Source organism: Staurois parvus, unplaced genomic scaffold, assembly GCF_062004578.1.
Source record: "Staurois parvus isolate SC_StPar_1 unplaced genomic scaffold, SC_StPar_1.0 ptg000030l, whole genome shotgun sequence".
Taxonomy (NCBI): Eukaryota; Metazoa; Chordata; class Amphibia; order Anura; family Ranidae; genus Staurois; species Staurois parvus.
In genome coordinates this window covers 5,668,598-5,802,926 of record NW_028317826.1, presented here as the reverse complement: position 1 = coordinate 5,802,926, position 134,329 = coordinate 5,668,598, and the positions used below count along the sequence as shown (strand labels likewise).

Sequence of the window (134,329 nt, the reverse complement as noted above, 5' to 3'; positions counted from 1 at the left end):
GGTAGATTAATTGGCTCCTGTCTAAATTGGTCCTAGTATGTGCATGTATGAATGTATCTATGAATCTTCACAAATTGACAGCGCCGTATAAGTACCTGAAATAAAAACAAATTCTATTATTAGTACCAATGATTTGGTAAGTTTATGCTAACCTTTTATGTGATCTGGAACATCTGCCAATATATTTTACTCCAGTAAATGTAAGTCTACTTGGCTGCTATGGGTTATTTTACTGTGCATAATGATTTCATACTGCCTTAATAGGTCCAAAAGGTCATAATTTTGATAAAGGTTGTATGCTTTCCAGATTTCAGTAGAAAGCGTTGCAACGCTGCATACATCCACTAGATGGCAAAAGAGACAGTATTAATCCTTTGTGATAGCAATATAGTGGGAAAAAAAGTGTAAACACCATAAAATTGGTTTTAAAAATTGCCGTACCCTCCATTGCCCATGCAAAGGCATGCCCAGGGTACGCATGTGTATGTAAACTGCAGTCGCATCACACACGTGACCTATTGCCATGAACATCAGAGTGAGAACAATAATTCAAGCACGAGCTCCTGGTTAACGCTAAACTTATGAGGTTTAAAGACTTTTTAAAGTATCGCCTATGGAGATTTGTGAGTACTGTTTTTTTTTTTTTTTTTTTTTTTTTTTTTTTTTTTTTTTTCTCCAATATCAAGGATGGATGCAATTTTAAGACTTGGCGTGTTTGGTATCTATTTACTCAATGCAACCTCCTCTTTTTTTATATTTTGCCAAAAAAGTGCATGTGTGCTAAAATTTTATATATATTCTACAGGGCCTTTGCTTTCAGAAAATCTATGTTCTGGGGGTTTATTTTTTGCCAAAAATTAAGATTTGTACATGTGTGCAAAAATGTAGAAAAAATTGCTCTAGATCAGCACTAGTTAAACACTTGTTACTACAGCAGACTAGAATCTTTCTGCATTGCACCCAAAACATGTGTATACAGTGTGCAGGGTCTTTAATAGAGATGAAACCTAGGCAAATATGCATGTATTGCAGCAATGTACTACATATGTACATATGTTATATGCCCCCAAAACTGCACCAATTTCCATGTATAGGTGCAATTAGAGCGATCGGGCTCATGCACACAGATGCGTTCTCCAGTACACTGTAAATAAAAAGGCGTACCTTTGTGCCTAGAAGTTCTGGGGCTGTGTGCAGCCATCCCTAGACATGAATAGCTCCTGCTATGTGGTGCTGCTTGTGGAAAGCTGCGCACAGATGTATACATCTGTAGGCAGCATGTCTGTCCAGAACGTAACACTAGAAACTCCAAAGCACAAAAATACACTAGTTTGTTTATGCTGTACCTGTAAATGCACCCGTGTGCATGAGCCCTTATTGTTAACCAAGGGGCTGTCAGTACACCTTTTCTGGGTTTTGCACTGGCTCTGCTTTTCTGCTGGCATTTTCCTGGGCGAGCAAGCCTTGGATGACCCATATAAACACTTATTTACATCACTGCCTTACACTCCGTAAAATAATTATAGGAAAATGCTCTCCCAGGGGAAAGCGGAGATATTATAATACATGTTTGTTGGAGTTTGAAGACCTAGTGGAAGCTCTGACTGTTTACAGATGTCCCGGAATGAGAGGAGATTGTCAGGACAGACACCTGATACCAGAATCCATTGTGCTAGAGCTGTGGAATGTCTACCTAATTACCCAGAACAGTAATGTCTTTGAAATCCAATCATGCCTTTTTTTTGGGGGGCAGTTTATAGGTGGTAGCAAACTGAACAGTTTTTGAAAATGAATATTAAATGATAGACGCTGCATGTGTAGCAATTATATTTGTAATGGTAAAAGGGAAAAACTATAGTATAGGAAACTAGTTTTTTGCCTTTTAGATCTGACTTCATGTGCAGCTCTAAGTTCATCACTTTTTTTATTTCTGAATGAAGAGTAGTTATAGCAATAATATTTCCACATCGTAACTCTTCTTTAATTCGGCAGACTCTGTTCTGGAAGTGTCAAAAGAAAAGCAACAGCTGCTCCTGAGATACAAAGCAAGTCCCAGCATAGCCTAGAACAGGGGTAGGCAACCTGCGGCTCTCCAGCTGTTGCAGGACTTCAAGTTCCATCATGCCTCAGCAAGTCATAGCTGTAACTGTCAATTTTGCAACGTCTCATGGGAAATGTAGTTTCACAACAGCTAGAGAGCCGCAGGTTGCCTAACCCTGGCCTAGAAGCTGTGGAGGGGAGGAGCTCCTGGGTAGTACACCCATGCCAAAACTAGTCAGATGCACTTTTTTGTAAATAATTGGGGTATGCAGTGCTATAATAAATAATATAATACTAAGACATCAAATCACAGCATATCTGCTGAAACACAATATCATCAAATTGAGCATAAAAAAGTTTTATATGTGATGAATAAATACAGCAATAAGCTCGTGTGGATTGAAAAAATATGAAATGTAAACAAATGACAGGAGCTTCAGATGTTCACTTGATCATAAATCCTGAAGATTTTAGTACAATATTGCGCTTACCACAGAACATACAAACTCAGCGTTGTATGTATGTCATCAGGTATACCATCAGCGAATGGAAAGGCCTGGACAGCAATGCGGGCAGTAACCGGTCATCCACGGTAGACACTTGGGGATATCAGCAAACACTCGGGGGTCACATCTGGCTCACCGGTGGGTCCAACGACATCCAGCCTCCTGGTGGTACTTCTGAGATAATCCACCTTGCACGGCTTGCAAATAACGAGCCAAAAGGCAAAAATGGTACTGATAGTGAAGCACGTCTTTATTCTGATATCTCCAAATAAAATTAGCATACAACTCACATTTGAGCTAACATCGGGTATTTCCAGGTATACTCCAGGTTCCCTGGTGGTTAATGGTTCCCTGGTGGTTAGTGGTGTCTGCTGGGTGGATCCCCTAACATGTTTCGAGCACACAAGCTTGTTAAGAAAGGGGTAAATCCTGTCCCCAGGATGCCAGTTTAAATCGGCGCAGTCGCGCATGCGCAGTAGACACCGTGCGCCAGCGCGCATGCGCCAGTGACGTCACCCGCCGACAATCGCGGCACCCACTGCGCATGCGCGGGGCGGGTCATCTGCTTGCAATACGATTAAGGCAATAACAAATGGGTGCAACATGCGATCTCTGGATGTAATGTGTTACACACAGCCCCAGAGTAGCATGGATGCAATTGTCACAAGTGTAAATTAGCTAAAGGGGACCAGGACTCCATATTATTGTAGTCCAGATGCACAAAACCCCAAAGTAGCATAAATGCAACTAACAGATATCTATTTGCACTTTTTTGGACATGTGTAGCATGCCCAAAGTTCACAACTGGCTAAATTGAGCACTGCAAACAGGTGTGTGTTGTGGTTTTTTGTTTTGTTTTGTTTTGTTTTGTTTAACTGCCTGGGAGACCAGAGCTGAACTTGTGTATTCTATGAATGTTAAATCCACTGTCTCTAAACAAATATGTACTTCCCCATACCGCTTTTTAGATCAATCCGGTAGAGTTCAAGTCATACCATGGTTAAATGCAAATTTCAAAATAAGAGTGCTGTGCCACTGCTATATAATGTTTAAAATGTTATTTACATGGCCCTGACCTGCCCCAGTTATACTGTAGATCATATGTGGGATCCTATATCATTTTCTGTTTGGGCTAAAGGATAAGTTCACCTTTTGGGAACATTTTGCATGTTTTACCTGTGTTTAGGGTGAAACATGTAACATGTTCCCTTTGCTGCAGCCACTGCCTGATTTTTCTCCCTCCCTCCCTCCCTCCTTCCCTCCCTCCCTCCTTCCCTGTGACAGCAGTATAACTGATAGTGACATAAAGATACTTTAAATAGTGTATGGTGATGGCACATTAGGTTGTCATACTTCTAGCACCCCATTATACCCATTATACCCTAAAGGTGATTAGGGACCTTCAGTAGCTCTGTGGAATAACATACAGAGTATAGGACCAATAAACGAAGTGAGAGGGATTAGGACCCATGATACCCAAAAAGTAAAAAGTGCAGATTGGCACAGATACCCCATGGATGAGCCACCAGACTTTCCTGCAGTGTCCACCCAGTTTTCCAGCACAGGGAAGTCTTCACTCATGGTGCTGTAATCCAAGTAATCCCCTTCATGTTCCGTCTTCCCTGGATAGGGTTAGAGTTTATATAACCTTCTAATTTTTAGAGGTTAGACTCTGTTGGGTTTAGAAGAAAATATTTTGGTTGGATTTCAGTTTTAATGTTTGACATTGTTGCTTTTAAATATGCTTGGTGTTTTACATATTTGAGGATTTCTTGTTATTTACTGGAGTAGTGTGCAGAGGGAAAGTTGTCCTTATTTATTTTTTGTATCACAAAGTTTTTATTAATAAAAAAAAAGGAAAAGTTTATTTGCTTCAGTTATTGTTGCCTTGCCTAGCTAGATGTGATAAGACATATTGATGGTACAGCTATTGGGCAACAGATGCCATTGAAAAAGATATGGTAAGTGATTTCCTAGTGGATTCATTGCTAGCTAATAACATCAGCCTAAGGCAAGCCATAGATTGATTTTCTTTCCTTTCAGGATGGCTGGAAGGAAAGAAAATTGCTTATTTCCCCCATCAACACAGTCAGTGTTGGGAAAATGCTTCCGGGGGGGGGGGGGGGGGGCGCGCACAGTGATTAGTGCGAGTGCCTATAGCTGCAGCTCTCATTTTCTGTTCAGATTTAAACTAATAAGACTTCTACTCAAATCTTAAACATCAGTGTACTGTGATCATCCTATTAACAGGGAATCAGTTTTTACAATCTTCAGTCCCTCCCAGGGAAAACAAGCAGGTATTGTGCTAAAGTACACACCCAGCACACCTCCTTTGCACATGGTATGTGTGTTCTGCCCAGCTAGACCCACAGCTATATTTCACTTGGCACGGTGCACTGCTTCCTCTGCTTACAGCTTGTTGCAGCCTAGTTTCAATGGAAATATCCAACCTTAGCTTGCAGTGTGTTTAGGAAATAACCAGGATTCAATGACTGATGTCTAAAAATAATTTAATTATAAGGTTAAATTTAGAAAAAAAATTACAGCCTAATTGTTTCCCCTTAAAGTTTTAGCTACACTTAGGTTTCTGTTTCTTTTTTTTCCTTTTTTTTTTTTTTTTTTTTTTAAGTTTTAGATGGTTAGGGAAGGGATAAATCCTCTACTGAGGTATTTTTTGCTCTGTGTACCACTGGGGAAATTTCCCTTCTCATCCTGCCACAAACATATACCCTTACCTCTTCTGGAAACGCCGCTAAAAGTTTGGATTTACTCTCTTAATGGTCACCAGTACAAACCGGTATGGGGACACATAGTAAAAACTTGACAGAGGGTCTACTCCAGCCATTCTCAACCAGGATTCCTCCAGAGGCAGCTCCTTGAGCTTTGGTGATTGACCTCCTGTTTGATAGTGCCTGCATGAGTCAAGGGTCAGTTCTACTCAGCAGAGCCAGCTGCATGATGCCAATTTTTTTTTCTGCAAATGTATTCTGATCACAATCATAAAAGGGACATTCTTCCCACTAGTGTAAAGTGATTTTACCCACTGCCTACCAACAAACCATTTTTAGGGTTCCCTGAAACTTGAAAATTATTTCAAGGTTTACTCTGGGGCTAAAATGTTGAGACAGGCTGGTCTAAACCCCCCCCCCCCTACACTATCTAAAGCCATAAAAAATGTTTAGAGATACTCTTCAAATTAGGTTGGATTAAAAAAATGGATTTTAAAACTTTTTCAAGGACCCATTCACTTTGCAGTGTTTGATTCTGTGTTAACATGCATTACCTTTAAGGTAGTGCTTTCATAATGAATGGGCTTGCCCAGTGTGTTTTTATGTCCAGTGGCTCCGTTCAAAGCCTATAGGCCATGGACTGAAGATGACAAGGTGTGAAATGTGTAAGACCTGGTGGACTGTGGAGAACATCTCTCTCCATCTCAAAATGACTATTGTCTGTGCTGGGACAAGAGTCACGGGCAGGTGAAAAGACATTTGTAGGGCCCCAAGGTGCAATATGGCCTCTGGTCATAAGAGGGCACTACCTACATGCAAACGTGTGTCACGATGACCGATATCCTTGTACAGGTTTCAACATTGTTGGTGTGTTTTTACGATTACATCAGCCTTTCTTAAGCGATCTTGATGTTTTAGGGAGCCTCTTCTAAAACCAATTCCCTATTTTGCAGTTGGAAAAAAATACACCTTACACTGGTGGCGATCACAATGCAATTTTTACAGGCACCTAAAGGGGTCATTTGAATCAGGGGACTGGATCTATCAATGGAAACTTCTGGAAATAAGAAGGCATCTTCATATGGGATAAAAATTAGCCACAGCCCAAGGAACTCCTAGCAACTGCTGGAAAGGTCTGTGTTTCCACAGAATCCTGATTGAGAATGTCTGTCTGATCTACAGTATGTTATCCATAGGGTTACCAAGAACATGGGGCTGTGGATTGTTCCATTGATTTGCTTGTGCAATCTCACGCAGGCACATTGATGTGTTTAAAATACTCTATACCAGCTCTCAAACAAAATAACGGAGATTTTAAATATACCTCTGGAAGTAATTCACAAACCCCATATTGTAAAATATTGCCTTTTTTTTTTTAATAAACAACCTTTATATAAAAACCTAAACCAAATTGGGTATAAAAACATCAATTGAAATCTAGGGTGCACCTACAAGACCTCCGAGAACAATACAGAATAAATATGGAGATGGAACCAAGGTCTGCATTTTGTGGTTAAGCATCTAGTTCTCCCCAACCCTCCCCCCTTTTCCAATTTTTATTTGAGCTAATAAAAGGAATGGGTGAACCCTTTTGGGCATGGAGTTCACCAGCGCTTTACAGGTTGCCACTGGAGTCCTCTTCCACGATGACATCACGGAGCTGGTGGATGTTCGAGACCTTGAGCTCCTCCACCTTCCGTTTGAGGATACCCCGCAGATGCTCTATAGGGTTTAGGTCTGGAGACATGCTTGGCCAGTCCATCTTTACCCTCAGCTTTTTTAGCACGGCCGTGGTTGTCTTGAAGGTGTGTTTGGAGTCATTATTATGTTGGAATACTGCCCTGCGGATTTGGGGATGATATCTCTGTTTGGTTTTATAGTTTATTTCAGGTACTTATGTAGCGCCATCAATTTACATATATATTGTACATTCACATCAGTCCCTAACCCTCAAGGGGCGTACAATCTAAGGTCCCTAATTCACATTCATACATACACATACTAGGGCCAATTTAGACAGGATCCAATTCACCTACCAGCATGTCTTTGGTGTGTGGGAGGAAACTCACGCAGGCACAGGGAGAACATGCAAACTCCAGGCAGGTGGTGCTGTTATTGGGATTCAAACCAACGACCCTAGTACAGCAAGGCAAAAGTGCTAACCATTTAGCCACTGCGCTGCCCCAGTTAAGTTTATACCAATTTCCCACCTCTATTATTAGCAGTGGTACTTTTTAGTTAAAACATGTAACACTACCCCATGTGGAACGTCTTCCTACAGATACAGTTGCAAGAAAAAGTATGTGAACCCCTTGGGATTACGTGGAGTTTTGCATGAATTGGGCATAAAATGTGCTCTGAACGTCATCTAAGTCACAACAATAGAAGAACACAGTCTGCTGAACAGAAAACTACACAAACATTAGATGTTGCCATGGTTTAATTGCACATAACATGTAAACATTCACAGTGCAGGGAGGAAAAAGTATGTGAGGCCCTAGCTTAATGACTTCTCCCAGAGCTAATTGGCGCCAGGAGTGAGCCAACCTTGACTCCAATCAGTGTGATGATATTGGATGTGTTGCTAACAGCTGTCCTGCCCTGTTTTGGGTTTACTGGTTTCAAGAAGCACTGTCTGATGTGAACCATGCCTCGCAGAAAAGAGCTCTCAGAAGACCTACGATCAAGAATTGTTGACTTGCATGAAGCTGGAAAGGGTTACAAAAGTATTTCCAAAAGCCTTGATGTTCATGTGTCCACGGTAAGACAGACTGTCTACAAATGGAGAAAGTTTAGCACTGTTGCTACTCTCCCTAGGCGTGGTCGTCCTGTAAAAATGACTGCAAGAGCACAGCGCAGAATACTGCATGAGGTAAAGAAGAATCCCAGAGTGTCAGCTAAAGACCTACAGAAATCTCTGGCACTTGCTAACATTTTTGTTGACACATCTACAATAAGGAAAACTTTAAACAAGAATGGAGTACATGGGAGGACACCACGGAGGAAGCCATTGCTGTCCAAAAAGAATATTGCAGCACGTTTGAAGTTTGCAAAAGAGCACCTGGATGTTCCACAGCACTACTGGCAAAATATACTGTGCACAGATGAAACCAAGATTGAGTTGTTTGGGAAGAACACACAACACTGTGTGTGGAGAAAAAAAGGCCCAGCACACCAACATCAAATCCTCATCCCCACTGTAAAACATGGCGGAGGGAGCATCATGGTTTGGGGCTGCTTTGCTGCCTCAGGGCCTGGACGGATTGTTGTCATTGATGGGAAAATGAATTCCAGAGTTTATCAAGACATTTTCCAGGAAAACATACAACCATCTGTCCGCCAACTGAAGCTCTGCAGAGGATGGATAATGCAACAGGACAATGACCCAAAGCATACAAGTATACAAAGATACAACAAAACAATGGCTGCAACAGCATAGAATACGCCTTCTGGAGTGGCTCAGAGTCCTGACCTCAACCCAATTGAAATGCTGTGGCATGACCTTAAGAGAGCGATTCACACCAGACATACCAAGAATATTGCTACACTGAAACAGTTTTGTGAAGAGGAGTGGTCCAAAATGACTCCAGATCGTTGTGCAGGTCTGATCTGCAACTACAGGAAATGTTTGGTTGAGGTTATTGCTGCCCAAGGAGGGTCAACCAGTTATTAAGTCCAAAGGTTCACATACTTTTTCCTCCCTGCACTGTGAATGTTTACATGTTATGTGCAATTAAACCATGGCAACATCTAATGTTTGTGTAGTATTATGTTCAGCAGACTGTGTTCTTCTATTGTTGTGACTTAGATGACATTCAGAGCACATTTTATGCCCAATTAATGCAAAACTCCACGTAATCCCAAGGGGTTCGCATACTTTTTCTTGCAACTGTAGATATAAACAAAAGTTTTCCAATGCACTGAGCAATATAAAAGTTTATTTTACTAAGGTTTTGTTAAAAAAAAATTAAAACAAAATGAAAAACAAAGTTCACTGGAACCTTATTATTTTTTTAGAAACTGGCTGCTGAACAGGATCCGTGAAGAGGCTTACAAGGAACTGGGTTCTATTTTTTCAGTATTGAAATTCCTTATAATCAAGAGTTGAATAATCGGGCTTGTGAAATCCACCTCGAATATTGTCAGGCTAAACATGCATTGAAGATTTTCACATATTTGCATCTCAGGATATAGACAACCATTCTACCTCCCTTCCTGCTTTCATGTATCTGAACATCATTTGAATAATTATTGTGCCAAAAAAGTTGCAGGTCAAAAATTTGCTGAATCAGACAGCTTTTCATATCTGCTATTAGTCCTCATGCATACTTGTTTTTACAGCAGCTGTTTTTGGCTTTTGCCATTTTTTTTTCTACAGTCAGTAAACCCCCCAGCATGTTATCCTATGTGTCCATGCACACATAGACTGTAATCAGCGTTTTTGGCAGGAAAAAAACCCAGAACTAGTGGGTTTCTAGAGGAGTTTGTAAAAACTCTCTAATGCTGCAAAACGTGGTAAAATGCGCAGACCAACAAAAAAAATCCCACAGGAAAACGCCTCTAAAAAAAAAAGCTCAAAAACACATTTTTAACATGACTTTTGACCGCTAACGTTACCAGCGTTATCAAAACCAGTCATCCAGTGTGCATGAGGGATCCTGGGGTCAATCCACACACATCCATCTCGTTATCTATCATCATCATGTCAGATAAACTTGCTCAACTTTTCCATCCTTCATAGGACCTACCTGACCCCATTGGACCTATCTAAGTGCACACTCTCCCAAGGTCCACTATGTCCAAAGTGCCATATATCAGTTGGAATTCTGTTTCAAATACTATGGGCATGCCAAGCTTTGGTTGTCTACTTTACCCATGACTACGACACAATGGATTTCTGGGATCAATACTACTATAAATATTTACAGTATATCCTTTGGAGCTCTCCCCAAAAATTTCATAAATTTTGGGATTGATGTATGACAGGGAGCACTGTTTGCAATGCACTTACTCAAATTAATTTACGGTCATACTATATGGAGGCCTTCTTCACCCTAGGTTCACACCCAAGCGTTTTCCACAGCATTTTTCAGAAACGCACTACAGTCCATTTAACATGATTTCCTATGAGACACATTCACATCCCTGTGGTTTCACCTGGTGCGTTTTTTGGAAAGGGTCAGGGACTTTTTTTAATGCAAAAAAGTTGTGTTTTTGGTTCTCCAGACTTCAATAGAGATGCTGCAGAAAAGCATGTAGTGCGTTTTTGCTGCATTTATGATTTTTGCATTTTAATCTGCCTAACAACAAGAAAATAAATCAAAAATGCATCAAAAATGCATGTGCAAAACCACAAAAAGCCTTGCAGAAACGGATCAAACGCAAACTGCATAGATGTGAACCTAGCCTAAAGGTGAATTCTGGGCAGAAAAACTTTAAATACAGTATATTCCTCAATATCCACAAAGAATGGAAACTCACTTTGTGTGCATCAAATAGCTTTGCAGATCCAGATATTACTTTGGAAAAGTAGCAATAACATCGTCGCTGTTCTATACAGACCCTGCACAGAGAGCAGGGCTGTAGAGGGGACCCACCAGGTCCACCCACCTTAGGCTGCCTGCAGAAAAAAACAGGAGGGGGCGGAGTAAGACCAGTCACCCCACATTAGGAAAGAGAAGCAGTGACCAGTCTTTATTATAGGAAGCTCCTGCACAGAGGTTGCAACTTGAAACTGTAGAGTGCAAAATCTGGTGCAGCTCTGCATAGAAACAAATCAGCTTTCAGGTTTTATTGTCAAAACTTAATTGAACAAATTGAAGTTAGAAGCTGATTGGCTGTCATGCACAGCTGATTTTGAGTGCTCTAGTTTTGATAAATCTACCCCAGATTGTTTTATTTATTATTTCAATTACTTTATTTTTTTTTTTTCAATACATAAAGGAACTGCATATCACCCATTAGGAATATATTTAAGCTGTGAACACAGTCCTTGTTTCACTTCTACCATTGTACAGTGACAGTTACTGATTATAAACCTTCTATAACCATGATAGACTGTATTTCTCCATGTTATCTTACTATACATGCACTGTATGGTTTATATACATTAAGAGCCCATTCACACTTGAGCAGCTTGTCATGCGACTATGGGGTCCAAAGTCGCATGACAAGTTGCACCCCATGTTTCCCAATGAGTACCATTCATATCTGTACGACTTCAAGGCTCAGCGACTTCAAAGTAGTTCCTGCACTACTTTGGTGCAACTTGAGGGCCATAGACTTCAATGTAAACCCTCCAAAGCCACATGAAAATTGCACCTGAATGTTGTGCATGCGACTTTGTACAGTATAAACAACCATCTTCGGTCAAAGTCGCAATGAAAATTGCATAATTTTAAAATCACACAAGTGTGAATGGAGCCTTAATAAACATTTCTTCTAAAATAAAATAAGTGTCAATCTGGCCAGGGCTGTTTTTTGAGGACTCCATTGAGTTCTTGGGGCTGAGTTCCCAGGTCTGCACACAAGCTGTAACCATTATGAAGAGTTTGCACTGTCCTGGCTGAGTTCTTTGTTTTTATTTAGGGAGAATATATCAGGAAAAGCCGGATCACACAAAGAAGGGCGGGCACACCCAACACTCCCAGGTAGACAAGACAAGAGCTGGGAGATCTCACTGTTGGAGAATCAGATACATATAACAAGCTAGGGGCTTACTTAGCCCACTGGGTTCCACCTATAACTATATCACATTGGGATGGGCTGAATCTTTAGGACCCGCTTGTGATACGTGTCGCATTAGTGAACGTGTGTTATGTTCCCACGATGTCTGTTGAGCTGCATTCTTCTGCATACCTCCACACATGTATGCTGTGAACAGGGCACCTAGGAAACAAACAAACTTTTATTTTATTTTCTCTTGCATATAGGATATTCAAGGTGAAAACATATCCACCTTATTTGCTGTCATTCACTTTGTCTCTGCTATAGTAAATCAATTTGTGATCTCATGTGAGTTTTTTAAAATACACTTCTCAAAAAAATTAAAGGAACATTTTTTAATTAGAATATACAGTTACATCAAGTCAATGAAACTCCTGGGATATTGATCTGGTCACTTAAGTAGCAGAGGGGGTTGTTGATCAGTTTCAGCTGCTTTGCTGTTAATTAAATTAACAGGTGCACTAGATGGGCAACAGTGAGACAACCCCCAAAACAGGAATGGTTTTACAGGTGGAGGCCACTGATAATTTTTTCCCTACTCAACTTTACTGACTGTTTTTAACTAGTTTTGCATTTGGCTAGGGTCAGTGTCACTACTGGTAGCATGAGGGGATACCTGGACCCTACAGAGATTGCACAGGCAGTCCAACTCCTCCAGGATGGCACATCAATACATGCCATTGCCAGAAGGTTTGCTGTGTCTCCTAGCACAGTCTCAAGAGCATGGAGGAGATTTCAGGAGACAGGCAGTTACTCTAGGAGAGCTGGACAGGGCCCTAGAAGGTCCTTAACCCATCAACAGGACCAGTATCTGTTTCTTTGTGCAAGGAGGAATAGGATGAGCACTGCCAGAGCCCTACAAAATGACCTCCAGCAGGCCACTGGTGTGAATGTCTCTGACCAAACATTCAGAAACAGACTTCATGAGGGTGGCCGAATGTCCTCTAGTGGGCCCTGTGCTCACTGCCTGGCACCATAGAGCTCCTTTGGCATTTGCCATTGAACACCAGAATTGGCAGGTCCACCACTGGCGCCCTGTACTTTTCACAGATGAGAGCAGGGTCACCCTGAGCACATGTGATAGATGTGAAAGGGTCTGGAGAAGCTGTGGAGAATGTTATGCTGCCTGTAACATCGTTCAGCATGACCGTATTGGTGGTGGGTCAGTGATGGTCTGGGGAGGCATATCCATGGAGGGACGCACAGACTTCTGCAGGCTAGACAAATGCACCCTGACTGCCATTTGGTATTGGCATGAAATCCTTGGACCCATTGTCAGACCCTACGCTGGTACAGTGAGTCCTGGGTTCCTCCTGGTGCACTACAATGCCTGGCCTCGTGTGGCGAGAGTATGCAAGCAGTTCCTGAAGGATGAAAGAATTGATGGCATTGAATGGCCCCCACGCTCACCTGACCTAAATTCAATAGAAGACCTCTAGGATGTCATGTTTCGGTCCATCAGATGCTGCCAGGTTGCACCTCAGACTGTCCAGGAGCTCAGTGGTGACCTGGTCCAGATCTGGGAGGAAATACACCAGGACACCATCCATTGTCTCATTAGAAGCATGCCCTGACGTTGTCAGGCATACATACAATCACGTGGGGGCCATACAAACTACTGAGGACCATTCTGAGTTGCTGCAATGAATTTTCAGCAAAATGGACTCGTCTGCTGCATAATTTTTTCACTTTGATTTTTGGGGTGTTTTTGAATTCAGTCCTCTGTAGGTTGATAATTTTCATTTCCATCAAACGATTACCCCGTCCATATCAGTATAGATATCCAGCATGATATTTTTCCTCATTGAGATCTGATGTGTTTTCAGAGTGTTCATTTAATTTTTTTGAGCCGTGTATTTATAAACCCCAAACCAAAAATGCAATCTATTGCAGCTTACTAGTTTTTGGTGTGGTGGCTGCATTTGTTCTCGCATATCCACAGGAGCACCATAATGAAGTGCAATTCCTAGGAGAAAGTGGCTCCTACTCTTTGGGGTTAATTTACTAAGGAGTAGAATGTTCATTTAGGCCAGTGAAGATTCAATGAATCAGCTGATTACATAAAAGGAAATATCCTATATTTTAAATTCTCCAGCTGCATGACTGTGTATCTTAATCCAAACGGGTTCAAAGGGCTAACCAAACTCCCTTATAAACGCACTTAGATGGCTAAAGTGCATCTTCCATTTTGCATTAAACGAAGAGTTGAAAAGGAGAGGAATATTTTAGTCTTGCCATCTGGTCATGTGATCCATTAAAGGACAGAATTAGAGCTCCGATTGGCTCATCCTCCTCTCCCTAATGCTTAGTATTGGAGAGCGCATGGAGCAGCATTTTCTCCAGGAAAGGTAGGTGTTTCAGCTCTTTCAAATCCACTCCAGCCAGACTGCTAACATAGCTATACACTGATCAGTCATAACATTATGATGGCCAACCTAATATTGAGCAATTCCCCCATTTGCTGCCAAAACAGCCCTGACCCGTCGCAGCATGGACACCATTAAACCCGTGAAGGTATGCTGTGGTATCTGGCACCAAATCTTCAGTAGCAGATAGTTTAAGTCCTCTAAGTTGGGAGGTGGCCTTTGTTTTTCCAGCACTTTTCACAGATGCTTGATGGATTGAGATTTGGAGGCCAAGTCAACACCTCAAATTCATTGTGTTCCTCAAATCATTCTTCAACCATTTTTGCAGCATTGCAGGGTGTATTACCCTGCTGAAAGAGGCTGTCAGGGAATACTGTTTCCATGAAGGGGTGTACTTGGTCAGCAACAATGTTTAGGTAGGTGGTACCCGTCAAAGTAACATCCACATGAATGGCAGGTCCAAGGCTTCCCAGCAGAACATTGCCTTAGCCTCCTTGGCGGTATTCCCGAGTGTAGCTCGGGGTAAAATTTGAGTACCAAGAGCGGTAACCCCGAGCTACACTCGGGCTTACCATGCGGCGGTGCTCAGGGAGTCCCTGCAGCACTTACCTTATCTTTCGCTCACACGATGTGTCCCCTGCAGCGTCCCCGGCCATCTCCTCCGGCCGATGCCGGCATCTGGCTTCCGTGTTCCGGTCCCTGTGACGTCGGGACGTACGGGCGCTGGAACCGGCTGCAAACTTGAAATTTTTTTTAAAATGATTATTACATAGTAAAACATTGCTGTTTCAAAGCATTTCACATACATTTTGTCCCGAGTGCTTTGTCCTGTGCCCTGCCTGCATTTTGACTGTCCTTTCTGCCTGGAAACTGAGAAAAGTCCATGGCATCCAAAAAGCGTCCCTTTAAGTCAAAAGTAGTTTTAGACCGGCTAGAGAACAGCGATAGTAAATCAGAACCACTTGCAGAATTGAGTGATAATGATTCGTGGGGAAATTCGTCATCAGACACTGAAAACGATTTTGCGACTTTGCTCAGCGATGTGCGAATTTACCTCTGTATTTCAAATTTCAGTGTTTTTGGTTTGATTATATTATTGAATTAAATGTATTATTATATTATTATTTTTTATGATTATTTATTCAATTATAATTTATGATTTCATGTTTCAAATTTTATCCTACCCGAGATGTTTACTAGACTCTTGTTCGTACAGATTTCAGTGAGTTAGTCCTAAAAATTACAGCCTACAATAAAAAACTACATATTTCCATGCAAAAAATTGGTACCGCTTTCAGGACAAAAAAATCGGAAAGAATCATACTGCCGAGGAGGTTAAACATCATACTGCCTCTGCTGGCTTGCTTTCATCCCATACTACATCCTGGTGCCATCTCATCTCCAGGTAAGTGACGCACACACACCCAGCCATCCACATGATGTAAAAGAAAACATGATTAATCAGACCAGATCACCTTCCATTGCTCTGTGATCCAGTTCTGATGCTCACATGTCCATTGTAGGAACTTGTGGCTGTGGCCAACATGGGCACCCTGCTTGGTCTGCAGCTACACTGCCCCTTACACAAATTGCAATGCCTGTTTTTTTCTGCTTTCAAAAAATCAACTTCAGGGACAACATGTTTACTTGCTGCCTATTATATCCCACCCACTTTCAGATGTCATTGTAACAAGCTAATCAATGTTATTTCCTTCTTCACCTGTCAGTCATCTTAAGATTATGGCTGATCGGTGTATATCAGAGTATACAGTGAGTTCAGTGTTACCCTACATAACAGGTGCCATCTCCAGCATGTTTTTTAACCAGTATTTCTGAAAATAGGTAGAAGGACATACTTTGTATGTGTCAGGGTGGAGTAGCAAAAAAAGGGTGAAATTGTTATATTATGAAAAAACAGGCGTTTTTTATCATACACAGGGCTTTAGCAAACTAAGGGCTCATGCACACTGGGTGTTTGATTTTCTCCCCTGAATGCCTTTTACTTCTGCCAGAAAAAAAAACATGCCTAGTGCTGAGTTCTTCACACAAGTTTATGCTTGTTTGATGTTTTTCCATTCTATTATTAATTATTTATTATTATTACAGGTACCAGGGGTGGACTGACCATTTGGAAACTCGGGCACTGCCCAAGGGCCCGTGGTCAGTAGGGGGCCCCATGAGATGCCCCTGGTACCTTTTTCACAGGCTTTGAGTTTGGGCAAGGACACAGGGGCCCCATGATCCCCTATTGCCCCGGGGCCCCATGAGTTGTAAGTCCACCCCTGACAGTTACTCATATAGTGCCATCAATTTATGCAGCACTTTACATATATATTGTACATTCACATCAGTCCCTAACCCTCAAGGGATGTACAATCCAAAGTCCCTACCTGACATTCACACACTATGGCCAATTTAGACAGGATCCAGTTAACCTACCAGCATGTCTTTGGAGGATGGGAGGAAGCCGGAGTGCCCCGAGGAAACCCACACGGGCACAGGGAGAACATGCAAACTCCAGGCAGGTGGTGCCGTGGTTGGGATTCGAGCCAGCGACCCTGTTGCTGCCAGGTGGAAGTGCTAACCATTTAGCCACTGTGCTGCCCCACAATTAATGCACAAATGCACCTAGTGTTTATGCATATTTCATGTTTTTTTTGCTCAAAAGCTTCCCCCCGAACATGCTTGTGATTTTTTTTTTTTTTTCAGAAGCATGTGAACGTTTCTCTTCCAATACATGTGTGCATGGACATGTAGGCTAACATAGAGGTGCTTTTGCAAATGCCTGTAAAAAAGGTGTTTTTTTTAAGTCCTGCGTCCATGAGCCCCAAGCGGCATCCAGATAGAGTTGAGATCTGTTTTGAGAACTACTCCCCAATGCCTTCCTCCACCCCGGCTCTTTTCACATGAGTTCTCAGACTTTCCTTTGTATTGTGTCAGCTGTGCCGCCCTGCCTTCCTCTCCCCTTACAGGAATCCCAGTGCAGCACAAAGGCTCACAGGGCAGGGCTGGGCTGCGGCTCTACCTGCCAGATGGTCACATGACACACTCAGGTACAACTACCTGCTAGTAGGCTTGGGAAAGCCGTGCTGCTTGACAGTCAGATTGTCAGACAAACAAAGCAAGCATGGCTGACCCAGGGGTCCCTCCAGTGCCGAGCCCTGCCGCCGTCTCCTACCCCGCTGCCTCTTACACCTTGCCCACCGGCATAGAAGTCCTTAGGACCTACACTGGAGCCTTCATCTGCCTGGAAATAGTAAGTACAAGCAGAATCCGAGTCATACTGCTTAGATAATCAAGCAATGCAAAGAGCAACAATGTGCTGCAAGCAAAATATACAGTTTTAGCAGCTTAGAACATTCAGATAGATAAATGATGGCTGATTGTTGTTTGTACTTTGCCGTATGAAAATGAAGATGTTCCTATCAGGAAAACTGCAGGTTCAGGGTTCTGAGGATGCAAGGTTTGGAAGAAAACGTCTTTTCGTTTCAAACTTGACGGACACAGGCTTGATTCACAAAGCTAACATACCAAGATAAGGATACTATTTTTTTTTTATAAAGTGACAGTTATTTTTGGTTGATTTTTAATGAGCTTTGAACAGTCACATCACCACAATAAAGGTTCTTTAGGTACGGTACGTAAGGTATGGAATGAAACCCCAGAAATACCTCCACCTTCCAGTGATGCGGCACTTACATCCCTTACTAGCCACTGTCATCTTCTTTCCAGTTACTTCTGGTTTTTGGCCTCTTGATTGGCCAGTGGTGGAATTATGTCACCCTACACATGCCCACATGGGGGTCAGTCGCATAGCCAGAGTGTGCCAGGAATGCATTCAATAGAAGGCTGCAAGCGGAAGGTGATATTTCACAAAAGACTTGCATGTCTCTTCTGCAATAATTAGCTGCCTGCTTGCAGTTTTTTTATTGATTTAGTTACACAATACAATCTAAATATACAATTACCCCAGGATCTACCATCAACTATGTAGTGAAGTGCCTGCCAGACTGAATACAAATTGAATTAATTGTTTATGTCTCCATATTACATAGTTTTGGTAGATCATATGGAGATTGCACAGAGATTGTACAATCTGAATATATAGTGTATGGCCAGCTCTAGCGTTGCGCTAAAGCATTGCATGTGTCTTATTTAAAATTCACCTTTTGGACAAAAATAATAAATACACATTTTTTTTGCAGGTAAAAAAAATGTGCATTTATTTATTTTGTGTCCAAAGGAGTCTGGAAAGCATTTCACCAGTGATCAGTAGATCACTGATGCAGGGGCGGACTGACAACTCACGGGGCCCCCGGGCAATAGGGGATCATGGGGCCCCTGTGCCCACACTCAAAAAAAGCCTATAAAAGGTACCAGGGGCATTTCATGGGGCCCCCTACTGACCCTGGGCCCTCGGGCAGTGCCTGAGTGCTCGAATGGTCAGTCCGCCCCTGCACTGATGCCCCCCAGGTCTCCTGCAGACCTGTCAGAATATCTGCTTGTCATACGGGATGTATGGTCAGCAGATATTCTGACAGGAAGCTTCAATTAACTACCACAGCACCATGGTAGGTCATTGAAAACTACAAGTAGACAGCTGCTAAGGCTTTCGGGACTTGCAGTTCATTCATTCATGGAAGTCTGTGAATGAATGACGCAGCCGTGTGGGCGGAGCCCTACACAGCTCTGCTGTTTTCAAATCTGGCAGATGGTATGGGGAAACTTCTTCCTGTACTATCTGTCAGTGGAAGGGGGGTCGGCGGGCACGGCTGCAGCTTTGCATAGTCAAAATGCAGGTAAACAATGGCAATTAACACACCTGGCAAAGGTGGGGGGCTGAGTCACTAGAACTTTTGTGATTCACTGTGCTATAGATGGCCAATGGAGGCAGTAGAACACAAAGTTCTGATAGAGCCCAAATAAACAAGCTTCTAAAAATAGTGGACAGGGGGTACCTGTTAAAATAGTAACATAAATCAATCCAATCTGGTCTAAAACGACCTAACAATGTCTGTTGGGCATAGTGTTGAAGCACTCACTACTTCCAGGCACAATTAGCCAAATGATCAGAGTGTCATGGAGAGTAAAACCCCTTATAATGGGCACAACAGGCATGTAGACCAAGAACCCTTGCACAAAGATTTCACCACTACCCTCATATCTGGCAAAGTAGGTATGTAGACCTAGGAACCCAGCACAGAGATTTCACTAATACCGTCATGGGCACAGCAGGTATGCAGACCTAGGAACCGAGCAGAGAGATTTTACCAATATCCTCGTGATAGGCACAGTAGGTGTGTAGACCTAGGAACCGAGCACAGAGATTTTACCAATATCCTCGTGATGGGCACAGTAGGTGTGTAGACCTAGGAACCGAGCACAGAGATTTTACCAATATCCTCGTGATGGGCACAGTAGGTGTGTAGACCTAGGAACCGAGCACAGAGATTTTACCAATATCCTCGTGATGGGCACAGTAGGTGTGTAGACCTAGGAACCGAGCACAGAGATTTTACCAATATCCTCGTGATGGGCACAGTAGGTGTGTAGACCTAGGAACCGAGCACAGAGATTTCACCAATACCATCATGATGGGCACAGTAGGTGTGTAGACCTAGGAACCGAGCACAGAGATTTCACCAATATCCTCATGATGGGCACAGTAGGTGTGTAGACCTAGGAACCTAGCACAGAGATTTCACCAATACCTTCATAAATGGCACAGTAGGTGTGTAGACCTAGTAGCCCAGCACAGCGATTTCGCCAATACCTTCATAAATGGCACAGTAATTGTGTAGACCTAGGAGCCCAGCACAGCGATTTCGCCAATACCTTCATAAATGGCACAGTAGGTGTGTAGACCTAGGAGCCCAGCACAGCGATTTCGCCAATACCTTCATAAATGGCACAGTAGGTGTGTAGACCTAGGAGCCCAGCACAGCGATTTCGCCAATACCTTCATAAATGGCACAGTAGGTGTGTAGACCTAGGAGCCCAGCACAGAGATTAAACCAATACCCTCATAATGGGACACCAATACAGCATCCAAGAATAAAGAACTGACAGATGGTTTTACTCTCCCTGCATCCACTATAAACAGAAATATTAGTTTTGTGTGGAATAACTCTATAAGCACCCAGCTACAGCAGCAAGATATTACAGGAAACTGGACATCTATGCTATTACATGCATATTGCCTGACACTGATTGCTGTTGTACCAGTGTGTAGTATTTGGGATGTATTTTTTGATGTACAGTATATATTTATGATCTGTATACAGGAGGTGATACTACCCTCGGGCCAATGAGTTAGAGGGACAAATATACTGTCGATATCCCTTTACCATCTACTTGCTAGTCCAGTTTTTAAAGCATGATTTAGCATGTAGTTTTTGCAAGAGGCTCTCGTTGGGCTGTGCCTAGACCCCTCTGAAAGCTTTTGCCTGGTAGTCTATAGAGATGAGCTTGGGCAACCTTCAAACTCATTTCTATCTGAACTTCCAAATACACATTTTTTTTGCACAATTTTGATATTCAGATAGAATTTTGGTCAGAGGACACCCAAGCTCTTGTCAAGTAGTCCTGTAGAGTCCAGTGTAGTGTTTGTAAAGCTATTGTTGCCTCCACTAGCTTATGTCTAGTAGTCTGTAGAGTTCAATGTAGTGGTTGTAGAGCCCATGCTGCCTCCACTAGCTTATGTCTAGTAGTCTGTAGAGTTCAATGTAGTGGTTGTAGAGCCCATGCTGCCTCCACTAGCTTATGTCTAGTAGTCTGTAGAGTTCAATGTAGTGGTTGTAGAGCCAATGCTGCCTCCACTAGCTTATGTCTAGTAGTCTGTAGAGTTCAATGTAGTGGTTGTAGAGCCCATGCTGCCTCCACTAGCTTATGTCTAGTAGTCTGTAGAACCCAGTGTAGAGTCTGTAGAGCCCATGCCGCCTCCACTAGCTTATGTCTACTAGTCTGCAGAGATTGTAGAGACCATGCTGCCTCCACTAGCTTATGTCTAGTAGTCTGTGAAGTCCAATGTAGTGTTTTTTTAGCCCATGCTGCCTCCACTATCTCATGTCTAGTAGCCTGTACAACCCAATGCAGAGTCCGTAATGTCCATGCTGCCTCCACAAGTCCTTGTCTGTAGAGTTCAATGTAATGATTGTAGAGTCCATGCTGTCTCCAATAGCTCATGTCTAGTAGTCTGTAGAACCCAATATAGAGTCTGTAGAGCCCATGCTGCCTCCACTGTCTCATGTCTAGTAGTCTCCAGAGTCCAATGTAGAGTCTGTAGAGCCCAAGTTTCTTCCAATAGCTCATGTCTAGTAATCTTCAGATTCCAATAAAGAGTCTGTAGCACCCATGCTGCCTTCACTAGTATATTTATGGCTAAAATATTCCAGATAAACATCATCTAATATGATTTGTGATAAAAGGAGTGGTGCTTTGACTTGCTTTATGAGCAAAGAAAGCAGAGTGCTCAAGAGCCATGGCTTTTAGGCTTACTGGGTAGAGAAATGTGTCTTTTTTTTTTTATAAAAGGATGTGTTGGTGTACAAATATATATCCAGCCTGCCAGACCATTTCATGTGGCCCTCGCACCACTCCTCACACCCCCTCATCTCTGCCCTCCCCACTCTAAGCATTCAGCATACACTCCCAGCTGACTCCAGCCCTCCTCTGGGGGAGAATTGTATTGGTTACCACTTCCACTTGCTTATAGGTTCTCATCATGTTCTCTGCTATTATGGTAAGGACGTGACAGATGTGTAAGGAGTTGGTAGGAGCTGTAGCAACATCATTTTTTAAAGAGCACAATCTTTTTGAAAAGCTGTTGGGCTATGCTAACTTAAACAGATCCATGCATATAGCTATTGTGGGCACATCGAGACATATCTTATAAATGCGCTGGAAGGACAGTAGTATGTGTATACAACACATTAGTTTTTTTTAAATGTCATGTGGTTCCATTACATTAAAGTTGGACTCTATTGTTAAAAGTGTAGGGGGGGGGTGGGCTGAAGGGCAGGAGGGTAATGTTGGAGCAAATGAGCAAAGTAGTTTTCCTTTTTGGATCTGCATAAAGTTTAAATTCTTCTTTATCTTGCAGTCTGCAGTTGGAGCATACTTTCTCAACCAGAGTTTTGTAGAACCAGTGGTTGCTAGGGGTTCCCTGACCACTGGCAAATTTCTCTCTCACTTACAATGATCACCAATGTAATGCAGTAAATACTTTAGGTATTGCACATTCTTCAGTCATTACTTCATTTGAAACATTCTACATGTGTCAAACACAAGGCCCACGGTGAAAATCCAGCCTGCCAGACAATTTCATGTGGCCCTCGCACCACTCCTCATCTCTGCCCTCCCCAGTCTAAGCATTCAGTAGAAACTCCCTGCTGACTCCAGCTCTCCTCTAGGGGAGAACCTGCACTTTCTGCTTCCCAGCTCCACCCCCAGCTTGTACCATGAACTGGAGATATAACCATTTTCAGCATGGGTGCCCTAAGACCCTAAAATGATTTCAAAGGTTCTACTAGGGTTAAAAAGTTGAGAAAGGCTGAGTTGGGTTGTACCTCCAGAATTATGCTGTGATAAGTCATGTTTTAAATGAAAAAGGTGCAGAATGTTTGTCTTGGAAGAGTGGAGAGGATTGTGATGTAAACCGATATTGTGGGTGCCAGAACTGAAGAGTGTTGTGCTTTGTATAATCTGCTGTATTGTACTCTTATAATCGGCTGTTTGTGAGTATCCTGGATGCAATCCACATAACACCTTAGAATAAAGTTCATCTACTTCTCCTACCTATAAGACAATGAAGAGGGATCATACTCTGTTGTCAAACTATGATGGTTGGCTTGTTGCCTTAAGCCCCATATGGGACGAGTGATCATCTGTTTTTGCTTTTAGGGTTTTTTTAATGCTAGTCTCATATCGAAAGTGAAGAGGTTACTAAGGTTACAAAGCTTCTCGTATGATGGAATAAAAATTCGGAAGTAATGTATTTTCAGATGAAAAATATACTAGTTAACTGAAAATCATACGATCTGGTATCGTACGACAAAAAGTTTTGGTGCTTGTCCCTTCGAGTAATTTTGGGCGATTGCTGTGTACTAACAATCAGATTATCGTATGATCACTTTGAAAGCGGCATTTTTCTATACGATTTTCTGATCCTGTGTAGGGGATTTTAGACTTAACTTTAGTATGGCTCTAGCAAACACGTTTTTTTTTTTTTTTTTTTTTTTTTTGCAGCTCATGAAAAGTCACAGTGGTGGCTACAGTCCTGTGACCACCAACTGCTGCAGAAATCTATGCGCCTCTGTAGGCTAGTGGTAGAACACTTTAGTAGCCAGGACTGGAATAAACCCTAATCACAGATTTTAAAGTGTATATACCACCCCCCCCAACAAAAAAAAGATATATATATTGCAGCTTACTGATTCTTTAAAGTGGTGAGCAAATAAGAGAAGTCCATTGTTAGGGTTTACATACACTTTGACTGCCATTGCTTATTAATTTCAGGTGTTGCCTAATGTTTTCTAAGTATAAGACATTGCCATAACACATTTATTGACCAGGAGTTGACACTTATGCCCCGTACAAATTATAAGAAAATCGTACGAAAATTTTCGTATGAGGATCCGATAATCGGATCGTTAGTACACAGCTTTCGAGAGCCGAACACGACAATTCATACGACAATATCCGGAGGGACAAGCGCAAAAAGTTTTCTCGTACAATACCAGATCGTACGATTTTCATTTAATCAGTACAGTAGTCGTCTGAAAATACAATACAAATACAATGCAATACATGACATCATTTTCTAAATTCTTTTCTTTCATAGGAGAATTTTCATATCTTTAGTAACCTTTTCACTTTTGCTGTGAGACTAGCAGACGATTGTTCGTCCGATATTCTCATCGTGTGTACAGGGCATTATGCTTTGAACAGTTACTAGAGGCTAGGCAAATACAGCACAATAAACTTTACATTTAACCCAATATTTTATATTTACGTTAGGCTACGCGTGCTGTAGAAATAGCCATTCTGCAAATATTGTAAAAAGGAGATAAGGGAGAATAAAACCTATCCTACCCATATACTACAGTTTAAAGTGCATGTCAAGGCAAAATAAATCACATGTTTGTGATGTGTGCTTCCTATGGACAGCCCATACAGACACTTTTTTTTTTTTTTTTTGTGGATTAAAATTTTTAGTGTGTTCTGTATTTTTTGTGCGGTTATAATCCCTGTTTAATCTACTTTGCCTATTTTGGCTCCAATAATTAAATAACTACAAATAAACTAAAAATACAGGTGAAACTCGAATAATTAGAATATCATGCAAAAGTTCATTTATTTCAGTAATGCAACTTAAAAGGTGATAGAGGAGATAGACTCATTACATGCAAAGCAAGATAGTTCAAGCTGTGATTTGTCATAATTGTGATGATTATGGCTTACAGCCCATGAAAACCCCAAATCCACAATCTCAGAAAATTAGAATATTGTGAAAAGGTGCCATATTCTCGGCTCAAAGTGTCCCACTCTAATCAGCTAATTAAGCCATAACACCTGCAAAGGGTTCCTGAGCCTTTAAATGGTCTCTCAGTCTGGTTCAGTAGGAATCACAATCATGGGAAAGACTGCTGACCTGACAGTTGTGCAGAAAACCATCATTGACACCCTCCATAAGGAGGGAAAGCCTCAAAAGGTAATTGCAAAAGAAGTTGGATGTTCCCAAAGTGCTGTATCAAAGCACATTAATAGAAAGTTATGTGGAAGGGAAAAGTGTGGAAGAAAAAGGTGCACAAGCAGCAGGGATGACCGCAGCCTGGAGAGGATTGTCAGGAAAAGGCCATTCAAAAGTGTTGGGGACTTTCACAAGGAGTGGACTGAGGCTGGAGTCAGTGCATCAAGAGCCACCACACACAGACGGATCCTGGACATGGGCTTCAAATGTCGTATTCCTCTTGTCAAGCCACTCCTGAACAGCAAACAACGTCAGAAGCGTCTTACCTGGGCTAAAGAAAAACAGACCTGGTCTGTTGCTCAGTGGTCCAAAGTCCTCTTTTCTGATGAGAGCAACTTTTGCATCTCATTTGGAAACCAAGGACCCAGAGTATGGAAGAAGAATGGAAAGGCACACACTGCAAGATGCTTGAAGTCCAGTGTGAGGTTTCCACAGTCTGTGTTGATTTGGAAAACAATGTCATCTGCTGGTGTTGGTCCACTGTGCTTCATTAAGTCCAGGGTCAACGCAGCCGTCTACAAGGAGATTTTGGAGCACTTCATGCTTCCTTCAACAGACGAGCTTTATGGGGATGCTGACTTCATTTTCCAGCAAGACTTGGCACCTGCCCACACTGCCAAAAGCACCAAAACCTGGTTCAATGACCATGGGATTACTGTGCTTGATTGGCCAGCAAACTTGCCTGACCTGAACTCCATAGAGAATCTATGGGGCATTGCCAAGAGAAAGATGAGACATGAGACCGAACAATGCAGAAGAGCTGAAGGCCGCTATTGAAGCATCCTGGACTTCCATAACACCTGTCAGGGATCCAGGTATGACCAGAGATGTGTGGACTGACACAGGGAAACACAGGCTTCAAGTATGGTGTAAAAGTAATATAATTTATTTAAGGTTACACAATACACAGAACATACAGTGCAAAACCAAACCTTAAACTAGTCTCAATATGTGCGGGAACACAAGCGTAGTCAGGCAAGCTGGGTCAGTAACCATCAGGTAGACAAGGTACAAAGGAGCAGGCAGGAGAAAGGTCAGGAATAGCCGGGGTCGGTGCAGTCAGGATCAGGCAGGAATATCAGGCAGGAAGCAGACAGGATGCAGGTACAGGGGCTCATGGGGAACAACACCAAGGCACTGATTGCAGGCCTGGTCCTGCTTAAATACACCTCCTGCAATCAGCCTCAGGTGATGGCTTGATTGCAGGAGTGAGACCCTGGCTGCTGAAAGCTTCCATGCCACGCCGCATTGAGGCAGTAATTGCTGCAAAAGGAGCCCAAACCAAGTACTGAGTACATATGCATGCTTATACTTTTCAGAGGTCCGATATTGTTCTATGTACAATCCTTGTTTTATTGATTGCATGTAATATTCTACTTTTCTGAGATTGTGGATTTGGGGTTTTCATGAGCTGTAAGCCATAATCATCACAATTATGACAAATCACGGCTTGAACTAGCTTGCTTTGCGTGTAATGAGTCTATCTCATATATTCGTTTCACCTTTTCAGTCGCATTACTGAAATAAATGAATTTCTGAACGATATTCTAATTTTTCGAGTTTCACCTGTAAGTAATAACTAAAAAGTTCAGGTGCAAAAGACCTAGATAGATCAGCCTCGTATGTTAACAGAAAATATCTTACTGTAGCACCCTCCAATAAGGCACTGGGTTTTTGGTTAGGCAGATTTAGTTATTGGTTCTCCTGTCATCAGCAAAGCAAGAGTGTGTGATTTGCTTTGGGCTGCTCTGGGTGCTGCAGGTTTGACTGCTTCCCCCTGCTTTCTGGAGATTTCCATAATATAGTGGTTTGGGAGAGTCAAATGAGCAGCCTGAACATTTATGTAGCTTCAGCCAATCCCCAGGGAAGTGTGCTCAGATGATGGTTGGGGAGTGTATAAATAGTCTGGAACCCCAGAAAGCAACATTCTTTTCCCTGGAGGAGAGGTTCCCAGCCAGGACTAATGCCTTCATGGCCATCCTGCTAAGGATCCAGCCTGTTCATTGAGGTCTCAGCCGGGCATTCTATTTTTACACAAGTTCCTGGGGAGCCACTGAGATTTTCTCTGGGAATGCAGAGGAGTCTGCCTGCTGGAGTGTGAAGGAGACATCCAAGCCTTGGGGACACTGAGTACAGATCAGGGAGAGATCCTAGTGACTGTTACTGCATTTAACCCCTATCACATTCACATTGCCTAGCCTGGTACACTGCTAACGGTGTACCAGTGTTGTCCACTTCATGTCCTTCTACTTGGAGGACTATGTTAAGAAGCTGCTGCAGAGGTGATGGTGTCCTTGCTGTCTTGTTTAGTTTACTTCTAAAGCTGTGAAAGATTTTTCTGTTTTAGAATGGAGAATACCAATTAAATGAGAAATTATCAGTCCAAAAATCCAAGTTCACCCAATCCTTATCGCTTAGATTTTCTGTTCAAATGCAACTCCCTCTGCTGCAATCTAATCTATTGGTCCTTGAAAAAGCTATAAAAGATACAGTATTAAAGTCTCCATTTTGACGATCTATGTAGCTTTGTTGTATAGACACCTTGACAAATGCCCATCACCAGTAAATGTAAACTGGAAGCTGATTCAGGACCAATTGATGAAGCTACCTGGTTGTAAATCCTATACTCATTACTTCTAGTTTAATTGTCTTCTTCCCAGTTACGATGGTGAGGTTTTAATCCAATTTCTCTGGAGATGTCTCAAGCTGACCCATTACTGCAACAGCGTCACTACTTATAAAAACACCTTTTTATTTAATCTTCCTTGTCACTACCCGAAATATATACTGGGACATAACAATCTGAATGATGATAGATCAGATACTAAGAATTGTCAGCTATCCTGATACTTTATGCATGCATACTTTTATTTTTAACCACATGCCTACCAGGCACTTATACCCCCTTCCTTACCAGGCCAATTTTCAGCTTTCAGCGCTGCCGCACTTTGACAATTGCGCGGTCATGCAACATTGTACCCATATGAAATTTTGATCATTTTTTTCTCACAAATAGAGCTTTCTTTTGGTGGTATTTAATCGCCACTGGGCGCTTTACTTTTTGCGCTATAAATTAAAAAAAGTGCAAAAAATTTGAAAAAAAAAAAAAGTTTATTTGTATCTTTTATAAAATTTTTCAAACAGGTATTTTTTTCTCCTTCACTGATTTGCGTTGATGAGGCGGCACTGATGGGCACTGATAGGCGGCACTGATGGGCACTGATAGGCAGCACTAAAGGGCACTGATAGGCAGTACTAATGAGGTGGCACGGATAGGCGGCACTGATATGCAGCACTGATAGGCGGCACTGATAGGTGACACTGATGATGGGTACTGATAGACGGCACTGACTGGCATCACTTCTGGGCACTGACTGGCAGCACTGACTGGCACAACCCCTGGGCACTGACTGGCAGCACTGGTGGGTGGCACTGGTGGGTGGCACTGGTGGGTGGCACTGGTGGGTGGCACTGGTGGGTGGCACTGGTGGGTGGCACTGGTGGGCACAGGTGGGTGGCACTGGTGGGCACAGGTGGGTGGCACTGCTGGGCACATGTAGGTGGCACTTCTGGGCACAGGTAGGTGGCACTGCAGAGTGGCACAGGTGGGTGCACTGCTGTGCACAGGTGGGGGCACTGCTGGGAACGGGTGGGCGGGGCTAGTGGGCGCACTGCTGGGCGGAACTTGCGGGTGTCACAGCTGGGCACCGACCATCAGGGCACCGATCATCAGGGCATCGATGATCAGTGCCCTGATGATCGGTGCCGATCCCCGCTCTGACAACTGCCGGTTCTCGGCAGTACTTTCCTCACGATCTGACAGCGTGAGGAAAGTGCAGCCGAGAACCGGCACTTGCATTTCCCTGTGATCAGCGTGTCATTGGACACCGCTGATCACGTGGTAAAAGGCCGGTGGGATCGGCCTTTCACCACATCACGTGATCAGCTGTGTCCGTAGGACACAGCGATCATGGAGATCGCCGGGTGCGCGCCCCCTGGGGCGCGCAGGAGAGCGCGTTCTGGGAGGACGTCATATGACGTCCACTCAGAACTGGCCGGCCGCGGTGAAGCCGTCATTCGGCTATGCGCGGTCGGCAAGAGGTTAAAGTATTTGGTGTGGCTACAAGTGCTCTTTACTATGTAATGTATTTGTGTGGAAAAAATGCAGTTTAGACGTCACCAATGATCACTTACTATGTAAACACTAAAATCTTTATGCCCCAGAAAAAAATGAATCCATATCACTTACAGTAACACGCCTGTCAACTTGTTTGTGCAGGCTTGCCATAGTAAGCAATAGGATTATCACTTGCTTGCTTCCTAATCTTTTACTGTCACCTTCCAGTGTAATTGTGTCTTCCTTTTTTCTCATGTAGCAGAGAGGTGAGAACAGATATATATATATATATATATATATATATATATATATATATATATATATATATACTGTAGGTAAAACAGATCTAACACCTTTTAGAAAACTGAAAGGCGGATCTCTCCCAAAATAACCCTGTAAATAATGCTCTTCATTTGGAAAAGAGAACATGTACCAACATGACGTGCGTTACTAAATTATATTAAGATATGATACAAACGGAACAATACACCAGGTCTTTCCAAGCTCCCTCTCCTCCCATAACATTACTTGATTCTGTATGTGCCCAACAAAGTTTATAACCGCGAACCACCATTGAACACAATACATTAGGATAGACTTTATAACAAGTGAACTGGAATATTGAACAAAGTTTTTGGAAAGTGATGCCTTCCCTAATATTGGTAAATTTAGAAGCCCCCAAGGCTCTTCTAGACAATAAAGGATATCCATTTTACCCCAATATGGAACAATGTTAATAACCAAGAGCTAGCAAATCAGATGTTTTACATGTTGGTGCTATAGAGCTTGTGAATGGACATCCAATTTTTGGATGGAGTATTTATGTCCCACCATTTATTTTCCATCACAAATCTAATTTCTTCCAATATATATAGCCTAAATACTGTATGTTGTCCATACACAGTTACTCTCTCTGTTGTAATCTAATCTTTACACCGCTAGAAACTGTTTTAATCTCTCCCAAAACTAATTTCGAGGAGTGGACCAACTTCATAAATGCTGCTCTTTGTTTAAGCATCATTCATGGAGATATACAACATTGAAGTACTTTGCCACATCTTATTAAAATTTTGTACAAATGGCAACATACACCAGGTCTTTCTAAGCCCTCTTCCCCCTCCCTTACTTTGTGCTATATGTGCCCAACAGGACTCTTAAAATCACTAACAGTGGATTTTGGGCACTTGGAACTATATGGCACAGGCCCATCATTGTCTGGGACAGGTGGCATATTATAGAGAGAATCCATGCCACAATCTAGAGATGCTGCCTCACATACATACAATGCCTTGGTAAAGTACAACTAAAGGCAAGTGTTGGATAACTAAGTTTTGGATAAAGTGGAGAGGGATTAGAACCCCTTCCAGGTTTAGGGAGGTCAACCCTCTCTATTTGAGCTGTTTTACCATTATTGCCAAGATTAAAAGTAAAAGAAAATCCTACATTTTGGATCTTCACCAGAACAAGAATAGAGGTGAGATCTTCCAATGAAGACACTAGTTCTGGTGACAATCCATTATTTCCTCACTTTAGAGGGATTTTCTCTCACTTACTGTTTTTGGCTATGGGGCAGGAAGTAAAAGGAAATCTCCCCAATGGGAAAAAGATGGCAACTCCCCCCTCCCCTTCCTTACTCTATCCAAAATGAAATAAAAATTTTGTCTTTAGTTCTGCTTTAAAATAGCCGCATGTGTGTTCACATGGGCATGAATTAATTTTAGTCTGTGTTTTGAATAATGCCTATAACCTCTTGATCTTGTATTGATCTCCTTGTGCTTGAATGTCAATGTTGTGTTCACGTTTGTTGGGGGTGGGAGTGTTGAGTAAGTTTTGGGGTTCCTGTTGAGGGATCTGTTGAACCAGAGGATGACCTTGGTTGATTACCATGGATTGCATAGTAGAATATTACAGCAAAAACTGGTGTTGAACGGCAAGCTCTCTTTATACTTTATGCAGGCATACCTTTTTATCTTTAAGTACTTGGTGTGGGCACAAGTGTAACATGTTGGTATGAAAAAAATGCAGCTTGGACGTCATCACTGATGGTTTGTTTAGGTTCTGTAATTTTCACATAAAAAGAAACAGCTTGTCTAGTAGGCTAAGAAAGACTGTGAGTGCTGGGATGGAGCCAGACTCCAAGGGCAGGGCACCAATACTTTTACTGGCTTGTCTGCAGGATCCTGGTTGTCAGGGCAGTTCACTCACTGAAACAAAAGGCTGGGATTTATATTTTTGGTCCCACAAGTGAAGTTATATAGAGAAAGGTAAATAATTTAAAGCAAGAACAGCAACTCAATCAATCAACTAATTTTAAGCATTGCTAACTTTCACATAATACCAGGTGTGGACCCAATTCCATACCATAATCTATAAAACACTCTGTTAAGCATAGTTTGCATTTGATGCAAAATAACCCCAAGAAAATTTTGTTGCCTAATGGCAGAATGAGGGAAGCTTGCCCTCAGATGTGTCATGTGGCAGATCATAATTGAAGAAGTGCTTTCTTCGGCTCTGTCCTGCTGTATCCAATGTCTGACAGGGCTGCTGGAGTAGTTCTAATAAGGCAATGTGCATCAATCTGAGGGTGCAGTCCTAGAGCACCCCAATCTTGGCTGTACCCAGACCAGACATGCCCCTAGGTACATCACTGAGCTCCAGTCCTCAATGCAGCTGCCCTTGCAGTTTGTATCCTTGATGGAACAATGTACTTTGTTCTTACAGTCCATTCTCTTTTATTCCACACACCGAACCAAACTGCTGGGTCACTTTTTTTTTTTTTTTTTTAATTCAATTCTAGGTGTACTAGTGGTCAGCAGAAGAAAATTTGCCTAGAGGGGCTGGAAATATAAATTCAGCCCTATAGACCCCAAAATGTACATGTAAAAACTTAAAGCAGATGGTGGTGTGGATGGAGAGAAGAGGGACAACTCTGATCTTATGGCTGTGGAGAAGGGCACACGTTCAAGTGAATCCACCATAATGTGTGTAAGTATGATGTGCACAACTATAGCTCTACTTTAAACTTGAATATTCTTCCTGATTTATGTGCAAAGGAAGAGTCCTCGAATTTGTATTAGATTAATGAAAAGGGAATTGCTTGCCATGTTGTTTTACCTCCAGAACCTTGTTCCCCCTCTCAAAAAAACACTGTAAACTGCCTCCCCCCCCTTCTTTTCCTGGATTTACCTGACATTTTGAGGTGGCCAGGCAAAGGGAAAATGAATCACAATTTCCTTCCTGAGGGACTAGGAAGGATTTTTTTCCCCATTGGAGCAAATTGGACCATGCCTTAAATGGGATTTTTTGCTTTCCTCAGTATCAGCTGTGGGTGTAAGATTCTGTATATGGAGGTTTTCTATTTTATTTTTCTGTTATATTTTTTTTTTTTTTTTTTTTTGTTAAACTCAAAGCTGTGTCTTTTTTTCAACCTAACTATGTAACCACACATAAATATAGCTTTGAGTTGCCCCCTACCCTAGGCACTGGCTCACAAATACAAGTGGGCCAATCCATCTGAAATGGGGAAAGCTGAGAGCTATGGCTTTAACGGACATTTTTCCTGGGCAGTAATGTTCCTGGTCACACAGGTGTGGCTCCTACTTGATGTCTTGTTCTGGTCTATTCATTAAAGTAAACGTAAGGTTGCTGCTGTGGACCATGTAACTTATTAATGATAATCCACATACACACTTATCTCTGAATGCCTCACTAGACACATACCTTGAGGGAAGAATAATGAAGGCTTGCATGGCCTTCTGTAAAACACAGCTCTAATTACAATGTAGGTCATACACTACACTGGGAAATCAATGGAACGTAATGGATGATTTATTTGTGATTTGTCTTACTGTTTAGTTGGAGGCCAACTAGACTGTTTACAGTAGTAAGGGTCCAAAGCAACTTTACAAATCCGCATGATCTGGAAATGTCACAATATATGGTATAAATATATATATTTTTTAAAAAGCTGTACTTTTTTTTTTTTTTTAATTAAAAAAAAAAAGAATTAAAAAAAGCCATTTTTGAGCTCCAGTCCAGTGCCTTTGCCCGAGCTTGATATTATCATTAGTCTGCTGAAGTAAGACTGAAATTGCTTTGATCAATCTTATGTTCTTGTGGTCACTTAGTGGTGAAGCCATTAATTTCCACTAGAGATGAGCGAATCGAACTTGGCGAAGTGGAATTCGTTTCGAATAATAGAAAAAATTCGAAATTTTTCCAAAAATGGCGGCGACATGTGTGGCGACGGAGCGGGGATCTCTGGGAAGGCGCGCAGACAAGGTGCGCTGACCCATAATGCATTCATTCATGACATGTGATCGCATTAGCCAATCAGCAGCCAGCCAGCCAGCACTGTGTAATGGTGGAGCTATAAATTGCGGCCATCTTACAATTCTCCATTTGCCTCCGGTCATTCAAGAGAGACAGACCTCTCTGTATTAGGGACAGAGTTAGGGCCACAGATACTTTAGGGACACAGAACTGTTACTCAGGGACACAGAACTGTTACTCAGGGACACAGAACTGTTACTCAGGGACACAGAACTGTTACTCAGGGACACAGAACTGTTACTGAGGGACACAGAATTGTTACTCAGGGACAGACACAGCAGTGTTACTGAGGGACACAGCAGTGTTACTGAGGGACACAGCAGTGTTACTGAGGGACACAGCAGTGTTACTGAGGGACACAGCAGTGTTACTGAGGGACACAGCAGTGTTACTGAGGGACACAGCAGTGTTACTGAGGGACGGACACAGAATTGTTACTGAGGGACGGACACAGAATTGTTACTGAGGGACGGACACAGAATTGTTACTGAGGGACGGACACAGAATTGTTACTGAGGGACGGACACAGAATTGTTACTGAGGGACGGACACAGAATTGTTACTGAGGGACGGACACAGAATTGTTACTGAGGGACACAGAATCGTTGAATTAAAGAGTATGTCAGACAACACGCAGAGGAGTGTCAGAGGAGGCCATGTTTTAGGAGCGAGCAGACGTGACAGCAGAGGAAGGGGTCGAGGCAGCACTAGTCGCAGCCAGAGGCCAGTGCTCCCGGTGTCATCCAGCGGTCGTGTCTCCACCGACAACCCTGCCGTCATCAATTGGTTGGCTCGGTCGTCTTCCTCTTCCCAGGTCACCTCTGACACCTACAGCCAACGGTCGGTGGGTACGTCGGACACAACCGTTAGTTGGCATGGCCCGGGAGCAAGCCCACTGAAATCACGTGTCCTCTACCTGCCCCTGTCCTTTGGTGTTCCCTCACCAAGCGAAGTATCGCATGCTGTGGGCTCAGCCCCACTGTACAGTGAGGAAGAGCTAACAGAGGGCGGTCAGGAACGGGGGGAGACATCCGCCTCTTCAGCAGCCAGGCGAAGAAGTGCTGGCGAGGAGAGTGGCTCGGTAGCCGGTCTAGAGACAGGTCTGTCTCCTGACCCACACGCAGCCGAGGGGGCTAGTAGTGAGGCAGAGACCCTAATTGATGATGATGAGGCTGATCGCACTTGGCAGCCTCGTCGTCATCAGGCTATTGCTTCCGCATCATCAGGAGAAGAGGGTGCCAGCTTGGCAGCGAGCAAAACAGTCGGTGGGTTGCCCAGGAGGCAGCAGGGTCGCAGCAGTGTCAGTGGAGGCAAACGGCCACGGAGTAGAGCACCAGCTCCACTGCAGCCTACCACCACGGCCAGTAGTGGTGCCGGTGTGCACGGAGGAAGTAGCAGTCAGCCAGTGAGGAGTAGCGGGGGCAAAGTTTCCTACTCGGCGGTGTGGCAATTTTTCGTCAAGCCGCCCGAGGAAGTAAACGTAGCCGTATGTCGACTATGTGGCCAGAAAGTCAAGCGTGGCCAGGGGGCCCATGTCTCCATCGCCACACTCTGCCATGTGCCACTTTCAGGTCTCCTCACACTGCTGGTGGGTTCCATTTTGTCATAGGGTGCTGGCAGATTACGGGCCTCCCATTGCTGCTGCCAGGCCCCTAATCTGCCATGGGCCCCCGTACCGACTCCTCATGCTGTGACGTTGCAACAAGGTGGAATTCAACCCTACATATGTTAACCGCCTTTACGAACAGCGAAAGGCCATCACCGATTTCATGATGTTACAAGCGGATAAAGGTACTCCCCTGTGTAACTTAGATGTCAGCCATTGGCAGCTCATGCGTGACACCTGCCGCTTGCTCGGGCCCTTTGAGGAGGCCACGCTATTCATGAGTCGGCAGGACTATGGGATGAACGACGTCATTCCTCTGTTGCACGTCCTGGAACAAATGCTGTTAACAATGGCTGGTCAGGGTGCGGTAGACGTGGCGCACAGATCTCAACGCCACATGACCCCTGTGGGGGCAGGACAGGAAGAAGAGGAGGAGGTAGAGGAGGACATTGGTGCTCAGGAATTATTGAGTGAAATGGGTGGTTTTTCCACTCAGCGGACAGGAGTGGAGGAGCAGGAGCATCTGGTAGAGGAGGAGGAGACAGAGGACCCAGACGCACCGTGGCAGTATGCTGTGGAGATGGAGGCAGGGAGTCCCTCGCATTCCTTGGCACAAATGGCCCATAGCATGCTCTGTTGCTTGCGTAGCGACAGCCGAATAATAACCATCAGACAGAGGGATGACTTTTGGCTGTCCACCTTGTTGGACCCTCGCTACCGTTCAAAAATGGTGGCCTTTTTCACACCTGCTGAGAGGGAGGCCAAAATAACGTACTATAAAAACCACCTATGTAGTCAGTTGGTCTCTGCCTTTCTGCGCCAACGTCCATCCTCAGACACTGTGGGCCCTGTGCGCTCGCGTTCCGTTGCCATGGCAGCAGGGGAGGGGTGGGGTGGTAGGAGCAGTGGCAGCTCCACCAGCAGCGGCTGCCTCAGTCTGCAGTCGATGATGAGTAGCTTTCTTCACCAGCGCAGTGAGGAAACTACTAACCAGCCGCAGCAGCATCAGGTGGACCTGGAGCAGGACCTCAAACAGGCTTGGGCCTACTTGGACAGCACCCTGCCAACCGAGGTAGACAATCCCCTTGACTACTGGGCAACGAAACTTGACCTTTGGCCCCAACTAGCTGAATTTGCCCTTGAAAGGCTGTCATGCCCGGCCAGTAGCGTGGCATCGGAGCGCGTGTTTAGTGCGGCAGGAGGTATTGTAACTCCGCGGAGGACACGACTGTCCACCCAAAGTGTGGAGAGACTCACGTTTGTGAAAATGAATCAGGCGTGGATTAGTCTGGATTTCAAACCACCAGTTCCTGACACAACTGACTAAATCCGCCATGAATCATGCCCCAAACATGTTATTATTTTTAACATAGGCCTCTGTATGGCCTTCAATTTAAGCTGCTTACGCTTTGCCACTCTGCCATGGGCCCCCGTACCGACTCCTCATGCTGCTGCCAGGCCCGTAATCTGTCATGGGCCCCTGTACCGCCTCCTCATGCTGCTGCCAGGTCCAGAGTGTGTCATGGGTCCCTGTACGTCCTCCCATTGCTGCTGTCTCCATCGCCACATTCTGCCATGTGCCACTTTCAGGTCTCCTCACACTGCTGGTGGGTTCCATTTTGTCATAGGGTGCTGGCAGATTACGGGCCTCCCATTGCTGCTGCCAGGCCCGTAATCTGCCATGGGCCCCCGTACCGACTCCTCATGCTGCTGCCAGGCCCGTAATCTGTCATGGGCCCCTGTACCGCCTCCTCATGCTGCTGCCAGGTCCAGAGTGTGTCATGGGTCCCTGTACGGCCTCCCATTGCTGCTGTCTCCATCGCCACACTCTGCCTTGTGCCACTTTCAGGTCTCCTCACACTGCTGGTGGGTTCCATTTTGTCATAGGGTGCTGTATGGCCTCCCATTGCTGCTGCCTCCACCGCCACACTGTGGCTCCACACTCTGGTTTTGGCCCCGTGACTGCCCAAATGAGTGAAGTGTGCGGTGATTCTAAGATCGACGGCACTCATCTGCATGTCATACTGACTGACAGTATTATTTCTCTTCCCCAGCAGACTCCAAGGGCATTTAAATTAAAGGTACAGTGTTCTGCACTAATATAAAGGCTCTCTGAAGCCTAGAAACACCCTTTTTAAAGTTAAATTCGCAGCGAATATATTCGCCTCGAATCAAATTTATTCCTCGAGTTCGCCGAATCGAATTTTTGAATACTTCGCTCATCTCTAATTTCCACGTTCAGTGATCTGAGATCTACAGTCAGGTCCATAAATATTGGGACATCGACACAATTCTAACATTTTTGTCTCTATACACCACCACAATGGATTTGAAATGAAACGAACAAGATGTGCTTTAACTGCAGACTGTCAGCTTTAAATTGAGAGTATTTACCTCCAAATCAGGTGAACGGTATAGGAATTACAACAGTTTGCATATGTGCCTCCCGCTTGTTAAGGGATCAAAAGTAATGGGACAGAATAATAATCATAAATCAAACTTTCACTTTTTAATACATGGTTGCAAATCCTTTGCAGTCAATTACAGCCTGAAGTGTGGAACGCATAGACATCACCAGACGATGGGTTTCATCCCTGGTGATGCTCTGCCAGGCCTCTACTGCAACTGTCTTCAGTTCCTGCTTGTTCTTGGGGCATTTTCCCTTCAGTTTTGTCTTCAGCAAGTGAAATGCATGCTCAATCGGATTCAGGTCAGGTGATTGACTTGGCCACTGCATAACATTCCACTTCTTTCCCTTAAAAAAACTCTTTGGTTGCTTTTGCAGTATGCTTTGGGTCATTGTCCATCTGCACTGTGAATCGGCGTCCAATGAGTTCTGAAGCATTTGGCTGAATATGAGCAGATAATATTGCCCGAAACACTTCAGAATTCATCCTGCTGCTTTTGTCAGCAGTCACATCATCAATAAATACAAGAGAACCAGTTCCATTGGCAGCCATACATGCCTATGCCATGACACTACCACCACCATGCTTCACTGATGAGGTGGTATGCTTAGGATCATGAGCAGTTCCTTTCCTTCTCCATACTCTTCTCTTCCCATCACTCTGGTACAAGTTGATCTCGGTCTCATCTGTCCATAGGATGTTGTTCCAGAACTGTGAAGGCTTTTTTAGATGTCGTTTGGCAAACTCTAATCTGGCCTTCCTGCTTTTGAGGCTCACCAATGGTTTCCATCTTGTGGTGAACCCTCTGTATTCACTCTGGTGAAGTCTTCTCTTGATTGTTGACTTTGACACGCATATACCTACCTCCTGGAGAGTGTTCTTGATCTGGCCAACTGTTGTGAAGGGTGTTTTCTTCACCAGGGAAAGAATTCTTCTGTCATCCACCACAGTTGTTTTCCGTGGTCTTCCGGGTCTTTTGGTGTTGCTGAGCTCACCGGTGCGTTCCTTCTTTTTAAGAATGTTCCAAACAGTTGTTTTGGCCACGCCTAATGTTTTTGCTATCTTTCTGATGGGTTTGTTTTGTTTTTTCAGCCTAATGATGGCTTGCTTCACTGATAGTGACAGCTCTTTGGATCTCATCTTGAGAGTTAACAGCAACAGATTCCAAATGCAAATAGCACACTTGAAATGAACTCTGGACCTTTTTTCTGCTCATTGTAATTGGGATAATGAGGGAATAACACACACCTGGCCATGGAACAGCTGAGAAGCCAATTGTCCCATTACTTTTGGTCCCTTAACAAGTGGGAGGCACATATGCAAACTGTTGTACTTCCTACACCGCTCACCTGATTTGGATGTAAATACCCTCAAATTAAAGCTGACAGTCTGCAGTTAAAGCACATCTTGTTCGTTTCATTTCAAATCCATTGTGGTGGTGTATAGAGTCACAAATGTTAGAATTGTGTCGATGTCCCAATATTTATGGACCTGACTGTAGATTCTAGCTCAATTGAAAATGATTCTCACATTGTGCATTAGAAGTCAGATAGAAATATAGTAATGAGGGATTCAGTGAGCGCTAACCAACATAGCAGCTGATACACTAAAAAGGAAAAACCATAAACCTTCAAATAGACAATATAAGATAAATAGTGCAGCGCTAGATGATATATGACTGCACCAGTATTTGAGATGGTGCAATATCCCTTACTTAAAAGTCAACTAATATGGGCCACATATATTGTATGTGACCTTCCCAAGAATTGAAAAGAGGGGAATAATGACATAAACTCCACACGGCTCCACTTCACAATAAAAAACGCACAATATAAATGCACAATACAGTCCAGTCATCAAAGAAACACAGATAAGTATATCTTGATAAGATCCTTATGATGCATGTAGTCCGGCGTTGTGCAGAAAATGTGAATAAATTGCGCACTCACCGGAAGCACAATTTAAATTGTGCGTTTGTGTCTCATACACCAAGGATCACTCCGGCTGTAGATGAAAGGAAGCTCTGAACAGGTGGTTCTGTGATGAAAGGTAACACATCTGGGGGTTCCTTATGGCAGACAGTCTCCAAACAGGATCAGTTGAATATTACTCTGGGCCTTGGGGTAGTCACCTGGTGGTCCAGCTGGTATAGAAGAGTGGCCGCCGGACCCCCTTGATCCTGCGGCTTGACGTCACGGCTAGCAGGGGCTCCTCCTTGACGCGCGTTTCGTATCACACGTACATCATCAGAAGGAATAAGAGCCATGATAGAAATATGCCTCATTTTCTGAATGGAGGACTATCTCAGATCCATCTCTTTCAGTCATGGAGGCTCAGCATTACATGTGGTCATGACCTATGACAGTGTGCATGCAAGCACAGCCTTCCTGGAAGCAACCAATCCACCAAACTGACACCCATTCACTAAGGCATTTTGATATTTGCATAAACCGTACCATCCTGAGAGCCAGCCCACAGCTTGCATTAAGACTGAGGGCTTTTGAGAGGAGTACTGAGGCAAGGTGCTGTGATGTTTTTAGGAACACTACTGTGCAATTTTAAGAGAGGTGTGAAAAAATGCTGTATATTAAGAATGCTTTCAGAAATAAAAGTGTTAATAGTTTATTTGTATCAATTTTTATCAATTAACAAAATGGAAAGTAAATAAAAGGAAGAGAAATCCAAATCAGATCCAATATTTGGTGTGACCAGGGGCTGACTGACCATTTGGAAACTCGGGCACTGCCCGAGGGCCCGGGGTCAGTAGGGAGCCCCATGAGATGTTTCTGGTACCTTTTTTTTTCATACGCTTTTTTGAGTTTGGGCAAGGACACGGGCCCCATGATCCCCTATTGCCCAGGGGCCCCATGAGTTGTCAGTCCATCCCTGGGTGTGACCATCCTTTGCCTTCAAAGCAGCATCAATTCTTTTAGGTACACTTGCACCTAGAACGAACTCAGCAGGTAGATTGTTCCAAACATCTTGGAGAACTAAGTACAGATCTTCTGTGGATGTAGTCTGCCTCAAATGTTTCTGTCTCTTCATGTAATCCCAGACAGACTCCATGATGTTGAGATCAGGGCTCTGTGGGGGGCCAAACCATCACTTCCAGGACTTCTTGTTCTTCTTTACAATCAAGATAGTTTTTCATGAAATTGGATGTATGTTTGGGGGTCGTTGCCCTGCTACAGAATACATTTGGGGCCAATTACACTTCTACCTGATAGTATGGCATGGTGGATAAGGATCTACCTGTGTGATAAGTGTATTTCTCAGCATTGAGGACACCATTGATCCTACATTTGCAGAAATGCAGTCCCAAACTTGCAAGAAACCTCCATCATGCTTCACTGTTGCCTGCAGGCACTCATTATTGTACCACTCTCCAGACCTTTGGCAAATAAACTGCCTCCTGCTACAGCCAAATTTTGACTCGGCAGTCCAGAGCACCTGCTGCCGGTTTTCTGCACTGGGGTTCCTATATTTTCATGCATTCATACTTTACAGCATTTCTTCATGCCTGCCTAAAACTTTTGCACAGTACTGTATAGTAGGATGCAGAACACTCACACCAGCCATGATCTGCCTGCATTGCATAGAGAAACTAGGAGACAGAATTATGATGTCACATAATCATTAGCATGTTGATGAGGGGTGGAAAGAAGGATCCTGGGAAGGCAAAATATAAGCAGATTCAGCTTCAGCTGCAGCCCCAACAAAATCCTATGAAATTCATTTGGATGCTGCAAGATGAACCCTTGCTCTCCATGTTTGTACTTGGCAACTGAACACTGCATTCTGGGAGGAGAGAGGGAAAGTGTATACTGTGAAGTACTATTTATCAATGGTGGTATGTATAGGGACAATCTCTGTAACCTCTCGTAGCCTCATATAATGTGTGTCACTGGAAAGTTCCTACTTCCCATCCTCTCCTGTAGCACGTGTGTGTCTCTGACCATCTCTTGTAGCATACTGGCTGTCTCTAGCCATTTTTTGTAGTATGTCAGCAGTTTCTGACCAACTCCTATTCCATGCCGGAAGTTTCTGACCATCTCTTGTCACGTGCCAGATGTCATCGACCACTTTTTGTAGCATGCCATTAGTCTCTGGCCATCACTTGTTTACATACCAGCAGTCTGACCATCTCTTGCATCATGTCTGCAGTCTCTGTCCATCTCTTGTAGCATATCAGCTGTCTCTGACCATCATTTGTAGCATGCCAGCAGTCTCTGACCATCACTTGTAGCATGCCAGCAGTCTCTGACCACCACTTGTAGCATATCTGCAGTCTCTGACCATTGCTTGTAGTATACCTGCAGTCTCTGACCATTGCTTGTAGTATACCTGCAGTCTGACCATCTCTGGTAGCATGCCTGCAGTCTGACCATCTCTGGTAGCATGCCTGCAGTCTCTGGCCATCTCTGGTAGCATGCCTGCAGTCTCTGGCCATCTCTGGTAGCATGCCTGCAGTCTCTGGCCATCTCTGGTAGCATGCCTGCAGTCTCTGGCCATCTCTGGTAGCATGCCTGCAGTCTCTGGCCATCTCTGGTAGCATGCCTGCAGTCTCTGGCCATCTCTGGTAGCATGCCTGCAGTCTCTGGCCATCTCTGGTAGCATGCCTGCAGTCTCTGGCCATCTCTGGTAGCATGCCTGCAGTCTCTGGCCATCTCTGGTAGCATGCCTGCAGTCTCTGGCCATCTCTGGTAGCATGCCCGCAGTCTCTGGCCATCTCTGGTAGCATGCCCGCAGTCTCTGGCCATCTCTGGTAGCATGCCCGCAGTCTCTGACCATCTCTGGTAGCATGCCCGCAGTCTCTGGCCATCCTCTATAGAATGTCTTTTTTATTCTTTGAAGGCTTCTTGTAGGATTACATAAAACAAATATTATACAGTGCCTTGAAAAAGTATTCATACCCCTTGAAATGTTCCACATTTTATCATGTTACAACCAAAAATGTAAATGTATTTTATTGGGATTTTATGTGATAGACCAACACAAAGTGGCACATAATTGTGAAGTGAAAATGATAAATGGTTTTCAACATTTTTTTACAAAGAAATATCTGAAAAGTGTGGCGTGCATTTGCATTCATCCCCCCCGGAGTCAATACTTTGTGGAACCACCTTTCCCTGCCATTCCAGCTGCAAGTCTTTTTGGGGATGTCTCTACCAGCTTTGCACATCTAGAGTAAACATTTTTGCCCATTCTTCTTTGCAAAATAGCTCAAGCTCTGTCAGATTGGATGGGGAGTGCCTGTGAACAGCAATTTTCAAGTCTTGCCACAGATTCTCAATTGGATTTGGGTCTGGACTTTGACTGCGCCATTCTAACACATGAATATGCTTTGATCTAAACCATTCCATTGTAGCTCTGGCTGTATGTTTAAGGTCGTTGTTCTGCTGGAAGGTGAACCTCTGCCCCAGTCTCAAGTCTTTTGCAGACTCTAACAAGTTTTCTTCCAAGTTTGCCCTGTATTTGGCTCCATCCATCTTCCCATCAACTGTGACCAGCTTCCCTGTCCCTGCTGAAGAAAAGCATCTCCACAACATGATGCTGCCACCAACATGATTCATGGTGGGGATGGTGTTCAGGGTGATGTGGAGTGTTAGTTTTCTGCCGCACATAGCATTTTGCTTTTAGGCCAAAAAGTTCAATTTTGGTCTCATCTGACCAGAGCACCTTCTTCCACGTTTGCTGTGTCCTCCACATGGCTTCTCACAAACTGCAAATGGGACTTCTTATGGCTTTCTTATTTCCATTCTTCCATAAAGGCCAGATTTGTGGAGTGCAAAACTAATAGTTATCCTGTGGACAGATTTTCCCCACCTGAGCTGTGGATCTCTGCAGCTCCTCCAGAGTTACCATGGGCCTCTTGGCTGCTTCTCTGATTAATGCTCTCCTTGTCAGTTTAGGTGGATGGTCATGTCTTGGTAGGTTTGCAGTTGTGCCATGCTCTTTCCATTTTAGGATGATGGATTGAACAGTGCTCTGTGAGATGTCCAAAGCTTAGGATATTTTTTTTTTTTTCATAACCTAACCCTGGTTTAAACTTCTCCACAACTTTATCCCTGACCTGTCTGGCGTGTTCCTTGGCCTTCATGATGCTGTTTGTTCACTAATGTTCTCTAACAAACCTTTGAGGGCTTCACAGAACAGATTTTATTTATATTGCGATTAAATTACACCTAGGTGGACTCTCTTTACTAATTAGGTGACTTCTGAAAGCAATTGGTTCCACCAGATTTTAGTTAGGGGTGTCAGAGTAAAGGGGGCTGAATACAAATGCACACCACACTTATCAGATATTTTATTTATAAACAAATATGAAAAACATTTATCATTTTCCTTCCACTTCACAATTATGTGCCACTTTGTGTTGGTCTATCACATAAAATCCCAATAAAATGTATTAACTTTTTTTTTTATTTTTGTGTAACATGACAAAATGTGGAAAATTTCAAGTGGTATGAATACTTTTTCAAGGCACTACTTTGGTGACGTCAGGCACCAGACTTGAGACTCCCTATAGTAGGTAGGGTGATTAGCACTGATCTAGACTGTTTTTCTGTTTACCACATCCTCATACCATTGCTCAGCTACATTTAGAACAAAAGCTGTTGATTTTACAACCATTCAGGTGTATCTTATTCAGACACTTCATTTATCAGTAAACAGACAGGTGGGGATTTAACTCTCCTCTGCTTTTGTCCTTTCTATAAAGCTGCTATTATTTTTGGCAGCCAATGCTTGTTATGTGTTGTTGAGTCTGGGTCGGTCTTGTCATTTCCCCCAGAGCCTCTATTTACCTGATATGTGCATCCTTCATTCAGTGAATTCTGGACAGTCTCCTCCAGTCTAATAGCTGTATTTATTATTGATGGTAAATGTGGTTGTTGGTCCGTATGCACATTTAATAAAACATTATTACAGTGCGCAACTATGGTATTTGCAAAGCATGTTGAAATTTCCTATTAAAAGGCCCAACACAACTGCATGCATGTTGGCAGCCTGTGTGTAGCTGATTAAGATCTTCTAAGGAAGTGGAATCTGTAAAAAAAAAAAAAAAAAAAAAAAATTCCAGTTATGCTTGGACATCACCTACTGGCTGAAAGTGGTAAATACATTACCCGAACCTCTGCAATATTTGTCTCCTGATTGGTCTTTCATGTACCATACACACGTAGAACATGGTACAATTGGCTATATTGTATGGTGCTGTTTTTCTGTGACTATAAAATACCAAACCTCTTGATTACTATAATCCTTCTATTTGTCAGACACACAGAGCCTATGGGTAAATACTATATTCATGTAGCTCTACCCCCGAAGGAGCCACTTGGTAATTTTGGGTTCCCTGTTCTGGGCCCCGACTCCAAGAACAACCTTAGCCCCTCTGACACACCTGGTTGAATAAGACTACTAAGTGCTAAAGACCCCATAAGGAATAGCTTTGCAGGATGTTATTTTACTAGAAAATAAAGTCAGCAGATAACAAAAATGTAAAAATGTGGGTTTAGTTTTAGATTGCAGGGTTTAGCATTGAACAGAGTCGCAAAAATTGGCAATAAATGACCGTAAAAAAGGGCCAACAAACCCTTGGTGGACCTATGATCCCAGGGGTAAGAAAAGACTTAGTCAGCTCCCTCTAAGCCCACCTTTAAGATAAACAGTTGTTTGCACTTGAAGGAAGAAGAATTAACCAGTGATAGACTTGTCAGGCTGAATCCTGTGAGTAGAGGAGTCCTGGAGTTAATGGTGTCCGTGGTCTTCAGCTAGCTATGAAGGGGCCCAAAAGTATTATTGTGCAATTGCAACCAGCCAAGTGAATAGAATAAGCAAGGTATTTCCCAGCAAAGGGCCTTTAAGTGGATAAAGGGTGAGAGGGTGGTGGTGTCTGCATGCAGTCTCTCTGAGTTGAGTATTAAAGGATAAGGTGGGCCTCTGCCTGCTCACTGATCCTGGAAATATCTAGACTCTTGGAGGGAGTGTGTCCCGGAACAGGCTCTTGAAGGTCTGTAGCCAGTTGAAGGATGCCCAATTGGCAACCTGATGACTCCGGCCTCAGGTATGTCTGCGTGGGCATATCTGGAGGTAGCCACAGTGCTGATGAGGTGCCCATGGCTGTAGATCTGCACCCAGTGTTTGAGTTTGCTGGCAGGAAGGGTCTCCACTCAGTCCAGGCAGAGGTGCCTGCACAAACAGGCGGGGAGATAGCCTCTTGCTCCTGCAGCTGTGGTTCCCATGTCTCATCCACACAGTCCTCTCTCTCCTGGACTCCTCTCCCTGATGGCCCAGTGTCAAGGCCCTACATTTTCCCTGAGGTTATGTTACTCCATGTGCTGACGTCCATCTTGGATTCTGCTGTGCATGATGGGAATCCTTTTTATGCCTTCAGGTCTCTGAGGTCCACCCCCCAGAGGGGCGTGGCTGATGACATATAAGCCTGTGGCCTGCACATGCTCTTTGCACTTGTGTCTTTGTGTTACTATTACTCTGTTCTGACTCTTGTGACTCTCCTGGTATTCTGATTCGGCTTGTGACTTACTATTCTTTGTATTCTCCTTTGATCTGACCCTCTGTTGCTGAACCCGGCTCGTGACCTGTGATTCTCGTCTGCTGTCCTGTACTGTTTTGTCCTGTTGTTGTTGACCCCGGCCTGTCTGACTACTCTTTTGTCTATTCCACCAGCTACACGCCATTGGCGGCGGCCATTACCGCAGCTGAGGTGTCTCGGGGGCCGCGACCTGGTTCCTGGCTGCGTCAAGTCCATCCCCACCATCAGGGGCCCTGGTGAAGGGCAGCCTGGGACTTAGACTCCGCGCCCTGGGGGACTTCGGTCTGTGGGTGGTGGTTGTCGTCAGCCACTGCGTTACATTGTTAGGCCTGCCTGTCCGTTCCTCGGCTCCTGCCCTGACACCCAGGCAGCATGCTTATCTCTCCTTTTTGTTCTTCTCCCTTTTTTTTTGTTTTTCCCTCTCCCTTGAGCAGAGCATGCTGGGCTTGTAGTTTTGCTCCTTCTAGTTGGAATAGGGCCCCTTGTTCTCTGGGACTACATATTCCATAATCCTCTTTTTGCTCCCTGCTAATTGATCCCTTGTGTAACCAATGGAGAGGGAGGGACAGAGCGGGCGGCAGTCAGCGGGAGGGTACATAGTTGCACTCTCCCTTGAGGTCCTCTCTCTGTCAGTGCCCACGATGGCCCAAACAGGGTGGCACAAAATTTCCTGTCACTGCCTAAGCCACCAGGGGCGAAGAAAGAGAGCCCCCTGTGCAGCTGCTCCGGTCCCCGCCATCACGGTTCCCCACACTGCTGGGATCATCTCCATATGAATACCTTTTTATGAATGTAGTTTCTATTGGATAAAAGCCATAAAGGCTTCATTTAAATATCAACTTTGTCCTGACTTTGTTTTACTTTGACTAGAGACTAGAAAATGATCTATTTTGTGCATACGCCCATACGAGTGTGTACATCAGCCTAATGTATGCGCACGTACAGCCACACACAGCTGTACATATCTATGGGCAGCTGTACACACCTGGGTTTTCCAGGCGGGGGAAATACGCAGGAGGCATTAGGCACATATTTTACCCTGTTAGGTCTGTATTGCCAGGCACAAATCCATCATGCACCTTCACTTTTCACACCTTGCATGGCTGATGGTGCTACTGTGAAAATCAAGAAATGACCAGAGCACCAAGGATTACAGATCTATTATCTTTACTGAGAACTTAGTTGACATTCACATAGCTTGTATAGCACAAAAGTGTAAACTTTGAGGTCTGTAACCCTTCGTATGCTGGCCATTTTGTACTTCATGAGGTTTATATTGCTGTCTGTGTCCCAGATGGGGAAATTCACCCAGTGTATTTGTTCTTATGAACACTGTCATGGGTCTGATGGAAATTCCAAAATTTTGAGCTGTCCATAGAGCAGGAATAGGCAGTAAATCTTCAAATCAGGACACTTGATCCAGTGACCGCTATCCAAGATGGGATGTTCCCTCACTTTGTAGAGTTTCCTCTCAATTCTTGTTGCATCTTCAGGAAAATGTGTGAATGGAGATTTCCCCGACAGGATACACAAAGCAAGAAATAAGTAGATAGGAGTTTTAGACTTGCTACTGTATCCTAAACTAAAGAGAGATTTTGTCTATACATACTTTGTAGTTGTCTATTATGTCTAACCATGTTTTATTTACCCCAAGGGACTTTGGAGCACTATGCAGTTGGGAAACTTTCATGAGTCCAGTTTTATATGAATTTGTAAATGGTCCCTTTTTGATACATGGGTGTTTTCTTCATTTTTAGGTATGATGTTGACAGGCGTAAACTGGTTGTCAAAGAATGTGTACCAAATGAGCAATACTTGTAAATTGCTCCTTTTTTTGTTTTTGGCAGCCCTCCCCAATGCTGGTTAGAACCTGAGAAAATAGACAACTGTAGGAAAAGTGAAATTACAATTTCAACATACAAGCTGATAAACCTGTAAGCCAGGATTTGTTATTACATGTACCCGGTGTACAATCTATCCTGTAGAGAGGATTGGAAGCCACATATGCGGCAAAGAATGTGAAATTGGGATCATGTTCTGTAGATATTCAGGAGATGGTATTGGTAGTCTATTAATGTTTTATGATCATCCAATAGCCAAGTTATTGAGCAGGTAGCATTTAATGTCTCTCTAGAATGTAATAAATTCAAATTTGATCATCTCCAGCATATAGGTGTCATTGGTGTTGTAGGCTATAATTAAAACTTATATATGCTCAGAATAATGATCATTACATTTGCTACTGTTTTCAGCACTTATTGGTTGTTATTAGGGTTAGGTTCACACTATTGCGGCTTTGCGGGCCACATTTTTTTGTGGGCACGGCAGCCCATTCTTTTGGGCTGCTATGCCTGCATTTTACGCAGAGAAAAAGTTTTGCCTGCGGGTGGTTGCAGGTGTGGGAACAGCTACAATTCCGGCAACCACCGTCAATAGTGTGAACCATGCCAAAAAAAACCCAAAACATTCTTCATGACAGACAATGACCTTTTAATAGCTGCATATCTTATGTCCATATGGAATAGGATTTCTTAATCAGGGTTCCTCCAAGAGTTGTCCATATTAATCTTTTCGGCTATATGTAAAGGGGCATGATTTCTTCCGGCCACCAACATAAGAAGCACTCTTCCCATTGACCACCAATGTAGGAAACCATTCTTCTTATTTACCACCAGTGGAAGAGGCGTTCTTGCCGCTGCCAGCCAATGTAAGGGAATGCTTCATTGACCACAGGTGTAAATAGGCACTTCAATGACCACCAATGTGAGGGAGCGCTGAAATTTTCATGGTTTGTGTTCCTTTTCTGGCCATTATTTAAATAGTAATATTAAAATGTATTGTTCTGTATAGTGAAGCCCTGAGTGTCAAATACATCAAGTACGCCACATTTCTCATTCCAGGGGCGGACTGACCATTTGGAAACTGCCCGAGGGCCCGGTGTCAGTAGGGGGCCCCATAAGATGTCCATGGTACCTTTTTTTTTTTTTTTTTTTTTTTTTTTTTTTTTTTTTTTTTTTTTTTTCCCATAGGCTTTTTTGAGTTTGGGCAAGGACACGGGCCCCATGATCCCCTATTGCCCGGGGGCCCCATAAGTTGTCAGTCCGCCCGTCTCATTCTTTTACTTATTCTTTTATCCACAACTTTAGGTATAATATTTATTAAAAGGGGTTAGTTGTCTCAAGAGTTCCTCCCTGTTAAAATGTTGAGGCTGAAATAGAGTGTAACAGAATTTTATTATGATGATAAAGTTCTGTGGTGCTTTGATCATGGCCATTAGTCAGATCATTTATCATAATTTGTCCCAGGCCCCCTGCCAGAAGGGGCCTCCTCTATATAAAAATATAATAGTTCTAAAATTAGTTATTTTAATAAAAGTTAACTTGGGGAAGCAGTATTTTGCCTGCAATCATCTGTAAAAGTATTTACTCTGGACTTTGTCAGCTCAAATCAACCACTCATAGAGGGATTAAGGTCTTAAGGAAAGCAGCATTATTGAGCACGTGCGACCTCATAATGATGTTGTGTTATGCATTTTTAAAATGTATGACTGTCATTGAGAAGGTGAACCAACTACATAGTTATCGATTAGCTAGTGAGAAAAGTCAGTTATGGAGGTTGACAGGTCCACAGTTCAACTTGGTTGTGTAAATTGTTGAGCCAAGCCATTGTTATCTATGGAAACTAGAGTACATAGCAGCATAAGTATGTTTTTAGTAATTTGTCTTACTGAAAAATCTACTTGGAGTTTTGCTGGCAAGTATAGACATGCATTTACTTCCAATAGCTAATATACCTTTCTTTGTAACTCCGTTCCAATGACATGCAATAAATGGACTCTGGTGTGTAAATCTGGTGATTTGAATTGTCCCTGATTCCCCCAAGGTCTGAATCCAGTCCTGGCTATAGTCAGGTTATATTAGGTCAGTATTTATGTCTATGAACGTAAAAGAATTTTATTATGATCATGTGAAATGGTCAGGTGACAATGGGAGGTGGAGTGTTCTCTGAACTCTATGGAATGTAATAAACAACGAATCATGATCATGGGTCATCGGTCATGTGGAGTTGTACGTCTGCTCTGAGTATGACAGAATCTTATTCTGATCATAATTCACATTGGTGGATGTAGCTTTCGGTCTAAGAAAACTGCAATATTAAGATTATAATAAATCATTTATAACTTGGTCTATGCCATAAAGTCAGTTTTATAATGTTCTGTAATTCCCTCCTTATTGTGCTTTCACTGGATTTTCAATTCCAGTCATTTAAAAAAATGTTTTGACCAATAATGAAATTTGACCAAAAACTACATCCACCAATGTGAATTACCTATGTAATATGATCATAATAAGATTCTGTCAAACTCAGAGCAGACGTAGAACTCCACATGATTGATGACCCATGATCATGATTCATTGTTATTACATTTTCAATTTTGCACAATTTTCACGGTGAAATCTATTTTCCATACTTAAAAAGAACTCCGGGCAGAAAATGTATTCCAATATGTTCTTCACTAGGCTTTTGTCACTGAGAAATCCATTAAGCATGTTAAGAATTTCAGGTCTCAGTACACTCAACATCTGCATTATAAGACCGATGGCTGTTGTTCCCGCCAGGGGCAGACTGACCATTTGGAAACTTAGGCACTGTAGGGGGCCCCATGAGATGCCCCTTGTACCTTTTTTCATAGGCTTTTTTGAGTTTGGGCAAGGACACAGGGGCCCCATGATCCCCTATTGCCCGGGGGCCCCATAAGTTGTCAGTCTGCTCCTGGTTCCCGCTATCTTCCCAGCCACTGGTCTGGTCACTTCCCCATTGTAGTTCTTTACAGCAAGCGATGACGAAATTAGATCCCCGCTCACTGTAGTGAGTAGATCCAGGAGTCTCAGGCTCCTGGTCTTAGCTGCCCACTGTTGCAGCATCTCCTAGTCTGTCCCGGATCTCAACGCCTGTGAATGCTGGGCTGTGCAAATGAGCCAAATGCGATTACTAGTCCAGTTGTGACTGAGCATTGGGTGTGAAAAAATGTGGGCATGTCATGAGGACAATGTGGGAAAGCACACAAGCTCATTCACTGTAATAATTTCCATATATATTTATTACAGGTACTTGTATAGCGCTGTCAATTTACACAGATAGATAGATAGATATATATTCGCATTAACATCAGTTCCTAACCCTCAAGGAGCGTACATTCTAAGGTCCCTAACTCCCTTTCGAACATATACATTCTACTATTATTATTATTATTATTATTATACAGGATTTATACAGCACCAACAGTTTGCTCAGCGCTTTACAATATAACATGAGACAATACAGCAACAATACAGTACAATACAAGGGAGAAAGGAGGGCCCTGATCCTGGGAGCTTACAATCTAAGAGGGAACGGCTGGTGGAACAAAAGGTAATAACTGTGGAGGATGGACTGATAGGAGAAATAGAAGATGTGGTTATTAGAAAAACTACCAATCTAGACAGGATCCAATTAGCCTACCAGCATGTCTTTGGAGTGTGGGAGAAAACTGGAGTACCCGGAGGAAACCCACGTAGGCACATGTAGAACATGCAAACTTGAGCACAAGTACTTGTAAAAATACTTGGTATCGGTGCATCCCTAAACACTGCAGCAAGTCAAAAGATATCTGTGAACACAACCAAGAATTCCACAAGCGACAATCTTTACATGAGCCAAAATCTAAATGCAGGAGCCTGGGTGATGCCGGAACAAAGATGGTTCCATCCTTCTTATGAAAAGCAAATGAAGACATTGGCAGGGAGAGCAGTGTGATCTCTGGGAGAGGTAATACAAACAGGGCTGCTGTTAGAAACCACTGGGCCCCTTATAGCCAACCTGACACCCCCCACCCCCAAACCACAGGGCCCCAAACAGCCAACCTAACAGGCCCCCCCCCTCATACCCACAAAAATAATACAGTTTACTGTGCTTTAGTTATGAACAGTGAGTGAATGGAATGGAAGGGGCTGGTGTGTGTACACACACATATATATATATATATATATATATATATATATATATATATATATATATATATATATATATATATATATATATATATATATATATATATATATATATATATATACAGTCAGGTCCATAAATATTGGGACATCGACACAATTCTAACATTTTTGGCTCTATACACCACCACAATGGATTTGAAATGAAACGAACAAGATGTGCTTTAACTGCAGACTGTCAGCTTTAATTTGAGGGTATTTACATCCAAATCAGGTGAACGGTGTAGGAATTACAACAGTTTGCATATGTGCCTCCCACTTGTTAAGGGACCAAAAGTAATGGGACAATTGGCTTCTCAGCTGTTCCATGGCCAGGTGTGTGTATTCCCTCATTATCCCAATTACAATGAGCAGATAAAAGGTCCAGAGTTCATTTCAAGTGTGCTATTTGCATTTGGAATCTGTTGCTGTCAACTCTCAAAATGAGATCCAAAGAGCTGTCACTATTAGTGAAGCAAGTCATCATTGGGCTGAAAAAAACAAAACAAACCCATCAGAGAGATAGCAAAAACATTAGGCGTGGCCAAAACAACTATTTGGAACATTCTTAAAAAGAAGGAACGCACCGGTGAGCTCAGCAACACCAAAAGACCCGGAGGACCACGGAAAACAACTGTGGTGGATGACTGACGAATTCTTTCCCTGGTGAAGAAAACACCCTTCACAACAGTTGGCCAGATCAAGAACACTCTCCAGGAGGTAGGTATATGTGTGTCAAAGTCAACAATCAAGAGAAGACTTCACCAGAGTGAATACAGAGGGTTCACCACAAGATGTAAACCATTGGTGAGCCTCAAAAACAGGAAGGCCAGATTAGAGTTTGCCAAACGACATCTAAAAAAGCCTTCACAGTTCTGGAACAACATCCTATGGACAGATGAGACCAAGATCAACTTGTACCAGAGTGATAGGAAGAGAAGAGTATGGAGAAGGAAAGGAACTGCTCATGATCCTAAGCATACCACCTCATCAGTGAAGCATGGTGGTGGTAGTGTCATGGCGTGGGCATGTATGGCTGTCAATGGAACTGGTTCTCTTGTATTTATTGATGATGTGACTGCTGTCAAAAGCAGCAGGATTAATTCTGAAGTGTTTCGGGCAATATTATCTGCTCATATTCAGCCAAATGCTTCAGAACTCATTGGACGCCGCTTCACAGTGCAGATGGACAATGACCCAAAGCATACTGCAAAAGCAACCAATGAGTTTTTTAAGGGAAAGAAGTGGAATGTTATGCAATGGCCAAGTCAATCACCTGACCTGAATCCGATTGAGCATGCATTTCACTTGCTGAATACAAAACTGAAGGGAAAATGCCCCAAGAACAAGCAGGAACTGAAGACAGTTGCAGTAGAGGCCTGACAGAGCATCACCAGGGATGAAACCCAGTGTCTGGTGATGTCTATGCGTTCCAGACTTCAGGCTAAAATTGACTGCAAAGGATTTGCAACCAAGTATTAAAAAGTGAAAGTTTTATTTATGATTATTATTCTGTCCCATTACTTTTGGTCCCTTAACAAGTGGGAGGCACATATGCAAACTGTTGTAATTCCTACACCGTTCACCTGATTTGGATGTAAATACCCTCAAATTAAAGCTGACAGTCTGCAGTTAAAGCACATCTTGTTTGTTTCATTTCAAATCCATTGTGGTGGTGTATAGAGCCAAAAATGTTAGAATTGTGTCGATGTCCCAATATTTATGGACCTGACTGTATATATATACATACATTTCAGGAATGGAAGGGGCTGGTAAATTTACTAGAACCGATCCCCCTGTATGTTTCTCTCTGCAGCAGCTGAAAGCCAGCCGAGGGGGAGGGGGAGAAGAACCCAGCTTTCAGCTGCTGCAGGGAGAGCCATACATGGGATTGGTTCCAATAATCTCCCTGTTCACCCTTCCTGCCCACATCCGATTCACCCAACTGCCTGGGCCCCGTACAGGACGACTGGTGGTACCCCCTTATCCATTGCCCTGAGTACAAACCTGGAAGTGTTGTTTCATTAAACCTCAATCAGTGAATTCAGCTGGTCACTACAGACAAATCTCCCCAATCGGCGCCTTCATCATTCAAATGTCTAGGCTTTTATTCACATGGCCAGTACTTGGGGGAACCTGGAGCAGTATGCTCTCCAGAAAACAAAAACACTTTTAGCCCTTCTGTGAGACCCGAAACACAGCTTTTAATAAACAAATAACTTAAGTTACTTTTTTTGAAGATTTTCTTGTTTTTGTGAGCTTCACCATTATTCAAGCTAATTGTTATGAATTAATGTAATATTGGGTACTCGGGATCACCAGCCAGCCATATTGGTCTAAGCAAACAGTCCTTTTATTTTAAAAAAAAAAAAAAACTGGCTAACAGGTAACATCTTATCCTCAGCATTGAAAAACACTCAAAAATAGTCCATCAGTTTCTAGTACACAAACAGCTCAATTCACCGCCCATAGACTTGTACCTTTAAAGTTTTTTTGAAAGTTCCCGCCTGCCTCAGGGGTCCCAAAGCGGTCTCCACAGTTCAGCAACCGTGTCTCAGTTACAAGACCAAGTCCAAACTGCTCACTCAGCTGTGTTATGCTCTACTTCACCTCACCCATAGGTGCTGACTCTTTCCTGCTCCCTTTCAGACCTCCTCTGCAGACGGGTTAACCCTTTTGGGACCAAAGTTCCTGTAATCCGGGTTTGGAGGCTCTTTCCTACCAAAAGTCTCTCCAAGCCTCCAAATACAAGGTCCCCATTGAGAATTTACTAATCCAGAGAGCAATGTAAATCAGTCCTCTCCTCTCTGACCAGTCTACCCTGGAACCCCTCATGAGTAAGAACCCCTGAGTACTCAAATGGCGTTCCCATGATCCCGCTTAAAGGGACCACAATCCAAATAGTGGTGACATGTATCACCCATCCATAGTTAAAAAAAAAAAAAAAAAAAAAAAATTCCAGGCTGTGTGATGATGAGCAACCTTGGCTGTCTGATGCAATCATCACAAAAGGTAGACCAGAAACGGCTCAACAGTCCATCATGAATGGTGCTGCGAGACGACTCCACCTTACCAGCTGTTCATTGTCCGCTACCCCTCTCTGCCAATCCCAATCCCTCCTTTGCCTTCCGCTCACCCAACAAATTTAATTCAATTTACTAACCACTTACAAAGCTATTCACAACTGCCCCCAGCTACATCACTAACCTAGTCTCAAAATACCAACCTAATTGTTCTTTGTTCCTCCAAAGACCTTCTGCTTTCTAGCTCCTTTGTCACCTTTTTCCCATGCTTGTCTCCAGGATGTCTCCTGAGCCTCTCCCATCTCCTGGAACTCCCTACCCCAACTGCCTGACTATCTCTTGCTCTGTCCACTGTGACAGTATGAACGGCAAAGTGATGGATGGACGATATGTGTCACCTCGCATATGCTCATACCTGACCGTTTAGGTGGAGTCCACTCCGGGTTTTCGGGGCCATAGTTAAGCAGGTGGGTCCGGACCAGAGTTTAGGCTCCACTGATGACCACCAACAGGTGATATAAAAAGGGCAGGGCTGGAGCAAGGAGTTGCTTGTGGCCTGGGACTCGGAGAGGTATTCTGAGAGAGCTGTGTGTACTATACCTACAAGAAAAGGTTTGCTTTTGTTTTGTTTTGGGTGACAGGGAGAAGCCCTTCACCTCTGAGAGAGGAAACGTCTTCTGTTTAGTTAGTGCCTGGATGGCAAGGTTTTATTTTGATGTTTTGTTTTTTTTGATATTTTTGCAAACCTTTTAAATAAAAACTGACAACCAGTCAGATTTTGACGAAAGCCTGCTGTGCGGTCTACCTTTGTCCCAGGGAAGGAGATCCCCCACCTGAGCTAACCCCACACCGCCTTAAGCAATCCCTGAAAACTCTTCTTTTCAGAGAAGCCTATCCCACCTCCAGCTAACAACCGTATCCCCACTCTCTCCCCATCAGCTCTTCATCCACAGTTATTACCTTTTGGTATCACATGAGGTCGATGAATGAGGGTCGATTAATGTTACGGCTAAATGGTGAATGGATTGGGTTGTTGGCTATATACAGCATCACCACAGCTCCCTTTTTTTTTTCTTTTTTTTTTTTTTTTACCAACAAGCAATGAAAAGTAGCAACTTTTAAGAAAACAAGGGTGTGTTTTGGGTCCTTCCATTACAAATGGAGTCATCAGGAAGTGACCACACCACAATAACAAACAATAAATTTGGGATTATCAAATGCTTGGCAAATATGAAGCTTAATAGTGTACTTATATTGTAAATACATCAGTCACCCCTCCAACCCTCAATTATTATTCCTTTAACTGCAGTTTTCTCCATGTTTTTTGGTGTTCTGTTCGATCTCTTGGCAATACCCAGCACATACCAGACTTTTCAGGATGCATTGCTCAGGGCCTCAGTGGTCAATCACGAATCCTGGTGGTTTTGGTGGAATTTGTGCTGGGAGGGGGAATTTGGAAGTTTAACGGGTAAGATTTATTCTAGGAGGGAATATTGGGGGGGGGGGGGGGGGTGATTTGTGGTAGGAGGGTGGATTGGGGGGATTTGTGCTGGGAGGGACAATTTTGGAGGCGGCAGGGGGTGAGATGTTTTTCTAGGGAAATTGGGGGGGAACCCTTATTTGTCAATCCTCATTCGTCAATTCTCATTCGTCAACCCATATTTGTCAACCCTCATTCGTCAGCCCATATTAATCACCCTCATTCATCAGCCCTCATTCATCAGCCCTCATTCATCAACCTCATTCATCATCCCCATTCATCATCCCATATTCATCAACCCATATTCGTCAATCCTCATTCATCAACCCATATTCATCATCCCATATTAATCAACCCTTGTTCATCAACCCTTTTTTCATAATGACCACTTCTGGACACTTCTGAGTAAAACCAGCAGTAAATATGAGGCCGTAAGGGCTGCTTGGATAAATTCCAAGGCTCTCTGCAGCTCTAATAACCTTATATAATCTCCTACAGTTTGTAGACTAGTAAGTGATGGGGGAGCTATAGGTAAAACAACATTCTGCCAAAAGTATTTTCCACTTTTGCAGCCAAACTGGGAAAACCTACAGTACTTTATATATGTTACATGTCCCCTTTCACATTGCATAATGTAAGCAACATATTTAAAAAATTGCAGCTTATACAGGACCCTCCAGCAAGGAAAAATACAAGGTAGTTCTCTTTGTGTGTGAGGGGGCTGGACAGCTGCATTTGCTATATTTAACCCTTTCTGTACTGTGCAGGAAGATCTTGATTATCAATTAGAACTAGATTTGAACACTGTCCCAACAAAGGGTTAAAATGTAGAAACCGCCTTCCTGCATTGTGTGAACCGAGGATAGATTCAATGTATTGGGACAGATTCAATGTATGGCCGTGCTCACACTGGCATTAGAAACAGGCATATGGGGTGTGTTTTTGTTGTTCGAATGCCTAGTAAAGCAACCTACAATGGATAATAAGGACAGCGGACAGAGCTTTTTCACATTTGAAAAACATGCAGCATTTATGTCACTGGGTGGCAAGAACAAAGTCTGCGAGGAGTTGAAGTTTCTCAACTCCTTCCATTCATGTCTATAGCACCACGCCGTAAACGCCCCTGTGGTCTTTACAGTGCATTTGACAAGTGTTTATCAAATATCGGCGAAATAGGAGAAACAACACTGCCCGTTTTTTAATTAAAAAAAAAAAAAAAAATCACTTGAAGGGTGTCTGTGGTTCATTATTTAATGTGTGTTAAATACTTAAAAATGTCTCAATCCACGCCTCCATGGCATTTTGGGGGCTTAGTGTCTGTCAGTGTTTTATTATTTTCTGCAAGTGTGAACCTAACCTGACATGACAGCGCCTGAGAAACCTCTAAACAGTAAAAAATATTTCTACATAGAAATATTTAGGTATGCTGTGTGAATGGGAAGAAATAACCAACATATAGTGCGGTTTTCTCAAATTGGACAGAATTCCACAGAAGTGGAAATTCGCTGTAAAGCTAGGTTCACACCTATGCAGTTTGCGTTTGATCCATTTCTGCGTTGCATTTTTGCACATGCGTTTTTGACAAGTTTTTGCTGCATTTTTTTATGTGTTTTGCGGGTTTTTTTGTTTTTTTTTTTCGTTGCTAGACAAATTTAAAACACATCAAAAACGTGGCAAGAATGCACTACATGCTTTTCTGCAGCGTTTTCATTGCAGTCTATAAAGATATAAAACGCAACTTTTTGCATTTAAAAAAAAAAAAAGTCCCTGACCCTTTCCAAAACATGAACGTGTCCCATAGGAAATCATGTTAAACGGACTGTAATGCGTTTCTACAAAACGCTGTGGAAAATGCTTAGGTGTGAACCTGGGGTAAAGCGTACCTTCTGCTAATAGCTTTCATGATGAGTTGCAGCTCGTAAAATCGGGTAATGCAAGTCCCTCCACCAGTCACACCAATACCCTATCAGGGCCAGGTTGGGTGGGAGGGGATTTAGCTACTAGTTTGATTTTGGGGGGAAAAAGCTAGAGTAGCTTTTTTTTAGATAACTACAATACAGGTGCCTGAAGGGTGGTGGACATGACACTAAATGTCTTCAGCTTCACCCCAGGAACCCTCAAAATTCAAGAAGTTCTAATATGCAAAAGCAAAGATGCTGGATGGGTGCCCTGCATGTTGAGATGCCGTTGTGTTATGTAAAACTCTTACTTTCATTTATCCTATCACTGTAAGCTCTTCTGTTGCTGAAGGTTACAGTTTTAGATTGTATACAGTGAAGGATAGTTGGTCACTTACACTTCACCCCATCCATTCACAAAAAAATTGTATTCATTTCACACAAGGTGGTCTGTGATTGGATGGGGGGAGATTGTGACATTCATCCATCTTCCACCTCATCCAACCACAGAACGCCTTGAATTCTGTGAAAAAATGACACAATGTTTTGTGATTAAATCAGGTGGAGTGCGGGTAACCCACCATCCTAAACTGATATTTTATTTTGAAATACCTAATTAGAATATTGTGTCTACTGCATGTATTTATCATATTACTAAATTATGAAATACATTGTTTTGCAGATTTTTGGAGCCCTTGTCTGGATTTTGGTGGCAGCATCTAATGTACCAGTGCCGGTTGTACAAGGATGGGTGATGTTTGTATCAGTAACAGCATTTTTCTTCTCTCTTCTCTACCTGTGTGTGTTCCTGTGTGGCATGGCCAACATGATCCATACCAACTGGAACTTTGTGGTAAGTCATTCCTATTATCTACATTAGTGTTTCTAGTGATAATGGATAACACCAAAATATAATTAAAATGATACTGGATAGAGGACTTGAACTCAGAGTGAAGATTTGCTGTCTTATAGAGTACATCTGTAAATACTAATTTGTGCCTAAGCAGTACATTAGAATATATTCCTCCTGAAATATAGCAGTGTGCTTTTTTTACTTTCAGCCACATATCACATATCTATAATGTACAGCACTGAGCAAACCTTTTAGTGCTATATAAATACTGTATAATAATAATATCTGCAGTATTAGATCATATTAGTCTAACTGCTAATCTCAGGAGATTAGGAGAGAAATTTGGTGATTTCACTATTGTGCAGCTCATTGTTATGCTTGCTGGAGAGGAAGCTGTACCTGAGGATCCACTGCACAAGAATCTCCCTGCTTCTTCTTTATTCATTCATTCCCCCATCAGTAATCAGTTCAACAGATCACTGCTTATTGGGGGGTAGCTCTGAAAAAAGAAAGCAAAGCCCTGTCTCTACTAAGATGATCACCTTAAAGTAGTAATAAAGTCTACATTGTTTACCTTAAAGCATTTTCTGCATTCATAAAAAAGCCCCACTATCTGTCCTACCATTTGCCCCCCCATCATTGTCCCTAAACACTTACCTGGCTCCATGTCATCTCTCCAGTGCAGTCTCTAGCTCCAGTGCTGCTCCCCTCACCTTCTGCGTTCACAGGAGAAATTGAGGGCAGCCATAGGCTGTGAGGCTGGAGAGGGGCTGTGACTTACTGCCACTGTATGTATCTATGGGCACACACAGCTCAGCACAGGACCCAACAGGAACATGCATGTAGGGAGGCCTCATGGCTTGCTGCAGGAGTCACCCGAAGAAGGGGAGATGTGTGGACTGCAAAAAGAAAAGGAAAGCCGAGTTTCTGTGCATTATCTTTGCACAGAGCAGGTGTTGCCTCTTCTACTTTTTTTTTTTTGTTCTTAAAAAAATAACTTTATTGTCACTTTCACTTTAACAGTGCAGAACAAGACATGGTAAGTCCGCAATGGGGAAAGAGTCATTGCAAGGAGACCACAGGAAACACTAGTGTCTAGTCATTTGACCTCTGCTTGACTGTTTTGTGCACAGATGCCACAGTACAGGTTCTTTTTAAAGAGGATTAGTCATTTAAAAATATTTAAAATAAAAATATCTTTAATGAAAATGATACAATTTTTTTTTTTTTTTTTAATCTTTTTCACTTGCAAACATTTCCAAAGAAACATTTGATCTGACTCCCAGTCGCTGGCCTACAGAGTCCTTTAACACCTTAGCATTCTCTCTTTTCAAAAGGAAAAGGCCAATTACATGGACATTAATAAATTATATCATTTCATTTGTTGTTTTTTTTTTTTTTGTTTATGGATCCATTTGGTTTGCTGGTGGTTGTGGAATTGAATGTTTCTTGCATACTGGTTATAGTCTTCAGGGTATGTTCACCATAAACCCCTTTTCTCATTTTCCAATGTGTTTTACAACCGGTAAAAAAAAAACATTCAGCAGCCAGATTCAAAGAGCGTTTGTCCTATCGAGTCATACTTGTACCTGTTTGCGAAAGCTTAAATGGAATTAAAAACAGCTTATCTTTATTCTTACAAAAGAAAATTCTTAACATTCCACTATGTCAAGTAATATATGCCAAATCCAGTGAAAGTGATTAACTCCTACATATACTCAATGAAGTGACCGGCCTCAGGTAACACACAAAGTCCTGAATTTACACAGCATTTATCCTCTTCAAGAAGGCAGGGGGTGAGGAGCTGATGTCGCACACTGCACAGCCTAGAGCAGGGAGTCTGAGTGTAATACGAGACCTGAGTGGAGAGAATGGATACACCCCCTACATAGTCTCATAGTGAAACATGCACAGCTGAGGCTGTCAAATCACTGGCTGTGTGCTGGATAAGGTCGGGCGTCTCCCAGGATTGTCTGGGACTGTCAGAAATGACTCGTGCAGATAGCTGAGGAATGACAGGACAGACAGAAATTATACTAGGTGCTTTGGATTATGTTTGCGGCAAGTACACACCACAGAAGGGTATGCATTGATCATTTTTCATTTCAGGGGTTTACAACCGGTTTAGAGGATATCCAGTGGGGTGATGAAATTTAATATTTCATTTTTATTTGCTGTATTGGTTGTTGCCGGTTTAGTTTCCATTGTTGGAAGTGCTGCTTTCCTTTCCATATCAATGGCAATCCTATATTTCTAACAGTAACCCCAAACAATGATGTTTACATCACTTTTGTCAGTCATCTACAACTACATAGATCTTTGCATTTACCATCAGTGATTCTTGTGTTGTTTATAGTCTTTGTAGGATACAAGTGCTATCTATCCACATGCCAACCAATACACCCTCAAGTTCATTCATTTCTACTAGGCTTCAACACATACCTATAACACCATGTAATTGTGATGGCCACCAATGTTACATTTTCTTTAAAACCTAACTATAGCCATTTTTTTTTAACTTTTAAAGAGACAATAGAGTAGGGCTGGGATAGAGCCTCTGTATGGCTTGTATTGTGATCTGTATCCCCAATGGGGAGATTGGCCTTCACTTCCTGTTGGGACATGAATAAATAGAAAACTTCAGCAATATGGATACAAACTACAACAAAACACATTATCTCATTAAAACCAGCAAGGTCTAGAACATCTGTCAAGTTATTATTATTGTGTCTTCCTCTCCCGGTGACACCTGGTCCCCTCATTTCTTGTATTACTGTCATAGAGACTGGTAGTCAGCTGAAAACTCCCCAAAAGAGTCACATACATGGGCGGATTAACCATTTGGAAACTTGGGCACTGCCCAGGGTTAGTAGGGGGCCCCATGTGATGCCCCTGGTACCTTTTTCATAGGCTTTTTTGAGTTTGGGCAAGGACACAGGGGCCCCATGATCCCCTATTGCCCGGGGGCCCCATAAGTTGTCAGTCCGCCCCTGGTCACAAATACAAATAAAAACTTTACAGAAGTATTTATTGTATCTACCGTATTTTTCGCCCTATGAGACGCACCTGACCATAAGACGCACCTAGGTTTTAGAGGCAGAAAACAGGAAAAAAAAAATTCGGAACTAATGGACTGCAGACACAGTACAGGAGATGACCAGAGACTGCGGACAGCACAGGGATGACCAGAGACTGCGGACAGCACAGGGGTGACCAGAGACTGCGGACAGCACAGGGATGACCAGAGACTGCGGACAGCACAGGGATGACCAGAGACTGCGGACAGCACAGGGATGACCAGAGACTGCGGACAGCACAGGAGATGACTGCTGACCTTTGGGGAGGTGGGGAGCGGGTACCTGAATTTGACAGGTACCTGCTCTTACTTCCGTAGAGTTGTTCTTTGATCTTACCTGTTCCTCGATCCAGCCGCGCGCTGTCTTCCCGGCTTCTGTAATGGCGCTCGGCATGACAGCCGAGTGCCCAGTGCGCATGAGCGAGAAGCACTTGCGCTTTGTGATTGGTCCGGCGGCTTCTGGGATCTGTCATGTGTCCCAGGTACCGCCTTACCATTCACAAAAAGCACCGCTTCTTGCGCATGCGCACTGGGCACCCGGCTGTCATGCCCAGTGCCCACACTACAGAAGCCGGGAAGACAGCACGCCGCTGGATAGAGGAACAGGTAAGGTCCCGTTGCAGAGCTGAGCGGCCGGCCCGGTATTCTGACACGGCCACGGTGGAAATACCGGACCGGCCGCTCCATATTCGCCTTATAAGACGCACTGACATTTCCCCCCCAGTTTTGGGGAAGAAAAAGTGTGTCTTATACGGCGAAAAATACGGTAAGTCAATCCAAAAACTAAAAAAAGGATGATTGGAATTAGGCTTTAAACAACTCAGAACAGGAATAAACAATCATCTGATAAAACTATATTATCCAATGAAATAACTGACTCTCCAAACACCATTTAAAGGTCTGGCATTCATTGCTATGGTTTAACCCCTTATTGCTCTCAATCTATTTTATACATTTTCTCTGGCACAAGGATACATTAATATTCATTCTCCCCTTTGAGAACCAGAAAGTGACGCATTGGGAGCCAGCAGTCACGTGAAGGATTTTTTCTTTTCTGCTGGTTAACGACATGGACACATAAGATAACAGTTGCTTCTACAGACCAAACATTAAACTCCTCTAGGATCAGTGTTTTTGAAGCCAGTGTGCATGGATCCCAAGTGTCTGGTTCTCAGTCCCTGCTGTCAGTAACAGTCGGGGTTCCTAAATTACTATCAACAGCCAGAGTTATTTTCCAAACCAGGAATTACTATGTCCATAAAACGTTTGGCCAGGAAATGTGTTATTGTCAGAATCCCCAGATGTAAATAAATAAAAAAAAAAAATGAAAAGAAGTCTAATACAGGCAACACTTATAAAGATTAGAAGGTTACAATATATTTCATTTTTGCTTTGGGTTTAGATACGGTTTAAAACATTGACAAGAGGTTTTCACTTCTTCAACCATTGGAGCGCCTGTTTTCATAAAACTGTTCAACATGATACCAGCCTTGTACATAAAGTACTTGGAGCAGTCTTCCCATGTCAGGAATGACTCTACCTTTAGGAAAGGCTTCATTCTGCACCCTTTGCTGACTTGTCAAAGCCATTGGTACATTGTCTGAAGAGCTTATCAGTGTTATCAATCTGCAGCAATAACCTTTGAATATGTTCAAAGGTTTGGTATTTCAGCGTCACTTCCATGTGACTGAGTTAACTCTAGATATTTATAGTTGTATTTTTCATGTACAGTCGTGGCCAAAAATATTGGAACCCTTGCATTTCTGTCAGATGATGCACCACTTCACACAGAAACTTGTTGCAATTACAAAGTGTCATGGTATAGGGGCCCAGCCAATTATTAATTCCTGCTTAATGTCCCCAATTATTCCCTCATTAATCCCTCCTGGGAGCATCCTCCAATTAGTATTCTACTCCTGTGTGCCAAAGGCCCCTAGCTGTAATTAACGCGCCCCCTCCACAAAAGGTCCCAAATTCAATTAGTGTATTCTCCCCATTGTTATCCTGTTTACAGCTGTAAATCTAATTACTGTATTTCCTGTCCATTCCCTCCATTGTCCTCCAAATGTCCACAAACTCAATTAAGGCCTCCCCCCCCCCCCCCCCCCCCCCCATTGTCACCCTGCTAATGACCCCCCTCCACCTCTCGTCCTGCTCCGGGGGTTTGAGAGGTCAGTGCTGGTCTCTCCTGATCAGCCATTCTGCTGTGCAGCCACTGAGGGATCCAGCTGCAGCTGGACTCTAGTGGCCCAAACTCTGCCTGTGCCCCATTGGAGGAAGGGGGACCCCAGAAGCCACATCAGCTCTGCCTGAGCTTACCACACCAGCTCTGCCTGAGACGCTGCCAGCTCTATCTGGGACTATCACATCAGCTCTGCATGAGTGTATGCTTCTCCTGTGTTATCTGACCTGTTTATGAACTGCCTCTTACCTCCCTGTTGGATTACAAACTGCTGTAGAGACTTTTACTTTGCCCACCGGGGCTGAATTACAAAGTATTTTGGGCTCTCTCTCTGCACTACTCCCCATTGAGTGACTGTTGTCTGTTTCAATAAAGCTTTAAGTATTTGCCATCTGCCTTGTGTGTTCTGCCCCGCTAACCCTCCATCACACAAATGTTTAGGCATTTTTGTGTTTACTTCTTTTGTTTATCTCAAAGAAGCGGAGACACAAAAAAACAAATCTGACACATTCCACGCAAAGCTCCAAAAATGGACTGGGCAACGTTATTGGCACCTTCACAAAACTAAGAAATAATTGCATTCCAAGTTTGTGATGCTCCTGTAATTTGTAATTTAAACTCACCTGTATCAATTAACAGATCTTAATGTTCCTGTGTCCACTGTGCGCAACATTGTCAAGAAGTTTACAACCCAAGGCACTGTAGCTAATCCCCCTGGACATGGACGAAAGATAAAAACTTGATCAAAGGTTGCAAATAAGGAATTTTCAAATGGTGGATAAAGAACCTCAATCAGCTTCCAGACAAATTCAAGCTGGCCTTCAGGCACAGGGTACAACTGTGTCAGCTTGCACTATACGTCACAATCTGAATAAAAAGGGATGCTATGGTAGGAGTTCCCCACTGCTAACACAGAAACATAAAAAAGCCAGATTGGAGTTTGTAAAATCTTACCTGAGGAAGTCAAAATCCTTTTGGGAGACTGTCTCAGATGAAACAAAACTACAGCTTTTTGGTAAAGCCCATCATTCTACTGTTTTCAGAAAAAATAAATGAGGCCTCCAAAGAAAAGAATACAGTCCCTACAGTCAAACATGATGGAGGTTCACTGATGTTTTGGGGTTGCTTTGCTGCTTTGGGCACTGGATGTCTTGACCATGTGCATGGCATTATGAAATCTGAAGGCTACCAGAGAATTCTGGGGTGCAATGTAGAGCCCAGTGGCAGAAAGTTGGGTCTCTGTCAGAGGTCATGGATCTTACAGCAGGGCAATGACCTAAAGCACACATCACAAAAGCACCCAGAAATGGTTTCAGACAAAGCGCTGGAGAGTACTGAACTGGCCAGCAATGAGTCCAGATCATCCAGAGCACCTATGGAGAGATCTCAAAACAGCAGCTGGTAAAAGGAACCCTTCCAATGTGCAAAACTTGGAGCAGTTGGTCCAAAATTCCAATAGAGAGGTGGAAGAAACTCATTGATGGTCACAGGAAGTGATTTGATTTCAGCTATTTTTTCCAAATTTTGCCAATAATTTTGTCCAGTCCATTTTTGGGGTTTTGTGAGGACTGTCAGATTTGGCTTTTAGTTTCTCCACTTTTTTGTGTCATACCCAGGGGCGGACTGACCATTTGGAAACTCGGGCACTGCCCGAGGGCCTGGGTAAGTAGGGGGCCCCATGAGATGCCCCTGGTACTTTTTTTTTTTTTTCACATAGGCTTTTTTGAGTTTGGGCAAGGACACAGGGGCCCCATGATCCCCTATTGCCCGGGGGCCCCATGAGTTGTCAGTCCGCCCCTGGTCATACCAATAAAAACAAAACAACTAAACATGAGAATACCTAAACATTTGTAATCGCAACAACTTTCTTGGCGAAGTGGTGAATTATCTGACAGAAATTCAGGGGTGGCAATATTTTTGGCTATGACTGTGTATAACAGATCATCACAGCATATACATTAAAGTTACCCTGTTGGTACAAACACAAATGTAAAACAGTGTGATCCCTACAAAGGAGGGAGTTCATACTTCCCTCTCCAGACCTCTCCCACACCACTCAGCTGGGTAGTACTGCAGAAATACGAGTGAAGAATAATTAGCATCTGACACATTTTAAGGTACCTATAGTGTTATGGAGCCCGGCAGGAGGAACCACAGATTACAGCAGCATCCAGGACGCCGACACTTCTAGAAGATTCTTTAGGCAACTCTCTCTTTAATACAATGCAGATCAGCTGTCAGAGCTAATTAGAACTGTTGTCTTTGCATGGAGCACATTGTTTTTTAAAATTTTATTTCATTTGTTTTATTAAATTTGTTTTAGAATTATATTCTAGTGGTATCGGCTCTTTAAACTGCTAACTCCAGTTTTGTAAACTGTAATGTACACCGTCCTGTTACTTACTAGGTATAACCAGTTACGCTGTGACTCGTTGACCTTGGAGACCAGTGCCGGAGACCAGTGCCTGACCCAAGTGCTATGCATGGTCTCCTACTATACCCCAGCTAGACTGAGTTGGGCCAAAGCTGGCTGACCATGTATTTCTCCAATGCCCTGATGACACAAGTGGTGCCGGTAGTAATGATTTCTGCCCATCTAAACAGATCCCAGCAGAATAACATAATCCGCTACTGCCGGGAACATGGAGCAAACCCAGAAGTCAGTTTATATCTGGACTTCCATAGCATGGTTTCAATGATTTTATTTGTAGATTTGGAGGAAAGCTATGATCACAGCAAACACTGTCTGGCAGGGCAGAATGTTTTACTTCTGTTGCATTCAGGGCCATACTGCCAAGGAGGAGAATTGAGGTAGCACTAATTTTAGTCTTAGTAGGGGGCAGCACCATGGCCGGAACATCATTACCAGACATTCCCTCTACACTGCATGTTTAGCCCTATGTATGTTCAACCCCTGAGAAGCACAGCGTCACTGGTTGCTATGGTGTAGGCTGCCTGCATCCTAGCAACCAATGACAATATGCAGCCCTGCTGCCAGTATCCTAGCAACCCATGATGCTGCCCAGGCACCAGCGTCCTAACAACCAACGGGGGGGGGGGGGGGGCATTGAGTGTGTTTTGTGGCCAAAACTTTTGCCTTGGGCAGCAACTGTGCCCAGATGCAGGTGAGTGCACATGGGCATATTAAAATATGCCTGTTAATGCTTTACATTTCTGCCAGGAGCTTGCAGAAAAATCTAACATAAACAATTCTTGATCTGGTGCGTATTTACACTTGTTTATGAGTGTATGTATGCACAATCATGCATGATTACGTGCAGCATGTTTTCCCTGTGCCTGTGTGGGTTTCCTCCCACACTCCAAAGACATGCTGGTAGGTTAATTGGTTCCTGTCTACATTGTCCCTAACAGAGGCGGACTGACAACTGATAGGGCACCTGGGCGATAGGGGATCATGGGGCCCCTGTGTCCTTGCCCAAACTCAAAAAACCTATGAAAAAGGTACCAGGGGCATCTCATGGGGCCCCCTACTGACCCCAGGGCCTCGGGCAGTGCCCGAGTTTCCAAATGGTCAGTCCAGCCCTGGTCCCTAATATGTGTATGTTTGAATGGGAGTTAGGGACTTTAGATTGTACTCCCCTGGAGGGTTAGGGACTGATGTGAAAGTAATATATATATTAGTACCTGTAATAAATGAAAAATTTATGTACATACATTCATTCTATTGGCTAGAACATTAATTTTGTTCTAGCCAGCATTTATGTGCATATGTGTAGATTATGCCAGTATGCTTCTCTCTGAATGCAGATTTTGGGCATTTTTTGCCCCTAAATGATGCTCTAAAAACACTGCAATGTATTAGCATAGGCTAATACTGATCTATGTTTAGAGGCATGAAAACTTCTAAAAGAGGCATTTTTGTTTGCTCATCTGCATGTAGTCTTACAGGTCTTGTCCTTTCCTCTAACCTGTGGCTAGACAGTGAATAGAAAAGTAGAATACTGATTAGCTTATCTCTCTGACAATCTACTATCAGCGTGCTCCTTGTAAGTACATAACCAGCACAGCTGACTGTCTCCTTCTGTTGCTTTTTACTCTCCCAGTCTGAGCTCTGCTGTTCAGGGGATTTTGGTAGGCTGATAGCACATTAAACTCCGGTACTTACAATGCTTGCATTAAAAAAAAAATACATTTAGGGCCCATTACACTGTTCTAATGCATTAGAACATGTGCATTAACATTCATTATTCCGCACATTAAGGTGCTTTGCATTAAGGTAACCCATTCAATTAAATAGTCTGCCCAGTGCACCAAAACACACCAAAAGAGGTACATACAGTATATACCTGTAATTTTTTTCATAAAGGAGTGGACCATAGCACATGGTAACCATGTACTGTGGTGCATTACAACTAATGTCCATTGGAAAGGTGCTTTGGGCTGCCATTCAGAATGGATTGCAACCAGGTGTGGACTGACAACTCATGGGGCCCCCGGGCAATAGGGGATCATGGGGCCACTGTGTCCTTGCTCAAACTTAAAAAAGCCTATGAAAAAGGTACCAGGGGCATCTCATGGGGCCCCCTAGTGACCCCGGGCCCTCGGGCAGTGCCTGAGTTTCCAAATGGTCACTCCGCCCCTGATTGCAACACATCGCAAGAATGTAAATAACACGGTGATATGAACAGGTCCTGACGCTGTTTTAATAAATTCTGTAAACAATAATTTGTGCCTGGAGTTCAATGTAAAAATAAATAAGTATACAGGAATGCTCCATTATCAAACTTTTACTGCTCACAACAACATAACCTTCGTTTTAAAACACAACTTAAAAAGTAGTTGAGGGTTTAATGACAATTGCTATTTCTGTTTTTTTGCCTCTCCCCATTTTGCGAGGATAGCAGCTGGCAGTTGTGAAAGGTGATGGGAGATTGTGGTATAGGCGGGAACATGTTACGAGAGATGGACTCATTCTGGACACACCTCATTGGTGGCCACTTCACATTATTTAAACTGTCTGCTCGGTTGGCAAAATGTGCGGGTTCCACCCTAAGGTTCAGCATGATGACTAAGCAAAGGCTGAACTCCTGGAATAAATGTAATGCCTCTATCATATATTTTGGCCTTTTTATAAATAATTTTTAAGGATTTATGTGAAATATACTTATTTCAACTCCCAATTTAAAACTCATTGGGGACTAAATTGTCCTCTTATGGGTTCCAGGCAGCCATCACAGGGGAGCCAGCTCAGCTTATCACTATTTGCATTTGTTTACCAGAACATTTTTAAAAAGACACTAGGGTTGATTTACTAAAACTGTAGAGTAGAGAATCTGGTGCAGCTGTGCATGGTAGCCAATCCGCTTCTAATTAAACCAGAACTCCATGCAAAAACTTCTTTACATGTCCATGTTGCCGATTTCCTACCTCCACAGAATATGCCATCCACCTTCTGGTTCACTCAGTAGTTGCTCTAAAATGGCCTATTCATTTTCAAATTTATACAGTTAATTCTCTTTGGTTTCCTGTTTGTAAGACTGGTGGCTGCTATGCCTCCTATTCCCTCAGCCACTGGTCTTGGTAAGCAAATGAAATGTCCCCTGTTCAAAAGTCTGCATCCCCTTAGTTCTTAATGCTGTGTAGTGCCCCCTTTAGCATCAACAACAGTGTGCAGTCTTTTGTAATAGTTGTCTGAGGCCCCGAATTCTTGCAAGCGGTATAGCTGTCATTTGTCATGGCAAAATGCCTCCAGGTTATACATAGTCTTTCATCATCTTGCATGAACCACACGTTTGAGATCTCCCCAGAGTGGCTCGATGATATTAAGGTCAGGAGACTGTGATGGCCACTCCAGATTCTTCACCTTTTTCTGCTGTAACCACTGAAGGGTCAACTTGGCTTTATGCTTAGGATCATTGTTGTGCTGAAAAGTTTAAGAGCGTCCCATGCACAGCTTCCGTGCTAAAGAATGCAAATTGTTTGCCAGTATCTGCTGATAACATGCCACATTCATCTTGACATCAATTTTCAAAGGTTCCCCAAGATTAGAGCTCACCCCCCCCCCCAAAAACCTCAGTGGGCCACCACCATGCTTCACAGTGGGGAGGGTATTCTTGTCACTACAGACCTTGTTGACCCCATCTGGATTAACAAGACCAAAAGCTTAATTTTGGTCTTGTCACTTCAGATTACAGTGTCAGAAGCTGTGAGGCATGTCAAGGTGGTGTTGGGCATATTGTAACCAAGCTTTTTATTGGCATTGGTGCAGAAAAAGCTTCTTTCTGGTAACTCGAACATGCAACTCATTTTTGTTCAGGTATCGTCATATTGTGCTTCTTGAAACAACCCCATCATCTTTTTCCAGAGCAGCCTGTGCTCCTGAGGTTACCTGTGAATATTTTTGTATCCCAAACCATTCTCCTTGCAGTTGTGGCTGCATGATTAGTCATATTTTCAGCATCACTGCCAAAATTTCACTCTGTCAGGGTGTACAAACTTTTGAGCAAAACTGTAGCTCTATTTATATTTGAAAGCTTTATAGTGCTCCTGGAAGACCGCTATTGCTGTTTTTCCAGGAGCCTGACGCTGAGACCGAACATAGGGTGGTACACCCATTCTACAACATGCATTATTAGTGGGGGAGGGGGCACAGTTCCAAATCCTTGCCCTGGGTGCTGGATGAACCTGTCCTGGTACAGACAACTATGATCCTTTTGAGCTCTGCATCATGAACAGGAGAGTTGCTGTAGCTTCTATGCCTGCTCCTCTCTTCCTCCTGCCAATCATAAAAACCTTGGTGCTATGTGAACAAATTCACAAAATACAAAGGCTTCTGTGAATGAGCAGCAGTGGGGCAGGCATAGGCAGTGTCTTTCAAGTAGAGCAATAAACCTGTCAAATGTACATAATAGAGATAAGCCCAGGAGATGTTATGCAGCTCCTTGGACTTAACTCATAGTGCATCTTCACTTTTTACAAAGTTCCTGGAGTTCAGCTTTAAATATCTCTCTTGCACATTCTGTTCAGCTCCTACCCTTCTTGTCTGCACTGGAAGTGAAGTTTATCTGTCAATATCCTCCTCTCTCTTAGCCCATACTGCTTGGAAATTCAGCTGTCCATCTCCTCCTCTTTCTGCCTGTACTACCTGTGAAGTTTGTACATTTACATCCTTCTCAGCCTATACTGGCTGTAAAGTTCTCTTTAGATACAGTATATTGCTTGTCGTATTCCACTCTTAGTCACCACCACCTTTTTCTGCACATACTGCTTGTGAAAGTCCTCTATCAGTTACATTCTCTTCCAGGTTTTTTTTGTCAGTTTAACCACTTCCAGTCCGGACACTTTTACCCCCTTCCTGTCCAGGGCAATTTTCAGCTTTCAGCGCTATCACACTTTGAATGACAATTGCGCCGTCATGCAACACTGTACCCATATGAATTTTTTACCATTTTTTTGAGACAGATAAAACATTATTTTGGTGGTATTTATTCACCGCTGGGATTTTAATTTTTTTTGCTATGCAAAGGAAAATGTCCAAAAATTTTGAAAAAAGTGTTTTTCTTATAAAATTTTGCAAATAATATTTAATCATAAATCTTGGCCAAAATTTATTCTGTTATCTTTTTAGTAAAAAAAAAAAAAGATAAATTGGTTTATAAACAAAAATTATAATTTTTAAACTTTTTTTTTTTTTTACATTTTTATTTTTTTTTTATATTTTATTTTATTTTTTTTACATACTGTCACCCTAGCAGAACAGTGTCACCATGGTGACACTGTACTACATTTGGGGGGTGATGAATATATATATATATTTTTTTTACACTGATTGCTTTTACACCCATATAGGATGTAAAAGCAATCATTTCTCCTTCTCTCTAGCTGTATTCTTGCAGCCATTGAGAAATACTGAGTGAGCTGTGATTGGTCACAGCTTGTCACATGGTACAAGGCTGCTGTGAATAACTTCGTACCATGTGACCTCTGTGATCATTCACAGATTTCACATGTAGTAAGCAATGATGTCACAAGGGACCTCTTGCTTACTACTTTGCATGTGATCACTAATTGGCCAATCAGTGATCACATGATCGGGACCTCGTACAGAGGTCCCGTCCAATGATTGGTGTTTCACTGTGTCCGGAGGACACAGCGGGCACCGGATCGCAGTGCTGCACGCTCCCGGGGAGCAAGCACAAGCAGGATGCGGGGAGGCAGTTTATAAACAGCCACCCGACCCTGCACTGCCACCGTCCGGCCGTTTATATACGCCGGTCGGGAAGTGGTTAATTGAACAAGCTGAAGTTAGAAGCTGATTGGCTACCATGCACAGCTGCACCAGATTTTGCACTCTCCAGTTTTAGTAAATCATCCCCACTGTCTGCTAGTGAAGTTCAGACACCACCTCTCTCTACACATACTGCCTAGAACTTTAATCTCTCCATTAGTTACTGTATTTTAACCTCTCTACTGCCTGGCAAGTTCTTCTGTCAGATTTCTTCTCGGTCAAAAGTTATTTAGTTGGAGGCCTTGTTGGTCTCCTCCCTCCTGACTGCCTTTGATCGAAAAATTGAAGGAGCTTGGTTGACAATTGTTGGCTGAATAATGTCTGCGTCCAATTCAGTAGCCCAGAAGGGAGATTCTTGTTTTCGCGTTGTATAGTGTGGATTGAGGCATCCGCTCAATTTTTTTTTTTATTCAGTCTACGGGGACATAGGCATCTGACACATCCAGAAGTGTCAGAAGCTGATGACTGTTCAGCAGTACAGTTCTGCAAGAGAGCAAAGACTGCAGTCATTGGTAGCAGGATTAGTACATACTCTCATTTTTTTTTAATATGGATCATATTTTCGAGAAACGGTCATTAAGGCCAGGTAGAAAACTAAATGTACAAATAAAAAAACCAAAAATGTGTGTATGTATGTGTACACACACACACACACACACACACACACACACACACACACACACACACACACACACACCTCTTAATTTGGTATACCTGTTCAATTGCTTCGTAACACAAATTGCTAGTCAGCCAATCACATAGCAGCAACTCAATGCATTTAGGCATGTAGATATGGTGAAGACGACTTGCTGAAGTTCATACCGAGAATGGGGAAGAAAGGGGATTTACGTGACTTTGAACATGGCACAATTGTTGGTGCCAGATGGGCTGGTCTGAGTATTTAAAAAACTGCTGATCTACTGGAATGTTCATGCACAACCATCTCTAGGGTTTACAGAGAATGGTCTGAAAAAGAGAAAATATCCAGTGAGCGACAGTTGTGTGGACAAAAATGCCTTCTTGATGTCAGTGGTCGGAGGAGAATGGACAGAATGGTTGGAGATGATAGAAAGGCAACAGTAACTCAAATAACCACTTGTTACAACCAAGGTATGCAGAAAACCATCTTTGAATGTACAACAGGTCAAACCTTGAAGCAGATGGGCTACAGCAGCAGAAGACCACATCGGGTGCCACTCCTGTCACTTAAGAAACGGAAACAGAGGCTACAATTCTCACAGGCTCACAAAAATTGGACAATAGAAGATTGAAAAAACATTGCCTGATCTGATGAGTCTTCATTTCAGCTGTGACATTCATATGGTAGGGTCAGAATTTGGAGTAAACATAAAAGCATGGATCCATCCTGCCTTGTATCAACGGTTCAGGCTGGTGGTGGTGTAATGGTGTGGGGGATATTTTCTTTGCACACTTTGGGCCCCTTAGTACCAATTGAGCATCATTTAAACACCATGGCCTACCTGAGTATTGTTGATGACCATGTTCATCCTTTTATGACTACAGTGTCCCCATTTTATGATGGCTCCATCCAGCAGGATAATGCACCATGTCACAAAGCTCAAATCATCTCAAACTGGTTTCTTGAACATGACAATGAATTCACTGTACTCCAATGGCCTCCACAGTCACCAGATCTCAATCCAATAAAGTACCTTTGGGATGTGGTAGAATGGGAGATTCACATCATGTATGTGTAGCCAACAAATCTGCAGCAACTGCGTGATGTCGGTATGGACCAAAATCTCTGAGGAATGTTTCCAACACCTTGTTGAATCTATGCCACATAGTATCAAGGCAGTTCTGAAGGCAAAAGAGGGTCCAACCCGGTACTAGCAAGGTGTACCTAATAAAGGTGTGTGTGTGTGTGTGTGTGTGTGTGTGTGTGTGTGTGTGTGTGTGTGTGTGTGTGTGTGTGTGTGTGTGTGTGTGTGTGTGTGTGTGTGTGTGTGTGTGTGTGTGTGTGTGTGTGTGTGTGTGTGTGTTATCTCTTTTCATCTGCTGAAGAATTTGTCTATTCAGTGCTGAGATTTACACCGTCCTCAGTCTCCTTCTTTATAGCCCTCTATAATAAGCAGTTCACGTGCAGCAATAACCAGTATTTTGATGCGGTTGTTGACCACACCAAGTTGTATTATCAGATTATGTCACCCAGCTGTCATTTTAATGATTTACAGTCGATTAGTCTTGTGGCACTCATCTGATACAAGCAGCGAGATAGCTGTCACCTCTTACTGAGGATACACAGGTTAATGTTTTACTGTAACATTAACCTATAGAAGAAAATGAACAGTCCTTCTGTAGAATATGCAGTGCTTGTTAATTATTTCTAGACATAACTGTCCCTTACATGAAAAGAGGTCATTGGCACTTTTCAAGGTTTAAATTGAACCTGTACTTCATTACCTTTTATTAGCCAAAAAATGCCCAGCTCTGATTTTGTTACTTTGGTACATTTTTCGAATTCAAGGCTAAGCTCTGTGAACTGCCATTCCACTCTCCAACGAGACCTCCCTTACTGGACACTGAAGCAATCTCATTGGACAGTTGAACAGAAGTTGTTAGGGCTAAGTCATAAAACCACAGGAAGGTGAGTACTCATAACAGGGCAAAACATGTATTTTGGACTAACAAGTGTATCAGGAGGTATGTTGGGGTGAGGTTCACTTTAATGCATCAGATTGCTAACATTCGGAAAAGTACCATCAGATCAATGCAAGGTGGATTTCCATGTGATTTGCATAACACAAAGTCTTGGAAGGTTAGATTTGGTTGCTCAAGTTTAAGCCTGATTGTAATATTAGATGGGAAGAGATTTTATTAGGATATTTCAGTCTGTGGACAGAAGTGAATCACATAAATCAGCCATTCCTAACCAGGGTTCCTAGAGTTCCTCCAAAGGTTGCTAGGATTCATCTTCTGCCGAATGGGCCTATACAGTTACGGGGCTAAAGTCTGTTTTATAAGAGGCTTTCTACTCCCACTGACCACCAATGTAAGGGAGCCCTTTCTACTCCCACTGACCACCAATGTAAGGGAGCCCTTTCTACTCCCACTGACCACCAATGTAAGGGAGCCCTTTCTACTCCCACTGACCACCAATGTAAGGGAGCCCTTTCTACTCCCACTGACCACCAATGTAAGAGAGCCCTTTCTACTCCCACTGACCACCAATGTAAGGGAGCCCTTTCTACTCCCACTGACCACCAATGTAAGGGAGCCCTTTCTACTCCCACTGACCACCAATGTAAGGGAGCCCTTTCTACTCCCACTGACCACCAATGTAAGGGAGCCCTTTCCACTCCCACCGACCACCAATGTTAGGGAGCCCTTTCCACTCCCACCAGCCACCAATGTAAGCGAGCCCCTTCCACTCCCACCGGCCACCAATGTAAGGGAGCCCTTTCCACTCCCACCGACCACCAATATAAGTGAGCCCTTTCTACTCCCACCGACCACCAATGTATGTGAGCCCTTTCTACTCCCACCGACCACCAATGTAAGTGAGCCCTTTCTACTCCCACTGACCACCAATGTAAGAGAGCCCTTTCTACTCCTACTGACCACCAATGTAAAGGTGCCTTTTCTACTCCTACTGACCACCAATGTAAGGGAGCACTTTCCACTCCCACCGTCAACCACTGTAAGGGAGCACTTTCCACTCCCACCATCCACCAATGTAAGGGAGCACTTTCCACTCCCACAGGCCACCAATGCAAGGGAGCCCTTTTTCACTGCCCATCAATGTATAGGGTTTGAAAATGACCTGTCTTGGATCTTAAATACTCTAGGTACACCATATTCTTTGTCGTTTTGTTAATAATTAAGTGTATGACTTACTGATCACATTGAGGGCTTGTTTACACCTGTGATAGTCTCTGAAAAGTGATCCTCAGTGGATCACTTTTTAGGGAGCTGCTGACCAGCATTCAGGAGGCAAAACGGTTGCCTCCTGAATGCCTGTTGTGTGTTTTTTTTTTTTTTTTTTTTTTTTACAGCCAAATCGGGCTTTTGAGTGAGAATACTGTGCCACAACTGCAAGCCTGGCATTTTGCCTGTTTTTTAAGCATGACCTCATTCATCTGATTGGGTTGTATTTGGTGGTGGTACTGCCTGCCGAAAGCGACGGGAGATATCATTTTTGCCCCAGCCATAAAGCAAGGCAATGTAGCTGCAGCATCTGTACAATTTCACTCGCCCACTGTATTATTTTAAGGTGGGCAGTTAAGAGGCTGATAAAACCATGGCCCAATGGCCAACTTTTACTACCCCCAAGTGCAAATGTATACAAACACTAACTGTGAGTTGTAAATATAATTATTTTTAGCAGCGGTTTTTTGAAACCCAAAAATAACTTCATGATTACCTCCAATAAAAAGGTTGAAAGAGGCTGACAGAGGGTAGTATTGTCCTACATTATTAGATTACATGCAGCCTGCTCATTCTGTATTTGTTTCTCTATCTTTACCCTTTTGCACACTGCTTTTATATCCAATGTAGAAAAGCTAAAAAAAAAAATATATTTTTCCTTCATGGCTGTTGATTAGAACAATAGATTGAGTCTGTTCCAACCCCTTTAATCCAGTGCTTGTGGTTTGAGATACGGAAGGCTGTTAGGTGTTGCCTGTATACAGGTTATGGCAGGTTGCATAATTTTCTGTTCCTGAGATGGGTGTGTGCGGGAGAGCTGATATTCACAGCCCCACCTTATTACTGTATCTTTAAGACAAAACTGAAGTGTGATTAGTGTTCTAATAACATGTTTATATCAGGTTTCACTTTGGGACATTTTGCTGTTCTAGTATGTTTAGAATTTTGCAAGCAGCAACTTCAAATTGCCAGTAATATGAATTACGTTTTCAGTTGTGCCATAGCTAACATCATTGTATAAATAATTAGATAATTGCTAACCTGTCCTACTGACAATGCTGGTTGAATAGCTGTCATGCTGTTTTGGGTTTGATCTTTCTTAATCATCGATATCAATGATTACCAGAGAAGCCCATGCGGCTGCTATGGGGACCAAGCTGGTTGGTCAGAACTCCAAGGATGAGACGTGTTGGGTGGGAGAGAAATTTGTTTTGCTAGTCACACCGGCTGGCTGACCCCATCCAGACCTCCAAAAGCATGGGACCCACTCAGAATCTGACAGCTTCTGTCATTTGGAAACACAGAAGCCAAAAGAGGAAGTCTTCAGTACTTCTGACTTCTTCCAGACAGATGACATCCAATGCAGAAAGCAGCAAGAAGTGGAAGACTTCCTTTGTCTTCTGCTGCATTTACAAACGACAGTATTGATCAGGTGAGATGTCAAATCCTGTGCAGGTCCCATTCTGATGAAGGTCCGGATGGGGTCAGCCTTCAGCAGCAGAAGTAAGCCATTTTTAAGGTACTTTGTAACTACTCTTCATTGTCTCAGTCTGCTGTATGTTCCCAACTCTTCATTTTGTATACTATGCTATATATCCTCTAGTTCACACCCACTGGTTCTGTGTGCAATGCTGTACATTCCCTATTCTGCACCTACTCATTCCATATGTAATGCTGTACATTCCCTGTTCCGCACCTCCTCACTCCATATGTAATGCTGTACATTCCCAATCTGCATCTCCTCATTCCATATGCAGTGTTGTACATTCCCTATTCTGCACCTCCTCATTCCATATGTAATGCTGTCCATTACCTATTCTGCACCTCCTCATTCCATATGTAATGCTGTCCATTACCTATTCTGCACCTCCTCATTCCATATGTAATGCTGTCCATTACCTATTCTGCACCTCCTCATTCCATATGTAATGCTGTGCATTCCCTATTCTGCACCTCCTCATTCCATATGCAATGCTGTACATTCCCTGTTCCGCACCTTCTCTTTCCATATGTAATGCTGTATATTCCCTATTCTACACCTCATTCCATAGGTAATGCTGTACATTCCCGATTCTGCACCTCTTCATTCCATATGTAATGCTGTATATTCCCTATTCTACACCTCCTCATTCCATATGCAATACTGAACATTCCCTATTCTGTACCTCCTCATTCCATATGTAATGTACATTCCCTATTTCGCACTTCCTCATTCCATAAGTAATACTGAACATTCCCAATCTGCACCTCCTCATTCCATATGTAATGCTGTACATTCCCTGTTCCGCACCTTCTCTTTCCATATGTAATGCTGTATATTCTCTATTCTACACCTCCTCATTCCATATGCCATGCTGTACATTCCCTATCCTGCCCCCCCAGCCTCAAGTATCAAGTATTTTTTACAGTAATAAATCAAGTATTTTGTGAGCCCTCAGCTTGTTAAATAACTCCTACAGTTTAAAATAGAAATGAAAGGTTAAATATTTGTACATGGATATAAAAAAAATTATAAATACCTTTCTGCCCCTTTTATTTAAAAGTGATCACATACTCTCTGTTGTCAGCTATATAGGGAGGTGTGTGTGTGTGGGTGGTGGACAACGACAACAGCAAACTGGTCTCCCAGGGGATGGCTGTGCAAGGGGGCATGTCAGGACAAGTCTGATCATTAGAAGAGAACAGGCGGAGTTCCCATTGCAGCTAAAACACTTACTTGATTGGGCTGTCATGCCTAGTGTGGTCAGTTTTTAATCGGACGGCAGAGGGACTGGTAAGAACATCAAGGATTTAATACAAAGAGAACAGAATACTTTTTAATACAAGTACATGGTACATCAGCCATATATCAGGAATATGAAATGTTGGGTTTATATATTCTTTAGGGTTTTTTTTTATTTTTTTTGAGCCTGTCAAAACTGATCCTCCAGTGCTTTCCATTTGCTAAAATACTGTATAAATGCCTGAAGCCTGAATACACATGTAGACCTCTTAAAATACACTTCTAAAATGCTTGCATACATGCACAAAACTCTATAAATAACATAAATATGCCTTTAAAGCGCCTACATTTTGCTCAGGTGTGAATGCAGCCTAAATGAAGGGAAATCTCTCCAATTTATATAAAATCCAATGAAATGGCAAACATCCCTAGTACACCTGTAAAATAAATCCTTTGACATATGTGATAAACATTTCAGATCATATTGATTTCTTTTTCAGGACCTCGCGTACCACTTTTTCACCTTCGTGTTCTACTTCGGAGCCTTCGTCCTGCAAGCAGCTGTTTCAGCTTTAGCCAATCAAGCGAAAAATACCAACAGTACCTTTCTGCAGCTCGATAACCGCAAGATTGGGCTGAATGTAGCAGCAACAGTAAGTAAATGTGCAAAAGTGTATGCTTCTAGAGACTCTGTTACTAACTTAAGAAACTGTAGGTGAAAGTAAAGGAAATTCAAGTATTTTGCATGCTCACTTTTTTTCCTTTTTAGCCATTTTTATTTACTTGCCTGAACTTGAGAGTCCATTATTTGGAACAGCTCCCTCCCTCCTTGCCTATCATGGCTCTTTCCTCTTCTGGGAGTTTCTTATTACTTTCTGCGCTGGCCCAGCTCCTCAGCCCCTCTTATCACCTCCTTACATAACCTTTTATGTAGCTGCCAGGGAAGAATGAAGGGGAATACTATAGAGTGGCACTTGAGTGAAAGCTCTCAATCTGCTGGAGCTGATGACATCACATCCAGGGACAGACTGACCATTTGGAAACTAGGGCACTGCCCGAGGGCCCGGGGTCAGTAGGGGGCCCCATGAGATGCCCCTGGTACCTTTTTCATAGGCTTTTTTGAGTTTGGGCAAGGACACGGGGCCCCATGATCCCCTATTGCCCGGGGGCCCCATCATACAAAGCTTTTGGATTTCTACACAATGGAGGATTTTTCAGGTGAACTATATGCACAAAATATGTAAAATGAGCATGTAATCTTCTTGGAATATTTTTCTTGAAATAAATTATCTAGCGACGAGGTATCTGTATGTCTCAGTTCACACTGCCACGACTTGGGATCTGACTTGCGAGACTCCAAGTCGCATGACATGTGAAATCCCATGTTAGTTAATGAGAGCTGTTGTTATTGGCACCACTGAAGTGGCTTCGACTTTAGAAAAGGTTCCTGTACTACTTCAAGGTGACTTCTATCTGACTTGCATCCATAGATTTTAATGGACGTCGCCTCCAAGTCGGATCCTCATCTATATTGATGTGATTGGGATCTGACATTACAGGAAGATTACCCACACATTCCCTGAAAGTTACTACAAAGTAGTACTCAAGTCCCCTGGTAAAGTCACACTGTAAGTCGCAGGACTTTAAGGTCGCAGTAGAGTGAAGTAGACCTGAAATCTAAAGTTTAAACTTTATTGTCCTATAGGGAACATCTAGAAATGCTGATTGCGTCTAAGCAGTACTCAAAAAAGATTTACCTTGTCCTAAATTCCTCCTGATAAACTACAGGCCAATCTCATTACTTAATACGTACTTAAAAATATACGCCAAAATAATAGCTCAACGACTGCTCCCATACCTTCCTACATTAATTCACCCTGATCAAGTGTGATTCATCCCTGGTAGACAGGCCCCAGACGCGACCCGACGAATTATATCACTACTGCACCACCTTGACTCTGATAATCAACCCTCACTCCTACTTTCACTTGACGCGGAAAAAGCATTTGACCGAATCCATTGGCAATTTATGACACTTACACTCCAGAAATACGGAATAACAGACTGGATGCTGTCAGCGATTCTCTCCCTATACTCCAAACCTTCTGCTAGGGTACTTACGAACGGCACGCTCTCACAACCTTTCCCAATATCCAATGGCACTAGACAAGGATGCCCTCTTTCGCCCATAATTTTTGCGTTACTTATCGAACCGCTAGCGTCCAATCTCAGACACGATCCAAATTTCACAGGAGTTAATTTTCTTAAGTGCGAACATAAAATTAGTCTCTTTGCGGATGACATTATTCTAATGATTACAAACCCTAACAAATCGCTTACAACAATTCGCACCCATATCCATGCCTACACAGCAGTATCGTACTACAAACTCAATGAACCCAAGTCTTCCATCCTAAACCTCTATACACCCGTTGCAACCCAGAAATTACTTACTAAACGGTTCCCTTTCAAATGGGAAAAATATAACATACCCTATTTGGAGATCAAACTGACTGCCAAAACAGGCCAACTCTATACAGCTAACTTCAAACCATTACTTGACACAATCCCACAAGAGCTCAGAAGCTTCCGCACAAATACCCTTTCAACACTAGGCAGAACAGCAACTATAAAAATGTGCATATTGCCCAAAATACTTTATATTTTCCGCACGCTTCCTATTCCAGTCCCCTCCACCTTTTTCTCCAAACTTCGAAAATCCTAAACAATTTCTTATGGAATTCCAAACGCCCTAGATGTACTACAAACCTCTTAATACGTCCGCCTGCCAGAGGGGGAGCAGGTCTCCCGCATATAAAATCGTACTATCAAGCCGTTCTATTAGACCAGCTCTTCTTCTGGTGGCACCCGTCCCCAGATAAAACTTGGACAGTCATGGAGGCATCCATGCACACACCAAGTTCACTAACAGATGCCTTATTTGTGCCTCGTGCGGCCTGGAATAAACCTCTACATACACACCCATGCGTGCAAGCTTCCCTGACGGCTTGGCATGACTTCTTAACTTATACTTGCTCCAATAAGGATAATCTTCGAATTCTTACACCGCTTTCATCCTTACATTTTGTATCCCCGCATCTGAACCTGGCCTCATGGAAAGTGCTTGGTATATATCATATCCAAGACCTTTTTAGCACCCACAACCCAGATACATTTCAGACTCTCCAGAAGAAATTTCTTCTTCCTGATAAAGACCAATTCACCTATATGCGAATAATCCATTCACTTCACAAAACAAACATACCACTTAAAATAGAAATCCCAGCTACTGCACATCACTTCCTGAATAGAACCATATATCCGAAGAAAGGAATATCTACTTTTTATACACTTCTAACCATAGCGCAATTCACAACTTCTACTTCATCCTTGACTAATTGGGAAAAGACCTTAAATTCCTCCTGATAAATAGCCATGCAAACAAATGGCCACTGCCCCAATCTATAACTGGCCTTCACAGCATTGAGCACATGGAAGGGCGACGAATGTCAAACAATAAAAGAGAAAAATTCCCAGCTCAACTTATGGACCAGCCTGCAACCAATTGAATTATCCTTTCTAACAATGTGTTAAAAACAGGGGTTTAGTTAGCACACGTTTGCAAATACATGCGCAAGCTACAGAGCCTCTTTATGGCACATTAATATTCTGCAGTTCCTAATTATACATTTTGAGAACCTCCATTGTAGAAGCACATGTATCATAATGAATAGACTGAGGGCAGGTGAGTCTGAGGGATCCAACCCCTCCTTAAAGGCACAGGGGCGCACTGGACACCCAGCATATAGCACAATAGTGGCCAAGGTGTCCAGTGAGTCCCCAATATATCAACAGTACAAACAAATGGCCACTGCCCCAATCTATAACTGGCCTTCACAACAAGCAGCACATGGAATGGCGACGCATGTCAACAATAAATATAATAAAAAGCCATGCGCCTCATAGTTGCATTTTAGAAATAAATTTTTTTTTTTTTTTTTTAAAAAGCAGGCCAAGTTCACCTTCCTTACATAAACTGTCCCATGCAGACAAGGGGCCCAACACTTTAAAATGTACAGTGCTGTTAGTAAAAGTATTGTTTAATGCAAGTACCATACCTGTAAGACTTTTGTATCACCCATGAAGCCTGGCCGAAATACTCAACATTTCCATTCCTACACCCTGCCTTATTTCCAGGACACTGCAGATGACAGGCACTTGCCCCCAGCAATGCAAAAGTGAGCGCACTTCCTGATTCAAAAACTGTGCATGTGCACTGAGCTCTCTCCCATCGCAGCAAAGACTCTCCAGTCACATATTCCCACAACGATTCTCAAACTATGACAGCTCCTTGCTATCTCATACTTTTGGGCTACAACAAACTGGCCACCAAGCCTCCTTATTTAAGGACAACTAAAGACATTATCACTTAGTTGTCCTAAAATGAGGTTCAGCAGTCATTTTGTTGTCCGGAAAAAAAAATGTCAGGATGAAGGAATATAAACAATAGGAGTATTTTGGCCAGGTTTTAAGGTTAACAGAAAAGGCCTACAGGTGTAATTTAAACTACTGGGGCCCAGAAAGTCTAGGGCACTGATGCCTAACTGCTAGATTTGGAGTGAGACTTTGAGATGTCGCTGCTGTGTAGCTCATGGTTTTCCTTGCTGGCGAGGAAGCTGTACTTGAGGATCTGCAGTGCACAGATTCTGCTTCATCCATTTTATAGATATCTACGTTGTGCACTTCTCCTGTTGCAGGATGGCAGCTCTGACATGAGCAGGGCTTTACGTTCTTCTACCAAGATGCCACCTCCACACAGTACAGAATATGGGAATAGATAAGTTAAAGAGAGACTACAGACAATACCGAAGACTAATCCTTTTGTCTTCTGACCTTTTTTGGAGCAGAGTTTCATTAGTTGAGTTCAGGATAGGACTATTGGACCTGCCATTGTTGACTTTTTCCACCACTGTCATCCTGATTTGGCCTTCACTGCTTTAAGACAGGTCCGTTAAGCAAGACTCAAAATGACAGCCCCAGAGGCTGCATCTTCAAAAAGCAATATCCGTTTACATATTTCTATCCTCTGACAGGAGTGCCATTGTTGGCCGCCTTCTTAAAATTGCTAATTGCGTCGTTGTTGACCCTCTGGCTTCAATACTTTGAATCAATGAGACAGAACTAATGTGCAAATGAAGCAATCCGGAGAGACATCAGAAGTCCTTATCTGTATATTTGTCAGAGATACTTTGTATTGAAGCCAGAGGATCAAGAAACTGGTATTTTCAGATGGGTCAGAAATGGCAGCCTCCATGTTTCTCTCATGACTGGTTTCTTTTAAGAAGAATATAGCCTTTACTAGATTTCTATGGAAATAAATTATACCTGTATCAGTTTTAAAGCAGAACTGTAAGGTAAGCCGCTAGGCACTGCAGTTGATAAAAAGGAGTTGCCTATAGATGGTCTATGGTGCTTGAACTGTTTACTGCTCAAAGTATGTCATATTGAATGCTAAGAAAGCTAAGAAGTCAAACAATCGGAAGTCTGAAAATGTTCTTTTTTTGACACGTATGAGACAAAAAGATCAGTGATACCAAAATTATCATTAGACATAGAAATACATGTAGATTAAGTTGTTGACAGACCTTGAGTTTAACCCTGCTGCCTTAACCTTCATACTAATGACATTCAACTAGACCTGTAATGTGAAGACATTTTGTATCCTTTCCAAGCAGTCTTTAAAGCCCAACTCTGGGAAAAGTAGAAGTCCTCCCTTTCCAGGTGGAGGGCATATCACTCCATCATGGACTAACTGAGCTGGCCTGGAACTATAAAATAAATGACAGAGATAAATCTGCGGTCTGCCTGTGCTTAGTTGCCCTACTGCCTGGCAACTGCTAATTCTGACAAAAACCTAATGCCAGCTACGGATATAACTACACCTCTTCTTCTTTTTTTTTTTTTTTTTTTTTTTTTTTTTTTTTTATGGAAAAGTTTTTGGTTTTACAGAAGCCTCAATAAATGTTTTTTTTACATCTGCATTTATTAGAAGACTGTCAGGGACAATAAGTCACGTGGACATAAAAAATTCCAAATAGTCTACTAAATACAGAGTCAAGTAGCTACAAATGTAGAGACTGAAAGTGGAGCTAAAGGTCGCTCCCAGAATATGCAATAGAAAGGTGGAAAGAAAACAAAAGTCATTTTGCCATGTTTCAAAGCATATGACATACTTTCAGCATTGTAGAAAAATATGCATAGACAGGTTTACAGGGGCAAGCCCCGAGATAAATATCTAAGAGTACCAAAGTCTATTAAATTTTTTAGGTGCTCCTCTGCATTGGAAGATCGATCCTTCAGTAAAGTATAGTTGACCTGAGTGCACCACTTTTCCAAAGTAGGAGGGTTTGGAGAGATCCACCTTAAATTAATTTTCGAGCCAGAAAGAGGAGGCAAAAAATCAGTACTCTAACATCTTGAGGATATGTGTCCCCATCCAAATAGCCCAAGAGGCATGATACTAGATACACTCTAGCAATAGTCTCCACAATGGATCACCAATATTGTACCAACTTGGGACAGCGCCAGAGTAAACTAAACAATAATAGGACATAGGAGGCCCTAGATGGCAGCTGCTGTTTGGAGGTACTAGGATACTAGTTTTGTGGTGCTTGACTGCATTTCCAAATACTCTTGCCAGTATAAACATTCAGTGATGCGTACCACCATGTTCGTGCTGTAAAAGCCCTCTGTAGGATAGCCATTCATATACTGTATATTAGTGGTCTGCAAACTGCAACCTGTGGGCTGGATGCAGCACTTTTCTTTATTTTATCTGGCCCTTGTGACACTATTCCTCTTCCCAATATGAGGCACTATTCATTCCACTGACACAAACTATGAAACACTATTCCTTCCACTGACACCAACAGTGGGGCATAATTCCTCCCGCTGACACAAACAATGGGGCACTATTCCTCCTACTAATACCAATGATGGTGTACTATTCCTCTGCATTGTCACCAATAATGGGGCACCATTCCTTCTACCAACACCAATTATGGAACACTATTTCTCCTCCTACTGACTGCAGGTGCTATGTACTTTTTTTTTACTCCCACTGACCACCAAGCCTGAGACATTATTTACATGGATTCTGGGGTAATTTAAACTCCCAATGGTCATAGACCGGCCCCCCTAATGTCTGAAGGACTATAAACTGACCCCTTATTTAGAAAGTTTGGAGACTCCTTATCTATAACGGTGAATGGAGACTGCAATGTCTTTTTCAAATGCTACTTAAAGATGCAACACGCTTGTTGGTGCGAAGGCCTTTCTACTTTTTTTTTCTCCAGTTCAGCAACAAAATCAGAAAGGAGGAGAGGTGGAAGAAAAAGTGTTTGCTTTGCCTAACCTTGTATCATATAGAAGCCATATAAGAACAAAGGAGCGAGGACTTCCCCAGCCGCTGTTAAGTCTTTTGTTGAAAAGCTGTTGATACATCTTATCACCACTTGAATGGTCAAATTGTTCCTTTTAGAGGCCTGTCTCCTTGGAGTAATGTTGGTATGAACCCTTCAGACAAATACCGAAAGACAGCAAACACAGGAAACTCCTTCAGTTCATGAGAAGCGTCAATGTCAATAATTACTGTTACAGTTATAATTTTGGCTTTCCATATTTATATATCCGTCATCTTCTAAATACTTTATTAGTCATTCATTAACTTTTGTTAAATATTTTGACAAAATTTCTATTTTAAAAATGACTTCTTTTCATAGAAACGGTTGGCCAAATGTTTAAATAGACCCTGGCACTAACTTAAAAAACTGCACGTAAAAGAAAAAAAAAGTCAAGTATTTTAAATGCTTACTTGCAGAGGTTTTCTCTTCCATACAGGAGACTCCATTTCGTAGCACAGCCCCCTCTCTCCTTGCATGTCATTGCCCTCTTCTGTTCTGGAAGTGTCTAATTCCCACCACAAACCTTTAAATATCTGTAAAGTAAGGCGTGTAAGAACATGGGGAGAAAGTGGAAACCCCATCAATGGAGCAAAGAGAGATCAAAAACATTGTAGTGGAGGGCATTTTACAAAGGTAATTGTACTATCATATGCAAATATACTATGTATATATTTGCATATTATGGCAAATTATTTCTTCTTTAAGAGACACTGTAAGCTGCCCATTCAGGACAGAGCATCAGTGCCTTCTAATAGTGAACACCCAGCAAGTTGTACTCACCCATCCATGTTACTTTGTACCTGCATGCTAAAAGAATCCACCATAAGTAAACTGCAATGTTGGCATTTACTTGGATGGATGAAATTACGGACCCCTCCTTTCCCCAGTGTAACAGTGGTCGGGATAATGTCATATGCGAGGAGTCACATGCTCCCCCATACCTAGATGACCTGCCTTATTAGATCAACAGAGTAATGGCTCCAGCAGAATGAAGAGGTGGCGAGGGAGCACACAGGGGTGAGCATACCTTGCTGAGTGAGGTACCAGGAGGAAGAGGGCATGGGTGCCCTGTCCAGGCTCACTGACTGCAGCTTGTCAAACTCTTCTTGCATTCTGGGCATTTGTGCTTGGGCGCATACTGCCCTAATTGTTCGTACCACTAGGTGCACTGTCCAGACACAAAACCTGTCAGCCTCTCAGAATTTAACAGGCTGCCAACAGTGGGGCTTAATGGGACACCTGATCTCTCTACCCGCAGCTAAATGCCAAAGCCCCGAGCACCAGGGCTAAACACCCAGTATGAATGGGGCCTAAAGGGTGTAGTGCTACCCCTGTAGGGGCCACTGGAAGATGCTTGTCCTCTGCTGCTACCTTGACCTTGCAAGCTCCTCAACCCTTCCGACACTCTAGGTTCAGACATGTACTGTATAGGCAAAGCAATGTTTACCATACCAGTTACCAGTAGTACCCAGCACAGAGAAAAAGAAATACAATGGACATGATATTCCAGTGACCACAGCTGCATTGAATTCCTCCAGAATGGCTCATATTATCACTTAGGGGGTTACAAACTATTTACAACAATATACACAATTCAAAGGAATAGACAATGGTAGCACGTGATGGGTAGCAATGCTTAAGCAATATCAATAGACTGTACATAACCACTTGTTCATCAATGGTGACTGTTGAAATTGCAACACTGGTTTTGGGGGAGGGACTTAGAAGCTTTCCAGCTCCCTCATGACCACTGGTGCAATGCAATGTGATCAAATGAAAGCCATTTTAATATACATTTGTATAAATAAGGGGGTGCCTCTGTCAGTATGTGATAAGCTGTTATGGATGTGAAATAGTCAATCCAAAGTGTGGAGATATTATCTTCTGCCATCAGGTTGGGGCCCTTTAAAGGAGAATATCTGGGGTACCTCCAAAGATAAGGAGAAAAAAAAGAGACAGAGGCCGTGGGAGAGTTCCTTTATGGTGTAGTAGTGTGACAGATAATTGGATGAAATAAATGATGGAAAGGTAAATTACAATGGTGTCTTCTAGCAGTGTCTTTATACAACTGGGTAAAAAGGATGGGCAACTGCCTTCTCACTAGTCTCGGTACACATGCAGTCTCCGGCACTAGAGGATGAGCTGAGCAGGTCTGTGTATCTCCGCAGTGATGGCCACACAGCAGGCTCTGAAGATTGCTGGATACAACACAGTGGCTGTAAACACTGGGTGTGGCAATCTGTGGTACAGCTACGCGTGTGAGTGGGCTGGGTCACTATCACAGGCTAGTCCATGGTGTCCCAATGCAGCTAGATGCAGAATGGCAGTCTCCAACTGTCCTCTGTGATGTCCCGGGGTCAAGTAACTGAACCTGCCAGAAGCGGTCAAATATATAGGCTCTCCCATAATCCTTGGTTGGATCAGCTTTCTGGGATTTACAAAGGGCTCTGAAATACAGTGAGGGTTGGCTGCAGGACTATAGGTCCCAAGATCACCTGCTCTGGTACAGGAAGAACCACTCCCTCCGTCTATAGACAGGAAGTAATGTAACAGCCTGGGTCCTGGGCATTAGAGGAGAACTAACTAGTCTATGGTTCAGTTTGACAAAATCCCATTGATTCCATTATGCAGTAGCTGGTACCTGACTACAAGGGTATTACTTAACTTTCAAACCTTCTGTATTCATCTGTTGTTATTATGGTACAAGACTACTGTTCTTTCAACTAAGACAAGGTTGCATGTATTCATGTACATACTGACATTTTCCCATTTTCTTTGTTCAGATTTTTGCCTTTGCAGTCACAGTTTGCTATGGTTGCAGCACGATACTGGGATTCAGAAGATGGAGGGGGCAGTAACCTGGAACAAGCTAAACCAGATGGACCTGTTGGAAATGGATACAAGTCAATGAATGAAAAAAAAAAAGCAAGAAAGCGCTATCATCTGATAAATTGAAAGACAATGGTCTGGGTTCCAGAATGAGCAGCGGAAGGAGCCTGGCCTCAGTGCCGAGATACTACAAACTGAATGGACTGGCTCCTGGCTAGCACTGTGGCCTATGTGTGAAAACTGCAAGGAGAGGAAAATAGAGGTGTCGCACATAGCAACCTGTCAGCATTCCAACTGCCATTTTCCTGTGGATAGCACTTTGTTTCCTTCTTTCCAGTTTTCATATATGAAAGCCTGTGTTCCCAAAGTAAAAAAGTGAATAATGCAAGAAAAAAAAATAGAAAGGGAAATGTAACGGCTTTGTATTTTAATTTAAAAAAAAAAATGCATATGGACTTTTTTTCAGCTGAAAATGCTATTCATGTATGTATTTGGGGAAGTTTTATGTTAAACAATAGGGGGTGGTAATCTTTAAAATAAAAACAAAAATAAACCCCTTTGACTAAATGATTAACTTTTGCTACTATGGTCTTCACAAAAGAAGACGTGTAAATACGTGGAGGTTTCTTTATGTGAACAAATAATCCCCATGTCTTTATTTTTCCCAGTGGGGTTCCATATGGTATAGCTGGTCAGTCTCCTGCACCTCAATATTGTCTAGTGAGGCCACCCATCATAGCGATGTCCACTACTGTGGGGCATGAGTGAACACAGCACAGCTGGTGAACAAAGCAGCCCCTCATTATTTCCATATCAAAGCTAGTGATTAGTGAAAACAACTTGATGATCAGGCATATCTGTGATATTCAAGAAAATTTAAAAAAAAATAGTTGTCCTAACAGAGAATCATACAACTGGTTAAATGACGATTGCCTGGATTCACAACATTCTTGCTACTCTGCAGATCAGACATGCAAGTATTCAGGCAAGTCAAAAAGTGATGACTTCGTGATTCTCCTGATTTGTTCCTCCTTAATTAGGGCTCCTCTGTATATGGTGGTTGAGGGCACTTTAGAAAAATGTCCAATGTTCAAGCACCTTGACGTCCCTGCTTAAATAAGGTTTGCTTTTCTACTCCTGGCCACGGGTCCCTTTTAGGGTGAAGTTGACCAGCAAGCAAAGGACCACCTGAAAAGATGAACAGGGATACGTTCACCCTAGTGCAGTAGGTCCTATCTTGTGACTTGACCAACAAACCCACAAAGGGTATGGTGTACCCCCATCCTTCTCAGGGAGGTCAATGATTGACCCTGGCTAACACAGACCCTGGCACACACAGATCTTACAACATCTTTGAAAATCTTTAATTACAAAAGAGGGCTTCGGAAGTGCTTGTTGTTGCCTCCTAAATTATCTCTAAGTAGTCTAATCCTCTGCTATGCATAGCATTGGACCGTTCAATCATATAAGGAGACACATGGTCTGTTTAATCACTCTAATCTAACAACAGTCTAATACATACTAGTGTTTCCCAGGTCATGACACTGTGTGAGAGACTGTCAGTGACTAGCACACAGTGTTGACATTCTGCCCCCTGACTTTTCTTTACTGCACCCCGAGATCATATAGGCTAGATCTGGCCCTGCCATAAATGCACTGTAAAAACACCTATGGCATTTACAGTGCATTTAAGGTGTGGCAGCAAAATGTCAAAGGGATCATTTCTCAATTTAGCCTTGTGCAAATTAAAAAAAAAAAAAAACACAATTCACAAGGCTTATGATAAGCTTTGCCTGACTCAACATAAATGCCTGTACAATGCAACCAAAACACTCATTGACTCTATAAGTGGGTTAAGGCTGCTGTAGTATTCAAGGCTTGTTTGAAAGAGTCCTTGGACCACCTTTAGCCATACTGTACAGTGTTTTTGTATCCTGGGATAAATCACAGAGGAACTTGGCTTTTACACCATTCTATCCTTCGAGGAAGAGCAAGTTCCGACTTCTATTGTATAAAGGGGCACACATGCTGACAAGCACTTTGCAATGTCATGTATGGCCTTCAGCAAGACTTTTTTTCTCTTGACCAGCTCCTACACAATGGTATAACAAAAGCCATAGCAGCCCATACAGCTCCTTTGGGGCCTGGAGTAGTGAGGGCCTTTAGGGAGGTTGTTAAAGTGTGAAGTTTCCAGTATAGAAGGGCTTATCACTAGTCGATTAGAAGTATTAGTTCCTCTGTCTTATCAGTGTAGACTTATTGCCCTCTAAACTTCTGCTACTGACTGAAATCAACCCTGTATGTCTAATGCAGTAAAGAATCCCACCAGAGTTTCTCCTCATGTAAAACCTTATGACATCTAAGTTTTCTAGCTGTATAAAAAAATGTATTCGGCTAAAGTTTAAAGAAGTTTGTATTATGATTATAGAGTAAGGCCTCATCCATACGGAGGTAAAGATCCATAAGCACGTGCAAAGGGCCAGCTTTAGCTGCCTGGGCTGCATAGGTGTTCAGTGTGCAGGCAGCCTGTTGAATTCAGTGACAGGCTGCCTCTGCATGGACCTATCTTAAAGCGATACTAAAAGTTTTATTTTTTTGGAAAATAGCAAACATGCCTATACTTACCTGCAGTATGCAGTGGTTTTGCACGGCGCAGCCTGGATCCTCCCTTTTCCTCCCGGCTCCTCCTTTCTGTCTGGTGCCCCCACAGCAAGCAGCTTGCTATGGGGCACCTGCTGCTCGTGTGTCCATTCACACACACAGCCACGTCTTGCCCCCCTATTGGCTGACTGGCTGTGATTGCCAGGAGCAGGAGCCAATGGCTCCCGCTTGCTGTCTCAGCCAAATAGGAGGCAGGGACCTGGAACAGCCAAGGCTGTCATTCACATTGTTGGATCTTGATGGGGTTCAGGTAAGTATTGGGGGGGCTGCTGCACACAGAACGTTTTTTACCTTCATGCAAAGAATGCATGAAGGTGAAAAACCTTCAGCATTTACAACCACTTTAAGGCTGGTATTCATGGCCCGAAAAACAAAATTCACTCTGTGTGTACAGTTGTCCAACAGAAGACTGTCCAAAACCAGCCTAATGTCGAATGATCCTGCTTAAAACCACAGGTTGCAGGAAAGAAAATTGCTTGATTCCCCCATCAAGGCAGTCAGTGTTGACGTAGGAATGCCTCCTACTGTGCTATTGTGGTCTGCCTACGGGGAGCCTTCCCTGCCAAAAGAACATAATGATCACTGCTGGCGGCTACAGCCGCCAACAGTGATTCACAGAAAAAAACCTGACAGACTAATTGTACTGAAGTCAATTGATGGATTGGCTTCAGTACAACCAGCCTGCTTATAGATGGATTGAATCTCGGCTGGTCTCTGCTGAACCAACTGAAATTCAATCCCTTTATTGGCCGGCTTTAGTTTTCAATATAATACAGAAGAGTTCTGAGGGGCATACAGGAAAGGAAATTCAAATAAATCCAAATAGTACAAGTATAGCAAAAACTAATATAGATTTAGAGAGTGCCACACTGATATCAGAGTGCCAGTGTGCCACAGAACAAAGTACCACACTGATATCTGAGATTTTATTTATTCAAAGTGTATGCAAAAGAAACAAATCAACACACTTTGTGGTTTCTAAGGGCTCTCCTTCATCAGGGCTACAAGAATACAAACAATAAATACATACAATAAATAACAGAACATATATACAGTACCCTGCAAGAGTAAACTTTCTTCATGTCCAGTGCCTCCAACCCATTCCTTATAAAAAAGAAAAACTCTTTGTTTCATCCTTTTCTATCCAAGACCAAAATAATAGGTTTTGGATTTAGATACTCTTTAATTTTAGGAAATGTATCTAGCTGTTTGTAGAGAACGTTTTTATGTATCGAGTCTCACTGCTCTACAAAAGGCCTCTGAATTGCTGCTATCCACTACTTTTATATCTATTTTCCAACAATAACAAAAAATGTGGCCCTTCTGAGGAACTGGGGGAGAACATGTCAGTCCCACGTCATCAAACAGGTCTAACAAGAGTCTTCTAGGATGCGATTTGCGGAAAATGTTTATTTTCATTTTTCATGGTCCCTCTACTTTGCAGGTGTTGAAGTCCAGGTATTTAAGTTGTACTTTTTTATACAAAGTGTTTTTTTTTTTTTTATCCCCAGAATATTTTATACAATAAAATTGATGTGTTCAAAATGTAATTGTTTTTGTGTTGGCACTGCTGTTGGTTTTATTTTTTTCTCATTTATATTATGATTTATACTGCGTTTTTAAAGGATTTTATAAAGGAAACCCTGATTGGCCTTTGCCCTTATTTCTGCTATGAGGTGTGACTAAAGCTGAGTATACACAATGAGTTTTTTTGTTCAGCCAGTGAGTTGAAAGAAAAAAAAAACCTCACAGATCCAACAATATTGATTCAGGGATCTCTTCTGTTGTGTATCTCTCCCCCTATTATAATACACTTATCAGTGGTGTAGCCATTGGCTGCAAGCGCTGATCAAATGCTTGTGTTACGTACCTTGGTTGAAGGCTGAGTTGGCGGGAAGGCTCCCCTTGTGGCTCTGGTCCCAGCACCCCTGAATGTGGTGACAGAGGAACAAGGCTCAAAGAAGCATGGGTAGCTTGATAGCAGATGACTGCCATGGTCAGGGATGTAGTCAAGGTGAGCCACGGTCATAGTGAGACAGCAGTGTAGTCAGGAGGCAGGCTGGGGTCGGTACCAGGTTAGCAAGCAGAGTGAGGTCCAGTAGCAAGCTGAGGTCAGCACCAGAAGATCAGGCAGAGAGTAGTCAAAGGCAAAGAAAACAAGCAGAGGGCGCACCGGCCTAGTGCATTACATTAAATAACATTTATTGATAAAAATAAGGCATTTCGAAGGGCTCTGAGGAAGAGGCAAGTCCTCAAAATGCGTTAACCTGTTGGAGATCCAGTGTTCCTGTGTGGAAAGCCACACCAAGTGGACTGGACAGTGCTATTCTTTATGATGAGCTTTTATTCATTTGACTGTTGTGAGTATATTGCTTATTATTATTTTTATCACTAAATGTTACTTAAGGTAATGCACTAGGGCGGTGCGCCCTCTGTTTGTTTTCTTTGTATTTCGTGTTTGGACTCCCCCAGTCCTTTGAGGGCAGCAAGGCCTGCACCATCCAGGATCGCCAGAATGGATCAATAACCATATTGAGTTCACCCCCAAGCATAGGAGTATTTGTGTTTTATTATTTAGTAGTCTAAGGCAAGCCGAGGTGAGAATCCAGAATCCACAGAGCAAGGTCAGGAGCAAGCCTGGTCAGCAAAGGAAGATCAGTCAGTACAAACAGGAACACGGGTCACAGGAAGCTGAAGAACATCCAGCGATTAGTTCACAGCAGAGTCTCCTTTAAATAGGCAGCTTGGCGCTAATGCGGGAAGACGTGCGCCCCAATGGGTGATAGCACCTAGAAATATTAGCCTGGGCTAGTCTGTACTGGTACACGGGAATGAGCAGTAGCTGCAGAAGAATTGGCATGAGCTGCAGAAGAAAGAAGCCACTCGTTGGACAGCTGTACACACGGACCAAAATCCAGTCGGTTCTGAAGAAGTGAAGAGAAAATTCTATATTCTTCAGTCCTTACTATTATTGAGTGCATTAACAGAGATGTGCTGGAATAAGTCAGTTCTGAGCATAGCTCATTGACATTTCCCATGCTTGCCCCTGCACTAAAAAAATGTGCATTTAATATTTTTTTTTAACTTGGAGCCTGGAAAGCATTGCATCAGTGATCAGCAGATCATGGACACCATGCCGGACTCCTGCAGACATGCCGGTGTACCTGTGTGCTCGTACTTCGTACAGGCAAGCAAATACACACTGACAGGAAGAGACAATGAAGTACCACAGCTCTCAACAGCGCCATGATGGTTCATTGAGTACTACAAGCCAACAGATGCAAAGGCCGTCGGTACTTGTAGATTTCCATGCATAGAATTCTGCGAATGAATGACCCTGCAGGGATGCGTTTTTTTTAAAATAGTGACAGCTAGTGTGGGAGAAGATTGGCAGGAAGAACATGTTACATGTTCCACCCAAAAAACATGTGGAACATATAACATGTTCCCAAAGGTGAACTTATCCTTTAACATCCAGGTAGCAATTGCCTAGGATGCAGATAAGGATTTTAGGCTAGTTGACAGCGTAGCGCTTACCCCCACAGGAATGCTGGATATGATGAGTTCTCTGTTCTGCCATGACTCTTTAAGCTGCTTGGTCCCCACTGACTCACCTGTGTAGCTTAAAAGTTAGAATGCTATCACTCTATAATAAAGCACAGTAATTAGACCACAAGTAACTGGATGGTGGATTAAACGGATGTATTATGGCAAAGCAGTTAATGCATGAATCAGTAAAGAGGCAAATAATTTGATCACTAACCCATAAGATGGCAATAAAATAAACAATAGTGATGCTAAACCAAATTATAACTGGTAAAAAGAGGGTTAAAAGTATTGGCATCAGCTAACCAAAAAATATAAGTTCTTGCATGCACACTAGGCATACAGCCACAAAAAGTGCAGGTGTATATGTTCCTAACAAAGGGGTAACCCTGGAGGTGACTACAAGTACCTGTTTTCTAATTGACAGTATTAGTTGGCTTTCATCGGGGCCCTTCTGTACGAGGTGCATGTGAAGCTGCCCCTTTAAGAGTGTACAATGGATGGCTGATGGGCTGCTCTAGTAAGGAGCAGTCTCTATTGCATTAACCATGCGCATCAAGGGATTAAAATTTGTATTTCTGCTCACCACTCCTGGCAGGCAACAGGTCTGGTGCCATGAGCCTGGTGGTCAGCTGTCCCAGAAGTCTCACTCCTTACAATCAGGTTCTAACCTGACTGTAGTTACACATGGCAATGGGTCCCCCCAGCTTTGGGTCCCAGCATGACAGGAAAACTCATAGTGTTTCAGCTCCTGGTCTCTGGTGTGAGCACAGACACTTTAGCGGTACGTCTGGCCTCTGTCACTCCCTGCACCACTCTGAGATGGCATGCTGGTCTCTGCACAGTGCCAGCCAAGGCCACAGGTCTGTACAGTTTGGCTTCCTTCTGCAAAAGACCCAAATCTTTCCAAAGTTGCCTGGGAAAAAGTCCTAGCTCTCCTCCTCTGTTGTACAGGTAATACTGAGTGATGTCTACAGCTCCATCAGCCTTCATTCACTTGCATTGCACAGCTCCTTTTAGGACTGCATATTCCAGAATCCATGGCAGCTGCTGCATAGCAAGTCCTCTTGCTGCTGATTGGTGGGGGATTTCACCCAGAGGGGGATGATGCTTTCTGGAGGGAAGCAAAGTGTGAGAGGAATACAGTCAACTCCTCCAGCCACTCTGTAACAGATTCACAGCGATAGGGGAATGGAAGAACACAGCCCACTGCCATGTCTGCTCCCATCTGTGAAGGGAGGAGCGGGGGAAGATCACACACCTAGCTACAACGGTCTGGCAAATATGGAGTTAAGTGACAATATGGAATAGTGTGTGGCAGGTCTACAAAGAAAGCAGTGGTAGATCATTGATGAAGTCAATGATTCGCCAACCATCAGTGCTAGCAAATGTAACATTGGCTGCAGCCTACATACAGCAAATGTTACTGTTAATTGGATTTTCCCCTTGAGGAATAAGAAGACCATGTTGGGTAAACAGAAGTTAATGCGGCTCTGGTGGAAGACATTTTCTTTCTACTTAGCCTAAATGTTTAAGTGGCAATGATCAGGTTATCAGAAGAGATGAGCTTGGTTGTCCTCTGTCAAAGTTATTCTCATAGACTAAACATGGGCCTGCAACTGATTGGACAAGAAGATAATGCAAAGTGGAACTCCAGATAGAGATGAGCTCAGAGGATGCCCAAGCCCATCTGTAGTAATCAGTCCTTGTGATTAAACTTTGCATAGCAAATCTTTTGACCATCAGCTTGCTCTGCCAAAACTTTAGACACTACCAAGGGCTGGACGGGGATCAGACAAAACATAAGGTCAGGAATAATACTTTGCTTTCAATTGTACTAGTTCATACCATTGCCCTGAGTTGGTGAGTGCTGAAAAAAAAAAAAAACAGGGCAGGTTAAATTTTATTGCAGCAAGTCAAAAAGGAGAAAAAAATGTATTTCATGGCAAAGCATTTACAGTGCAAGTGCATCATGCATGCATTAAACATGGCTGTGATCTGAAGGATACCTAATAAATTTATCAGTAACAATAACATTGTGGTATAGCATGCAATGAACATTATAGTAGCTATGCCTATTGACAATAAACTTTCCAATCCAGGAAAACAGGTCCTGGACAGAGTCCCATTGTTAAATCTCAGTGGAAACCTCTACCAACCACATGTATCCGGCTTTGATGATACACATCAATATTGTCACATTATAATAACTGAACACATTATGCAAATCATTGGAACGTCTCCCTTCTGGAATTCAACCTAATTTAAAACATAATTGTGAGGTTAAATAATTGGACCAAAAAAAAAAAAGTTTACAATTATTCTATCTTCGCACAGTCGAGTACTCAACAAATGCCATGATAAAATCCGTGTTCCTGTTACAGTGGAATTCCAGTAATAACTTAATGAACACTAAACCTATTCCCACATCTAAATCTATTCTATCTAACCCTGTAAAGAAAAGATCTGTATACTTACCTATTCTGAAGCCACCCTGGTCCAGTCCCAGGATGAGCTGTCAGCGGCTGTGGCTTCTGTGTGCAGGAGAGGTAGCTGACAATGGATGCCCTATAGTAAAGTCTATGGGTGATGTCATCTTCCAGGTATTTCCCAGCCATTGTCGGCTCTCTCCTGCACACAGAGGCCACCACTGGAGACCGGACCGGAGCAGCTTCAGAAAATGTAAGTATAATGATCTTTTCTTTAGGGACAGATAGCAAAGCCTTAGAATGGGGGTGGGAGTAGGTTTAGCATTAGTTAGGTTATGGCTGGAGTGTCACTTTAATGACTAAGTTGCCCTTGAATAAATGCAACCATGACAATTGCCTGTAAGCACCTCAACCAGAACATTGTACCAAGCTGGCAAAACCTGAAAACTCAAAGGAGGGAGGATGCTCAATCTCCGCCCCTATCTCCCCCCCTTCCCAGGTTAATCTTGTTTTTTTATAAGTGAAGGGAAGTGAAGGGATGGACTCTGCTTAGCTGACCCCCGGAGTCCAATGTTGAGGAATGGCCTCAACCGCCATTCTGGCCATGTCCTCTGATGCATTGCACCCCACCCTCCGGGGCTTTTTTAAATACTTATCTATTTTCCAAAGTCTACAGGCTGGTCACATGACGTGCAGGGTCTTCTTCCTCTTTGGGTCTTCTCCAGTAGGGAGTCCTCAATGCAGAGAGTGGTGCCGACATGATGAATTAAGCTCTGTTTATCAGTACATTGTGATTGTAGGGTATCATGTGAAACCCTCCCTGCACAAGTCCACTAGGCCCTGCACCAGAGTGTCCTCTCTGTTACAGGTTGCATGACAGTGGGAACGATTCAACCTGGAAGACTGAGAACATCCAATAGCTAAATGGTATTACTGCCCCTAGATGTCCTAGAGCTGCCTTTTTTTATCAAACACTGACTGGGACTCCTTTAAAAAAAAAAAAGATCCCTAGAGTTGGGCTTTAACCATTAAATTCCACCCACCCTCACTACCACTATGAGAATCCAACAAACACGAATCTGTTGTGCCTCCTTGCCTAACTTTAACCAACTCCTATATTTATATAGCGTATAAAAAAAGGTAATTCAAAGAAAACCCCATCTCTTTGTGGTAGAAAGTGTAAAGTTCTGTTTGAACAGAGCTGGAAGGTGGGGGGTCACTGCTTTCAGTCACTTTTGTAAAATTTAACTTGAGCTATTCATATCTGTAAACAACACACTTATTTCAGCAAAGCAAGAAAAAAATAACCTGAAAAATGTGAAAACAATCCTATAGCTCCCAGATATTGAAAAAAGAACGCCTTAGACATGGGCTCAGGAATCTTAAATTCCCTCAACTCAGCCTCCAATCACCAGGTAGAGATGGAAATCCCCCCATGCAGGTAAGACAATTGCCTCAGAACTCCAAACTGTAGTTAAAATCAGCCTCCAACCTCCAGTCAAATGTGCATACGTGGCCTCTCAGTGGTGGGTCTTCTTCCATAGGTCTATGCAGGGGCATATTTACCACAAGGCAAACAAGGCCTAGGGCGGCATTTTTCAGGGGGGCAGCACTGTGGAAGAAGGAACATTTGCGTCATGGGGACCAGGTGGGAGCCGAGAGAGGCTGCGGACTCCTTGATAGTGTATGCAGAGCCCGACTCTCGTTCCCAGGGATGTCCGGTGAGTGACTTTCTCTCCGAGTGGGGGGGGGGGGGGGGGGCAGGGGTGTTGTTGGTCAATGCCGTATACTGGGAGCATGCTGCACAGTGCTGTCCCAACACAGAGATCGAGCTGTCACTGACGTGAGTGCGGTATGTGATTTTAGCACAAACGGTCAAGGGTCTTGGAACAAGGACTTTATTTTACCCTATTCACCATATTCTACATATGTTTTGGAGTGGGACCAGGGGCGGACTGACCATTTGGAAACTCTGGCACTGCCCAAGGGCCCGAGGTCAGTAGGGGGCCCCATGAGATGCCCCTGGTACCTTTTTCATAGGCTTTTTTGAATTTGGGCAAGGACACAGGGGCCCCATGATCCCCTATTGCCCGGGGGCCCCATGAGTTGTCAGTCCGCCCCTGAGTGGGACTATTCAACAATTTAATTTTTCTCTGTATAATTTTTCTCTATATTATTTGAATTTTTTTGAGTTGTTTATTTAATATTTATTTGTGCTGTTTTTTATGTTTTTTGTTATTTTATTAGTGTTATCACTAAGGAGCAGCAGCATTTTTTGGGAATTATTTCACAATATCTTTTGGCACTGGTGATTTTTTGTTTAATCCTAGAGCTCCACCTGTCAGTTTGAAAAGGCAAAAAAAGCGCTATGCAAACTGTTGGTGCTACAGTATATAAATCCTGTATAATAATGATAATCATAGTCCAGACAACAAAAAATAAAAAATATATATTCAAACCCTGCATACATTCGCTTTAACCCTTTGATGTATAGGGACGTGTCCTATACATCAAATATATAAAACTACCACACTGCTGCTTGTGATAAAGTAAAATAAATGTTTAAAGTGAGTGAAATAATTATTAAAATATTCTGAAAAATATTTTAAATATTCCCCACCGGCATGTGTACCTAGGTTGCAAATCTATACAAAAGTAAATGTCAGTTACGCAACACATATTAGGCATCCCCATTTCCAGGGTCATCCTTTATAGTTAACTCTAAATAGCTATAAATGAGCTGAAAATGTTTTTAAAGTGGAAGAATAGCCTATGTCTAACTATTTCTGAAAATGTTCACATCCCCTCCACCTACCTATCCTGCCTTACCTGTATGAAATGATGTGTGTACTTTTAATCCACTCCAGTCTGATCATGTGATGCCACAGCTCTGGCTCAGGGAGCACTTGATAATGGCTGGGAATTCCAGGAGATCCGATGTCACCCATAGTCTCCCATGGCCAGCGTTCCCTCCTCTCCCCTGCAGCAGTAGCAGCCCACACTCACTGACACAGGGGAGCTGGAGTTGCAGAATCACTTGACCGAACTGGAGCAGATTAACCACTTTATCACCGCCCTATAGCAGAAATACTGCTACAGGGCGGCAGGGCTGCACAAAATCACATATATATTTACGTGATTTTGCATTTCCTGGTAGGGGGCGCATGTGCGCCGTACCCATGCCGCCATTGGTGGCTTCAGCTGTCGATCACCAGGTCCCGGCCAGTGATTCCCCGCCCGCACCCGGCGATCGCCGAGTATCACTGATGGGGGAGAGACATGTATGTAAACAATACAGATCTCTCCCCTGTCAGCTCCTGCACATTGCTTTGCATGGCTCTGCATAGCACAGCCATACAAAGCAATGTGCTGACACAGTGAAACACACAAACCATAAAACAGCACACCACACACAGTTAACCCTTTGATCATCCAGATATTAACCCCTTCCTGTCCAGTGTCATTAATACAGTGTTTTATTAGCACTGATCACTGTATTAGTGTCACTGGGGATGTCAGTGGCAGTTAGTCAGTTCCCCCCAGTGTCAGAATGCCCGCCGCAGTCCCGCAATAAGTCGCTGATCGCCACCATTACTAGTATATGAAAAAAAAATTCCAGTATATATACCGCCATTTGTAAACACTATACCTTTCATGTAAACCAATTCATTTACACATATTGGGATTTTTTTTTAGCAAAGACATGCAGCAGAATACATTTTGGCCTAAATTTATGATGAAATTTTATTTTTTAAATTTTTTTGCTGGATATGTTTAATAGCAAAAAGTCAAAAAAAAATTTTTTTCTAAATTGTTGGTCTTTTTTTCTTTATAGCACAAAAGATAAAAACCGCAGAGGCTATTAAATACCACCAAAAGAAAGCTCTATTTGTGGGGAAAAAGGACAAAAATTTCATTTGGGTGCAGTGTTGCATGACTGCGCAATTGTCAGTTAAAGTAATGCAAAAATTGCCTAGTCACGAAGGGGGGCAAATCCTCTGGAGGGGAATTGGTTAAATTAATGTGTGTGTTTTTTTTTCAGACACTGTATTTTACTGTGACAGCCGCACCCTGCTGGCTTTAGTTGTCAAGGTATCTCGAAATTAAGAAAAATGTTCCCAGCACACCTGCAAGCTAGCCAGTTAGTGAGGCACAGTGACAGCTAGTGCAGACAGGTTTGTTTGTAAACAAAGCTCATGTGATCACTATGATTGGCTGTCCATCCACAATTGATTGGTTCCCAGTCCTTAGGAGAGAGAGACCAGCAGTAGTCAGTAGCAGCATGGTCTCAGGATTAGGAGTATGCTTGTGGACAGGACTGGATGGACAGAAATACAAATCTTTGTGCATGTAAAACAGATCCAATATATGCATTTAGATGGTATATTTAGCTCTTCACTTGGAGTTGAGCTTTAATATGCACACCGCTCTAAACTTACTAAATATGCTTTTATTTACAGGTTTCACCTTTTTTCTCATCATGCAGTTCTGGAAGAGCCGACAATAGTGAAGGAGAACACTTTTTTGTGGACCTGCAGCATTGGGGTGGCACCAGCACCCAAGCAACATGTCAGGTCATGTATACATGATAAACAATGTTTTCCTTTGACAATATGAATCCGAACAATGTAAACAAATGCATATATATGCATATACATACATACTGTATATAGAGTGTTGTTTTCCGGTTCTCCAGTTGAACAGTATATGCCAGTGTGCCGGGTTTTGTGCTATGGGCTACACAATAAAAACATGACGTGACAGAACACTTCCCCCAAAAAACCTGCAGGACTGGTATGTTCAGTAGTACATAGTATATACAGATGGCACACAGCAACACAAATAAAGGAGGGGGGCTCTGCTCACAGCAAAGAATGTCAGAGATAAATAGAGAATTCCATGTGGGCTCAGACGGCCATTGGGTGAGGTGCCAGCCTTGTCTCAGCTAGGACCCCTAAGCCCACCCCATATATATATATATGGTTATGCAGTATAAATAAATGTATCTGCCCCCCCAGTATACCACAAGCACAGATGTGGATGCATGAGATGTTGTGGAACAGGGGTGTAGACAAAGGGGGGGATAGGGGGGTCCAAACCTGAACCTGCACCTGAAGCATTGCATCTGCAATCCTGCTGCCTGTCAGACTTCAGATACAAATAATTAGTCAAAATTGGCAGATTGGGGGGGGTACAGGTAAACTTCAGTGTGGGGAAGGTTCTCCTTAGCTACTCCTCGGCTCCGCTCACATAACACAGCATAAGGGAGGACTTCCCCTCACTCCTAAACAAGGGAGGAGATGCTGGAGGGGAGGGAATCTGTACTGAGGAGGATGTGTACTGCGGGGGAGGGACTGATTGAGCTGCATATGTACTGGGGGGGGAGATCTGTACTGGGAAGGGATCTGTACTGGGGTGAGATCTGTATGGTGGGTTGGATATGTACTGGGGGGGATCTGTACTGGGAGAGGATCTGTGATCTGTACTGGGGTGAGATCTGTACTGTTCGCTAGACAGGTACTGGGGGGAGATCTGTACTCGGAGGAGATCTGTACTGTGGGCTGGGTATGTACTGTGGGCTGGATATGTACTGGGGGGCGGGGCGATTTGTACTGAGAGAGGATCTGTACTGGGGTGAGGTCTGTACTGTGGGCTGGGTATGTACTGGGGGGAGATCTGTACTGGAAGGGGATCTGTACTGGGGTGAGATCTGTACTGTAGGCTGGATATGTACTTGGAGGGGATCTGTACTGGGAAGAAATCTGTACCGTGGGCTGGATCTGTACTGGGGGGAAATCTGTACTGGAAGGAGATCTGTACTGAGGTGAGATCTGTACTGAGGTGAGATCTGTACTGTGGACTGGATATGTACTGAGGGGAGATCTGTACTTGGAGGAGATCTGTACTGTGGGCTGGATATGAACTGGGGGGGGGAGATCTGTACTGGGAGGGGATCTCTACTTGGGTGAGGTCTGTACTGTGGGCTGGGTATGTACTGGGGGGAGATCTGTACTGGGAGGGGATCAGTACTGGGGTGAGATCTGTACTGTAGGCTGGATATGTACTGGGAGGGGATCTGTACTGGGAAGAAATCTGTACCATGGGCTGGATCTGTACTGGGGGGAGATCTGTACTGGGAGGAGATGTGTACTGAGGTGAGATCTGTACTGTGGACTGGATATGTACTGGGGGGAGATCTGTACTTGGAGGAGATCTGTACTGGGGTGAGATCTGTACTGTGGGTTGGATATGTACTGGGGGGGGAGCAGGGGCGGACTGATAACTCATGGGGCCCCCGGGCAATAGGGGATCATGGGGCCCCTGTGTCCTTGCCCAAACTCAAAAAAGCCTATGAAAAAGGTACCAGGGGAATCTCATGGGGCCCCCTACTGACCCCGGGCCCTCGGGCAGTGCCTGAGTTTCCAAATGGTCAGTCTGCCCCTGGGGGGGAGGTGAGATCTGTACTGGGAGGAGATCTGTACTGTGGACTGGATACCTACTGGGGGAGATCTGTACTGGGGGTGATCTGTACTGGGGGGCTGTACTGGGGGATCTGTACTAGGTGGAGACAGGGTGATCTGTATTGGGGGAATCTTGGCTTGAGGAGGGAGGTAAATATTATGTTGCACTTTGTCTACTGACCTATGTATTACGTACTCCGAACCCCGACACCCTGTGCATTACAAACCCCTGACCCCTGTTAGACTCTTACATTCGGCACAGTGATAAAAGAATATTTGTGGAGTACAAGAACTGTGCCATATGGTACCATAATTTAAGCCCCTTCCACCTCAGTATTGTCACACCTATAATTTGCCGATTTTGCCTACATTTTTTCCGCGAGATGACCAAGGCTGAAATCGCCCAGTACAGGTTTGTTTTTTTCGTTACTTGCTCTGGTTCAGTGGCTCATTAAGTAGTGAAGCATGAAGAGGGATCCTTGGCACTTTTACAATATATGAAAAAAAAAGAGTTAACAATGATGGTTTCCATATTCCTACCAAAACAGGGTAACTATTGGTAAAAGTCAGACTACAGAGTGAATAGGTAAAGGACTATAGATTGGTTGGACAGATCATTCGGGTATTCTTGTGGATTATGAATGGTTATGGAAAGTGCAGCTGCTGCCACCATGTGGAAGAAACAGCTCCTGTGTATCCAATGAAAGACTCATGGCCTTACTGAAGCTTTGTTTGCCCATAAAACAGCCAGTGTTCTCAGCTCCGCCCACCTTCAGTCCAGTGTGAAGGAGGACTTAAGCTGGCCATACATAATACAATTTTCTTATTCAATTTCCTTTAGATTTACCTTTAGCTATGTACTGCAAGGGCCTGTCTGATTGCATACAAATTGAAAGTTTGACCTCCTATTATATGGTTTTGATAAATCTAAAGTAACATTGTACAAGAAGATTGTATAATGTGTGGCCAGCCTTAGTTTTCTTATTACATTAATTTCTGTTACTGACAGTGCAAGGGATTACACAAAACTGTAAACAGAATGTAACAGATGCAGTGCCTGCCAGAAAAACTGGAGGTAGAATCTCATCACCGGAGCTACTAGTAGATGATCCGGTCTCCAACTTTCTAACCAGTTACCAAAATATCAGTTTTAGGTGAACCAATTCTTTAACTCTGAGCAAAGACACCACAAATTAAAAAAATATCTTTGAGGGCTCATTCACACTATGGGGTCTATGTATGAAACATACTCTGTGTGCATTTCATAAGTGTCCACACAGGCAGCCGAATGTTTGCTGTATTGCTTGTAACATGATTATCTTTTGTACTCGTCAACTCCATCTAGTGGCCATAATGCAGTATTTTCCTAAAATACCTCAATTAAAAAAATACCACAATATGGACACTAGATGGATCATGGTCATATCCTGCATTATGGCCACTAGATGGATCATGGTCATATACTGCATTATGGACACTACATGGGTCATGGTCATATACGGCATTATAGACACTAGATGGATCATGGTCATATACTGCATTATGGACACTAGATGGATCATGGCCTTATACTGCATTATGGACACTAGATGGATCATGGACATATACTGCATTATGGACACTAGATGGATCATGGACATATACTGCATTATGGCCACTAGATGGATCATGGCCATATCCTGCATTATGGCCACTAGATGGATCATGGTCATATACTGCATTATGGACACTAGATGGATCATGGCCATATACGGCATTATGGCCACTAGATGGATCATGGTCATATACGGCATTATGGCCACTAGATGGATCATGGACATATACTGCATTATGGACACTAGATGGATCATGGTCATATACGGCATTATGGACACTAGATGGATCATGGACATATACTGCATTATGGACACTAGATGGATCATGGCCATATACTGCATTGTGGACACTAGATGGATCATGGTCATATACTGCATTATGGACACTAGATGGATCATGGACATATACTGCATTGTGGACACTAGATGGATCATGGACATACACTGCATTATGGACACTAGATGGATCATGGACATACATTGCATTGTGGACACTAGATGGATCATGGTCATACACGGCATTATGGACACTAGATGGATCATGGTCATATACGGCATTGTGGACACTAGATGGATCATGGACATACACGGCATTATGGACACTAGATGGATCATGGTCATATACGGCATTGTGGACACTAGATGGATCATGGTCATACACGGCATTATGGACACTAGATGGATCATGCTCATATACGGCATTGTGGACACTAGATGGATCATGGTCATACACGGCATTATGGACACTAGATGGATCATGGTCATAGATGGCATTATGGGCACTAGATGGGTCATGGACATACACTGCATTATGGACATTAGATGGATCATGGACATGTACTGCATTATGGACACTAGATGGATCATGGCCATATACTGCATTATGGACACTAGATGGATCATGGACATACACTGCATTATGGACACTAGATGGGTCATGGACATATACTGCATTATGGACACTAGATGGATCATAGTCATATACGGCATTATGGACACTAGATGGATCATGGTCATATACGGCATTGTGGACACTAGATGGATCATGGACATATATGGCATTATGGACACTAGATGGGTCATGGACATACACTGCATTGTGGACACTAGATGGATCATGGTCATAGATGGCATTATGGACACTAGATGGGTCATGGACATACACTGCATTATGGACATTAGATGGATCATGGACATATACTGCATTATGGACACTAGATGGATCATGGTCATACACTGCATTATGGACACTAGATGGATCATGGACATACACTGCATTGTGGACACTAGATGGATCATGGTCATAGATGGCATTATGGACACTAGATGGGTCATGGACATACACTGCATTATGGACATTAGATGGATCATGGACATATACTGCATTATGGACACTAGATGGATCATGGTCATATACTGCATTATGGACACTAGATGGATCATGGTCGTATACGGCATTATGGACACTAGATGGATCATGGTCGTATACGGCATTATGGACACTAGATGGATCATGGTCATATACGGCATTATGGACACTAGATGGATCATGGTCATATACGGCATTATGGACACTACATGGATCATGGTCATATACGACATTATGGACACTAGATGGATCATGGTCATATACTGCATTATGGACACTAGATGGGTCATGGACATATACTGCATTATGGACACTAGATGGATCATGGTCATATACGGCATTATGGACACTAGATGGATCATGGCCATATACGGCATTATGGACACTAGATGGGTCATGGACATATACTGCATTATGGCCACTAGATGATCATGGCCATATATGGCATTATGGACACTAGATGGATCATGGCCATATACTGCATTATGGACACTAGATGGATCATAGTCATATATGGCATTATGGACACTAGATGGATCATGGTCAAATACGGCATTATGGACACTACATGGATCATGGTCATATACGGCATTATGGACACTAGATGGATCATGGACATACACTGCATTATGGCCACTAGATGGATCATGGACATATACTGCATTATGGCCACTAGATGGATCATGGACATATACTGCATTATGGACACTAGATGGATCATAGTCATATACTGCATTATGGCCACTAGATGATCATGGCCATATACGGCATTATGGCCACTAGATGGATCATGGTCATATACGGCATTATGGACACTAGATGGATCATGGTCATATACAGCATTATGGACACTAGATCATGGTCATATACGGCATTATGGACACTAGATGGATCATGGTCATATACAGCATTATGGACACTAGATGGATCATGGACATATACTGCATTATGGACACTAGATGGATCATGGTCATATACTGCATTATGGACACTAGATGGATCATGGACATATACGGCATTATGGACACTAGATAGGTCATGGCCATATCCGGCATTATGGACACTAGATGGATCATGGTCATATACAGCATTATGGACACTAGATCATGGTCATATACGGCATTATGGACACTAGATGGATCATGGTCATATACAGCATTATGGACACTAGATCATGGTCATATACAGCATTATGGACACTAGATGGATCATGGACATATACTGCATTATGGACACTAGATGGGTCATGGACATATACTGCATTATGGACACTAGATGGGTCATAGACATATACTGCATTATGGACACTAGATGGATCATGGCCATATACTGCATTATGGACACTAGATGGATCATGGCCATACATTACATTATGGACACTAGATGGATCCTGAAATACCTCAATAATAAAAAGAAAATACTGCATTATGGCCACTAGCTGGCACCAAAGATCATAGGAGATATTCATGTTACAAACAATACCAAAATCGTTTGTGGTCTGCTTAGGACATCCACACAGAGAATGTTTTATACATAGACCCCAATGTGTTGCACTAATTTCTGTGTTAATAAATACATCTACCATACCCTTGGCTTTTGTATTATAGGGGGTGACCTCTCTAGTGTGATCCCGGGGAATGCTGGGTGGCTCAAATCTCACAAGATTACCCTTCAGCACAGTACAGGAGCGTGTTCCTACAGGATTTAAGGTATTCAGCATTCCCCAGGATCTCAGCAGAAGGAACGTGACATCACCCCCGCCTAGGTGCCATATGTGGAAGTCAGGGGTGAGGTAAGTATGTTTCATAATTTTTTTTTCCCTACAGACTTTTTTTTTTTTTTTGGGGGGAGGGGGGTAAAAACTAAATAGGCAGATTGTTTATTTAAGTGCAAGGCCAGCTTTAAGGACTTGTTAACACGTGCGGCTGGGGGGTAATAAAAACACAGTCAACCTGCATTTTTACTGCCCTCTAACTGCTCCCCCTCAAAGTGTTACTAAACCCAGGAGCCTGCATTCACTTTATCGGGTCTCCCACAGTACACAGGACATGGAAGTGCAATTATTTTAGTAAATATAAACTGCTAAATACCTTTTCTCATCAACAGTATATAGCAGTCTTGTGACTTCTATCAGTGTACAGCAGAGCACTGGTTACAGCTTGTAGGAGGAGTTTTCTTTCTGATCTAGGAAGATGCAGAACCTCTGACCTCTGTCTGGGCAGTGCTGATTGGCCCTGTGCTGATCGCATGCACTCTTCCAAGAGAAAAAACCCTCGCTAGCAATACACACCAAACTGAGCATGTGCAGTGTGGCTCCACACAATATGTCTTATCAGGAGATAAGAGGGGGCACTGGAAGAAGGGGAAGATCAGAGAAGACAGGATAAAACAGCCTTTTTACACAATGCAGAGGAAATAACCCCTTAGGTTCTACAGTGAGTATAACAAGCATGCTTTACTGCATATACAGACTGATTTTACTGTTGTGGGTTTAGTAACACTTTAAGATGAAGAGGCAGCGGCTGGGGGTGTTCATATGCCAAGGCCATGATGCTTTGCTGCCAGGAATTAAACCCCCTATGAGGGGGGCTGTGTTGCAATCACACACAGTGGAGCTAAAACAGGTGGTTAAGAGGCAACATTTCACTTCTTCAGGCCTGACATCTTCCTCTGAAAAGGGATCTGAGCATGGACTATGTAAATAAGCCCTGACTTACAGACAAAATACACAATTATTTATTTCTAACAGAGTGCACAAGCTTGTGTCGGGGTGATGAGGTGCCATTTACAAAGAACAGCACCACAATGCACCTCACTTCCCACATTGACATTGACATGCGCTTTTCTCTGTGCATTGCTGCAATGCAAAGGTGTGAATGGCCTTCTGTAAAGGAAAAAGAAAAAATACAAATTTTGATCAGTGTTTACATATGTTAAAACTTTTTTTTACATTTTTAGATTAATTAAAATATTTTTTAATGGTTAATTGTAATTCAATTATATACAATGCATGCCTTTATTATTTAGAAAATAATGGGAAAAAATGATTTTCCTCCTTTAGATTTGCCTTCTCCCTGGCAGGTTGCATGTTTTCCTGCAGCTTTGCTCATAGCAGTGTTAGTTCAGCCAAAAATAGATTAATTACATTTTCAGCCACTAGATGGCAAAATTTATTCACAACAAGGAACAGCAAAAAGTTCATCCATCCAGCTCACCAAAGGTGTTATTATGTTACTATGTGATGTGATTGTACAATGCGATGTGACGTGATTGTACAATGTATGTACGATGTGATGTGTTTGTACAATGTATGTACAATGTGATGTGATGTGTTTCTACAATGTATGTACAGTTGTGTTCAAAATAATAGCAGTGTGTTGAAAAAAGTGAATAAAGCTCAAAATCCTTCTAATAGCTTTTATTTCCATACACACAAATGCATTGGGAACACGACACATTCTATTCCAAATCAAAACATGAAGAAAAATATATCAAATTTGTGTTGTTCCTCTAAATAAATTGAAGAAAAGTGAATATTAGACGGTTCAAAAAAAATCACAGTGTTTGTATTCTTCATTACAAACTCAAACATTCACTATATAAACTGAAAAATGTTTGAAGATTTTGCTTTCCTTTGAATCACTTAATTAATAATTAGTTGTATAAGCACTGTTTCTGAGAACTGCTGTACATCTGTGTTGCATGGAGTCACCCAACTTCTGGCACCTGTGAACAGGTATTCCAGCCCAGGATGATTGGACTACATTCCACAGTTCTTCTCTATTTCTTGGTTTTGCCTCAGAAACTGCATTTTTGATGTCACCCCACAAGTTTTCTATTGGATTAAGACCCGGGGATTGGGCTGGCCACTCCATAACATCAATCTTGTTGGTCTGGAACCAAGATGTTGCACGTTTACTGGTGTGTTTGGGGTCGTTGTCTTGTTGGAACCCCCATTTCAAGGGCATTTCCTCTTCAGCATAAGGCAGCATGACCTCTTCAAGTATTCTGATGTATTCAAACTGACCCATGATCCCTGGTATGCGATAAATAGACCCAACACCGTAGTATGAGAAACATCCCCATATCATGATGCTTGCACCACCATGCTTCACTGTCTTCACAGTGTACTGTGGCTTGAATTCAGTGTTTGGGGGTCGTCTGACAAACTGTCTCCGGCCACTAGACCCAAAAAGAACAATCTTACTTTCATCAGTCCACAAAATGTTGCGCCATTTCTCTTTAGGCCAGTCAATGTGCTCTTTGGCAAATTGTAACCTCTTCAGCACATGTCTTTTTTTCCACAGTGGGACTTTGCGGGGGCTTCTTGCAGATAGCTTGGCTTCACATAGGCGTCTTCTAATTGTAACAGTACTCACAGGTAACTTTAGACCTTCTTTCATCTTCCTGGAGCTGATTGTTGGCCGAGTCCTTGCCATTTTGGCTATTCTTCTATCCATTCCAATGGTAGTTTTTCACTTTCTTCCACGTCTTTCAGTGTTTGGTTGCCATTTTAAAGCATTTGCGATCATTTTAGCTGAGCAGCCGATCATTTTCTGCTCTTCTTTATATGTTTTCCCCTCTCCAATCAACTTTTTAATCAAGGTATGCTGTTCTTCTGAACAATGTCTGGAACAACCCATTTTCCTCAGAATTTCAGAGAGAAATGCACTGTAACCAGCATGTACAACATTTGCTGCCTTCCTTCCTTAAATAAGGGCAATAATTGCCACCTGTTTTTCAAAGAATGAATGACCTCACTGATAGAACTCCACACTGCTATTATTTTGAACATGCCCCTTTCAATTAGTGATTCAATTACACAGAATCAGCAGCATGCATGTCATGACTGTTGGGTCTGTTGGATTTCTATTACTCTACTACACCTGCTAGTAAATTATTTGCCATGTAGAAATATAATTTATACCAAAAACAGTGATTGATCAGGTTAGTGATGTGTGACTGCTATTATTTTGAACACAACTGTACAATGTAATGTGATGTGTTTGTACAATGTGATGTGTTTGCACAATGTATTTACAATGTGATGTGATTGTATAATGTATGTACAATGTAATGTGATGTGTTTGTACAATGTGATGTGATTGTATAATGTATGTACAATGTAATGTGATGTGTTTGTACAATGTGATGTGTTCGTACAATGTATGTACAATGTGACGTGTTTGTACAATGTATGTACAATGTGATGTGATGTGTTTGTAGAATGTGATGTGTTTGTACAATGTATGTACGATGTGATTATGCAATCTGTTTTAGATCTAGCAGCAACTACACAGCACAGGGTCCTGCATGATTGGATAAAACATTCAGGTAGCCCCCCATATAAGATTGTACAATGATCATACAATTAGATTTTAAAGTGTATAAGCCCCATTTATAATGGTACATCACACCTTCCCAGCACACTGAAATCTTCCACTACAGCTCATTTTCATGTTTACAATACTGGGTAATATCACTGCATTTATTCCGACATAGAGCAATGATATAAAAAGACTCCTATAGAACTGTATGCATTAAAGGTACACTCCAGCCTATAGACTGTAGAAAACAATAGAAGACATTATGGTGCATACAGGGAAGACAGCCTATTTGCTCAGTACTTCAGGTCTGGCAAAAACTAAAACTTGTTTTCTAGATATTTTTTTTTTCATTTTGGAATTAAAAAAAATATCCTATTAGAGCATAGTTTTTGTGGTAGTTTGAAATATTGCAGGGATTGATTTTGTGCAAATCAATTAATAACATGAGTTCAACTGGGTATTACAATTTCAATCAAAAATAAAGACTTCCTGACGCCAACATGGTAGCATACCAGGGATAGAGCTCCGCCTCTCATTCACTCCCTCAGGACCAGCGACTAGCATAAAAAGGATTAGTTAGGCTGCCCCCCGTTCTTTTTTTTCCTAATAGGTCAATGCACCAGTGAAGAGAATCAGCGCTATGTCCCCACCTCTGCCTGTAGCACAGTACCTGTCTGGGTTCAGCCTCTCCCAGCACACAGTCCCAGTGGTCAGGCCAATAAATAGCCTGGGAGCCCCTTCTGTGGGTCTTGATGGGGCCTGCAGTGTTTTCTCATTTGGAGTGAAATCTACCTCTGTGGAAGTGTCTGCGGTATGTTTTTTTTTTTTTTGTGGGGGGGCAGCTAGTTTACCCCTTCTTTCTTTTTGCCCTTGTACCACAGGTTTTACCTTTCCCTTTACCTGTCTTTCTATCCCTCTTTCAAGTAAATTTTTAGGTTTTCTCCTCTATGGTTTCCTCCTGGCCGTGGTGTGGACTCCATGCTGTCCACAGTCTGTTCTGGTGTCTCTATAGGGCGAGCAGGTCTGTCCGAGTCTGTTTTTGGGCCAGCAGGATACTCCAGATGACATCATTTGGTCATGCCGGTTCAAACATGTGCACTGGTCAATGGGAGAGCCCGATGCCATCTTGGTTGTTGGCAAGTACTGCTAATTTGCCAGACAGAAGTGCCAGTGAAAGTCTCCTGGGAGGATACAAAAGGCTCAGATTGCCCCTGTTTGTTGGGCAATACAGAGCCTCATTGTCTGATCTGTGCTTTCATCTGGTGCCCCTTGCTGTTTGCAGGAAAAAAATCTGGCTCTCTATTGTTATTTTTTTCCCTTTTCAGCTATCCTCATTTCAGCTGGCCGTCCTATATTTCCTCAAACCATGAGTCAATCACCACAAGAGCCTTAACTTTTAAGGTAGGGGACCACCATGTCAGTAAGTTTTCAGGAACGTTAAAAGAGTGCCTCCTTATGCTGATTGCTTTGATATTTTTTTCAGCCTCGCACGCTCCTGCTTTCAGAGATCAAGAGCCAGGGAGGACAGACGTTCTTCAGAGGAGTGTAGCTACAGATGCTGCTCCCACTCCAGGAAAAAAAATCAAAAGCAGACATCATACCTCCTCTTCTCCAGAGCAACACCAGCACCCCAGTAAAAAGTCCTGCTGGGCCTCTGGTGCAATACCTATGTAATATAAATTGGTGTTCAAAGGCTGCTTGGAGGAGTTTGCAGTCAATAGGGAGCCAGGGTCCTCTGCAGGTAGTGCTCAACCACTCATGGAGAGGAGCAGGTCCACCAAAAAAAGTGAACTCATATTTTCCCTCTCTTCAGAAATCTTTTTTTCTATTCATGGAGGAAATTAAATATGTCACGAAACAGGAGTATCAGAAGACGGTGCAAAGGGTCTCGTCTACAAAAGCTGTATCCTTTTCAGAAAGCAGATGTAGTATCACTTGAGTCCCCGTCAGCAGTAGCAGTAGTCCATCTAGAAAACTTTTTTACGCTCCCTATGGAAGACTCAGCTTCATTTAAGGACGTGATGGACAGGGAGGTAGATCTTGATCTTAAAAGAGAATATCAGGCTGCTGGGGTGGCCTGTCATCCGGCAGTGGCCCTTACCTCGGTGGCTAGTGCTCTGAAGGTATGGATGCAGAATATTGAGACAGCGGTTAAGGAAGGGTTCCCTAGGCCATTATTTGGGCTCTAGATGAATTAAAAGTGTTGGCAGACTTTATTTACTCAATGTGTCAAACAATATGTGTCAAACAATGAATTTCCTGTGCTGTTAGCAGTGTTGTTTGGCCCCAAAAAGATGGCTGCTCCCATATTGTCTCTGGGAAAATGGTGGCGATGGGATATATAAAGCTGTTTGAGTGCAGTGACTGTACAATTACAACCCCCTGTTGAAGCCACGTGACCTATGGCGTAACGCATAGGGGTGGGGCTACAACGTCACTCGGCACCAGAGAGCACACGGCGAGTATACACGCTGTGCAGGGCACACACAGGCAAAGGATTTTTTAATACCAAATGTGAGTGCATATATTGAGCATTTAAATAAAGGCAAGTCTTATAAGGATCAAGCACTATGTCCACATTTCTTTTTTGCTTCATGACACTGAGAAACATCTAAGAGGAGTGAGCAGGGGATCCTGAGCAGAGGAAGGAGGGTGAGATCCCTGCAGGGATAACAAGTGTAGGAGAGAAGCATTGTGGAGTACATAGGAGGTATCCAACATCCATTCCATGCTGCAGCAAATTCTAGCAGGTTCCATGTATGTGAACAAAACGTGTATTAAGCCTATCTGTTAGGCTTGTAATGAGGTGAGCGCACATCTTTACTGATTTAAGGATTCACATGATAATTCAAACAGTATAGCCAGGCGACTGGGTGCTTTCGTTGGATCTCCAGGATGATTACCGTCATATCCCAATCCTCCCTGCCTTCCAAAAATACCTGAGCTTTGCAGTCAGATACACACATTTACAGTTCAGCAGCCTTCCTTCCAGCCTATGCACTTCTCCAAGGACGTTCACAAACGTCCTCATTGCCGTATTAGCCCCACTCAGGCTGCAGGACCTCCGGACAATATTCTTCTTCTGGCCAGGGATCAAAATCAACTGTTAGAGCACTGAGAAATCCTCATTCTCACTCTGCAAAGATACGGCTGGATCATCAATTTAAAAAAAAGAATTTAATCTCCTGCAAACCTAACAGCTAGTGTACCTGGGGGCTCTCTTTGACTCTGCCAAGGCCTCTGTTTCACTTCCACCGGACAAAGCGCTGATAGTCAGGAAAAGAATTCTGAAGGCGGCAACCTCTGTCCATTTGACGGCTTCTAAGTGACTCAGTCTGTTGGACACAATATCATCATGTACAGTTGTGTTCAAAATAATAGCAGTCAGACATCATTAACCTGATCAATCACTGTTTTTGGTAGAAATGATATTTCTACATGGCAAATAATTTACTAGCAGGTGTAGTAGAGTAATAGAAATCCAACAGACCCAACAGTCATGACATGCATGCTGCTGATTCTGTGTAATTGAATCACTAATTGAAAGGGGCATGTTCAAAATAATAGCAGTGTGGAGTTCTATTAGTGAGGTCATTCATTCTTTGAAAAACAGGTGGCAATTATTGCCCTTATTTAAGGAAGGAAGGCAGCAAATGTTGTACATGCTGGTTACAGTGCATTTCTCTCTGAAATTCTGAGGAAAATGGGTCGTTCCAGACATTGTTGAGAAGAACAGCGTACCTTGATTAAAAAGTTGATTGGAGAGGGGAAAACATATAAAGAAGTGCAGAAAATGATAGGCTGCTCAGCTAAAATGATTGCAAATGCTTTAAAATGGCAACCAAAACCTGAAAGACGTGGAAGAAAGCGAAAAAATACCATTGGAATGGATAGAAGAATAGCCAAAATGGCACGGACTCAGCCAACAATCAGCTCCAGGAAGATGAAAGAAGGTGTAAAGTTCCCTGTGAGGACTGTTACAATTAGAAGATGCCTATGTGAAGCCAAGCTATCTGCAAGAAGCCCCCGCAAAGTCCCACTGTTGAAAAAAAGACATGTGCTGAAGAGGATACAATTTGCCAAAGAGCACATTGACTGGCCTAAAGAGAAATGGCACAACATTTTGTGGACTGATGAAAGTAAGATTGTTCTTTTTGGGTCTAGTGGCCGGAGACAGTTTGTCAGACGACCCCCAAACACTGAATTCAAGCCACAGTACACTGTGAAGACAGTGAAGCATGGTGGTGCAAGCATCATGATATGGGGATGTTTCTCATACTACGGTGTTGGGCCTATTTATCGCATACCAGGGATCATGGATCAGTTTGAATACATCAGAATACTTGAAGAGGTCATGTTGCCTTATGCTGAAGAGGAAATGCCCTTGAAATGGGTGTTCCAACAAGACAACGACCCCAAACACACCAGTAAATGTACAACATCTTGGTTCCAGACCAACAAGATTGACGTTATGGAGTGGCCAGCCCAATCCCCGGATCTTAATCCAATAGAAAACTTGTGGGGTGACATCAAAAATGCAGTTTCTGAGGCAAAACCAAGAAATAGAGAACTGTGGAATGTAGTCCAATCATCCTGGGCTGGAATACCTGATCACAGGGGCCAGAAGTTGGGTGACTCCATGCAACACAGATGTACAGCAGTTCTCAGAAACAGTGCGACTACAACCAAATATTCATTAAGTGATTCAAAGGAAAGCAAAATCTTCAAACATTTTTCAGTTTATATAGTGAATGTTTGAGTTTGTAAAGAAGAATACAAACACTGCGATTTTTTTGAACCGTTTAATATTCACTTTTCTTCAATTTGTTTAGAGGAACAACACAAATTTGATATACTTTTCTTCATGTTTTGATTTGGAATAGAATGTGTCGTGTTCCCAATGCATTTGTGTGTATGGAAATAAAAGCTATTAGAAGGATTTTGAGCTTTATTCACTTTTTTCAACACACTGCTATTATTTTGAACACAACTGTATATATGGAATTTTGTGCAGCCCTGCCACCCTGTAGCAGTAGTTCTGCTATAGGGCGGTGGGAAAGCGGTTATTAAAATTAATTATATAAATCTTAGACACAAATTGAACAGTGGAGTTTCCTAATATTTGTTTTGTCTGCTTCTGCAATCTCTTTTAGATTTCCAAAAAAACATGTTATATGCTACCTAATCAGTCCATTGATTCTGAAACTTCTTCAGGCAGGCTTGTACATTACGAATTATTGGTGGCTCTAAAGATGATCCTCACACTTCACACTAAGAAGACTGTGCCGATATCCCCATTGAGAATGTTCGGTCTTCATATGATCTGCAAGATGCCAGGAAACGCAGCTTTGCTATTAGCCTCTCTTGTGCGCTGATAGCTTTGCACATGAACAAATCTTGTTTCATAATATGCAGGGCAACAAGGCCTAAGAAGAGCTCAAATGACTGCTATGTCATCCTCAAACAATTCCTGAAGTCTTCAGGGTTGTTTTCCTTTAGGTTGAACAAAAGCTTCATATGAGAAAAATTCCCACATTGAAGGAGCCAGGCTTTATGCCAAACTCTGCTCTTTCTTGGCTTTTTTCTCTCCTCCTCAATTTCCACAATGCCAAGCATCATGAAGGCAATTTTCTTCTTACTGCTGTATCTCTTGTAGTCCATTGTCGTGTGCGGTGCGATCATGCAAGAGAATAATCTTGTTGTTTGTGCGCCACATTTTACAAGTGAGAGAAAGTAGTGGAGTGTCTGTAAGATCAAACAACACTGCATCAAGGCCTTTTTTTAAGGGCTCATTCATACATGCAACTATACTGCCACCCCTCTGAAAAGCAACTTGCCACAACTTTACCACTTTTCAGAGAGCATACCCCTCCCTCTTAGATTGTAAGCTCTAACAAGCAGCCCTCTGATTCCCCGTGTGCCAAATTTTATTGTAATTGTAATGTCTGCCTTAATTTTGTAAAGCGATGCGCAAACTGTTGGCGCTATATAAATCCTATATAATGAAAATAATAATAATTGTTTCATAGACAGGGAGGAGTTGATATGTCACCTCCTCACTGTATGCTTAACTACTTTCCACCCAGGCCAATTCTGGCATTTCTCTTCTACATGTGAAAATTGTTATTTATTTGCTAAAAAATTACTTAGAACTCCCAAACATTAAATACAGTATAATATTTTTTAGCAGAGGCCCTAGAGAATAAAATAGCGGTTGTTTATGGCACACGGTATTTGCGCAGCAATTTTTCAAATGCAATTTTTATGGAAAAAATGCACTTTGATGAATTAAAATAAACAAAAGCAAAAGACAATATAAAACCCAATTTTTTGGTAAAATATAAAAGATGATGTTACGCTGAGTAAATAATACCCAACATGTCACACTTTAAAATCGCACACACTCGTGCAATAGCAGCAAACTATGGTACTTGAAAATCTCCATAGATGATACTTTAAAATTTTATACAGGGTTCCAATTTAGAGTTACAGAGGAGGTCTAGTGCTCGAATTATTGCTCTTGCTAGAAGATTTGTGGGGATATCTCACATGTGTGGTTCGAACGCTGTTTACATATTTGGGTGAAACATACTCATGTGTTCGCTTCAAGGAGCACAAGGGGACGGGGGCCCTTAAAACAATTATTATTTTATTTATTCATTTTTTTCACACTATTTCTTTAATTTTTTTTTATCACTTTTCTACCTATTACAAAAAATGTAAACATCCATTGTAATAGGAATAAAGCAAGAGAAGTCCTCTTTATGGAGAGATCAGGGGCGGACTGACAATTCATGGGGCCCCCGGGCAATAGGGGATCATGGGGCCCCTGTGTCCTTGCCCAAACTCAAAAAAGCCTATGAAAAAGGTACCAGGGGCATCTCATGGGGCCCCCTACTGACCCCGGGTCCTCGGGCAGTGCCCGAGTTTCCAAATGGTCAGTCCGCCCCTGGGAGAGATCTTTGGTCTATAAGACCCCAAATCTCTCCTCTATGCTGGAAACCATGAAATAAAAATAAAAAAATTGATCTCAAGCTTTCCTACAAAAATAAATATGGCAGTATTTACATCTGCCAGTGCTGGAAGTGCCATCATGATGTCGCTTCTGGCCTCCTACAGACATAGAGATAGCCCGAGGCCCATCTGGTCCACAACCAGCTCTATGGTAAACCGGCACCACTGGTGGACCGGTTCTCCGGCTCCCCAATCACACGGTTGGAGAAAGGTGGTTGAAAAAAGGGGGGGACATCCCTGTAAAAGCAATCCAGCAGCTAATGAGCCACTAGGATGTCTTTTATATTGCAGGGAATCGCCAGCTGAAAATCGCCACTCAAAGTTACCTCTTAGATTGTAAGCTCCAAGGATCAGGGCCCTCCTTTCCCTCTTGTATTGAACTGTATTGTTGCTGTATTGTCTCCCGTTATATTGTAAAGCGCTGAGCAAACTGTTGGCTCTATATAAATTCTGTATTATAATAATAATAACATCATATGGGTGGGAAATTAAAGCCTGGTAGCCCTCTGGGCTGAACAAAAAGAAAACTGAGGAGTTCGGGAAGATGTCTCTGTACAAGAGCTATTGTATTCTGACAGAAGGAATGCCCGACTCCCCCCCCTCTCCCCGCCAGAACAAACCGGTCAGCACTCGCAGCCATTGGCTGAGAGCATTAATCGAATGGCAATTGGCTACTGGTTTTCCAGCAAGCTTGTTCAAACAAGGACCTGTACACATGGGCCAAACGTTGGCCTCTATCTACTGTACCAGCTGATTTTGGCAGATATTCAACCCGTGTGTATGTGCATTGCACGTGGTTGCAGGGTTGTTGCGTGGCAGCCCCATTCACTTGAATAGGTTGCGTTTGGCTGTACCATGTGATCAGTGCGACATGCCATTTAATTTTTGCTGCAATGCATCATGGTTGCAGCATGGGTACATACCACAGCTGCTGCATGTTCTAGTGTAGGTGGGAGGTCGGCCTGTGCGCATGAACCCTAAAAGTTCAGCATGGAACGCAGTAGGATTCGGTGATCCACCAGCTAGGAAATGTTGTACAGTGAACAGTGCGAACCCAGCTCTTGTACCATGACTCTTCCTAGCCACAAGCCGTAGTTTGTAGACGTTTGCAGTCACGTTGCAGTGTATGCATTTCTCAGAGACAGATCTGACCTTTGCTTGCACCAGCCTGAGCTGTCAGCTAACAGTGAAAAAGGGAAATGCGCAGTCTACACCATTCTGACAAGAGCAGGCTGACACCGACACCGACCCATCACATCAAACAGGATATTGTGCTGCTCTGCCTCTCAGCCATGTTAATTACATTCTACAGGCCACAGAGAGCTGACACCGGGGTCAGGAAATGGTATGAAAATGGAGTCACACCAGGGTGTAAAAAAGCATCTGAACATTCTGTCTGGTAGATGGAAGCTCTTGTCTTTCCTGTTGGAAGCTCTCGTCTTTCCTTTATTGTGCCTTCCCATGTTCAGACTTGGCCAAATATCTGAAAACTCAGAAACTGGGATGTGGATATCAGTAATAAGGGGCTAAACTGGTTGGATGTTCTTCTGATGTGATCTGGGGAGTTGAAAACTGCAATATTTTTAGCAGGTTAGATTAATTGCAGAATGAATGGAATGGTGAAGGACCCCCACCCCCTGCAAAGGACCCCTCTTTGCTGAGAAGAGATTAGCTCCAATGAACCCTTTGCCAGTTTACCTTCTACATGCAGAGTGCTCAGCAGCCCACTCACACATGCTCCCTTTGTAAGGTGGATCTGAAGTAAAACTGCACTGGATTCAACGTCTGTGCCAATGAGGAGCTAAGCTGTCTGTGGATGGTGCCACGTCAGCAGGTGGCCATACTGTCTGGGTCTGAGAAGGTATGTCAATGCATAAAGCAGCATTTGAAACAGAAGAGTATCCATGATACAGCACATCCATAAGGTGTGGTTCACGTGGGTGTACTTAAGCCCATACTACACCCGTGTGAGGGCCGTGTTGACTGCACAGGATGCTCATTAGTTCTGTGCATCCATGTGCAGGAAGTTGCATTCATGTCAATTGGGATGCAGCAATTTCACGGACACAGCCATTGCTCTCAGTTTGACATCTGTGTGAATGCAGGTAAGCGCAGGTGCTGGCCCCCGAAAACAGACGGTGTGAGTAAGGCTACGCATCGGATCATCAATGCTCATTTGTATACTTTTACATTCACTCTTTGACTAGAGATGTTAATTTCAAGTTTTGACTTTTTTCATCATGTTTGGACAGACAAACAATTTTCCATTCAAAAATGTCTTACCGATAAAAGTGATAATGCCTTTTCAATCACTGGTTGAACAAAAATATCAATAGATTTAGCGGGGCACTGTAGAAAAAAAAGAGTACACCCTTGGCCTCAGAAGCTATTGTCCCCTTTAGGAAATGCTTTGTTTGGGGGCTTTGACTAGGCCAGTCTACAACTCTCAGTTACTAATGTTTAGGATTTTTCTTGGTGGATTTGTTAGTTAGTGCATTGGATCATTATCATGTTGGAAGAATCACATTCTTATTAAGTATACTCTGATATAATGCAGAATCCACAATTGACTTGAAGACTACAAGCTGACTGGGTTCTGAAGCAGAAAAGCAACCCCACAAATGATATACTGTACACCACCATGCCTCACAGTTGGTATGCTGCTCTTCTTAATTAATTGCTGTCTATCATTTTGCACAAAACACATCTACTGTCAGGCCTGGACTGGGACAAAAAATATGCCTGGGCATTTTAGACTGAGCAACCCCGAACCCCGGGGGCCCTTCCCTTGGAGCCTGGTGGCAGAATGCCAAGACCCTGTTGCAAGCTCAACCTTTTCAACCCTGGTAGTTCCACCACTGATGTCAGTAGTTTTTTATTTTTATTTTGTTTTTTACAATTTTTTCAAGAAGCCCTGTTGGGGGTCTTTGGTGAGATATCAAGGGTCTAAACAGACCCCTGACATCTCACCTTTGAGACAACTTCAGGAGCACAGAATGAATGGACAGGAATAGCTCTGACACAGTGTACTATGCCTCAGGTATAAATGGACAAAGTAATTGATTGCTACTGATCACTGACTGCCCATTCAGGCAAGGAAGGGGCAAGTAAATTACATATTTATCAGCCCCTTCCCCACTCTCCACTCTGACAGATCCCCTGCGGGAGAGGTTAGAGGAGGACCTGGCAGCACTGTTGTGGAGGAGGGGGGTCAAGAGAGAGCATACAGGGGCCCACAGAGAGCCCAGGGGGACCAGGAAGGAGAGAGAACAGGAGCCCAGGGGCAGCAGAAAGAAGATGGGAAGGAGGGGTGGTGGGTCGGCATATAGAGGAATCAGGAGGAAAATGGACTGATTGGTTTCTCTTTATGCCGCCACCCTCCTATCCATACAGTTTTTAGTAGGACATGCGGGCCAGTGGCCCCGGTCCCCGGGCAAATGCCCGGTGTGCCCCATGGCCAATCCAGGCCTGTCTACTGTTACTGTGGCCAAACAACTGTCTTTTATTCATCACTCCTTAGTGCACTCTATATGAATGGCAGCAATGATTTTAACACTCCCTAAAGAGGTACCTCCTACTATGGACAATAAGCAAAGTTCTTGTGAAGCAGCTATCTGAGTGAGCAGTCTTTAGCCCTAGTTCTTCAGCCAGCTAACGTTGGGGCCCAGTGTTGCACAGTGGTGCACAAGAGTACGACCCCAGTAAAGTCTGCATGCAGTAAATATTGTTGTTAGTTAGATGGTCAGTCCCTATGTGCTAAGCCTCTGCTAGCAGCAACAGGTTAATGGCAGCAGCATCCTCCCACCAGTCCCAGTGACACAGTAACAGGGGTCCCACTGTTGGGATGTCATCTTACTTCTAGAACTGCCTGGAGCAACTTCAGTCCTCAGAAAAAGCAATTCTCTTTCCCCTTATACCTGGCTAACATTGGGAATTGTAGACCAATGGTCCATAGACTGCTGTAGTAAAGTAAAGTAAAGTTTCCCGAACATCATCTCCCATGATTGCTGTCAACCATCAAGCCTTTTCGAGCTCCTTCTGCTTGCCAGTTGCCCCTGGTGGATGGAGGCCAGGTAGTATTAACCTAATCTACTGAAGTCCATTGGGAGTACAGACAGTTAATCTCTGTCTTTAGCCAAGCACCTGGCAACATCATGATGTCACCACACATCAATAGCAAAGAGAACACCAGTCCCTAGATATCTGAGGTTTAAATGAGACAGGTTCAATTTGCTTGCTCCCGAGGGAGGTTCTATTAATGGCGCCTAATCAGGAACACTTTATTCTAGTATTGTCAATTTGAGGTTGTGGTAAGGCGTATGCTTACTATATCCACATAAAAAAATCTGCATTTTCATTAACTTAGATAATGAGAATTAAAGTGGTTCTAAGCCTAAAGGTCTTTTACCTTAATGCATTCTATGCCCAGCAATTCATAGTGTCTCAGGATACCAGTGAGAGGGTGTCAGGGCTGGGCTCCTGCTACTTAACGAGCCGCTCTTTTCTTTCAATGCTCAGGAGCTGCTCAGCTGTTAGTTAATTACCACTGACAACTCATGGGGCAATAGGGGATCATGGGGCCCTTGTGTCCTTGCCCAAACTCAAAAAAGTCTATGAAAAAGGTACCAGGGGCATCTCATGGGGCCCCCTACTTACCAAGTTTCCAAATGGTCAGTCCGCCCCTGCCTGGATACCATTAGCTGCCTCATTAGTCCATCCTACAGCCAGCTATTTTTGCTATTTAAGCAATTTAACTTATTTCCTCCTTGCCCTTGCATGGTCTATGATCTCCAGTGTGTCCCTGCCTGTGTTCCTGTGTACAACTCGGTTTGGCTGACTTCTCTTCTAGTTCCTGTTCCTGGTTTTTGACTCCTGACTATGCTGACTTCTGGTTTCCTGACCCTGGCTTTTCTGAATACACGTACTGGCATCCAAACCCTGGCTTCTGTTTTGATTACATTCTTGATCTATGCTATATTTGCTATTTCATTAAAGGTGTGATTTTAACTGCGCTTTTTGTCTCTGCCTAGTTTATGGTTCCTGACAGAGGGTCAATAACCAAATTTTTACAAATACCTCCTTAGTAGTGTTTGGCCTGGGTCCAAATCAAGCAAACCCCCCTTCCTGAACCATCCAGGTCACATGCCCTCAAATTAGAAGGAGGGGGTACATTTTTCCCCTGGTAAAGCACCTTTTCCCTATGTTGATGAAGACAAGGGTCTCTTCCCCACAACCCTGGCCTAATGGTTATGGGGGTCTGCATGCAGAGAAGCCTCCTTTTACAATAAGATAGTGCCTCTCATGTAAATGAATACGGGGTATATGCTTGGATAAAGATCTGGTATGGACTTTTTAGGGGCACCTCACTTTTTATTTCTTGATCTTTGTGTAGGGTTCCCCCTTAAAATGCATACCAGACCCGTTTTTTTCTTTTACTATTCCTGGCTTTCCCAGCTATGTACGTGAACTGAACCAATAACATGACTGGCTGTTAAGAACTCGGCAGTGCCTTGTCTCCCCAGCGTCCTTCACAAATATCAACAGTGGGAAGCTGGCATGTGTATGTAGCACCCTCTTAGGCAGGCTGCTAGGTAAATTTAGTGTTTAGCTTGCTCTGTAGTTATGGAAGCTGGAGTTGATTGCTTGGTTCTGTTCCTGCTTTCCTAGGTGGTGTGATTGATTATGTTCCCCTGTCTCTTTTGATAAACTTCTAGAGGTTAGGGAGGGAAATGCAAATCTCTCACCTGAATATTTACCACCTTCTGGCAAATCCCTGGGGAGGTGTGGCAAGTAGGTTGGAAGGTGGGAGGGGGGTAAATAGGCTGTAACCTGTTTAGACTTGCTCTCTACCTTTGCGGAAAGAAAACTGTGTGATCTTTCCTTTGGAGGAGAGGAACGGGGACCATGTGCTTCGTGTGGGGGAGGGGGAGTCCAAACGTGTGTTGAAACTAACCCTTAAGCTCAGCCCTACTCCTTAAACTGGGACACTGTAATGGTAGGTGTATCAAGTTTCCTTGGGCATAGCCACATTTGCTGCAGCAAGAGTTAGCTCAAAGACCAATATTATGCAGAAATTTTGGGGTGCAGTACACTGTATAGAGAATGAATAGTTGCTTCAGCATGTGAGATGGGAAAAAGATAAAGATATAAATTGCACAGATGAAAGTATGTCATCACATCATCTGGAATACAGGAGAAGGGAATACATTACAAAGATGGGGCCTTTAGAATTGTCAGTTTGAACAATGGTATCAAATATAGGAATACTGGAGATGGGCATAGTAAACATACTGTGATTCTGCATCTGAAATGCATGCTGCAGCTGAAGATATTGACAAAATACCCTCCAATCCAGATTATTATCAGTCTGTAGATGCTGAAGGGATTTTAAGCAGCGATCTGCACATAGGTGAAGTATTGTAAGTATACCCGCCTATGCCCATCTCCAAAAGCCCTGTAAGCTCCATCAAAAGTAGAGTGGACCCTGTAAGATCCATCAAGACTAGAGTGGGCCCCATTAAGCTCCGTACAAAGTAGAGTGGACCCTGTAAGATTCACCAAGAGTAGAGTGGGTCCTGTAATCTCCATCAAGAGTAGAGTGGGCAGTGTAAGATCCATCAAAAGTAGAGTGGGCCCTGTAATATCTATCAAAAGTAGAATGAGTGGGCTCTGTAAGGTCCACCACAAGTAGAATGGGCCCCTCAAGATCCATGAAGAGTAGACTGGGCCCTGTAAGAGCCATGAAAAGTAGAGTGGGCCCTGTAAGATCCACCAAGAGTACAGTGGGCCCTGTAAAATCCACCAAGAGTACAGTGGGCCCTGTAAGCTCCATCAAAACTAGACTAGTTCCTGTAGTGAGTATACTTTCAAATATTTAAGGATTTTGAGAGCATATAAAGAATTCCTCACCTGAAATAATTGAAAAACTATGCAGTTGCCTTTTCAAATATGTTGCAAAAATTTCCATGCGGTGTACTTTTTTTCACATGTATGGTTGTTTGGAGGGTGATGAAAATTGCATACCCCAGGCCAAAGCCACAAAGTTTCTGGCTTAATGTTTTAGAGCAGGTTCCAATATTTTAAGAAGATTTGTACAGGTGCGGTCTTGAGTATCAGACAGGTAACAAGAGAGCCTTGATCTGGTTATGTTCTATTCATAGTCCCTGCCAGGAATTCCTACAGTGTTGGGAAATGGAATGGTTAGGCAGCATTTAGCGGGAAGGTCAATCTGGGGGCCATGTACCTGGAATTTAAAAAAAAACATATTTGTCAGTGTCTGGCTTTCTAAGCTCCATTCATAAATGTGAGAATAAAATTAGAAGCTAGCAGTAGGTTAATGGTCTTCATGCAATGTACTGTGCATGCTTAAAAAGGAGCCTCACAATGTATATTTATTCTGGCTAGCTGTGCCTGCAGTGAGTGCACGTGTCCTCAGACCAGCAGGCTTTTTACAGGCCCATTTAGATGTTCAGACACAGTGGTCAAAGAAGGAGCTATGACTAAACTTTGCAGACTGTGTTTCCTGTCTTTGGTCTAAAAATCGAAACCTGAATCAGGGCCAGGATTAGCTGGAGGCAAGTAAAGAATTTAGTCAGAGGAAAATAAACAACCTGCAGACGGGATGAGAAGTAATATGCAAAAAGCAATTTAAAGGTACACGCAAGAAAAGCATGAACATTTTTGCAAGCATATCTATAGTTTGTAAGTAAGAAAGTCATTTTTTGAGTAGGAAATGTTCAAAATTCATATCATGTATTTTTTTTGTCCCATTGGGGTTCCTTCACTCCCTATCCTGGAGATACCGCGAGGAACCAAGATGACATCTCTCCAAACTGAAATTCACCCTTTGATAGTTGTTACAAGAACAGGAGTCCCTATTGGATGATTTATCCTCTATTCCTATTTTGATGACAACAGTATAATTTTGGATGTTCCATCACTTTCTGTCCCAGAGAGCCAAATTAGAGATGAGCTTTTCCAAAAATAGATGGCATATTCTCCTTTTCGTACCTCCTGCAAGTCTACTTTGGACCAGCATGTCCACCACGGGTGATGAAGGAACTTTCACAGAAGAACCACCATGGACTGGCCACACCAGCTTTATGATGACTGTACTTTAGTATATTTCCACTTATCTGCTCACTAATAAACTGAATGCACATATGTACAAAGTAAAGGTTCTGCAATTGCTTCTAGTCTAGTTTTAGTCTCTTCAGCCAATGCTGGAGTTGCTAGAGTGTGCTGTGCCCTGGTAGAAAATACTCAGTTGCCACAATTCTCCACCTAAACATTACCTGTGCTGTATGACCTTATCAGTGGGATTGTGGCAATCTGCTTGGACTTCTTGCTCTTTATCTAGGTCCACCTCAGTGTTAACCATGGAACGCCTGCAATGGCCAGGGACAGTACCTATCTGTTACTGCCCACTGACTTATTATAATAACTGCTAAGGAATATGTGCAAAGAGCTCAAGCAGTAGAACTTGTTAAAGCTATGTAATTGGCCAGATCTAGTTTAATGGGCAGATCTGTGACTAGCACACATATGTGGCTTTTGAAAAGAAGGCTTATCTACATTTGGCTTTAAGCCTCGAATTACTGCTGTAACTTGGTATGACTACTTTGTGAGTTTTTCTGGGAAGGTGTCTGTTCTTTTCTTCATGTTCTGAAATCATTACTTGTTCAGTATTGGTGCTGCGAGTAATCAAAAGCAGCTGGAAAACATTATTGGGTCTGCAGATTGGATTGGGACCGTAAACTGGCCCAATTTGTTATACAGAAGCTCTCCAGCCCAACCCCTATTGACCTTTCTGAGAGCATAAGTGCAACATGTGGCGCTGCCACCAAAAAGTGCACCAAACTGTTGTCTGCAAGCTGTACTGCTTCATAGTCACTTGCTTTGGCTAGCCCTTTCTGCCAAATGCACTTCTTGTTGGTTATTAAGCCTGCCTATCACATTGACCTTGAGTCAATGGAGACAGCGCACACTTTGAGATGACTACAAACAGTGTTAAGTGGCAATGCACTACTAATTTTCACTCCATAGGTTTGCTTTATGTAAACCTGTCACAGACTCATGCAATTAAAAAAAAACATACATTGAAAAAAAACATACATGCAGAGATCACAGTTAGGATGAAATTGTATGTAACTAAAATTAGTAGATCCAGAAATATAGGCAACTAAGACTGAATGCAAATTTTGCCTTTTTTTTAAAAAAGTCAAGATTGACTCTACCCCTTCCAAAAGTCCAACAGTCTCAATTCCTCAGTGAGTTAAAGGACCAAATAGAACGCAACCGGAGTTAGAGGGGTTGGGCAGATCTCTGTTTTTTCATAGGAAATCTCAAGATTGGCACACAATATAGTTGTGGTGTGATCCACCAAAGGAAATCCACCACCCAATGCAACAATTAAACAGACGCCTCTTACCTGAATTGGTGGACCATTAGATTTGAAATGGTCATACCACACTTGATGTCAATACCAAATAATAATTCAATCCTGAGTCAAAGCGCTCACATCGGCATCCATACAAGAGGGACATGGGATACAAAAAAATATACTTCCATAGTGAAGCCAGTTAAAAGAAGCTTTTGCCGTTTATTAAAGCAAAACATAATGGAGCAAAACTACTCCACTAATAGTTTTGTAGTTTTCTGTGCCAGAAGCAAGTAGAGCTGATAACATTGAGCTGAACACTTTTGTAGGAAGGTGCTGCTGTCCTGCTGAGCAGTGATGCTGCTCGATAGGGTGACAGCATCTGCCAATCACCCAGTCACTTCCTGATTAAAGCCAGAAATAAGCAGCGATCATGTGATCGCTGTTTTTTTTTTTATACTCTTTATTGCTTATCATACATTTAAAATACATAGTACAAAATACAATACATTTCTTTAATCCACATTTGCTACATAATTCCTTCCAAGCACTTATTCAACCTCACATTTCAATCATCCTGATTACTGCTTTCCACTACCTTACATTTCTAATCATATTACTATATTTCTCTGTCTCCATCCCTCCTATCTTTTTTCATTATCAATCACTTCAACCTTACACCACTCACTCCAAATATTATAATATTTCTGTGGAGTCCTCCTATATTCATACATTACTTTTTCATATGATGTAGTATGATTAACTGCTTCAATCCATTGATTAACAGAGAGGAGTTTATTTTGCATCCATCTCATAGAAATCTGTTTTCATGCCATAAATAGTGTCTCTTGTAGAAAAATCAATACAAATCTTGACCATCTCTTATGCGCCAATATCCCCATTAGGCATACTTCTGGACTACAAGGTACCAACATTTTTAGTATTTCTGATCATTTATCTTTTACTTGACTCCAGTATCTCCTTACCTCTCTAAATGTCCATATCAAATGACCAAAATCTGCTTTACTTTGATTACAGTGTAAACATTCAGACGTAGTCCTCCTACCCAATCCTATACAATCGAGTGGGACTAAGATACGTTTGATGTATAATATACAAGATTCCTATAAGGGGATATTTTGATATCCTGCAATCTTTACCAAATTGTGCATTTAACGCATGCTTCAGTTGTAAATACTTATAAAAAAAATTATGGGGAATACCAAGTTGTTTCCTCTAATATTCAAATGTTTGCATAACCCCTCGTTCGTACATGTGTGCTAACATTGATGTCCCTCTCCTTTTCCAAAATTTCCCACCTGCAATTCCATTTAGTTGTTCTAAAGATGGATTATTCCACATTGGGGTTTCCTGTGGTATATCTTTAAATCCTATCAATTTCCTAACCTCATTCCATACTGTTCTTGCCAATGTAGAAAACAGAATCCTGACCATAGGTAACTTTGACGACTTTGTCTCCAATCCAACTATTAATCCATCTATGGTAATTGAAGGATATTTAATAAATGTTTTTCCACTCCTCCCTCTCCCTCTTCTTTAATCCATATCTGTAAATTGTTCAATTGTTCTGCCAAATAATATAAATACATATCTGGAAATGCCATCCCTGCTTCCAGATATGGATTTATATTACATGGCTGCTAAGCTCTTGCGCTAGGGGGACCTTAACAGAGGACAGATGTCCTCTGTACTGGGCTTCCAGTGGCCATTTTGGGGGAGCCAGTGTCTAATTGGAAAATTAGTTCTCCTGAGATTTGGGCAGCCATTTTGGACCCAGAGAGGTTATATGTAGCCCCTACAAGGTCAGTCTGGTGTACCTTCAGTGTGGGGAGTGACTAGATAGGGACAGCGCACACTCTGGTTAGGGAGAGATAGGCCTGGTACAGGGAAAGGTTCCTGATGAGAAGAAACAATGTAGGGATGGTCTATAGCACCCCTGAATACTGTCTCAAGTTGGAGTAAAACTCAGTTGCCAGCCCATTTCTGGATTGGCACATTTTTGCGCCTTACAGTTATCATCACAACACCTTATCTGAAGGCACTGAGTAAACCTAAGAAGACCTGTCTTAAGCAGCAATCCTCAAGCCCACTGCATATGTATGTAGGCAGGTGCCTAAATGTTATTTTTATTTTGCACAAAAAGGTTAATGTTTGGCGACTCAGTTGTCAATGGTGTGTCATCCCCGTGCCTGTGTCCCTTCCTGTTTAGAAAGGATAAGGAAAGGATGCAGGAAGTGGTGGGGCCATGTGGTCTTCTGTAAATCAGGAATGAGACCATACATGTGGAGATGTAGTCGTCGTACCAAGGGTAGGGATACCCCATGCAGGACCCTGATATGGATTGGGGGACTGAATTTTTATTATCCAAGTACTGGAAACAAGTGCAACAAAAAGATACAAGCACCACAGCCACAGTACTAAAAAAGGAAAAATGAATAATTTCATGTTTTTCAGGATGTTACACTATATTATACTCCTATTGAAACAACTAAATAAAAGTGCTTATAGAACTAATAAAAGTTCTGGTTAAGTAAAAACACCTGGTCTGAATTTTGGAGGTGAGGCAGAGTATTCTCTTACAGTGAATGTGAATGGGGAGCAAAGTGCAAACCTTCTAGCTATCCCTCTGTGCGGTGAAGAATGGAAAGTAATGGGAAGGAAGAGCAGCCAGCACCTCAGGAGAGGGAGTGGTAGTGTCTGGTGACAGAGGTTCTGTAAGTAGGGTGGTATGGCATATGGTACACCCTGCCAAGTGGTTGGGCCCCTATATAAGGGTCAACTGCAGAACGGAACCAGTCCTATGGACCTGGCCTGGAACCATGGTGTGCAGGGGCGGACTGACCATTTGGAAACTCGGGCACTGCCCGAGGGCCTGGGGTCAGTAGTGGGCCCCATGAGATGCCCCTGGTACCTTTTCATAGGCTTTTTTGAGTTTGGGCAAGGACACAGGACCCCCATGATCCCCTATTGCCCGGAGGCCCCATGAGTTGTCCGTCTGACCCTGATGGTGTGCAAGGCCTCACAGCGTATGTGGTGACTCCAACCCTAACCTTTGGGCTGAAGGTGGTAAAATGTAACATGTATAAAGAGCTGATGGAGGGAATCAGCACTCAGAATTGTTCTCTTCAAAATTATTCCATAGTCATTGCTGGACCAGGGGTCACTCACAGGTAAAAGGATCTTATCCTTCCTATGCAGAGTGCAGTAAATAATATGGCCTCCAGCTGTGAGCGGGCAACTAAACCTAAACTAAGACACTGTCTCTCCCGGTCCCTTTAAATCACTGCCACTCCATTAGCCCTGTCCACACTCTGTTGACTGCTCAGTCAGGTAGTTAGAAGGTAGATTTATGGCTGATCCTGAGTGTTTTTATGTACTGTACTTGCAGCATTTTTAAGGGATAAGACATCCAAGGCCGCTTTCACACGTGAGGATTGTTTGTTTGTTTTTCATTTATCCATTGATGAATTAAAAACAGACATCAATGCATCTCTATGAAAAAACGGATGTAAATGGATGATCATCCATTTACATCCACATCTGTCAACATTTGCTTTTTCAAACAGATCAAAGCCCTTTATTTGTTACATTAAAAAAAATGGAACCGATGAAAAACGGATGTAAATGGACAAACGGTCTGTTCTTAGATTTCGTTTTTGTATTGGTAGTGCAATGCGAAAAACTGATGTAAAAACTGATGAAAAATTGATGTAAACTGATAAAAACTGATGAATAACTGATCTAAAACTGATGTAAAAACTGATGAAAAATTGATGTAAACTGATAAAAACTGATGAATAACTGATCTAAAACTGAAGTAAACATCCATCTATTCTTTGAAAAAATGTGATTGAACTGATAAAACTAATGGTCTGCCCCTGTGAAAGGGGCCTAAAAATATGCATGTATCGCCTAGGTGCATTGATTTTTTTTTTTACTGATACAAACCCATACTTTTTTTTTCCTCTGGCCTTGTTTATTCAGCCTGTTCACATGTGCTGTGCTTAATTTAGACCAATTCCCAAGCCTCCCATCAGACACTCTTGTCCCATCCGCTGGCATTCTACCTGTTTATTTGATCAGGTGGTCATATTTCTTTCCTAAAACAACTCCTTGTCGTCTATTCCGTCTGTTCTATATCAAAGATAGTAAGCTATGCTCCAGAAAAACAATCAATACCTTAAAATATCCTAAAAATATTTCCTTCTTGTAGGAGATCACAGGTCCTTTTCCACCTACCTGAACCTGGTATTTTCATTTTTACATTGCCCATTTTTACTACGTGTAAAACAAGCAAACACAATGGCTGGTTCTCTACAAAAGGCCTTTCATGACTTTTTTCTTTGCCACAGACACAAAATATGTGTTATCAAGAAAGTGTGAAATTTTAGCTTCAGAAAATGCGCAATAAGACGTAGATCGCGTGTGTCTGTGAGTCAGAATAAACTTGCAAAAACCACATGAATTTAAGGTTTGAAATTTATGTTTCGTTCTTGCCTTTTTTTTTTATTTACTTCTGAATGAGGCACTATGGACACCAATTGTCTGCTATAGCTATGCAAGCCTCCTTAAATGCCTTCATAGTTCAAATACACAGTGCCTTGAAAAAGTATTCATACCCCTTGAAATTGTCCACATTTTGTCAGGTTACAACCAAAAATGTAAATGTATTTTATGTGATAGACCAACACAAAGTGGCATATAA

At 42.7% G+C, this 134,329-nt stretch overlaps 1 protein-coding gene across 1 annotated transcript; it reads left to right on the top strand.

Annotated features, from left to right (window-relative positions):
- Nucleotides 1-17,389: 17,389 nt before the first annotated feature.
- On the top strand, nt 17,390-90,375 carry MAL2 (mal, T cell differentiation protein 2). Its single transcript, XM_089659064.1, has 4 exons — nt 17,390-17,623; nt 59,244-59,414; nt 80,031-80,183; nt 89,777-90,375. Exons 1-4 carry the CDS (start codon nt 17,495-17,497, stop codon nt 89,849-89,851), a joined length of 528 nt encoding a protein of 175 aa, XP_089515190.1. The 5' UTR covers nt 17,390-17,494; the 3' UTR covers nt 89,852-90,375.
- Nucleotides 90,376-134,329: the final 43,954 nt, after the last annotated feature.

What these genes read in the sequence shown, in the direction of transcription:
- MAL2 (XM_089659064.1), top strand. Translation starts at nt 17,495, where the DNA reads ATGGCTGACCCAGGGGTCCCTCCAGTGCCGAGCCCTGCCGCCGTCTCC. An exon ending in CCTTCATCTGCCTGGAAATA is followed by an intron (nt 17,624 to 59,243) that starts GTAAGTACAAGC and finishes ATTGTTTTGCAG; the next exon opens with ATTTTTGGAGCCCTTGTCTG. An exon ending in GGCTGAATGTAGCAGCAACA is followed by an intron (nt 80,184 to 89,776) that starts GTAAGTAAATGT and finishes TTCTTTGTTCAG; the next exon opens with ATTTTTGCCTTTGCAGTCAC.